General features: G+C 38.6%; 2 protein-coding genes and 1 long non-coding RNA gene across 3 annotated transcripts; 2 read left to right on the forward strand and 1 right to left on the reverse strand.

Moving 5' to 3' along the window:
* Positions 1-22,067: 22,067 nt before the first annotated feature.
* On the forward strand, positions 22,068-86,535 carry LOC108878890 (uncharacterized). Its single transcript, XM_051077073.1, has 5 exons — positions 22,068-22,378; positions 27,488-27,609; positions 31,663-31,710; positions 78,196-78,401; positions 84,548-86,535. The coding sequence occupies exons 1-5, from the start codon at positions 22,321-22,323 to the stop codon at positions 84,768-84,770; spliced, it is 657 nt and encodes a 218-aa protein (XP_050933030.1). The 5' UTR covers positions 22,068-22,320; the 3' UTR covers positions 84,771-86,535.
* Positions 86,536-102,746: 16,211 nt separating this feature from the next.
* On the forward strand, positions 102,747-104,427 carry LOC127143478 (uncharacterized). The gene is made up of 2 exons (XR_007814927.1): positions 102,747-102,872; positions 103,533-104,427. It is a non-coding gene; the product is annotated as an uncharacterized LOC127143478 (long non-coding RNA).
* A 4,079-nt stretch (positions 104,428-108,506) lies between these two features.
* Positions 108,507-119,780, reverse strand: lmo4b (LIM domain only 4b). The gene is made up of 5 exons (XM_018669899.2): positions 119,293-119,780; positions 117,485-117,725; positions 112,805-112,901; positions 111,753-111,908; positions 108,507-109,453 (listed from the first exon to the last, which is right to left on the reverse strand). The coding sequence occupies exons 2-5, from the start codon at positions 117,718-117,720 to the stop codon at positions 109,445-109,447; spliced, it is 498 nt and encodes a 165-aa protein (XP_018525415.1). The 5' UTR covers positions 117,721-117,725; positions 119,293-119,780; the 3' UTR covers positions 108,507-109,444.
* Positions 119,781-121,603: the final 1,823 nt, after the last annotated feature.

Genomic DNA, 121,603 nt, shown 5'->3' on the forward strand with positions numbered 1-121,603 from the left:
CACCAAACAATACTTAAATTAAACAAACCTACAGTTTACCTCTTCTAAAATAAGAGGTAACTTCTAAAATAAGTGTGGATTGAGACAGTACATCTCTGGTGTCTCTGGATAGTGACAGACTCGACCTGTTGATCTGAAAAGATGTTTTCATTCGGATCAAGGTGTAAAATGTGAGACTGCTCCCATTAACTGCTGGTAATTGCAAATGTAGATCTGTACAAACATCTCTAAAATAACCCGAGAGATGACTGATATCTGAGGTTACCAATCAAATCGGTTTCTGATAACGTTTAAAAACTGACTCTGAAAGCACAATTATTCGTCTTTAAGTTTGAGCTCGATTCAAATGATATGGTAAATCTACTGAAGGACAGCATGCCAAACAAGGTTTTACCCTTTTTATGAGTCTGTGTTTAAATGTGTGTGTGTGAGGAGGGGGATTCTGAGAACTCTTTGGAGATTGAATTTTGTTAATTGCCATCATCCATCAAGAATAACATTCATAAATGGAATAGCCATTGGACATTTAAGATAATGCTCGACCAGTATGATGGATCACGGTGTTAGTGCTCATGTTCAATCTGGTTAATGTCTGAGATAATAATTTAGCTTTAATCAGTCTTATTTTGTGTATTTGAAATCACCACTACGTCCTGAGGCACTTGAGGGTTCTCATGGTCCACAACTAATAACACAACAATTTAAAGCACATAATCTAACTACTGAAACACATTATCTGTACTTGGTTATTTGCACTTACATATTTTAGGATGTAGTATTCAACAATTCTTACTTAATAGGGGACAGGAACCTACAAATGAAAATGCAGATATCTGTCTGTGATTCTGCTGCCAGTAAAAGTAACTAATAGAACATTTACTGAAGTACTTAATTTTAAGTAATTTTACAACATAGTACAGAACAAACTGGCTTCACCACAGCCAGCTGCATACATGTTAATACATCTGTATTAAAAATGAAATTGTAAATATGTAATCATAATAATAATAATAACAATTCACTTGTATAATCACAAATGCTTTTATCAAAAAATCCCCTCTCCACATGTTTTAAGACATATATACAGGGCAAACTAGAAGTATTATTTTGTTGAAAAACTGTTTTCTCTGAGAATTTTTTGAATTTTTCCTTTTCACATATTTTCCCTTTTTCTCTTGGTATTGACCTGTATTTTCACACTTGCAGTTGGTCTGTATTATATGTATATCATGTGTCTGCAAGTATTGATTTGTGATTTGTGTTCTCCCCTGTACGAACATTAGAGGTAGACATGATGTAGCGGAGAGAATGCATCAGTGGTGTGACTCTCTTTGTGTTGTAGTGGACCAGAAAGAGATGTGTTATTGACCTATGTGTCGTTAGTTTTAAAATGCAAAACAAAAACAAAAATCACAACAGATAAACACTTGTCACATTTTTGATCATGACTGGCTGCAGACTAGTTTTGATATCATAAAATAACAATTGTATATACATGTCAACTGAGAACCTTCCCCTGTCACCAAATAAATCTGAAAACAGTCATTTCACTGTCAAAGTGAAGTAACATTAAACAAAACACAGGATTGTGATGATGGAATATTTTCGTGGTATTGTGTATACTGTGGTATTCCTAATCATACATATGAAATTATCTGAATACATCCCATTTCCATTTTCTACTTTTATAACAACAACAACAAAAAAAAGTTAATGATAGGTAACAAACAAAACAAACAAAAACTAAACAATCTAAAATATAAATAGCCAGTACTCACTTAGTAATATTTAGTGTGTAACTGATAGAGCTGTGACCATCAGAGTCTTTGTAATGGTGTTTGATTTCCATGTTAAATATCAAAAGATTATCAGTGGAACACATAATCCATCAAAGTTCACACTAGACTTAAATCTGTCATTAACTTTTAGTTTTGAGTCTTATGTTAAAACTATTTGAACTATTTTAACCTCTGATTTCCAGTTTACTTTTTTGCGATGTGGAATGTGAAATACTGGACAAAGTGTATGCAATGAAGGTCAACAGTTACATCATATACACCACTATTTAACTCTGACTTTCAGAAGACATAAATGTCAATGTCAATAAATGACAAGCAGGTGGAGCTGTGAGCAAAGTTTAGCTCAGAAAAACTCCATTAGCATTACTTTTTTTTCCCCAAAGAGACAGACATGTGTTGGTGCTTTCTTCCTGAGAAGGTTCATCATAGATAGATAGGGCTTATTATTACTGTGCAGCCTGCTTCCACACAGTTAAGTCTACATAAGATCAAGATCTTGCCTCTCTGCACTTACTCCATATCTGGCATGACTAGAGGCTAGCAGTCTCATTTTAATTGATGTTACTTCCACATCTATGCTTCTTCCTGTGTATTCTGATGCTACTGCTGGTTGGTGCTGTAAGTGACAGCATGGAGCGGCGCTTCTAATCTGGAGGTGGCAAATAATCAGAATAATTTGGGTGCTCTATGTGTGTGTTTGTGTGGGTTGATGGCCTGTATGTACCACTTGTCATTTTTTCAATTACTCGAGCTGTGGTTAAATGTTCATTTTCAGCAGTCAGCCTGGAGCAAAAACTACTGAGCCCCATTAGGTTTTACCCACAGCCTCACACTCATTAGTTTTCTCCGGTCAGACGAGAGTGAGGGAGAAGCTGGGCAGGCCTTTCTAAAGAGGTCAGGGTGGAGTCTAGTGCTCTGTACAGCCACAGTAGAGATTGTTAAGGAGTTTCCAGCCAGTATCTTACAATAGGAAGATTGCTGTGAAGACTTGGGTGACCTTTCTAAGGCAAATCAGCACACACTCCTAATTGACCTTATCCCTTTTCCCTCTCTGTGTCTTCCTGCTCTTCTTTCACATGTGTAGGGAACTACTGACCTGAGTGAGCTTGATAAACATGACAGCACAAAACTAGAGATTATGGTTATGTTTAAATCCAAATTCTAGGAAAACTCTTAGAAATGTGCATCCTCCAAACTGCTAATAGGTGCGGGGGCTTTTTTCCTCTTGCATCTAGCATGATGCTTTCAGAGCCGTACAGGCATCATTAACCAACGTCCTCTGCTTCCATTGACCTGAGGGATCCTGTCTTGATTTTGTGCCGCAACGGCTCTGCCAGCTAAATGGAGGTTACAGCGAGATGGCATCCATTATTGAGGTATTCAATTCAAATGTCACCCGTTTCCACTTGGCGCTGTTTTCTCTTTCCTAATGTTTGCTCGGGGCATGGGGGAGGAAGGGGTGGGGGTGGGGGGAACACCAGTCTTTGTGCCTTGTTGTCTCAGCACTGGGAGGGACTTTTTAGCAGACATTAGCAGGGACGGATGCAAGGTGACACCATTGTAAGTCTCAACCACTTCACCTTGCACTCTGACACATGGACGTTCTCTGGCACTCTCTCTGCATGGTTAGTATCCTCCCGAGCACAGGCCTCTAAAATAAGGCTGATTGTAACTATTCATCATCCAGCCTCCACTTAATTGGACCAAAAGTAGATTGTAGGGGGGCACAAGCCTCTCAGGTGGGTGTGGACAGAATGCAGTTCAGATGAGAGCTGAAAATACTTCAGGTGCTCACATGGAATAAACCCACTTTCTCTCTAAGTGCAGGTTACTTATTTGGCCACTACAGACTGAGCTCTCATTACCCAGTTACCCTCCTGTCAGTGTAATTCAGTCCTATCATCCCTCAACCCAGTTGAAATTAACAGGTAATTTGTAAATGTCACTTTGGGTTAGACACCTCATTTTCTTCCTTTTCCAACAATCCAGCACCCACCAGCTAATTTTTCTTGTCTTTTGAATAAGATTTTCATTCACAAATAGAGTTATGGTCCACTAAATAAATGAGAGTAATTGATGAGGGGAAAAAAACGTGACTTACCGTAACCTATTAGAGTCCATCAAGCCAGGATTCCTTTAGTTACTGAAATGCCGTATGTCTGCTGCAATTCCGAAGATGTTCATCTGAGAAGTGAAATGATTTGTAATGAGATGGTAAAAGTACTGTATGAGGTATTGAATTTTTTTACACACACAACACCCACCCACACAAACTCTCTCAAAGAATCTACAGCACAGATTATTTACAATAAAGTCAGGGACACAGACACAGGCTGCACCCAAAGGCTTCAGTGTTGTAGAATTCTGGTTACATTTACACTCACCCTGCCTTCTTAGGCTGTCAAACGGCAGCCAAAGACTTTGTAATAGGCAAGGTAAGTTTATTTCTATAGGGCATGTCAAAAGTATGCTTTACAACATACAATGCTAAAATGCAATTGAATATGTTTGATACCATTTTAAAATAAATAAGAAAAAGCTGAGAAATAATATCTGGACTATTTTTTTTTTTTTACCTGGCAGCAGTAACTTTGTGTAGTCTCGTCTGGTTGCCAGGCAACTGTTCAGAGCAGCACCCAGGTGATGAACATAGTATAGGATGTAGCATCAAAAGACAAAGATATTACTCTTGGGATGGTGGAGACCAAAACAAAGCTAAAAGGAGAGCGAGGGGGCTCTGACATCAGGGACTCAGGCCCGGATGCAAGTACACTTGACCCTGGAGTCCAGTTTGTCCATTTAGACACTGTGTAGTTCATATGTAACCAGGTACAGTTTGCATCGGATGTGAAGCAGACTGCTATTTATTGATTGGGTTTACTGGTGGATTGCAAACCAACTAGGTGCATACTGCCACCTACTTTATTGAAGTGTGTAGATATGCGAGTGTACAGAACAACAGTAATAATGTGAAAGCTGACTGACAGGGGAATGGAGAGGGATGTCAATGACAGGTGACCAGACTCTCGACTTAGCTGAATCTATAATTTCGTAGCTATAAATTTGTCCTCTCAGGTTATCATTGTAGCATTCACAGCTTGTTTTTAACAATCACTTAATGCAGGTTTAATATATTTGACCACTAGAGTGTCACAAACAGCCAGTGTACTGATCATACACTACACGTGTAGACATTAGCTGATGCGAAAACTTTTTAGGAGTTCCTATTTGTTTTGTTATCTTGCTTCAGTTCACACACGGACTCAGTATGGCACCTTCTCTATAATTTGCCTCACATTCAGACAGTCACAGTTTGTTGTTGACGGCCTGCAAAACATTGTGAGCTATTGTAGATTATACTGAGCTATGCAGAGCTACATTCTACTTTATCTACATAGTGCTGTTTTACACTTTATTTTAACCCTAAAAATGATAGGATTATTTAGTTTTCAAATCCTAAATTATGATATTGTCATTGTAGCTACTCGAGGTGTACGTCAAAGCTGCTGTGACTGGAAGAATACAGGATTCTATGGAGGATGAACACATGGGGCACATTTGTAGGTATACTACAGTTTCTCACAAAATCCTTTACAGAAACATCCATGGATACTTTCTGGTCTGACAGATTTATGCCTGGAGGATTTTGGTTTTATTATGAAGACATATCAAAACAAGCGTCTGATCATAAGAGTAACAATTTCACCTGTGGTGTTTAGGCTCCATGATATTGACAAAATCAGATATTGCCACCTTGAAACCATTAGTGTGACAGTGTTTTAGGGATGGCTATTGGTGCTCTCCTAAGATATTAAAGGTTTTAGAAATGATCATCAGGAATGTTGATATGATCACTAAGAAGGTAGAGGGATTCATGTTTCGTTTCACTCAGCTAGAGGAGTCTAATAAGGAATATTGTCCCATTAACTGTAATGCAGCCGTTAGGAGCAGGAAAACACAACATTTAGGCTACATCACGATGTTGCAACAGCCGAAATCCCAGATAATATCTACGCTCATTTGAGGATATTATATTATATTGATACATCGTTCAGCTCCAGGTGGCACAAGCACAAAATTTGTTGTTAGCAATAACTCAATTCAGACAAAGCATCATTGGCTTTCATACATAATGTATTAGTTATCAGGGGATCCAAATTTTTGAGGGAATTTGCATAAAGAATCATGCAAATCGAAAATGAATGAGAATTATTTCAGTCTGTCTCTTACTGTTTTCAGACGTTTGGACTTTTATGCGTTTCTCATATACTGTAGTTGTCTCAGAGCTGTTACATGACCATCACTCAAAATAGCATTCAGGCTAATTTCCCAATCAGTCAGTGCACTGTGCACCGACTAAGTGGAATTCAAGACTGATTTCACCATGTGATACCCGTGTGTCTCCAGCCTAAAAGCCTCTGTGTGATTGATAAAAACAAGAATTGAGGAGACATTTACACTGGGAAAAGGCCTCTCTCATTAAAAATATGGTGTTCGTAATGAAGAGGAAATAGAATTAGCACTGAGAAGGATGAAGGGGAGCAAATTGCTGTAAATATTGTAAAGACTGATTGGCAACCTCCTCCTCCAGCCACAGCAGAAAGTCATTATGTGGGTTTTGGATATAGGTTCCCCATGACCGCATATTTATTATCTATCTAAATAGAATCACTTACCTCTGATGCTGCCTCTGATAGCCAGTCACCACAAATATCAGTTCCCCCGGTGCCTCTGCCGGCAATTTTACATAAGGCCAAATGATTATGCGCACAACCAGGCAGAATTGCATTTTGCTGTTAACTTGATTCTTGTTTTCCTATGAGAAATAACCATTTGTGGGGAGATTTTTTTTCCTTTTAAGAGCGTAAATTCAATGCTGTTTGACATGCTTCATGGTAGAAAATTAGGTCATTGGTATAAAGTCAGAACATTTAAAAGAAATTGCCTCCTTGTATTACCATGACTTTGATGCAACTATAAGCTCCCTCTATGATACCATATCTTTATTCACTGTACCCTATTTGTAAGTATGGTGCTGTATTTTTTCTGTGCAGCCATTGTTCAGGCATTAAGAGTTATGGCAATAAATATATGTATTACAACTGGGGATGCAGCACAATGCCTATTCATGAAGGCAACATATGCAGCGCTTAAGAGCATGTATGCACATAGGTATTGGCCCATTTGTCAAGCCAGGAGAGCTAATTATCTCACATTGTGCAATATTGTTTTCAAGCCATGCATTTCATTTTGCAACATTAAAACATATGTGGTGGAGGCAGCAGAAATGATTTCCATGAGTATGAATGCATTAGAAAATTTTGGGAGGGGATGTTGTATTAGAACTCCACAGGGATATCAGCATGCTACACCTCTTTTGGTTTGTCATTCATCTTCCTCGGTGAGGGCGGAGAAAGAACCAGTGGGTAGTGACGCCTTCAGCCAACTTGGCAGGTTAATGAAGGTAATTTGATTTCATACATAATGGCTGCCCATGCCATGCAGGGCTTAATTGCGCTCGGTGTCTGGGCGTCATTTCGCGGTACCAGCCGGGGCCGTGTATTTCCTGAAGGTTGTGCAGAGGCAAACAAGTTCCTGATTCAAGTGAGATGGAACCGATAGCTCTGTTTCATCTGCTAATAGTTTATCTTATTTCCCAGGCAGCTGTGAGCTCTGCTGTCACAGTGTGGCGGCGGCAGCTCGGTTTTAGTGAATCAAGCAAGTTCATTACTACATGGCAAACAAACACCATGGTAGGCCTCACGGTCCTGGGATGACTCTAAAGGAACATGCTGGCATTAACACTGTCCTATTTGTTACACCTCGATTTGATATTATCCATGTGGAATCAGTTTTTGTGTGACTTTTCTGTTGGTGTTTGGAATGTTCAGTCATCTTTGGCTGTCTTTCAGAGCGGTTTGAATGTGAGTCCACAACATTATGAACAATATACCAAGGTATTATGAAATAAACAGTCATGTGAATAAATACATATTCAATTTTTGAAACCGAGCTCATTATTATAAAATGTTCCTGTTAACTCTGCTTATTTTCACCAACATTTTATTTCAGGACATTATTAATCATAATTAATGTTGGTTGTCCCCAACTAAGTTTTATATGCTTTACATATTTTACCAACTACCAAATGTGGATAAAGACAGGCTTGTAAAATTGATGTTTTTTTTGTTTTTTTTAATCATTTGGTTAGTATCAGGTTTTATAAAGTAAGTAAAATAAAAGAAAAACGTTCTTAAGGAAAGCACAGTTCTCACCAGAATCAAATGAAATCACAAACTAATGATAAGTTGGATGGCGTCTGAAATAGACCATCCTACAATTAATTTTAATCTAATTTTTTTCTAGCTCTATTATTGGATCCTAATCAGCATTGGGGTTCAAGCTATTTTCCTAAGACCTCTTCATTTGATCATTATCTACAAAGCCGTTGTAGATATTATGGGCCATATTCTTTTACTCTGCCATACAATCTAAATGGATCTTGTTTCAAAGCCTCAAGGACAGTCTGTGATGAACTTGGCTAGATTTCACTTTCCTGCTTATCTTCATCTACAGGGATGTGTGTAAACATCATAATGCAAAGATCAAAATAATGCTGTGTGGTAAAGGGTATAAATAAAACTGTAGTTGTTTAGTTGTTCATGCTAAAGAAAATCAAAATATTAAGCAAATATTTTACAGAGACCATGACTGTTACAAAACCTTACATATCCAGGTGTAGATATTACCATTTTGACTTTGTTAATGGGGGAAATCATTTCTAACTCTGTTATTATATATATTTTCTTTGCAGCCTCTTCACCAGTACACAGTGGTCAAAGAACAGCCTTGTCAGTTTGTGGTTACAAGAGCTTCTCTTCACTGACGTCAGGGTTGTCTGCTAGGAGGTCAAATGTCAATGGGCCGATAAGCACTTTTCAAGGGGGTCACTGCTCCATCCAAGAGAGACAGTAAACAACTGTAAACTGTTAAAACATTCTGCGGCTATCTATTGTATATCCACTAGAGCAGTGCCACCGACAAATATTTTAATCAGTGTTCAGTTCAAAAAACTTTCAAAGCACTTGAAAGTTTATGTGTCTAAATGAAAAAAAAAAAGAAACTATTTACTGTAACTCACATTTAATGAGAACAGCTACATTACCAGGATAGCTAAAACTACTTTGTCATTTTTGAAATCATTACATTCAAAAGTGGAATTATATTTAGGGACGATTGCTATGTAATTTTTCACCTATGTTAATAGTGATATCTCCTCAGTAATCTTGTAGGACAGAAGTTAAAATATCAAATATCATCAAAAATAATTCTATTTGCAGCTCTGTCTCATTTTGGCTGCTAAGCTAATGTCAGTCAGGACAAACTGATTAACTATGATTAAGCTGAGTACATTTTTTATGTGAAGCATAAAGAGGAGGGTTTTTGACTATTCCTGTTTCCCATCCACTAGCATTAGCTGTTGTTTAGTACTCAACTGCAGACAAGCAACAACTTATAGGACAACAGAGCTTATTACATGCCTACTTAAGATCAAAAGTGAAAAAAGAAGAAACCCTCTTTGGCTGAGTATTCAGACACTGGCCAGATGTGTAGTTACCAGCAGCAAACATTATTTGGCTATCTCAGATTTGATTTATAGGTGTAGGGGGTTATTTGACATTAGATTTTTGGACATGAATCTGACAAATAATCACTTTGTATTTGTTATGCTTTTGATTATATTGTTTTGGTCAGAGGCCAAGAAGAAGGCAGTGACTCTATCAAGGGTCACAGACCTGGTTAATTTAGAACAACAGTGCTCTTCCTGTTAAGTTGTATGACTATGAGCCAAACTGTACAGGAGCTTTATATAGTCATTTCTGGAACAGTTCAAAAAGTTCACAGAGAGAGTTTAAAGTGCTGTTGTTGTTTTGGGTTAACAGGTGAGGCACTGCGTTGTGTTGGCAGGGGCAGAGACGGTGCTGCATGAAGATCTGTGCCAGCAAACAAAAGTTTAGAGCCAAAGCTGCACATATGTACAAATGCATGTTACCTTTGACTATCATCAGCCAGGCTCACAATCCATAAAACTGAGAGTTTGGATTGGCTAGTCTAATTGTCCTCTTAGTGTGTAACAATGTTCACTGACTGCCAGGCATGAAATAGAAAGCCACTGGACTCAGAGTGGATAAACACTGCTACAGATTATCATAATATCTAGCTAAAAGCCTGGTTTTTCCTCACCTCACTGCCTGCCTTCACTAGGCTGTACAATTAACAATCACAGTCTCTCACTTAGCATGTGTGTACCAGGCTTTTTTCTTTCTTGCACACTTGTTATATTTGGGTTCTTTATTCAGATTGTGCATGTGGGTGTTAAGTCATTAACTGTACTCAGTCCAACTTAGACTGAACAAAAGCAGAAACTTATATGTTTTGACTACCAGTATTACAAGAAATATTAGTTCCTTGATGTCGAGGCTGCAGCAGGTTGACAGTCATGGTAGAATGAACATGTAAGTTAGAAAAGGGAATAAGTTACATATGGGTTTATAAAAGAAGAGCTAAGGGTCCAATTTAAAATTCCTAATAATGAATTTCATAGTACACATTTAAGTTAATGCAACAAGCAGAAATATAAGCAATTAGCCCAATTCACCTTTTCAACAAATTAAAATGAGAAAATGATAAATGAATGTGATCAAAAATGAATGTGACAGAGGCTTTGTAATAGGCTGCAGCACATCTTTGATGATAGCATTAGCTAACACTGCCATACTGGTATTATTTATTTATCTGTTTTCTGGAGCCAAGCAAAGTTGAAGTGTAATGGCACTGAGAGTGTTGAGTGGTTTGTTGGAATGAACATCCATTCCTTTTGGTTGAATATCAACAGCTAGAATGTATGCAGAGGACTCTGTCCTTGACCCATAGTCAGCATAATGGCTCTCATCTGCCTAAATATTTCTTTTCCTTGTTTGTACAAAAATCTTTTATGCTCCTCACAGGTTTTTGTCTAGGACTCTCAGGTTTATTCCAGACACATGTTGGACTCAGCTCAGACAATAGCTCCATCTTGTTTGAAGAGGTTGGAGCCACCTCAGCCTGGCATTACCTGTGACCATGAGTATCCAGTAGCAGGCCGTTGGCCAGTCTGGCCTTCACACCATGCTGGGTAGCATGTGGAAAATTTGTGCTGTTTAGATAAATGTAATCAAAGAGGATGTTAGAGACAACAAGAATGGAGGAATCAGTAATTCAGCTCAGATCAGTCAATATTATATTGGAATTTGAAACCAAGTCCTTACATACTAAACATTGGTTTGTTTATCAGTTTGTTTGTACAGTTTGTATTTCTATAGTGGACAATTGACTGTATGTAGTTAGTATATTCCAGTCATTTGTGCAAGTGCACGATGACTGGGTAATCACGTCAGGCCGACTGTTTTTCAAATATAGAAACTTTCCTTTTATAAGGTCAACATTCATGGTTGTTTGGCTCCATAATCTACCATAAAGCCAAAGCCAAAGCCCACTTCTGAAAATGGCTCATTAAGATTTTGATCAATCTTGTGCTTTCGGTGAGACAGACTTAGGAAATGCCATCAGAAAATTGCATTTCCCAATGACATTAGGCGCCCAGTTGACCATCCAATTCCATGTGTTTCTATTGAGATGTTAAGATCTGATATCATTTGGGTCAGAAAACCTGCTTTTTTCTCTAAGTGAGGCAATTAAATTTCCTTGATGGTCTCTGAGAGCACTTAGCTTAAGAGAATACACTTCTAAATCAAAAAGCTTTCAATCATCTAAAATCATATTTGGGAGAAATCTGCCCTCGAGTGTAGTGTCACATGCAATGTTGTTGAGCATGTGACAGACTCGTGCTGAGATAGACGATGTTGGGAAAGGTTACTGTGCATGTCTCTGTGAGCTGTGCATTGGATGCGACATGTTGTTTGTTACAAAGTAACTTCATATTAACGACAGGACGGGACAAGAGAGCCTAACGTTAACTGAGGAGAAACCTGTCAGACTGAGACACAATATATCAAAGGACACAAATGAGGAGACAAATATTTATGGACTACTGAATTTATTACTTTTTATCTCTCACACTGGGATCAAATGACAGTTGCTCTATTAAATTAACAAAGAAGAACTGGAAATTTTACACAATCATCTGACAAATTAGACTGAATGAGCTTTAAAACATGTTAAGGTCACAAGACCTGCTGTGTATGGAAGCAAAAAATGGCCATAAAGATTTGAGGTTTAATTCTGGTGACCCTAGCCAAACATCCTACCCACCATAGCTATCCACCAATTTGACCAACCAAATTTTTTTGATTGAATTTTTGAATTTAATTTTTAATTTTTTTTTTTTTTTTTTTTTGTTACTAATTGAGCTTTCTCAAATATTAGTTAAACAATATTTTTACATAAGAAAAGGTTGTGAGGATGAGGACTGACCATTGAACTTTATAAATGTAGCAGTATCTTGGGTAACATATTTGGCTGGGGTTGCTGGAATGTAAACTTCTCAAATCCAGTTAATAGAATAACACCGCCACTGAGGTTAGCCTGAATTCTAGAGGCCAACTCACAGACATGCTTCTGAATGAAAATTCAGAAAAAAGGACATGTGAAGCACGACTTGGGCATAACAATAACATCTTGGTCCACAGTGGGGAAATACTATACAGTTAATGTGCAAATCCTGAACTGGGCTTTTTGTACTGTAATCTGATATTAGCTAATAACCCCCATGGTCTTGGAAGTTAGTATTACCATAGATAGTAAGCTAATGCTCATTAGGTTGGCATCCTAACTGTAGCAGGTTGTATTAAAGCAGGCAAACGCAATGTTTAGTCCTTTCCTCACACTTTTGCTCTTCTACTTTTGAGGAGGTTTGGATCATATGACTGACCAACCCTAACCTGTCCACCGATTACTATTCCCTGGTACCTCAGATATTCAGATCTGAATTTCATATCCTGTGGGTTGTTTAGTATTTGAATTTCACTAAGCCAGTTTGAATAACCACATTTTTTGACTTGACTTGAATTCCTAAATCTTAAGTGAGCTTAATGAGTTTTTTGAATACTGGGTATTTGAATTCTCTATCTGAATTTGTGAACCCTGTTGACCCCTTTTGCCTATTGACAATTTTTAGGGGGGAAACTCAGAACATAGAGTATATAGTATAGTATATAAAGATGTATATTTGGTTAGTGCTATGTATTCAGTTGTTTTCAGGATCTGAATCTCAACATTAAGACACACCTTCGCAATTAGGCATTTAGTAGCTTAAAAGATTAAAATCTTTATGCCACTTTGCTTCTATGTTTCTATACTCCTGACAGTATAGTCCTACATAATAGATAATCTTTTTCGACAATATTAAAAGTTACATTACATTTATGCAACACATAAAAAGCTTTAGTTACTGAAGGTGAGAAAAAGCAAGGCGGCCATCTGGCAAGTCTGAAATAAATGACTTCATTCTCTAACTACCTGTTCTCTGGTTTACCATTCTGCTCTATTTTACGACAGCTAATTAGGCAGGTTTTATAACCAGGTTTACTTAACTCTGTCATGCAAGGATAAATTACCATTTTGCACTTCTCACTTAATCATTCTAATTACCACAGGCAATTTATCAGGCTGTCTTCAGGGTATGAATAATTGGAAAGATTATTAGATGAGAGTAGATGCTGTATATATCAGCATTTAAGTTTGAGGAGATTCTTATGGCAATACAGAGTATTAATTTTTACTACTATATAATACAGCCTTTCATATTATAGTCAATAACTTTATAATCAAATATGTCAGATGCAGTCATTTTACAGTTATTTACAGAGTCTGTCCTCCTTTACAGAGATCATCAGCTATAGACAGAAGGTTCACTGTTATGCAGGTTTACACATTTTAATGCTTGTGTGCATTGGGAATGTGTTTGGGAGGGGCTGGCCCTTTGCTGACTTTGTCCTGACATTCATTCCCACACTGTATCAGCAGTGAAAGAGGGATGCATCAGACGCCCCCTCCACACAGATCAAAGAGAGGTGTGCCATGCTGCTGTAGGCTTACTTGAGAGACTACCGACATGAAAATACCACGTCCCAGTCCTCAGTGGGGGGCCAGTCTGTAATTGTGTCTTGTCAGACCTCCAAAGTCCCTCTCACAGCTTCGTATCTGACATTTTCCTCCAATGAATTTATTTTTCATTCTTTGGTATTTTGGCAGTGGTGCCACTTGTGACCAAATTTAGCTCTTTTCTCCCACCATGTGTACCATAAGCCAGTGATAAAAGTGTGTGAAAATTGCACTTTGTATGAAAATGAGAACATTAACCCCATCAGGAAAAGGTCACATCAAACAACTGATGGACAGCTAGATACACCAGTGTTGTGAGAGTTTATAATTCATTGGTTTATATGAAAACATCAAGCAAGAATAGAAACTGCCATGGAATTCTGAACACAAAGAGAACAGCCATATCAGTGATCCATCAACAGAATCAAATTTACCATGAAGCCATTTTATGTGAGGATACAAAACCAAGGACATCTATGTGGTATTTCACAGTAAAAGTCACGACTGCAGATGTTCGTATCAATTGCATCAAATTGGATAAAAAATGACACAATTATATAATTTCCCACAACAAAGATTTTGAGCTGTATCAACTTTGATGGACAATTAACAATTTTTCAGAGACACAAAAAACATTCATGTATCCAGTTTATGGTATTGCTGGATTTTACAAAATAAACAAAAAACAAGATGTCTGAGAGACACTGATCAGTTTGCAGTAAACAAAGTCCTCTGTCAGTAAATTCTGGTTGTATTTTTGCTATTATACAGAATGTATATAATGTTTATAATTACTGCAAATTAATATTTGAAATTACCAGAGGTTTATTATTAACTGCACAATTATTAGTCTCTGCTACATTTTTCTAAGTCATGGTTGAGTTCAGAGGCAGGCAGCAAAAATGACAAAATGTCTTGACTCCTGTTAAAGTATGTTCAGACAGAATGCTTTTTTGCTGCTGTGTTATTCTATACAAAGGTAGCATAAGTTGAAATTCTTTCAACTACAGCAAAGAATTTGCAAATATCTCAGTTAAGGCTTTGTTAGTGAATGCCCAGAGACAAGAAAAGAAATGTGTACCTTGCTAGCTGGCTTACAGCAAATGATATATATATATAATGCCGACACGGTTGGTGGCCCATCCCAAATGTGATTATAACACACCCCTATTTTACAAAAAATATACCTTCTTCTGGTATTGCATAAACAAAGCATGTGGAAAAAAAGACAAAGAAACAACAGAAACAAGAGCTTTTTTCACTTCTTTCAGGCTTTGTTCAGATAACTGGCTAATTTATGTTTGTTATCTGTTAACTGCAACAACAGTGTAACAGTTAAATTTGCGCAAATAACACCATGCAAAAAAATAGCTTTATATTATGTCTGAACCCTCCTTTTCTAATGAAATAAGTGGACCTGGCACAGCTGAAAGAGCCATTAAACAGTAGCAACACTGATGTAATGGGTACACTGATGCAGTATATAGGTTGTCAGTATGTTTAAGTAATGTAACATGTAGAAATGTTTCACTGTTCTTTTGTCTTGTCATCGTTCATTTGACTTTGGTTCTATGCAAAAATACCTACATGTTGCACCATAGTCTTTAAAGGGTATAAGGAAAATGAAAATGATTGTGCTTTAAGGCCCTACAAAGTCAAGTAGTACAAACTGCAAAATTTTGTCAATCCAATCTCACCTATGTACATTTTTACTGTGCAGCAACAAAAAATCAGTAGCTATTACACATAAATTAATATGTATGCCCGTCTGTATCAACACAATACATACAGCGCAATCACACATACTAGGTTGTCTCAGGCTGTTCAGTGCTACACCTCTTGCTTACTGTAGTGCTCCTTGAAATCTCCCCGGCCCCTGCTAACATGCCGTATGTTACTGAGAGGGCTGAAGATTAGCATATGACATGACAGATTACATTAAATCATGTCTGCGCTGTACTTTATGACATTAGCCTCTTAGCCCAGGCATATAGATGCATGCAAATGCTCCCCCAAACCCTCTTATTTAAATCTGCTGCATGACATGGCACCTTTGATATGATTATTAGTCATCTAAGCGACTTGACTTCAGCCTCATCAGATAGGAGATGTCAGGGAAGGTGAGAAATGATGGCCACTTTGAACATGAACCTTGACAAGCTGCGGTGAAATGCTGAAAAGCAGGCGTCTGACTGAAAATGTTATTTAACAAAGGATGTCCACACGGGGAGGTTTATCTTGATGATTTCCTCGTAAAATGTTTAAGATGTTGGACAGAAAGTATCACTGTCTCCTGCAATATCATAGAGAGAGAAAGTTGTTGAGAATGTGGCTGTTCTTTTCATGCTGTCCAACTCATTAGTAACAGAAGTCAGTCTGTCTCAGTCATAACTGCTGCCCAGATGGCTCCTCAATCTGCCCCATGTAAGGAGTGAATCATCATAATCACACATAATCTGCTGTTTAACACATGCCTTTTGCTTCAATTTTAAAAATTATACACTACAGTAATACATAAATCAAGCTCATCCTTTTTTAGACCCTGAAGTGACACTGAGATCATGAGTTATTGTGCAGTCTAAAAGAAATCAGGGCTCTTGATATTTAAAGCAAGTCTATTGTCAGTCACATTCAGTGTTTGCATATTGTGAAACCCAGTCTCCTACTCTTTGGGGAGGTAGGGGTTGTAGATACTTCTCTCCAATTATTCCCAGTGTCATTGGAGAAGCCCCCAACACCACTCGAGTGTCTTGTCTGTGCTCTGTGGTCTTTAATCTTAATTATAAAGCTATCATTACAGCATGAACCCTGGGCTGCCAACAGTGGAGCCCTGGGCTCATCTGCTCTGAATCAATCAAACTAAGTTCTGCACTGGAGGACTTTTTCTCTTTTTTCAGTCAGGTCATTTTGATTCTCCCTTATCTCATTTTCATAATTATGCTTGTCCCTTCTCTAATGGAGTGAAAATGCTCTACCTCCAGAAGCTTTACATGGTCAAGTCTGAATATTTTAACTGCGTTGCAACCTTGAACATCTGACCTTGCTTTAGAACTTTGTGACAGTGAATAATCCAAAAGATCAGAATTTGTTCCCTGCAGTGCTTGTTAACAAAGGCTTGTTAATAGTGGAGGATGAGACAAGAACAAAGTAACTTCAGCAGTTTATTGTTTATGAGAAGGTGTTAGATATGGAGTTATGTGTCTGTGAAACACCCTCATTCACACTCAAATTGTCAGCTTCTGCTGTAAATCAAAGCAGTAAAATTGGATGACAAGAGAGAAAGTTGGCAGCAGTCAATGACAAATTCTCCCTATCTCAAACACAGCTGACATCTTAAAGCTGTGATCAAGTGGAGTGATCAAAGGCATTCAGTATTCCATTTAGAAGTATAGTATGTTTTGATGGGTAATAGTGTTGGAAGGTTTGTATAAAGTCAAACTAAAATTAAAATGAACTTTTTCCTAAGAAATCAGCATGTGCATCTTCTGGGTTTACTTAGACTTTCAGAACAAAATTCTAAGTACAATAAAAAAAATGTATGTTTTATTTTGTTTTCTGCAGGGATAGCGCCTGCTACATCCTACATCTCCAAGGATTGTGAATTTTTGGTTTACAAATGACAGTGTTGCTACTGAAATGTTATAGGTGCCACATCATCATTTTTAATGTGACAACAGTTTCAGTGTCAATGGAAGCTGACTAGCAGGTCATGGTGATGTTGGCCATAACTTTGTCCTATCTGTGATTTTTGATATAGACTGCTGAGGTTACAGGACTCCTTATTGCTGTGAGTTTTGACTTGAGGTCTGGTCATTGGCCATCACCACAACTGGACTCATGAAAGAGAAAATTCAAGGGGCTATTTGTAAGTTTTGCTATCACTACATAGCCTGTTAGCGTTAACAGCTGACTTACAGTCTAAATGAATCAACGGCAGTGTTTTGTTTCTAGTTCTATCACCAAGACCGACTCACTGTGGTTGAATCTCTTGACAGTTGACCATCGCCGCCACCCGCTGTTGTTGAGAAACCACATTTGGTGGCAGAGCAGACTACAAATAGCTCCTTTAATGTTAACTAGATTTACTGTAGCTATGGGCATAAAAGCTTTCAAATGTATACTGGAGCCAGATGAGTAAAACCTTAAAATCAAGCTAGTTTCCAGCTTAAAACAAGCTGTCTCCACTTAGTTTGATGTTAGCCTAGTTAGCTAAACAAACAGGCTTACATTTTTTTCAGTGCTTTCTGAGTTGAATATGCTAATATCATCCCCCTTGTTAGTTTCTACTTTGCAGATGTGATACAATTTTAAGTGCGGAATGCGTCCTCTCATATGTTGAATGTTGTAAGACACAGATAATAGTTGATGGTACAGTATTTCGCCTTGTGGAACAGGCAGAAAACACATCTTATATCAGTTCATGTGCAGTATGACGCTCCAAGGAAGTCACAGTGTGTCTTCCAGAAATGTCAGCTCTCAAATGTCAGTCAGATGCTGCTGAAGGAAACATCCTCCCAGAGGCCTGAAGCTGTGACACTGTTTCCACAAATATATCCAGAAATACTTTTGTCCTCTTTTGAAAAATGTAAATCGTTATATTTTCTATTTCCTTTTACACAGAGTGAGTATATATAACATTTCTGTAAAACTTAAAAATAGAGATGGTTTATTCTGTTCTGGCATTAACCTTTGATGTAAGACTTTTAGTTAGTGATGGCTAGCTGAAATCTAGTGTATTTTGAGTTCATTGTAAACATTAAGTGTGGGACATAATTTGTTCACTTATATACACACACAACTGTGGTACGTATATTTCTGTATCAGCAGCACCAATCATCTAGCCGTAATTCATGAAAGACCTGATAGAGTTACAGTTTAACAGATTTTGAGACTGTGAACTTGTGAACTTTGAGTCTACAGTGGAGAAACTCAAACGAAATCCTACACAAGGAGAAACCCGTAAGTCACATTATTCATCATTAAAGACGATGGAACAGATCAAAGAGTAGATGATCTGAGCTTTTCAACTTTGAACAGTCGCTGCAGGTATGGTATTGCTTCCCACTGTCCATGCCACCTAGTCATAGCACAAAGGGAAAAGAATCTGACAAGTGAGAATATGACAGAAGATTATGTTGAGTTCATAGGTCACAATTCTTTAATGCTCAAAACCCTTGAAATACCTTTTATTGCTGTCTGAGAGAAAGTGAATGCTTTAGTTTAATGCCATAGAACGAAGGTCCTCATTGGTTTTAAAATATGCAAAGAAGAACATGCTAACATTAACCACTGCCTACATTATTTATCCTCCTGAAAAGTGTTTTATCAGCACTAGACCCGCTTCACTTTACTTTTAAATATTCAAATTAGGGCAGAACTGAAATATCTACCGTGCAAAAGGCTCTTTTGCATATGATTTTAAAATTAAGCTCACAATTCTCATGTTTGGCTAAAGATGGTTTGGTTTGTTGCAAATTCTGTAGAACTGCAATTTTTTTAAAGGAATTGCCGAAGGCTAAGCTATCCACAATAATCAATATTTTTTCCATGTGGCTCACATACAACCATGAGTATCCCAATTCTGATCACAGTGAATCCAGTAACATTTTTGACCAAAGAAGTTCAAATGTCAAATGTAGATTGATAAAATACAAAAGTCCTTTTTTACATCATAATATCCAAATAGGGTTACACTGTAACATAATGATGTGAATTCCAAGATTACTATGTGATGTAAGGTGCACTTCGCTGTATTTCATCAATTTAGTTCCACTTTGAGTAGTTACCTCAGAATATTTGTTAGATGTGAGAGTGAAGTTGAAAATATTCTAAAAGCAGTGTATCACAGTAACACCATAAGGTCATAAACTAACACATTCATCTCTCACAAGTTACATTTTTACTGGTTGATTCTTTCCCTGATGTAGATGTTATTTACATGGCAGGAGGTTTTAGAGGGAGAGGGAAAAGCTTTTACTGTGGTTTACATTGGCCATGTATCATTGGGCTTACTAAAAACTAAAGAGCTGTTCCTTGCCTTTTAGCACTCAATCTTTTCCCCCACTCTTTATTCCCTAACACCCATCACAAATTTGGTCTGGTATGTGACTGCTAATTTATCCTTTCAATGTATGATATCCTGTCATCTCCTCATTTGTCCCTGAGTGTTTCTAATCTGAGATAATCCCAGTCAAATCCTTTGATTGTGTGTTTGGACCTGATCCATCTCTGAAGAAGCAATTTAATGGGCTTCATGGCACTTGGTGTAAAGTCATTTATCTAGTGGATTGGATGTGAATGCTTGTTTTAATAAGTGCTCTTCATGAATAGTAGGAGACGTGCCATTTAATTAGGCAGAGTATAGGCCTATTCCATCTCCACAACTTCTCCAGGGTTTTTTTTCCCCTTTCTTCTGGGAACTGTGTGCTTTGATAGAGAAGGTATGGAACTCTTCAGATTTTGGATCTATATGAAAAAAACCTGTGTGATTTTCTGGTTAGTAATTATAACCTGATAATATAGTTGCTACGTTTACATGCACAAAATATTCTGTTTTTGTCCTTATTTACAAAAAGAAAATATACCCCTGTTTACATGGTTAATGAAAATTAATATTCCACTAACATTCCTGTTAACATGCACCTTTTGGACTTCTATGTTTTTGTTTTCTGTTGATATTGAAGTCTTCAATGGTATTTAAAAATAGTTAAATAGTTAAATAGTTATAGTAAAAATAGTTTCTACTTCCATTAAGAAACTTGAGATTTTCTTTTGGGCCTGCATCTCTACCCAAGCATTGCAAACTGTTGTCTGATTGGTTTGTGTACAATGTACAAAGCTTACCATAAACAACCAAGTGGCAGTGTATTGCAAACTGCCGAAAAATTTCCAATTGAGACACATATTCGGAATTTGCTGTAAACTTCAAACTGACTGATGGCATCTGTATTCTGCCAACTCCCATGTTATGTGAGGTAAAATTGTTGTTTTTGACAATGGAAGCAATATATAGCAGTGTTTCTGGGTAAACAAAAAGGATCTTACTTTTTAATAAAAAAGCATATCTCTGTGGCAATCCTATCCATAATGTTGACAGACACCTATAATAACAATTTGAGCCTGTCAGCACTTTAATGGACGTACTTTGACGTGGAAGATTGCCCATTAGATTATATTGGAGCAGCAGTGGCTGGGTACACAGTTCTTGCTCAGCACTGCACCATTTCCAAAGATTTTTGTCCTTATGAAACATTAACATACCCTAAAACATAGGGTTTTAAAAATACCAGCGTTATCAATTAAGTCACAGAAGCAAAGCAGTGGCCCACTTACAAAACTAGATAAATACACCAGTTGCTATTGTTTTGGTATCAAAAACCATGGTTTGTATTTTGCAGTGATCATTTTAAATTCATAGACATTTTTGATAAAAGCGATAAAGCAATAAATAATTAAAAGCAGGTTTCTAATTTCTAGCCACATTTTATTGGCTGAAATGGCAGCTGTCATAGGTAGATTTTATCAGCTATAGTTAGCATTAGCAACATTTTAGAGTTCACTGAAACTTTTAAGTTCACTGAAAAGTACAACTTTGACTTTAAAATGTGCTGTAGTATATAAAATAATTACATGAGTTATTAAGATTTATACAAGCAATATTGAAGATTTCTGTATATTTTTGTATGATTTATTCATGTAAATTGATTGATGGATTGATTGATTGATTTATTGATTGTAGATCATACAATGTTTTGTCTCTACCAGTCCATGTTTTCACAACTGTTACTGTGGAACTTTTAGCTGTTTTTTTACTCTGAAAATGTGCAGAAAGATGTGTGGGGAAATTCCACAATCTGTTAGTCATTTCCCAGCAGTGATGATGGTTTCTTGCAACACAGCGTTGTTTTTAGGAAAGTAATCTCCTCTATCACATGCTACTCCCACACTGTGAAACCTTGCCAGCCTCATAGTATTTTCTCCTTAAACAAAGTAATGTATGTGGCTGAAATTCAACACATCACGAAAATCACTTTCTCACCCCCAACATCTATTTTAGACGGTCTTGACAGAGACCACACGAAGCTCACTGCTAGGCTTTTCTTTTTTTTTCTCAGTTGGTTTCCTGTTCTGACGTGCCCCAGCTGTGCAGCTGTGATTGGCTGCTCACTTTCAAAACTTCCTCAAAAACCGAAACAGAGAGTGATCAGCTGACAGTGAGTGCAGTAGCAGAAAATGCAGATATAAAGTTGTAAATTTCAGCTGTGACATGTTCATTTGTCTCCTATACATACATGTTTGTATAACCCCAGCGAGAGAATAGAGAGGAATGTGAACAGGAAGTGGAAGAAACTGCTGGTATCTGGAAGTACTCAGAGGTGGGTGGAAGAGCTCGTCTCTCAGCCACAGCAAAGAGAGAAACATGAGCACTGAGTACCAACCACTCTCTTCAGCAGAATCATGCAGAAGTTTATTCATAGGTAAGTATGTTCTCCTACAGTGTTATCTGCTGTTTCATGGGGGCCTGTTGTAAATTATACTTCGGAATCATTTGTTCAGACATAAATGGTAGAAATCTTATCTTATCTGCACTTTGACAATTTCGCTGTCATCCAGATGTTACAGCAGTGACACCAGGGCCTGACTCCCTCCTCGGAGGTGTGTAGAAAGTTACTGGGACTAAAAACACTCACCTCAGAGTAGGTCATGAGAATTGTTTACTAATTCTACCCTGACTTTCAGCAGGAGGATTACTCCTGGGAGGGAGGGTGTCATTGCTGTTTCACAACATTCTCAGCTGCAAACTAGACGTTCTGACGCTGTATTGTAGTTTGCATACAATTGTGGTTTGAAATGTGTTAAAGTTATCCTGTCTTAAAACAACCTACACATATCACACTGAAGTTGTATGCAAAAATCCGGCCCAAATCACATATTTTGAAAAAGAAAACAAGTAAACACAACCCCCACAGCATGCACACATTAAAACTGAGCATTTCTGCAGATGTTAATGCTCTGTTATTTCCTGTTTCACAAACTTGAAAAGGTAGAAAAAGGATAACAGGATAAAATCACAATAGTAAGCTCTTCCAGACTGAATCCCACATCACTGGAAGGATGTAGATCCAAAGGTGCTATATCTTTGAATTTTGAATATGCCTAGTATAAGACCTAAGACCGTGTTTAATCATTCAATAAATTATTCAATAACAACCTTAAATCTCACAATTATATTTACTAACAAGCTATTTGCAGAGTAAACATGTACATACATCATAGTACATACAATTAAAAACAGTAGGTAACTTGAGTCAACCCTCATGTTGTTTTATAGTATCTAACAGTGCTGATTTTGCAAACCCTCTGTGGCCTGTGAAGCATCTCTCTGTGGGGTACACAGAGTCTTCTTTTCCACTGACCAATCCCCCTCTCAGTGACACTTCTTGTTAAAGGGGCACTCCACTGATTTTACACATCAAGTGCAAGTTCAGTACTTGTCACAGAGAGCAGTCCTCAGCCTGTGAAACCAGTAGGTCTATATAATATCTTCTGTGGCTCTGGAGGGAGATTTCTAAGGTCTGAAAAATAACCCAGGTGATGTCATGATGATGTAATTGTTCATTAAGATTGTTCAAGATTTACTGTATTTGAGGTTTTACCTATATTTCAGACTAAAAGTCAAAATATCTCAGCTTCTGTTGCTTTCATTTTGACTGTGTTTTTTAAAATCTGCCCCAGTGTCTCTTTGACTTATGTGCTCCCAAACATGTCTCTCAGATATTATAGATAATGATTTTAAATAAATTAATACATAAAACTGATCATTTTTCACGTTTTCTTTTGCATTTTGCTAAAGGTCAGTCATGAAGTTAATGATTGATAAAGAGTATGTTTTAGTCTAACCTGAGGATTTTGGACATGTATGACTGATTTCCTGTTCTCAGAAGCTTGATAAATATGGGGGCAGACACAATAAGTCAATCCACTAAATAAAACCATTGTCCCCAATTGTTTTTCCTCCATTGCTTTCACATCAATTTAAAGAGTAAGATGAATTTTGTGCATAAACAAACTAAAAAGTTGTGTTTTTAGGCTTTGAGACAGTTTGATGTACCTCAGTACCAGGCAGATTTTTCTAATATTTAGCGCCACCAGTCCTCATCATATCTGTAATCTCATTATGTGATGTGGACCATGTTATAAACAGAAACATAAAAAATGTATTCACATAGGTCAGTACACCACTTAATCCCTGCCTCCATTCAGAGGTGCTCTAGGCCTGCACTTGGAAGTCGTGACGGCCGTGGTGTTAGCTTACCAGTCCCCCAACCCCCACCCAACCCCACCCCCCATTGTAGCCAGATGGCTGTCACACAGGCGGTTCCTCGCCCAGACCATGCTGATTTCCCATCATTCTTTTGTTAATGAGGTCGTTAGCAACGCAACAGACAATTAAATTATCCCAATCTGGCATTTTCCTCCTTGGTTTACTGTATAGTGTACTGTACTGTGTTTCAAACTCATCAAATAACATTGCTCAGCTTGACTGCCTCTATTGAGGTGACAGCTTCTACTACCATTTTTTCCCCTTATTATTCATGTCAGTGGCTCTGTGCAGCAGCAAAAGTGAAAGCCATTTTCAGACAGTCAAGTAGTATAAACAGAGCCCTTGACAGAGCTGCTGTTGGTACATTCTCCTCTGTGATAGCAGGAGATCAGTGTCTCCAACTGACAAACTTTGTTTTAATACATCATCACCCCGTATGGAAACAACACAGCCCAGAGCTGCTGCCGCTGCACAGAGCAAGTTTTGTTAGCTGTTAAATTCTGTAGAGAGGGTGACTTCAGCCAGTTAGTTGAGCGCTCACCTTCATGTGAAAAGCTGCCGAACATTGACACGGCTGACAGTTAATTATGGGAGTCACAGATCACGCAGACGTGTCAGCTTGGCTACGATTGACATGCCGCATGTTTACATCTCTGTTGTAATGTTGTTTTCTAGTTATTTTCACAGCAGCAGTGCATCCGTTATTTAGCTCCAGAAGTGCCTCGGGGCTTGCCATAATGATCGTAAAAGCAGTACAGATTCAGGGGAATGAAATGTTAAAAATGACTTGTGGGTATAATTGGTGAACCTGCCATCACAGTAACTTTGGAAATATTTTCGGTCAGGCTGTTGAAACACGCACAGTGCCTGTTAGCTAGAACTGTCATAGTCTATAGATATGTCTCTGCATGGCTTCATTATTTTCCTCACACTCCACACACAAAATTATTTTGACAATGAGTGAAAACCAACTAAAACAGATATACTGTTTGCAAGTAGACAAAAGGGAAGCAAACATATACATTTTGACAGAGTAGTATTTAGAGAGTGGCTCACTGAAATGATTTCCATTTCTAGAGCAGGTGGTTGGTGTCAGTAACAGGATGGAGAAGCAAATGGCAGACACCACACATTTATCTGAAAATGCCAGAATTTTAACTTAACCAAAAAGAGTGTTGAGAAAAAAAACTTCATCTGGTTTCTCTATTTCACAGCTTGTCTCCCAGATATTAGTGCAAGCAGAGATATATGCCTGGTCAGTAATAAAATCTGCTTACACAGATTATGATGGGTTACATTAAAAAACCCACCCTCTGATTAAAAGATTTTTCAACTGAGGATAGATTTTTACCTGAAGCAATCCAGTTTGACGCAAGCCCCCAAAGAGACAGGAGCTTCTGAGGCAGCAGTTTATCCCCCATTCAGGCGAGCGCACACATGACAGCTAGCTCTCACTGCTGTCTCCCAGTGTTTTTATGGGCTGAAACCAACAAACCTGGCTCCCAGCTACTGTCCAATATTTTGCGTCAAAGCTCCTGTTTGGTAATCATCACTGACGAAGACGTTGGCATGGTTTGCTGTTAAATCGGAGATGCTGGTTGCAGCACAGCAGAGAATAGTCAGTCATTGGATCTTGCGGGGGCCTTGGGCTAAGACCACATGATGTATTCCACTGCTCACCTATGTCCACTCCTAATTCAACCAGATCAGATCATTTTACTGCTTGACTAACTTGAGTTCAAAGCAGCTGTTGTAGGTTGTGATGATATCAAACAATGTGTTGTCATTAACAATTAACAACTCCCAGTCCCTTTTTTCACCCTGTTGCCAAACACAATCTCACACCAGCTCAGGCTTCACACATTTTGTAAAATCTTGTTTAGATTTCATGAGCTAATACAGAGAAATTATGAAATATCCAGAAAAACAATTGGTGGAAAAACTTGAAATTTTAAATATCTACAGATATCTATTAAATATCTTCCTGTCTTTGTGTGAGAGACTGATGACCTGTCAAGCAAGTACCCTGCCTGTGGCCCAGTGCATATTGGGATATGCTTCAGCCCATGACAGTTGTATATTGTCTTATGGCTGTAATGTTAATGCTCCTGTTTCACTGATGCAGTTTTTATTCTATTTAAATTCTGTCCTCTAAAACATAGAATCTCTTAACCTCACCACCATTTTTACGAAATATGTGCACATTTTTTTTTCTTTTAATACTGAGTCAGTTTTTTACTTTTCCTAAAAGAGGTTGCTCATAGTTCAAAATAGCTCAAAATTACAGGTAATTATCACCTAACTCTGCAGTTCCTCTCAGCACAGCAGAGTATTTTAGCATCTTTGAGCTCATTATTTTACACTGTCTTCATTGTTGTTGTTTCTAATAATCTCTGTTAGCTTCACTGTCCGCTGCACCAACAGCAGACAGAAAAGCTTGGCAACTAGTCAGTGATTATAGTGATGAATTTAGCTGCAATAGAGACAGATTTTTCTAAGGAGTTGGTGTAGACCAAAACAGAGTTAAAGACGAGTTATTACTGGACATTTTCTGGGCATTCAACTAAATGTTAATATCACTAGCTGTGTAAAAGGCAACTGTTTGGTAACACAATATAACCATACCACACCATATTTGGGCAACCACTGTGTAAAATTACCTCGTAAAGCTTTACTTATTAGTAGACAGTGAGCCAAGTCAGTATTTTGGGAAGCACTGATGTGCCATGACTTGTGATATGGCTGCAGAATTAAAAACATCATTTTGGTCTAAAATAGGAAAATGACGAATGACAGTGGATATAAATAATAATGGTTAGCAGTGAAATCATACTAAATAATGAACAAGATTCATGCAGGTAAAACTAACAATCCAATAGAATGCTGAATTATGTTTCTCATTATCAGTCTCACATCTGCACTGTTGTGTTAATTATCTTGTCAGGAGACAAGATGTTACAATTACTTTTAAGGCCCAGAGTCACTTTGCCACACTCCCAATGGGAACAAAATAAAGACCTAATGCTCGAGGGAACTGTACAGTGTGTGTTGAATGCTGTAATAGGAAATAAGTTCCACTGTAAGTGGGAATATTTACAGAAGTCCTTTCTCTAAAGAAAATACAGTAATACCATGATCAATTCTGAGCCAGTTAACAATTTCAGCAACCAATCTTAATGGGAATTAGGGATTACCCCCCTGATGTAATATGAAATCAGTGCTAAACCAGTCATAACCTCTATCTTCTCCTCTTCTTCTACAGAAACACCAGAGTGCTTTATATGCAGGGATGTTGAACTTCAAGCCAGTGACCCACTGAGGAATTTCTGTGACTGCAAGAATTTACTTGCCCATCACGTGTGTCTGTCCACATGGATCCAGAGGGTAAGAAAGACTTTCCATGTAGGGAACCTTGATATTTTGAATTTCTAGCTGTTTTTCTTCATCAGCCATTTGTCAAAATGTGAAGGGGGGAGATGTCTGTGTTGGATTTCTAACAGTGAATAAATGTGTTTGCCATGTGAGTATTCCTTATTGAGACAAAACGTTGCTGTTTGCCTCAAGGTAATGAGCTACCTTTCATAGCAATACCAATTAGTTTTAATGAGTGTCGCTAACAATGATAACACGTCATCGTTATACTGTTGAAACACAGAGGCTGAAACAGTGAGAAGTGCCTCATAATGGGCTGGCAGAAATCCAGAAAGCTATCATGCACCTGACACCTGTCACCTACCGCACAATAACTCATTAACATCTGTAGTACTTCTTGAACCAGCATTTGTACTAATGCAGTGGTCACTGCTGTAGTGTTTCTGCACTGCTTCTCCTGAAAGATCTCTAATATTGTTGCCTCAGTTTTTGAAATGTACATTTCTGTAGGTGGCATGCATTTGTTTATGTACAGTCATACTGCTTATTGCTGCTCATGCTAATTACTCTTCACCATAAATTCCTAGTAACTGCTGCTGCCTCTGCCAGACTAGTAAAAATGTGTAATTGCCTATGTGTATCCAAGTATTTTCCTAGAAATAAAAGCAAAAGTTACAAGGAAATTAAGAGGTGTGATGATGTGGGTATGTAGCAAGATTTTAACACCTCTGCTGCATTTTTTTACATAATACACTTCCCTGGTATGGACAGATTATATGTTAATACACTGTTTATTTTTATTTAATGTAATCACTGTTCAGCTGCTTTAAAGCGTACTATTTAACAGCAAATGGCAGGCTGGCAGTGTTAATAACCAGCTGGTGAACATAGTGAAACATTTAGCGACAAAAGAGTGTGGCAAGGTGGAGACCAAAATAAAGGAAAGACAAAGGCGGAAAGTTAATATTTCACTAAGATTTGTCAGATTTCCCACAACATGACTCCAAATCAATGCTAATGTGACTTCATGTCTGCAGGAGGCATATCATAGACAGTCAGAAAAAGGAGATACAAAAGAAAAACCGATTAACACAGCTTGTAGTATGTGTTTCAATTTCCTGTTTAAGTTAACCAATTGTAGAAATATAGGGTAGTTTACTTGCCATGGGAGGCGCTGCTCATCCTGATAGGACAGTACAATATTTTTCATTCTAGGGACTTAAAGTCAGGACATCTCAGAATCTGCTCTACCGATTTTGACCATTATGTTTTAAATCTTCATCTCCAGTCAACCAGCTTTATGGTAGTACAATGCTAAATCACTTGAGTATCCCTTTAACTAGAGAGGCAAAGAGCAGATAAACTGAAAATTGCTTCAATCTGTGTTACTTATGCACTTTTGGAAAATACAATATCTGCACTCATGGTTTTTCAGAATGCCTGCTTCCAAATGAGATACACATATACAGTGCAACTCTAAATAACAACGTCTAAAAATATACAGCATCCACATGTTGTTATTCTGTACTGTACATAGTATATAAATTAGTGAATTAGTTGCCATCACATTCAATCACTGTGTATTAATCAAAGATAAATGGGTCTGCTATTGAAACATTCACTGTTGTGCCATCCACTGCTGTGAGCTTTGGATCTCTTTGGATACTCTACAAGTGGTAGACAACATGCTACAGCAGACCTTTCATCTGCACCACCCAGCTGTCAGAGTGAAGAGCCACTTCCATTAAGTGTGTGTCTTCCCACTATATAATTATATACAGACACACACGCTCAGTCTCATGAAGCATGCACGAGCACACACACACAGACACAGTGAACCTCGCTCTCTACTGTGAGTGTGTGCCAATGCTACAAGACTACTTTAGTTTTTGTGTGTGAGAGAAGAAGACAGAGAGAAAGAGAGCTGGAGAGAGAGAGAGAAAGAGCATGCGACCTTTTAGAGTGCTCAGGGTAGGGAGCCCCTTTCCCTTTTACGGAACAGAAATCAGCAATTGACCTGTCACTTTTGCTCTGATAGCCATCTCTGGAAAGCAGGTCATGCACATATGTCTAAAGTGCCTCTTAACCGCATTTTATGAAGCCAGAAAATGTAATCCAATAATGATTTGACTTGCGCAGGAGAGAGTCAGCCAGCTGGGAGTGATAGCATGCACTGTTACCACTCTTAAAAGAAGCTTGAACAAAAAAAGGGCAAATTCCAAGTCCTTATTTAATTTCACCCACAACAGTATGACACAGATGTTGTCACTAAGCAGCGGGCAGGCAGAATTCAAACACAACAAAACAGCGCTGGCATTCATTTCCACAACTGTTGATACATACTTCAGTGTGTTTGCAGCAGAAGACTATCTGAATGACTATCATCTGCAATGAGGCAAACCATACGCTATCTTTTTTTAGACTGCCTCATTTGCCCCCCCCCCCCCCCCCCCCCAATACCATTCAGGTTCCCAAAGACAAATAGCATGGCACAAAACTAATTAGTAACCAGGAACTAGTTAGGAGATGCCCTTTGAAAAACATGTCCTCAGGCAGGATTTAAATATAGGGACAGAGTCAGTGACTGAGTGTGCCTAGGAGATCCCGGCCTCCAGGCGCGGCAGCACTTTGACCCCTGACCCTCATTATAGAGAGTGCATTCCTAGAGGGGTGAAACCCCTCTCAGCACAAAGTACAAGGGCATGGGAGAACTGTATGGCTCGTACCGCACCAGCCGAGCGCGGCCTGGTGTGTCTCACTGCCCAAACCAACAACAGGCTTGAGAAAATACAGAGCAAGGACACAGGCTTGTGGAAAGTAATGGTATACACTCTATCCCAACAGATAAATACATTTTTTTTTATTTTTATACATCTGGTTTCATTGAAGGAAATGAGAATGACATTCTGCAAAAAAAAATGCTGTTCAGGATTTGTAATCTCATCCATCTGAAATAGAATACATAGTAGTTAGAGGGCAAATAAGAAATAAGAAGAGGAGGCATGAAAATGCTAACAAGTGGCTAGCTAAATATAGCATTGATTTAGCAGAATGAAGCATTGACCAAGATGTGAACAGATGAAAAACATAATGAGAAGATGAGTTTACACACTGACATTTATTAGATATGTTATGTGATATACGTGTGTTTATGTGTGTGGCTATGTCAGCAAGCATGCCCTTGACTGTGTGTGCATGCCTATATATTCCTTTAATTGCACACACACACACACACACACACACACACTTACCCTGCCTCTCTCTCATGGGTTGATAATTCTCATCATTGCAAACAGACTTGGTTTACATTCATTAGTTCAACACTCACAGCAATCAGGCCACAGTGCCAGGGGCAATGGTCCTCTTTATAAAATCACATTGCCTAATAGCAGTGTTCTATAATTATATGCCATTAACATCTATCAAAATGTGCTCCTACATGCCATGCATATTAGCAGTGGATTTGGCACTTAGTGTTTGTTCAAATGCTTTTCTTGTTATTAGCATCTTCAGTCAGCACCAGCTTGAAGATTATTGCCAGCATGTTATTTTTGTTTCATGTGCTGTTCTGTCACGTGAAGTGGTACATTTAGTGTATTCATTGAAAACAACATCTAGTTATGTTTATTTAACTTTATTAATTACTATACTGTATCCACAGTGGCCCGAAGGTGCAAAAGATAACAACAAAATCGAAAACACAAGTTTAAAAACACAACACAATTTTTTTTCTGTTCTGTGGTATCTTTTGAAATGTTTTTTTTTACTCCTGTTTTGTTTTCTAAAATGTTGTCTTGTCATGTATTGCACCTCAGGGTCACTGTATTTATACAGGCTTGTAGATCTGTAATTAAATTAGCATTATTATGCATAATGCTCATTTGTGTTAAGAATGAAATCATGTTTTCCAAACAAGCATAATTACTTTATTGTAAAAAAAAAAAAAAAAAAAAAAAAAAAACACAAACAAATGACTTGTCACTCACACATGTCATGGTGCACCAAGTCCAGCTTCAGTTTTGTTTCACTGTCACTAAATTACTTTCAAATATTGTTTCCTCACAGGGATGTGGGAGTGAAGACAGGTTGCGATGCATCATCTGCAAAGCCAAGGTAAGTATGTTAATGTGTGTGTGTTTTGAGAGGGGGTATTATAAAAATTCAATGAGATATTTGATGATGTCTCATTCTTTTAATCTTACTGTGTGAAATGTAGGTAGCAAGCATTTAAACAAACACTCTTTAAGTCATTAAACAGTGGCTGCATCTCACAAAGCAGATTTAAACAGAGCAGATCCATAATACTAATGAGCAATCAGGTCTTTGTTTTGCTCTGTGATTTAGCTGATTTGCCAGCAGTTGTGTTGCTTATGAGCTGTAAGCTGTCTTTTATTCCTTATTATTGCAGCAGAACACTTGCTGTGGAAAAGGAGGGAGAAACATTACAATATTTGGCAAAGGATACATGCCATGTAATGACAAAATCTGTATTCATTTCATGAGCAGAAATTAATCACGCTTTCCTGTGTTACATTCCTAATGCAAATTTTCCGTCAACACATTGTGTCTTGTGTTTGTGAGTTTATTCGTATGAAATGGTGGAGCTGATGTGTCATCACAGATGGGGTTGCATGCTGGATAAGGTGGCCACATTACTAACCATCTCAGATTAGGAAGTATGCTGTTGATGTGTTGTATGTATTCATGCTTGCACTGTGGGTCAAAGCATCACAGGCTGTCTACTGAGTGTTTTATTCATTGTTTGTGCTACAGCGGCGGGCTGAAAATGTGATCTTTGCTGTCTGTTTTTATGTATGGGAGGGATCCACTCTGTGGAAGAAAATGTCACAGTAACTCTGACATCGACCTTTCAGGATTTTAAGATATTTTAAACATGAAGTCATGCACAGACACAGATTCACACACTGATGAAGGTTCAATGAAACATTTAATCTGTGTAAGGTCTCCACTGGTTGTTTTTATTCATCTAGGAATTTGTGTTTATCTGGTCCAGAGTGTGATATTGTTTTATTTTATAGTAGACAGCATGTCTCTGTTACATACAGCTGGAGATTGTTATGCAGGGTGATGATGATGATGATGATGATGTTTTTAGGGTCCAAGTGTTAAAGTCAAACTTAACGTTTAATTTTTTTCAGTTTTTATGTAAGGAAATATTAACTATAATGAATGTGTCAGAATTATGCATATCCTCTCTCATTTTTCTGAAGTGGATAAAACCTTTTCTTGACATATTTGTAGAAAAGGCATTTAAGATTCAAGCCTCAGGGTAGGTGTTTCCCTTGGCAGTGGCTGACTGACATTTTGAGACATGCTCTCATGGTGTGCAGTGACAGGAGAACGTCATAATCATGTATCCTATGACAGTTAATACAAACTAACATACTGTTGATTATCAGCTGTTAGTGATTTAAGATGCCTGCCCCTTTACATCATTCAGTACTGGGAGGAATCATCATGCTGCTTTGTATTCCACTGAGAAAATGGAAGCTACTTAGTTAGACTTATTAGCTTGCTACCTTCAACTTCCCACCTATTTAACCTAGCTCTGACTAGTCAGCCTAGCTAGGCTAGTAAGGTTCCTCTTGAAAAGTGCACACTAGTCAGTCTAGCTCTCTAAAATTAGTCCTATTACCTTTAGTTCATATTATTTCAACACCTGCTCCACCACTGGCAGCTCCCACACACTGAGTGTATTCATCCTGCATTACATAAAGGAAAGGGTTTAGCTCATTTTAGTTATCTCTCTTCGTGTGGTGACAGAAGACAAAAGACTGCCAAAATTCACAAAGTATTCCACTTGAAAACTGGAAGCTAGGGAGTGACTAACTAGCTTCCATTTGTCAAGGGAAAAACTAGGTACAGTAGCTTGCTAACTTGCCAATGTTAGCACTGATTCATGGCATGCATTCAGTTTTGTATTCACTACGTGTTATATCTAGCTAGTGTTAGCAGTCTCTTCCTCAAGGTTTGAGGTGTGGTGATGGTTAATGACCAGACTGACAAAACTCACAGGAATGTAACATGGAGGACACAGACTAATGTTCTGAGTTCTTTTTGAATGCTGTGATTGTTGAAAAATACAAAGAACTTAAATTTCTCCTATTTGGTAATTACAGCTTTGATCCATGAGAAAAAACAAACTCTGTGGATATGCTTTAATTTTGTTTTCTTTGCAAAATGAATTTCAATATCAGCTTAGCATTGAGCCCAAAATGTCCTGCATGTTTATACTCAATCACATACTCACTAAGATAACCTTGAATGATGCTGTGCTATAGTTTACTGATTTACTGTACAAAAATTGGTCTCCATGATATACCAAGAGAGACTGTGGAAACACTACCAGAAGCTGTCAAGTTAACCCGCAGACTCTCCCCTGACTATAATAATGTAAGTCAGTGTTGTTTAAGTGGAAGCCATTTTCATTTTTTTCTGTTTCCCTGCCAGTATTTGGCTGCAGGCAAACACATTTTTAGGTGTTACAACCATCTCTGCTCCTTTTTTTTACCTATAAGGGGACATTTCTTGCACTTTTGCAGCATCTCCAACTGACTGTTGCACTTGTCTTTGTCTATTATACCAGTGGCATCATCATCAATTATTAATGGCACACAGTAAATGTCTGAGAGACATCCCACTGTGAGACCAAACAGTCATGAACAGGGGTTAGTGGCAGGACTGGTGATTGCTGCAAGTGGCAGCTGTGCCATTTAGAGAGTGATTGTTGGGAAGCTTCTACTGTATATTAATATGAACTCTGCTACAGTAAGTTAATGCGTCAGTATAATAACATTTTAATGTCTGCAGTGGCACAGCCATTTAATATTTGTCCGCAGAGAGATGTATATGTAGATCAGCAATGACTGTAATGATGATAGTGATAATCATTTGGTCCTGCGCTGCTATCACTCTGTAATGCATTACTGCAATCACCCTTGGTTAACATTAAAAGGCTTTAGCCATTAAGACTTTGAGCAGGCAGTGCTCATCATACGGTCTCCAGTTCAATGTGCCAGCCATTTCATTTTCTACCTTTTTTTGTTGTTGTTGTTGATGATGATGCTTCTTTTTCTTCCATGTTGTTTTCCCTTTTTTGCAATGGGGTCTCAAATGTGGGCCATTTGTATGAGTTATGCTAATTTGTTGGGGCAATGAATGCATTAATTTCATTAGCACATGGCCTCAAAGCAGTAATTACCAGAGTAGGTGTGTCACAAGCAATCATGTTAAAATTTGCCAGTTAATTATTAAGATTTTGTTCTGAGGGACCTGGATTTGACATGAGTCGCCGAGGGAAAAAAAGAGAGAGAGAGGAGAAAGTTAATGCATTCCAGTGGCCGAGGCTAGGTGCTTGTTGTTGAACACAGTGGGGGTGGCTGTGGCATTGTGGGCCTACTGGCACAATTTTTGCATGTTGACAGCTCACATTCTGGACTAATTACCACAAATAGCAAAGGGCTAGCTGGTGCTTGGTCAATCCAGGAGGGTGTAATTATAAAGAAAAGGAGGTCCAGAGCTGCCTAATGGCCTCTGCTCCCTTTGATTGGAGTCCGATGGAGAAGATGTTGGTGGGGAGTTGTGAAGGAGGAAGAGATTCACAGCTCCCTTCCTTGGCCCTGATTAGCCCTTGTCCGGCACAGAGCTGGGGTTAGGAGGACAGACTATGTGTCTAATGATGCACACTTAACAAAAAATAGTGATTTTGGTACCAGAAGGGGTTTCTCACCTGATAACTGTAGGAGTCATATTGGTGTTTCTTTTCAAAAGAAATGGGTTGCTTTATATTTCCTGTTGCTGTTGTGCTACTTCACATCCACAGTAGCTGTCTGGTAATAAATTTTCATTTTCATTTTATGAACTTTGATTGTGATGATTATGACAGCACATATATTGTCAGTGATTTCAATCCATTGTATGGCAAAAGGAGAGCATTCTAGGGAAAGAGGAAATAATTTAAACTCAAACTGCATCTACAAACAAGCATGCAGAGCATGTCAGCCATGTAAATTAACTTTATATGTGTGATGACTTTTCTGGCAGTTTCTGTAATTTTCCATTAAGATGTATTATAGCTAGATGTAGAATAGTGTTTGATTTTACAGACTGTTCTGATATAGTGACTTATGTCTTGGCTTTAAATAAATTAACAGTATTTCAAAGAGATTTTAACTAAAATAATCTGGCTTTTGAGGACGGTGGACAGTTCAAATCATTTTAAAAAAGGAAGTCAGTCCAGACCGAAACAACACAGTAACCTGAAAGCTTGGTTTCTACTCTACGCTCATGCAATTTAAAATCTCCTGATGCAATTTCTGAACCTTCCCCGCCCCAGTGTCTCTCAAGTGTCTCCTTAAAGGTGCTAGCATTTATACTCACATCCCCCTCTTTGAAAAAAAAAAAGTTAATCATCACTTGATTTTATATGGAAAGCAGATTATCCGTTGATTTTGATGAATGCAGCAGCTGCCAGACTCTTCATTTGACTAAAAGCAGGACATTCTGCCGAGGCCTCTCGTATGTCACTAAGCCTCTGTCAGGACAGTGCTGTGACAGGAGATGACACATGAAAGGAATTCCTCCTCATGGCTTTCCCAGGACAATAGAACATGGCCTTGAGGTAGTACGTGTGTGTGTGTGTGTGTGTGTGTGTGTGTGTGTGTTCACATGCACATAGACGTTAGTACTTCAGTTTGACAATGGACACACAATGGCAGAAAGTTGTTTTCTCTGCATATCTCTTCAAATATATTTTTTAAGTATTTTATTTCTTAGAATGTTGGTTAGAAACCATTCTACATTCTAACCATGGGGAGCCATTGTTAACTGTTTTTCTTTCATTGGTCCAGTTGATGGCAACTGACCAGAGTGTCAAAATTCACAGGACCAAGTAGTCCTATCATGGATTTCAGTGCCCCTGGTCTGAGTCTGACTATGGACCTCGACCCTCATTTCCTGTCATAAAAGTATAAAATGATTTTCCCCGCTCCTGAAACAAATAAGAAAAACCCAACACAGGTGGTGATTTCATGACATGACTTTGAAATGGATGCTGTTTTTCCTTGCTACAATAGTTGTGGAAAATATAGCATCTGTATTTGGTGCAAATTCCAAACAAAACAAAATTTTGCCTGATATTTCTATCTGGTTTAGACTGAGGAGTCACAGGGTCAGTGGACAAAAAACAAAAGTGTAGCATCTGGTTTGGATGGATAAGGTGGACGAGAGAGATTTAATTTGCATCATAGCAGGATCAGTCTGTAGCCATTATTCCCAGCAAAAACTTGGACTCTTGGTAATTTTACCCTTTTTATTTAACCTCCATGCCCTCTTTTCCTTTCCTGCCATCAGTCCCCAAGCACAGTTCATTTGAGTTCCTGTTCAGGAGGGTCCTGAGGCTGATTCAATTAAGTTCTCCTTTAATTGGCTTTCAGGCATCCAAACTGAAACTGATGGAGAATTAATAACAGCTCCAGTTGGTTTCCACACTGTTTGCAACCTAGGAAACATCCCAAAAAATGGAGGCAAACTCTGTCCCATTTTCCATGTGTCTGTTTTGGTAGTTCAATAATACAGCTGTGAGGAAAACGTGGTCACAGTTACTGTGTGGTCCCAGCTCTTGGTATGTAATTCATCTCTTTGTCAACACCCTTAGACGTTTGGTGCAAACTTTGTACCCACAAAAACACAACAGAGGCCAAAGACAGCTCTGCATAAGGACAGTATATCTTACTATTCCTGCTTTTGCTAAAAGATCCATATGGTTTTAAGATGTTTACTGTTCTGCACATCCATCAAATCTATCAATTAGTGATGAAAGATTAAAACAGTCTATGCATTCCTGTTACAGAACGTTCTCTCTTATTTATTCTGCATTGTAGCACATGTTGTACAAAGCAAACATGAGCCTAAAAGGAGCTTTTTTTTTCCAGATAAGTAGCTCTCTGTGAGTATGGCTCACTCTTTGTCCAGAGAAAGAGAAATCATTTGCAGATGCATTACTATTTAGGTAGCTTACAAAAGATGAGTTGTGAAATGACAGGAAATGATGGCTGCTAAAATTAAGGTTTGAAGTTCACATATCATTAACAGCCATGAAATCAACTTTTCCTCTGACTATACTTTCCCCCAGAGACTGCCTTTGTCTTCAAACAGCGCCAAAGCAATCATTATGCTCAGACATAATGCACCATAATGACAGTAATTTCAGTATCAAATTTTCAAATGTTAGGCCTTAATTCATTGTGGTTAAGTAGCTTAGTTGTAATTCACATTTTCTACCCTTCTTAGCAGAGTGCTCCAGGAATGAGACGTCTAAAGAAGGACAAGAGAGCACAGCATGCAGGAGCTTTTGAAAGCCTGTGTTCATTTAACTTAACTTAATTTACTGTCTCAAATACATGAGGTCTGCGTAACATTTAGGGTTTATAAGCAACAAAACAAAAGAAAAATCATCCTGTCTTTTTTTCATAGTGGTATTGAATTTATTTATTAAATTTCTTAAAATATTTTTTATCCCAATTTCTTATATATAGTAGGTCAACACATGGCAAGAGGCAGCTCTATAAATCTGTAATTTCCATCCCATTATATCAGCATCAAAATAGACATGCGGTTTTGACCTCTTTAAAGTTGGCAGGTTACAAGCACATGAAAATGAACCCTAGTTTTCAGCTGGAAAAAGGATGATCTGTGCCAATATGTGTTTAAAATCTTAAATCTTAATCATCATCAAAGAATGATGATATCAAGGCAAAAATATTTGTTGAACATTGTGCCTTTTGTTCATCTTAAGACACATTAAAATTAAAATATGGCTTTCTGGTTCAGTTCACCTCTGCGTTGTCACATTGTATGGATATAATCTGCAATGGTTTTGATAACTGATCATTAACTGAAATAATTTTTTAAGCAAAACTAGCAGAACATCATATGTTCCAGCTCTCAAATGCAACCACTTCATTTCTTTTTTAGACTTCTACAATAGTAAACTGAATGGTTTGGGGTTTTGAAATGTTAGTCAGACAAAACAACACATTTGAAAATGTCTCCTTGGACTCAAGAAAATTTAAATTTTTATTATTTGCTGACATTTGATGTACCAAGCAATCCATTTATTAATTGAGGACACAAACAGTAGATTACTGAATAAAAAACAAATCATTAGTTGCAGGCAGTATTTAGGAAAAGTAACTCAAACAGAAGTAAACATTGTATTTGTTAGGGACTGTTTTCAACTGTGGATGAATACACATTTGGTGTAAATAGTATTATCAGCAGCAGGATGATACATGTGGGATTGAGTTAAAATACAATGCCCATGTTAGTAGTAATGATGGAATACCATAAGTTAGCCCGTGGAACAGTGTGGCTCACTGATATGTTTTTAATTGTTCTTGGTCAACAATGGATCTGTATGGCACAGAAGAATGGAATTCATTCATTGTTAGTTTTGATCATAGGAAAATGGAGAATGTTACCAGCCTCATCCTTTAATATGAAGTTCTGTGGGTTTTTATAATGTTTAGTACACAGCATGAATTTGCAGTGACACAGTTTGTAATGACTGACCAGCCAGCAGGTCAGTTGGGCTTAAAAAGATTACCTTTTTTTGATTTCCTATAAACCGAATCTTCCCCAACTAAATAACTTTATTACTACAGTGATTGATAACACAACTGTTTCTGTTTTCTTTTCTTTTTACAGTTGGACATTATGAGACAATAGGGTGGTGGCCTCATTATAATGATTTGTTGCCATTAAAAAACTGCATGTAACACCTCCTCAGTTTGAAAGCCTATATGATGTCAGACATAATTACACTAACCAGTTGTCTTAGCAACTAAAGCGATTAAAACAGAACAGAAACTGCAGTGAATGACTGCTATTTCAGTTTCATGTTTTTGCTGCCTTTGACCACCGCTAACCTTTCACATATGTAGCTGTTCATTAATCAACATTTTCCTCAGAGCTCAAGCTTGCTAGTGAGGATCAGTATTTTCATTATAAGGGCCCCCACAGCCATTATGCACAGAATCTTTTGGTTCCAAACTGAGCTGTAAATTTTGAGAGAATCTGACACCCCTGCCCGAGGGTTACAGCAGAATGCTAACGAGGCCACAGCGACATTTCCATCACCATACAGTCAGTCGCACCATACATCAGCTCTGTGCTGAACATCTCCCAGCCACGCATGAAGTCAGTGACAATTTCAGATGTAACACTTTATTAGTATCCCTCCCATCTCCGCCGTGTAATGAATGAGGCCATTTAAACAGGATTTACGATATCTTTAAAACTTGATTGCTTAGAATTTGAGAATTATTCATAAGACTAAGGCATCATTTGTCATACAACGAATGCTGTTTTGGTGGGAACAAATGGTTTTGTTGTAGTTTTTCAAATGAACTCCTTTTCATCCACTCTTCAAATAAGCCATTTGTATGCATATATGTCCATGCAAAGGCTGTAATTAAAGGGAATGTGGCTCGGGTGACAACTCACAATCAAGTTTCCCTCATAATGCATTGTTCTCCTACTGAGCTGAAGTAACAAATATGGATGCAAATGATTAAGAATGCATACACGTATTATATTACACTGCAACTTTTGCTGAAACAAAGAGTACACTGTTCATATACAGACATGACTGTGGCTCTGAGGTGTTAAGTGATATATAATACATGTCAGATTGTAGTTTGCTTAAAAGGTGACCTCTGTTTTTTCTTATTGAACAATACACTGAAGGAATTATATTATCTCCCCTTGAGTTACATCTCCTTACTTCCACCATGAGAGAGGAAGAGGCACCCTTGCCTTGTTACAAAGATTATTGTGCTCACTTCCTGAGGCAGTGTGACCATGCTTTGTGTGCGATGCCCAGATCATCTCTCAATTACACAAGGATCCTGAGGCAGAGGGTGGGGACCCAAGTGAAGGGCCAGTTATGTACACACACACTCACACACACACACGCGCTGCCATAGCTTGGAGGCATGGCTTACTATAGCCACAGCCAAGAATGAGGCCTCTCAGGATTGATTTACACACAAATAAAACCAGTCTTATCTTGGCCCACATGTGAACGAGAACTGATTACACGGTCTACATTTCAATGCTTAGATTAAATGGAGTCAATTTCCTATGGCCTATTTAAACTAATTTCAACATGCATACACATTGCAATCAAATCTGATATTACTTCATTGAGACCTCAAATAAGTTTACTTAAATAAGTTAACTGTTTTGAAACGATATGTTTTTTGTTTTTTTTAACATTTTACATTAGCATTGATAGGCAATATTATACCTGTCAAGCTGCAAGCCAAAATGAAATGTGTTTGATGAGTTTTTGGTGTCTAATATCATGTCCGCAATGGAAATGTTTTTAGACATGATTCAGTGCCTTCCTTATGCACTAATTACCTTTATTCCAGAAAGTGCATAATATTTTGCCACTTTCCCTCCTGTCATTATTATCACATCATCATTCGGAACACACACACTTAAAGTGTTAACAGGTTGTAGGTATTTAATGTAGCATTAACTGCAGTCTTTTGCTTATGTGACAGAATAGTTTGATCAAGTACAATAATTAACCATGGTTTAGACCAAAACCTACAGCAAACCTGGTTGGTCTACACAAAATGTAAACAAACAAACAAACAAAATAGACCAGACTAACTGTCAAAACAACAAAGAGATTCACTTCACTAGTAATCAAAGGAAACCAGCAAATACTTATGTTTTTAAAAGACTAGAACGAGGTTATTACAATGATTATTAAAATATTTGCTACATTGATTCATCAACTAAATCATTGACTTAATAAAAATCTTATGGCTGGAATAAGATGATTTTGCACAGTGTAACTTCTGCTCATTTGCTGTAGCCATAAGTGACATAACGTTTGTACAAGTAGAGAATACTCATCCATGTCAGTTTCACTGCAATATTTACCTACCAACTTGGTAGCTAACATTAGCCACCATAAGCTACTGGTCATACCAGACCGAGTAAGGCCATAGCGAGAAACCCCTTGAGTGTACACTTGAGAACAGTGTGTTCTTCTTTTAAATGTTACAAAGTCTGACTTTAAGGGACTGACAGAAACAGAGTTTAACAACCACCTTTAAACTCAACTCTCAACACCACTTGGATAAAGCTCATAACAACATGACAAAAAAGATTTGTTAGTGACTCATGAACCATCACTGATAAATTTTTTGGTGTATTGCACAACTCTAGATGGCAACGTCACAATACCACTGAAATAAAATTGTGGCTTCAAATAGCCTGTGGTCTTGTTTGCTTAAAAAAGCTGACTTTGTGTATCTCTTCAATTGATTTTTCAGTATATTTTGAAGGCCAGTCATTGGTTGTACTCTGTACAGCTCACCCACTGATCATCACAAGGTCAGTCTGATTGTTAGAAAATTAATGAAACAACCTTCAGAGATGGAAGCTAGGTACATTGCTTATTAGCTATCTTAATAATTGGGTTCAATTAATTTAGTTGGAAATCAGAGAGGTTGACTCTACTCTTTTTTTAAATTATTTTTATTATTTTATTTTATCCCATTAAAAACTATTTTATGTTTAAAATAAAACCCTTGTACATTTAATTAACTGAATTGTAAGGAGTTATTCCAAAACAAAAACTCTGTATTATCCATTAAGTCACTTCAAACTAAGTGTGTGTGTGTGTGTGTGTGTGTGTGTGTGTGTGTGTGTTTGTGTTTGTAGGGGACGTATGGACGCTCGCACATGCGTGGGTGTGTTTTGAAAATCCCACACAGCCATATTGCAATGCCTCAGCAAAGCTCTTGATTAGTTGTGGTTTTATGTTTGGATGGTCCATTTAATTAGGTTATGTACGAGATAAAGGCCAGCTAAAAGTAATCACAAGGATTATTTACTCTTGTTAATTGAGGTTCCATCTTAACACCACAACTAAAGGTTAATGTTCTCTTGGTATATTATTTACTGTCCACACTCCAGAGGCTGGCTCACACCACACACAGTGGAGGAGGGTAAGGAGACTCCACAGGTAACAGGGGAAATGGAAAATGATTTGTAGCGTAATATTGACAGTTGTTGAACTTTGGGTATTTAACAGCCCTTCTCTAAGCCTTCTGAAATACTGTACAACCTTCATTTTAATAATCTTACTTTGGCTCAGGTGTGATGCTCAAGTTTCCTGGAGCTTTAGGTGGGTGCAGCCTACCACTACTCCTGATCTCTCCTTTAACTAACTGCAGATAATTCTTCATGCACATGTAAATCATAGAGCGAGCTTTAAAGTGAATTGAAAGGTAGATTTGAAGTGACATTGTGTGATTAATTCTGCTGCTCTCTAAATGACCCTTAGTTCTGTCTTCATAGGAAAGCTGTTCTAATAGTCTTTCAATAGTGATTAAAATTACAAAAATGTGAACCTGTAGGTTAATAAAAATGGTAATTTAACTAGTATCTGATTTAATTGACTCTGAAGAAGTACTTAAACGTGTTTGCACTCTGGAAAATCTACATGGCTCAGCGGCAAAGAAATTGGAATATCCAGCTGTCAAGATAATAAATTTGACTATTTCATCACTATAATCTTCATACAGTCTCCCTTTGTGCTGGTCTCAACTGCTCACAGCTAATGTAATAAATCACCTCCATGTTTGGAATTGTTTCATGTGTTTTAGAGTAATATACTGAACAGAACCCAAAGTCTGGTGATCCACCCATGCTCTTAACCTTTGCAGATTTAAGACTTGGAAAGTTTAGCTCAACCTTCCACCTACATCAAACTTCTACCATGTTACCATGAGGACATTTGGTCGATGAGTGCATGGTGGGTTGCAGTATACAGCTAAATAACATTTCTGTAGTCAGATTTGATGCTTCATGCTTTAACTCCCTTTCTTTAGCATTCAAAGCAGTATATAAAGAATCAGTAAATGGTTATTATGACACAGTAGAATGTTGTGAGTAGTTATTAAGACATTTCTGAAGTGCAACTGAAAGCTACTGTTGGTACCTGCTAATGTCACATCATATCTGTATTTAGATTTACACTAGAAAGCTTGTACAGGAGTTAAAAATGGTCACATCTGCTTAATTTCTGTATTAAATTGTTCTTACCTTACATACAGATAAGTTTAGCCTACAACAAGATATAGATATATGAGATTACATAATATTATAATCCATACATGTATGCATCCCCTATACCGCTTATCCTTTTTAGGGTTGCAGTAGGGCTAGAGCCTATCGCAGCTGACACTGGGCGACAGGCAGGATACACCCTGGACAGATCACCATTCATATAGAGTCAAACAATCCATTCGCACTCACATTCACATCTATGGGCAATTTATAGTCACCAGTTAACCTAACCTGCATGACTTTGGACTGTGGGAGGAAGCCAGAGAGAACCAATGTTGGGTACAGTACATTTTGTTGTATCAATGTCTAACATACACTCATCCACTCTCTAAATAAATATTTAAAATGTTCTTATATCTATTTACAATTAAGTATGTTGTAGTGTGTTACCGTTGATGATTTTTTAATATGTTGCTTATAAATGCTAAATAAGTAAGAATAATAAATGAATGCAAATAGACATAAAATGGTACCAACATAGTTTGGTATCACATGCCTGTGATTGCAGATCCCTACAAGGCTCACAAACAAGATAATTCATTCAGGAGTATAATTTCTCTTTTTTTTTCATTTCTTATTTATATGATGCCAAAAATATGCTCCCAGGGCTATCATTTTTCTGAGGCTGTTTGCAAAACCAGAGCGGTAAGAGGATTTATCTTCTTGACCCATCACACAAAGACAATGAGCTGCAGAATAGTGGTGTCCAACTGGGAGGACTGAGGGTGGGCACACCCACCCATCCTCAGGCCTCCTTCTAAAGACAGAATCATGTTACAGGTGGAGAGACCCATTACTCTTGTCTGTATCAACTCTCACTGCCTTTCTAAAAAGCCAGTGCATGTGTGTCGGTTGCACGGATTACTGTATGTCAGTGTTATATCTCTGGCTTGTTTTGACCAGCCGGGGCTTCAGGTTTCCGACAGCACACCGCATTAGATATCCGCAGTGGCAGTGGCAGGACAAAGCAGCTTGTCCCTCTCTCGCCAGTAAATACCTACACAGTATCAACCTTTGCATGGAGACTTTAGTAATAAAATGGTGTTGCAGAACTCTTCACTTTTTAGGAGCCGTTTGCCCTGGGGCTAGGACTAATGGTTTACTCACTCCCCGACAAGCCCTCGGGCTCCAGGTAGTCTCACATTGTCAAGCTGCTCTCATTAACTCCTATAACTCCTGGAGAGATAAGCGTCAGACAGTCACACACTGGAGGCCTTACAAGTGGAAGTGCAATAGACTGACAAACACATTTACAGGCCAAAGCGCACTGTCTAATTATAGTTTTTTTGTTAGTTTTTTATTTGGACACAACTTTTTACATATTCAAACAGATATTTTGTATTTTTGTGTATGCTCTAAATGTGTGTTTTATATTGGCAGTGATGGGAGATGTTTTAAAAAATGTCCCTTCCTTAAGCACCATAATATTAGAAATATTATATTATTTGCTAATTATTATTGATGTGTTGTAGTTGGTGTATGTAAGGTTGATACAAGTGTAACTAGTAACAGTCATGGTAGAGAGGGGGTGACAGGGTATTCAGGTTATGTAAATCCCAACAATTCTGCTCTTTTTTTGGTGGGTCAGAGGCCTGAAGATGAGAGAGACAGCTCAGCACCAATGTTTTATCTACAGTGGTACAGTAGACAGAGTAGCAGGTACTGTGGCATCAAGTTATGTATTTTTTTTTTTTTTTTTTAATCAGTTGTCATCAGCCTTATCCACCTCAGACAGCCACACATATATGATAGCCATAAAAAAAGCCTGGTGTATGTTGCCAAATTTGGCCACATACATAGAAGTTTACTTAAAGACTAAAAGGTATTAGCGACTAATAAAAGTGACAACTTCGTGGACAGACTGATCTTTTCTTTCAACTTACCCACTCTAAGACACCAAAGTTCTGAATATGTAAGTTTGACCTGTAAATGTTCTGGGTACTCTCACAGTCACCTGTTCCACCGTTTCTCCTTTAATCTTGATTAAATATGGCAGTCTCTCTGTTTGACAGTGTTTGAGCTGCTGGACCGCCGCACAGAGAAATATGCACCCAGGCCTATAGGGCTGTAGAGTAAATTATCGACTGCTAATCCAACATGTTTTCATAGTACACGGTCTCAAGATAGAGGCAGTCACTTTGTTAATCTACTCATCTATTTATAAAGCTTACATCTTACTAACATTGAAATCTTCTGTTCTGATAACTGAAACTGGTGAAAGTAGACAAAACTGTCCAATCTGTATATTCAAATTTCAATAATCATGAGGGCTGGTTTTAGATCCATGCTAGCAACTGCAGAACCAATACCATATATAATATTCTGCCACATTTTCCTTGTCTCTCCTCATCTTTTGAAATTTCTCTCTCTCTCTCTCTATATATATATATATATATATATATATATGTGTGTGTGTGTGTGTGTGTGTGTGTGTGTGTGTGTTATATTATATTTGTTATATATATATATTTGTTTGTTCTTTTAGAGAATTAATTATCCAGTGCAACACAATGCATCACAGTATTTCTGGCTACTGATTGTTTCCAGAGGCTGTCCCTAGAAGAGCCTTTAAAATAAGACATAAAAGATACAAATACAATAGAATGCTGTTGTAAATGGTATAATATAAAGTATGTTTTTTTATGTTTTTAGTACTCAACTAACAATGCTAAATATTGACAAGAATCAGTGCTTTGACAAGATCAGTAAAATGTTTTCTTGTTTTTTTTTTCCATTAACCAAATCAGATATGAATCCTATAATTACTTTTTAAAATGTTGGTGTTGAATTAGAAAGACACAAATAATTTAATCGGCATAACGCAGCTGCTTTTAAAAAAGCCCTAAACTTCCATTTTATCCATAAGGCAGTACACAGCTGTGTCAGTGCACTGGAATTTCACAGCAGTAAACCCTTTCACCACTCTCAACCAGTCTGCAAGATTTTTTCTGGAAATACTAGTGTGTTAAAACAGCATGGAAAAAAAGTACAATTTTTGCACCCAAACAACACAATTTTTCTCTCTTCTCTTTGCCCTGTACTTGTGCTTGTTGAGGTTGAAAAGATTAGGGGAAAATAGTGCATCATAAACTGGCTGCAGGCCTCGGGGCAACAGTGTCTGCTCCAAAGCTGGATAATCTCATATCAGTGTGGCATGTTCATTTAGCTTAAAAGATAGGACCGTTTTAGAAGCACCTCCTTAGGTTATTATGAAGCTTTTCATACTCAAGATGATAAACTCATTCTGGCACCTGTGTAATTTACTAATGACACATGATTTTAGCCTGCACTGACTGTGAGCCGGGGAGGAATTACAGTGTACTGCAGAGCCTCTGCAGATATGCCAGCCAGTGACACTGAGGCAGAACCTGGTTGGGTTGTGTTTTAACTTCTTTAATTAGGTGTGTTTACTCTGTATTTTATTTGCAGAGATCATGGAAGAGCCTGGGGAAAGGTAGATTTAATTAAGGGACACTGATGAAAGCACACAGCTCACACAATCTCCAAAGTGTTTCCTCTGATATTGCTGCAAAATATCCTGATGACAGGTGGTGCTGGGGAGGAGTTGACACGGCTGCGAAATAGAACGATTTGGATTCATTCTCACCATGTGTAGGTGGGAAAGTGTTATAGGTCTTCTGTTATATATCACTGAACTCCATTTAACAGCTAAATAAAATCCATTTAAATATACAATCTGACTTACGCAGGAGAGTGGGATTTTAGGCATGGAAACATAAAAAATGTGATTACACATAAAGGAATTCTGATGGTTAGTGAGATAGAGGAAATGTACGAGCAGCTTTGCAATTAGCAAGTGCAGGCCTGCCACATTGTCAAATGCCCTCACGCTCTGTCTCTGCGATAATTGTCACAGCCCCTCTCTTTTATTACAATCTGTCATAGAGTCAACCATATTCATTATGAATTCTTATCTGCTTGTGCTTTAACATTTGCCAGATGGCACATTGGTATCAAAAGCTAATAATGATGTAGTAAGGAAATTAAGACTTTATCAAAAGCTACTTAATACCGGAAAAAAGAAAAATCAAAATACACTGATGCATCAGTTGATCCTTGATGATCCCATCTGTGAACATGTAAAAGGTGAATCATCCAATCTTATAGTCACAGAATATGCAAATGACTGTAGAGAGCAAAGCTGAAATTAGATTGGGTTTAGCTTAACTAATCTCCTTTGGTCACAATTTAAGTTTGATGTAGAGAGAAATCCCATTTTATACACACAGATCTAATCTGGTTTTCTCACCTACTGCACAGAATCCATAAGGCCATAAAATGTGTAGAGAAAGATGTTAGGACACAAAATACACAGAGCTTTAAACCTCTTAGACATTTTATACACCTACCAATTCCCAACAAAGGGATTTACCTTTGCCACAAGCTGCAGGTGCAGCTGTCTAATTAATACATGCATAGAATATCTAACCCACCTTATTATAGAGCAAAAAAGAAAAGGCTGTATGTCATTTAACATATGAAACCATGTTATTTTAAAGGCAGCACAAGGTAGACAAGGTAAGAAAGAAAAAATGGATTTAATTCGACTAAAGTGCTTGTCAGGAATTGGTAATTGAGATGCCTGATGTAGTTTTTAGCTTGTATTTAAATAACCTAGTGAATCCAAATGATTTGAGTACAGGAGAGCTTTTACTTCATTGAATAAAAGGAATGTGAGTTGGGCTTGTCAGAGGAAAATCTGCTGTCCAATAAATTGTGGGAGAAGAGATTCCTAAAGCTTGTGTGCATCAGTACACCCACGTTTTTGACCCCACAGCAACTAGATGGAGGTTGAGGGACATGGTATTACTGAAATTCTCAAATGAAAACTGTCTGAGTTAACCTCAAGTACTAGCAAAGAGTCAGCCACGGTCAGCACAAACAACTAAAGATCAGTTGCTAATAACAGCTCACATGTTAAATTCACCTATAGAATGCAAAATAGGTGCTACTAGAAGCTCACTTACATAGTGGCTACCAGCAGGGCTTGCTGGTGAACTATTGAAGCTAGTCAATGACAATAGCCATTTAAGTCTCTTTCTGTTTTCTCTGCATTGTTTACTCTCCCTGACATTTTGTTCTCAGGATCATTTCATTCAAAGAGTTATTACAGAGAGAAAATTTAATTACTAGCTAGCTTGCTAATTGTCAGGTGACAAGCAAGTGAGCTGAGTTGCTAACCAGACCACAAATTCAGAAAAGATGTATTTCTGTCATCAGCTCTTGTCTCCTTACTGTCTGCAAACTGTGCATTTTTGGTGAAACAGTTCATATTCCAAGGATGGTGCAACACAGCTAAAAAGCTATAATAGCATCCTACATTTTGGACTCTCCAACTCTCCGTTTCCTTGTAGGTCAGCCGTGTCAAGGCAGCTTGTCATTGGTCAATGGAATCAAATTTTAGCTTGCAAGCTAACCATTAATATGCTAGCCAGCCAGGGTCATGCTACTTGCTTGAGCTAGCTTGCTAACAGTAAGCTAAAGTGACAACACACAGAACATTTATAACTTATAGCTGTCTAAAAACTGTGCCTCTTTTGAGAAGTTAATAACCTAGCAGAGGAGAATAAAAAAGTAGGAAGATGTAACACATCTAATAAGTTATGTTAGCTAGCTTCCTCGTTTTTGACTGCTTCAGCTATCTGTTCCCTCAGAGGTCTCTACTGCAAGATTGCCAACGCTCACGCTTCTGGCGTGTGACACATGCTTTCACTGACAATCTCACGCTCTCACACTGCCCAAACAGTTCTCACGCCAAAGCCACAGCACAGCAGGGCAGGAGTTGCTGACAAATATTAATTAAGTATTAATCAATGAACAAACCCAGGGCTTACAAACTAACATTATATGATATTTGTATGAATAAATTCAGAGGTACAGAGTAAGTTTAGAATTGCTTAAGCTATGTAAACAGCTAGTTAGCTTACGTTAGCTGTCTAACATTAAGTGCACAGCAGAGAGAAGAATGAAAGCAACATACACACTTAGCTAGCTACTATGAATGTTTTCAAGAATTACTTAGAAACTTTGTTATTCCAGATGATGGGTTTATTGAGATACTTTAAGGAATCAAAAGAGAGAGACAGAGATGAGGGCCCAGCATTAGCAAACAGCTCAGAGGAACACAGGGACAGAGGCAGCAGGAATGAGAATGAGGGCTTGTAATTTGTTATGATTTGTATGTAATTATGTCAGTGTGTACACTTGTGTTGAATTAGCTAAATAAATATCTATATCTCTTCCTCATAGACCATCGCAATTGGAAATATGCAGTGAATAAAAACAGTAGGAAATTAAAAAATGAGGACAACCGAGGATGAGTATGAAATGAATTTATTGTAACAATTTAATTAGTGCTGTAGAAATATACATCATACTGAATTAACAGGTAAATATAGGGGAAGTTCTGGGTTTGTATTGATTGCAAACACCATAAGCACCAAATCAAAACAGAAACAAGTGAGGGAACATTGAGGTTTCTGATGATCAAATAAAAACACAGAAAATTAGAAATAATGGCTTCTCATATACAAGCCTGTTTCGAGGCTTTCATGCTTATGTGATACTACCATTAATCTAACCTAAAATGCAAGTAAAGCCTGTTGTTAATATGTCTTTCCTCTAGAAAAGTAGGCTCAGAACAGAGGGAGAATTTCAGCAATGCACAATAAATAGCTGAGAAAATGAGGCTCATGGGAACAGGAGGTATGGTCCTAGATTTTCCTCCCTCAGTGACATCTTGAATAGTTCAGGAGTTATGTGCAAAAGTTGTGGAAGATAATGTCTGGTGACATAGAATTGTCACATTTTTCATCCACTACTATCCAGTCCCATTGCATTCTGATCACACCTCTTCAGGCAGATAACTATTTCCTCAGGATTAATGTCCCAATTTCTGCATCCTCCAACACATCACAGTTAATGACCTTGATTTAAATCACAAGAAGGTATGTAGGAACTCATATTACTTCCAAACAAGAAAATAGATCAGCCTTTAGGTGTTGTTTTTGTCTGGCCCTGTGCTGTGCAACTTTTGCCCTGCAGCTATCAGTGAGATAGGCAATCGCCTCCACTCTAGCTTTGATTGATTCAGTGCTGGTTTACCAAGCTGGGACACCTTGCTCATGCATACGCTGTTTCTCATTTCTTTTCTTTTTTTTTTTTTTAACTTTCAAAGCCAAATACTTTTTGCATTTTCTGTTTGATTGCTGAAGCTTAAACAGTTTGACACAGTGAAAAATCGTGTAGGTTATGTGGCTTTACAAAAGTGAAAGGTGTGATAAGCTCAGAGGATGAATTAGTGCTACTTTAAAGCTTGTCATATGTTTTCAAAATTTCCAATAATTCCCAGCATCTCAGCTAAGCTGATGACAACATCACAAAAGTGACAAAAGTCAAGGCAGTCTGCTTATAGGCCTATAAATGATTTTAGGCTCGGATGGGGGGTGGGAGGGGTGAAGCCTGAAATGTGTGACATTCACATTGCACACACACCACCCCCTCAAAAAGCACTAATACACACGCTCTCTCTCTCTGCCTCTCTGTTTTTCTTGATTTCACACACATAAAATATACATCTTCAGATTTCCATTGGATGGCTCTCTGCAGTTAATTTAAGCCTAACTGTGTATTGCTTAAAAACAGTATAATTTACACAACACTAAAAAAACTCTCTGGGAATGACACTATACTGATACTGAAGGTAGCAAATTACAGCAAATGCATTGTACCATAGTCTGTGTCACTCCCTTGAGTTTGGAAAGGCTCTTGAATCTTTAAAAAAAAAAAAAATCTCTGAAGCTATGTGATGTCATGTGTTTAACATAACATTGATATAACATGGGAAATATTTACATTAAATGAATAGCAATAGAGTCCTGAATGAAATTCTAAAAAAGGAAAAAGTGAAAGATTCAAATAGAAATTAATTTAAATGGTTACTTTGCAGCTTCACATTTATTTTGGAATCAAGTCCTTGGCACATCAGTATTTAAAATGAATTTCGATGGAATCATTGCAATCAATGGACTTTCTTGCATTGGCAGAGTAAATCAACCACAGATGTACTTCTGTGGGCTTCTGTGTTTTAGGCACATTTATTCACTTCCACAGGCAGTTATTTGAGCTGAAGCTCATGATGATGATACTTATTTGTTTTGTGAACATATGTCTTTAGAATAAACAAAGTATTGTTACTAAGCTAACACCTAGTAAGCCTCAGTAGTTCACCAGTCAGCCCGACTTTTTTCTCAAGGACGTACAGATGATTCTCGACTGTGCCACTTTCTGATGTGATCAGGTCAATATGCAACTGCCATTTCCATTTAGAACTTTCTGCCATACTGGAACCTTTTGCCTGCAAATGCAGCTGTGGCAAATCTCACAGTCCGAGGAGGCAAAGTCTCTTGTGTCTCACTGATGGTTGAGGCTAAATGGGCCCAAAACCCACTGTTTTGGACACAGTACACATGCACTTGGGAAAGAGATACAGCTTTGGCTGTCTCCTGATTGTAAAGTGTCATGTAGTACTGCATTCATCTCATTTTCAGCAACGTTGCAGATTCAAGGAGTAATGAACACCTTTTATTCTGAATCCCATCTGTTGGAGACCATCTGAGAATGACATTTCTCTCAGTTCATTTACAGACATATGTGGTTAGCGAACTCATCACACTGCTGTGGCAAAGGTACTGTATGTATGAAATTAGTTTCCATGGAGTTTTGATGTCACTCACTTGATCAATGAAAATAAAAACATCTGCCTTTAAGTGTTGAGCAGTGGAAAGGGAGAAAAGACACTTAATGCAATGCCAATGTTGTTAGATGTTGTTTTGTTGTTGTTGTTTTTTGGAAACAAATGTGTTTTTAAAGAAAGGACAAGGCCTTTTTAGTGCTGTATTCCAATTCAAATCTCATCCCCCTTTTCACTTAAGTTTAAAGCCTGTTCAGTATCAATGCGGAAAAAATTAACCAGATCTGCTAATAAAATGTGTAACGAGCAACACGGTGTGTATGGACTGAAGTGCTCCAAGGTGCAGCAGGTTGCAATGATGGTTATGTGACAAAGCTGAATGCATGCCTGAACAGAGCCAATAGACAACAGCTTTGAGAGCATTTATGACATTTAATTTCCATGAGACAAATGACTAATAAACATGAGTCACATGTGGTGTAGACAGGCTTTGGTCTCCAAATGTGATGATACTGTGATACAGTATGAAATTCCCAGCCTATGGGCTGTCTGATATTACATATATAATGAGGATTCTTTTGTAGTTTGTTAGATAGATATACAGATATGTGTTTTTTCTATTAAGCTCTCATAGCTGTAAACAAACACATCTGGAATTGATCACATAAGGCCTGAGGAGTCTGACTAATCACCAGAGTAACCCAAGTAAACTATTGCAGATGTGAGATAATTGCAGAGACAGGCTCTCCAAATAACTTCACTTAGATTCACAGGGGTTACTCTGTCAATATGAGGGGTGATAGGCGGGTTGATAGGTGACTGACTTATCTCATTTCCCTATTTCTCCTCTGTGCATCATGACCTGCCACAGTCTGAAAAGGGATATGCCATGAGTGCATGAATGTATGTTCAAAGTTCTGTGTCTATGTACTAATTTAATTTAACACACTTTTAAACTAGGTCCTTGTTGTTAGCTGAAGAATATGTGCTGACATACATTTAGGGGATTTTGAAAGACAAACTGGCACAGACAACAATAGAGCTTGGATTTTGAAATGCAACCTGCAAAGTATCCTCATTAATTGTGTAAAATAGGTTTCTCTCCAAAGAAGTGACAGAAATAATGTAATGCTGGGCTTCATGGGTAGATATGCTGGCTAATTGGCTCTTTAAAAGAAGGTTAAGGCATTTTAAAGGCCTCAAATTGGTCTTTTCTCTTTCAGAGCAGGTTTTGAGTGCCAGAAATAATTAGGGCGGTGCTGATTGTTATGGACTCCATATCACACTAAGGGAAAACAGACAGCAAGGAAGATGCCAAAGGAAGCTTTATGAGTCTCATTTGATGTAAGCTGAACTGATGCTCATTATAAAGTGTATGAGTTGTATGAGAGATAGTCAGCAGTACAGATTACATAACTATCCAGAGCTTTTAAAACAACCATTTGCAGTTTGTAAGTCATTATTAGTAGAATTGAATTTCTGTATGGAAACACTGATTTTATGCTTGATGATGTCTTCAGCTATGAGGAAACCTAAATACAGAATGAAGACACTGTCTTTACCAGAAAAATTACAACATTGTTAATTTGTGACGTTAAAAGTTGCTATATGTAAAAATGTGAAGAATGTCACATGTGTAAATGGCTTTTTTATTGTGCAGGTATAGGTGGACTGTAACATAACTTCTTCACTTCTCAGTTGCCTATAACAGCCCCTGGACTGATCTATGTAAGACCTCTTACATACCACCTGTAGCACCAACTGCAACAGTTGCTACGATTAGCTTATAAATGGAGTAAACAAAAAACGTCAATCAAACAACCAGTTCTCAATACAAACTCCACATGAGCACAAAAAACAAATAAAGTTTTATCTAGTGAAGCTTGTCTGGTCAACAGTAGCTGAGCAGATATTAGACTTTATAAATCCAATTTCAAAAAACATAATGCTTGTTAAACCATAGTCTCGCACAGTCAGACCGATCTCCGCACTGTGTTTAGGCAGCATGCCAGCACTGGAGAGTCAAATACAGTCTAAAACAGTAAAATGGTGTAACTTTAGTTACGTCATCAAGATGATGTCAATTACGTTCAGTCTCATGTAGTTGGACTGGCTATCGGGACTACTGAGACAAATCCTTGTTGGCTGGTGACTCGTCAAAAATCCATAAGGTTTTGGCTGTCCCTGTCAGTCTCTTTACTGGCCCTCTCTCTGCCTGTCATTCGGGGTGCTGCTTGCATGTTCCAGCAGATAAGTTAGGTGTGGTTAGCTGAAAAAACAAAAAAGTTCCTTCGAGATGAGAGGAACTGCAAAGCTGAGTAATAGTTCTCTGTGATTTTCACTATGAACAAAACCTTTAACATTAGACATACTTATTTAATCCATTCTTAATATAAAAATATAGATTGGTGCAGCTTTAAAGGCTTAAATCACTTTAAATCACCACAAAGACACAAATGAAAAAGAAAAATTACCTGTTTTTAATTAAAACTATTGATTAATTCAATCTAATCTTAACTCTAAAACTGAAATTAGTTTTTTTGTTGACACAAAAATGATTCGATAACAGATTTTTAGACTTCTCTTACAGTTGAAAGTGTCATCCTCATTCTTTGGCAATGACAAAGACCAAACATTAATCGTCAAATATCCCTCCGAGCAATCATTTCTCCATTGCAGCTGTTTGGGGACCTCCATATTGTGAGGTTCCATAACACTGACATGGAAACATGGTGAGCAGTCGGATGTCCTAGTAGCCTCATTCTCCCTGCTAGCAGAGCATGTCCCAACTGTTGTCAATTTATCAATGTATTGTGCACTAGTGGGCACAGTTTGAGCCACCATTAGGACAGGTGCCTCCATCCATCATGGCCAAGTCACTTATTCCACCTTGTCAGGGGAAACTAAATGGAGCTTTGGAAGAAATGTAAACAACTCTCAGTGGACAATCAGAGGAGCCATCTCGACACTCCAACTGGAGAACTGAGCACAAAGAGTTCAGTCTGCCATTAACATCCAGGGCCTCCTGTGCTCGCGCTAATTTTTTCCCATATGTCCATTAATTGTACAGACACACTGATATGCAGCATATGAGCTGCTGTTGTGGCTTCAGTTTAAATGCTGCATGTTTTCTTCTAGCTGTAATTATCTCAAATTGTCTTGATTACAAGACAATTCACTCCCTGTACTACAAGAACGTTTTGATTTTTTGTTTTATTTTATCCAGACACCTCTAAATAATGGATTAAGGAAAGAGGAAAAAACGAAAAAATGTCCCATTCTCCAAGACACTTACGGTGGCATTTATGATTAATAGTGTGAATTAATAATACAGCAATAACAAAATATTGTATGCATGTATTCACTGTACAAGGGAATCTAATTCATGTTTGAAAATTGGTTTAACTGAAGCTTGTTTAGGAGAGTTTCATCTTGACAATTATAATCTTATGAGGAGTGCTCTTTCCCCTAGGCTGTACCTCATTCATTTTCGTTATACTGCTACATGGTACAGCCAGAGGTGAAGTGAACACTGGGTTTTAATTAAAAGACAAAAAGAAATTAGAAGTTGTGGGGTGCACAAAGCTGTTCATCAATCCCTACCAATCAGCCAGGATGATGATGGCACATCAACCGTCGTCAGAGTGAATGAACAGAGCAGGCAGATTGATAACTGTTTGCTAAATGAACATTTGCAGTTATGATAAAAGCACTGATGTCTGCTAAATTAGCTTTAGTTTGTAGGTTACACTGCACCAACTTAGCACCCACATCCCACATACTACATATTTTCTTTTTAAATCACATTAAACAAGTGGGAAATATGGGAACATGGAGAACATTGCTAGTACACAGAGCCATCGTTGATGTTATTAGTAATATGACTGTTAACTATTGCACTGACTGGCTATGAGGTTAATGTTCAGGGTCAGAGATACTCTATATTCTTTTTGTTTTGTGAACAAAACCAGCAGTGAACTGATTCTACTGACAAGTATAGCCAAAACCTAATATACTGAAGTGTGTTCCTCTGTGCTTTAGAGCTGTATAGTAGTAAGGGACACAGTAGCACATTGGGTTACATGTTCCTTCATTACTAGGGCTGTCACTTTTTATTTGAAATTCAAACTGCCAATTGAACATGTGAACAACATTTGATGTTTAATTGTCTGAATTCAGATTCAGTTTTTCAAATCAGTAAGTGCACAGGCCACATCTTGTTCTCCAGCAGGGGTTTGAGGTTTTTTTTTTGGTTTGTTTGTTTGTTTTTTTTTTTTCTTTTCAAGCAATTGAACTGAATAATTGAAACTTGACATTAGGTGTCATACATTGTTTGACAGGCAAAATACCCTCTAAAGAGAGATGAGAGATGCAAGAGCCAAGGTAGGCAGCTAAAGAATGTTTCTGCCAAGCTGTTATAAATCAGTAACTGGCCAGAACTCGCTGTTAATCCATGAATTGCTAGCAAGTAGTTCCTGTATAATTTTGAACGAAGGATTGTATAATAGATGACAAGTTATTGTCTCATTGTTGAAAATAAGGAGAAGAAATTAAGTAGTTTGTAGGAAAGAAGAAATCAACATGAACATTTTGTAAGGGATGGACCATATAGTCCTGTCACAATGTCATTTCATCATCATCAGCTTGCTAGCATAAAATTTCTTCATAGCTCATAGTGAGTATAAGACTTAGTAGTGTATATTGGCTCTGAATATAACTAAAAAGTCTTTGTTTATGTGTTATTTATCAGTCATTTCAAGATTCAGTCATGTGATGACATCATTAGGTCTTGCTCCAGACAGTAGCACATAACTCAAAACATTTAGTCTTTTACACTTCAGTTTTGTACAGATGAACAAACAAGTGTAAATAAACTAGTCATATGCTGCTCTGTCCTGGAGCCCCCAACAGGCACACCACAAACACCAGTGGACAGTCCAACACACATTTCACTTTTTTCTCAGCATTTCATGACACTTGCATTCCACACTTGTAAACAGTCTGCAGTATTACACCATGATGTCTGAGTTTGTGAACTTTAGAACTACAGGTAGGCTACTGTTACTACCTTTTCACAGAGCCAGGATAGCCATTTATCTCTGTTTCCTAGTCTTTAAGCTAAGCTAGGCTAACCATCTCTTGGCTCCAGCTTCACAATAAACAGATATATGTAGGGCTGAGCCAAATGCTTTGAAACATTAAAGCTTTGTCCATTGCCATGCTAATCAATGTCCGAATCAGTAATCAAATACTTCCTCTTTTCTTTTTTTTTCTTTTTTTTAAAAAATTTGTTATTACATATGTGTTACCTCAAAAATCCCAAATAGCCCAGGAGATAAGAAATATCAATCCAACATAACTGATGCATCAATAGTGCCATTACGAATTACAAATGCAATGGCATTTCAATCCATCAGGTTTTGGGAAGTGGCAGCTTCTTTAACTTTAGACTTATATAAGCTACATATGCTAAAAAGCAGCTTAGCACATTATTTGGCTTGTTTCCAAATACATAACATATCTGAAGTGTTGACATTAAATTAAATGGAGCCACATGTGTTACTATGAGAGGACTTCATCATAATGAGAAGTACGGGGGAGCAGCAAATTTACCGAACCTCATGAAGAGCACTCCTGTTGATTAGCTCAGAAGCTCTCAGGTCAGTGGAGGCTGTTACACATGCTATACATGGTGAATGATCTTGCACAGCCCAAGTATTTTTTTTCCTCTGCCAATATGTATGTTGATGCAAAAAGAAAAAGATGAGCAGGGAAACTAATTAATTTCATTTTCATTCTTTTTTAAAGACTTTTCTGTGGTTATAAAAGTAGTAACAACAGAGTGAAATATGGTTCACATTCACTCCAAGACTTGGAGGAAAAGATATCACACTTTTAATCCAGACATATTTCACCTCATTCTGATATATTGTCATGAAATGAATTCAATTCAACATGAAAGTAATTATATCTATTATATTCAAACAAAATGTTGTAAACCTTTGGCTATGCTAATCACATCTTCCTTTATTCCGAGTGAAGACTCTAGTTGGCTGTTTCTTTCCTTTCATATTTTATATTCTTATTATCTAATTTTCTTTTGAAGGCCTTGATTATTCCCAGTCTGAAAATGAACAATAATTGCTGCCCTACTGCTTACAAAGTCTGCTGAGCAGAAGAATAAAAGAGTAGTCTTTTCAATGGTCAATCAACAATGAAGTACATTAATCATTATCTTACATTACAGTTTCTTGTTTTGTGCATGAAACACGGTTCTGCAAGAATTAAAATGTCTTTTACCCTCCCAATTATGCATGAGAGTTGTATGGTTACTCTGAGACATAATATGAACAACAAGCATAAAATAGAATTTACAAAGAGGAGAGTGCTTTGATCACACACTGCATGCCTTAAGGAGTCTTGCCTTAGAGTCTTTGATGTGAATCAGTGCATGAAAGACAGGTCCAATTGGCCTGGGGTGACCCTCAAATTTGCACTCTTTAATCATGTGTTCCATGTCAGGTGTATAAAAAAAATGATCCCTCGTGGTTTGTAAATTTTTTTTTACCATTATTGTATGAGACACATTTCCTGACAGAAGACTGTGAAACAATTTGCTAGCCCTAAGTATAGTTTTAGTTATTGCGCAAAAATGCCTCTGCTTGCTGTAAGAGACTTTGTAGAGGACAAAGACAGGATGGGAGGAAAAGCCCTAACAGTTGTTGTCTTAATACCTTCATAAACACTGGGATTGTAGCACCTAATTACCATCAGATGGATGGAACTGAAAGGTCAGTCATAGCCTTTTTTAAACCACTCTACCAACATGGCTCTAGGGATATTGATGTCGGTCTGCCCATCCCTCAGTCCAACAGTTTGGTCCAGAGTGAAATATCTGGACAATGGACAGGATGGACTAAATGGATTTCCATTATATTTGGTTCAGACGAACTGAATCCTCAGAGGATGAATCCTAATGACTTTTCTGTCTGACATTTTAACTAGAGCTACCAGCCAACTGAAATTTCTACCTGATCAACACTTAATTTCTTGATACCGTACTGCAAAAAAATGTGTGAATAAATCCCTATCATCCTCTTTTGGATTTTGAAGTTAACACTAATATAGCTTAGTGTTGACATGCTAACATGCTAAATATGACCATATAAATATAGTAACTGTGAGCATAAATTTAATCTAAAAAACAGCTGTTTATCCCAAACAATTCTAGGAATCTGAACATGCTATCAAGAAAGCTGAGCCTGATTTGGAGTCTCTTGAAGCTCAGTTTGCTCTTCACAAACTGCTAAGGAAAATACCTGGCTCTTTAGCTACTAGATGTTCCTTTCTCCTGCTAGTCACTGTGGGTTTATCTGAACTTTGGGGTTAGGGTTAGGGTTAAAGTTAGCTGGAGAGGAGATGATGAGAATGCATGTGAGACTGAACCAAAAAATTAAAGCTGCAGGCAGTGCAACCAAATCAACAGACTAAAAGATACAAAAATGGTAATGTTAAAATGAGTGGAACCACAGAGACAGGTGATAATTGTCTATAGGTGACAACAAAAATTTTTGAATTTTAAAAGTACATATTAGTGCAGCTTTAATCTGTTCAACACTATACTTCCAGCCTTTCCGGCCTTCCAGTACTTCTCTGCCGAGACCAACTTCATCCAATCCAACCAGGCAAACAAGATGTCCTTTAGCCACTTTGCTGCTGGTTTCTGGATTGCTGCCATAATGAGCACCAGCCCAAGATTTGGCTAGTATTCCTTGTTTGAGGTCCAATTGAACTGCCTGTCTCAAACTCACACCACATAAAGGAAAAACTTTTAACTTAGTGTAGTTGTTCCAGACAGACCTGTCCAACACGCCTTAGAAACACAGAAATTAGCCCCATGTATTAGCTATTGTAGCTAACTGTATAAGAATCTACTTCTGGCACAACTTATTGACTAACCACACTAGCTGCCCTCTAGTGTGTATAAATGCTAATTTGATATCAACTCACCTCATACATATAAGCAAACCTGTGTTGGTGATAAACAGGCAGCTAGCCACCAGTTCTGATTTGTAAGGAAAGAGTTTTGCTAACCTTAGCCACGATTAGCAAAATGACAGACACTCTACAGCAAAAGTTGCCTCCTAATGCCACTGCAGTACAGTATAGCAACAAACATAATATTACCTCTCTTAGCTCTTTGTATATGAAAAAATAAGTATTGTGGCTTTTAACATGTTCCCAATCATTTCTGAATCACAGAAACTAGGCATGAAAATAGATCTGTAAGGGAGACAGTAACATCAGATTTCATTCCTTTGGTCTTTTTCCTTCATCTTTATTTGACCTTCCTCCATAACATCAATTTGTGAGACATGTCATATATTTAAAACATTTTTCTGACATATTTTGCTATACATTACCACTCTTACCTAGAGCTAGTGAGGCCAAAACCTTTTTAAGATGTAGGATGCTCTTTAGCTATAGGGGAAGATTTTTTTACAACCCAGAGAGAAAAAAAACTGAATTGAATATATGAAAAAGCAACAACCCAAACAGAGAAAAAATGTATCAGAAGTTTATTCTTCCCCATATCTTTGGACCATTTTAAAATATTTTGGCTAGTTTATAATGAAAAACTTAAATATGGTACCTTAATCTTGACATGGCAAATGTAAATTGTTATCTGTCGATAAACTGAATTCCATTGCTCCTGCTGTATAGACATTTCTGTGTGATTTAATAGGGTTCTCTTATTTCTATATGGAGATAGAATTTGAAGACAAATAGGATTTAAGGAAACATATTACCTCTTGTCCCTCTCTGAATACAAAGGGCAGACCTTAGTGCTATCACAAAGAAAACAGCTTAACAGCAGTGCATTTGTTTTCCATTCAGAGAGAGAAGCACTTTGTCTTTCCAATCGTTACCTGTCTGTGAATCAGTTGCTCCATTAAGGAGGGCCTAAAGAGGGAGGTGCTGTCTAGGGCTAAATTGCAATTAGTCGGCCTGCAAGTGAGGCTGGCACCAGTTAACTTGGGATATTGGAGTGCAAGGGCCCCGTAATCAGGCTTTGGTCATGTAGAACAATGCATAAAATTAAATTGACATTAATGAATAATTGTGTAATGAAAATGGAGGAGTAGAGTTAATTGCATGTTACAGTGAGTGTAATGCCCAGATAACCTTGTGTCTAATGCTATTCTTAGTCTGACTGCCAAGGCTCTCACCGTGGCTCCTCTCGGCAGGAAGTCATTAAAGCTAGGGAGTAGATAATGCCAGTGTGCCGAAACCCAGAGTAGCTACAATCTTGCAAAGACTTTCTTTCACAGGCTTTTTTTTTCTTAAGTGGGCTATACTGAAGTCATTTGTAAACAGCCTGAATGAAATTAAAGGTCACCAGTGCTACATGTCTATGTCTGGATGGGCTTTTAGAGTGGGGTCCACTCACCTACTGGGGCTGTCACATAGCAGAACAATGGTAGAAAAACCCTAGGCTGACTGAGAAGAAGGATATTTGCCACAGATAAAGAGTTGAGTGACAGCTGCTCTAACGAATTCATAAACGCAGCCATGTTGAAGTACATCATCCATTTAAAAATGATTCCAGCAATTAGATACTTTGCTCAGAATTTCACTTGACTTTTAATACCCTACTTTTTTCAAAATGTCACCAACTTTTCAGTCTGACATACAGTATGATATTACCTATATCAACCTGATGCTCAGGACCCAGTCAAGGGACTCAGAGATTAATGTGAAGTACAGCAATATGACACACCACAGGAAAGCATAAAAAACATGATATGCTGCACATAATTATATTTATTTTTTCATGTCTGTCTAATTTTAATTGTGAATTTCTGAATAATTACTGCTATAGTATGTGCTACTCTAAAAACTTTCCAAATAAAACAAGGAGAGGGGGATCACAATTTTAGGAGCCTGTAAATTACTAATATAGACAGTTTTATATTTGTTACATCTCCAATAAATTCCAATGAAATGCTAAGAAAGTGTAACCTACAGTCTTTAGTATTAGCACTGCAGGTTGGCTAAACAGTCAAAAATAGGTAATTTCTCTACAGTCAGCCAACAAATAACATTTTCAGTAAGAAATTAATAATGACTGAATAGCAATTTGGGTTTAAGAAAGAAAGAAAAATGAAAATAATAATAATAATAATAGCTTAGAATCTCAGTTTTCCCTAAATTTAGCATCAGATAACTTAATTCTGTCTGGAAAACCACTGAGAAATAACAGACACATGAGATAAAGCGTGACCAGAATCATTCTTTTGTTGACCTGACCATAATGTATTCACATTATTAAGTAGTAGGTATGAAGGGTAACAAATAGATTTTACTTCATTTACTTCCTAAAAACCTAAATGTAAAAATGTTGGGAATTGCTGCCCAAACTGTATACACACGTATAGTATTGCAATTTCAACATTTAAAATAACTGCCTCCTCATATTTTGTACTCACAGGACACAAAGGCCCAAGAGAGAATAAAAAAATTATGAACTCTCAGTGCGGGACCATCAGCTGCAGCTTCCCATAGGGAAAATCAGTGAAAAGAACAGCAATGTATCAATTCACTAGCTGCTAATTTACCATTGTCTCAGCTAATTAAGTTGAAATGCATCACTAACATCATATTATCACAGTAACATGCACTAAATAAAGCTAAGGAAGCAACGTCATAGTAATTTACCCGATCATTTCTGTTAATCACTGATTTGTTTGCTTATTGCTTTTGGTTTTAATGTACTGAATAACTAAATGCGTGTTACCCAATCATCTAATGGAACCCAAGGAAAAACGACAATGATAAAGCAATACCAATCCAGTGTTGCTTGGTTTGGAATGACATTGTGAGAACTGTACATTTTTACACATAAAAAAATATAGTAACCAGACTTTAAAGGCTAACATGACCTTCAGAAATATAGGAAAATATAGGATCATCTTAAAAACTCACCAGGCTTTGGTAAGATATTTGCAACCAACATGGCTGGTGACCAGAACATATTTACTTGCAATCCTGCACTGTGCAGCACAGCTGAAAGAAGAAAGAAAGAAAGAAATATATTGGCTATAACATAAATAAATAAATAAATAAATGATATAAATTGATTTTCATCTTTCAGTTTGACTCCTGTGTTGCAGGGGGGTTAAGGTTAACACCAGTCAATGCTTTCCTGGTTTTACAAAATAAATGGACCTCCAGCAGCTGTTTAATGTACTACACATTATTCTTAATACCATTCTAACAGGCTGAAACATGTGCCAGAAAAGTTAGTATTGTGAGGAGATTTGGTATTTTAATACAGGTGTTAGTTAGAATGATTGTCTGCTATGCCTGCAACATTGCTTTAGGGATGGCAATGTCAACAAGTCAGCCTCCCTCTTTGATCCAGACTGAAATATTTCAACAAATTTAGTGCAGGCATTTATGTACCCCTTCAGAAGAACTGTAATAAACTTGGTGATTCTCAGCTTTTCTTCTAACACCGTTATTGAATCAAAAATGTGTTCTGTACGTCAGTTTATGACCAAATACCTGCAAAAGTCATGACATTGCCATCAGTGTCAGACAAAAAAAAAAAAGATAAAGCAAGGCTCCCTGCTGAAGAAGCATCAATAAGCATGATGTCACTGTATTCAGTTTCACATCTCCATGCTCTTCAGGACTTTTGCCTACTTTAAGCTGCGGCCTAGATAAACCTACCCTAGATATGTCAGTCTTATCAATTTGATAGTTTTACATTTCACTGAAATGGCTTTTACCCCACAATGGGAGAGATCAAAAACTGCTGTAGAATTACAGACATTAACCTGAGTGTTGATATACCATGGCATGACGTAATGCCTTACTGTATGTGTTTGGTTTCATTATAAATGGCAGTGATGAGGCAGTGTTTCCATGAACAAGCCCTGTCTTGTACAGTTTAACAGTTGCCTTGTTTCATTGGTGAAAGAAACAGGATGTCACGCTGGAGGAAGGGGGCCAATGAATCTACACTATCCCCCACACATTCTTCACTATTATCCACTAACCAGGAGTTTCCCAAAGTGGAACCCCTGGAGAGTTTCCAGTGGCTGGAGAAGGCATTGGCTTGGAGGAGGATCTTGATGTGCTGATTTACAGCATGCTGGAGTTTGAATGTTGTCACCTGTCCAATCCAACCAAACAAGTTAAGGGTTTAAATATATAGACCCAAAACTGCTCAGTGTCTTCACACATTACGTAACACATTGGTCTTGTTATACAATGATCACCATTGTAATGTCAGCCACAAACAAAAATCCCTCTACTTCAAGAAATTATTTCAGTAATTACATTTGCCCAAGGCAGTTCATTTGATTAATTTCAAATGATTATTCCCCATTTTTACACAGTGTAAACACTTGGATATTTCTCTGTTCTTTCTAACTGCTACTCCCTCCTATTTAAAAATGGTATAAGTCAGCTATTGTCTGTAATAACTAAATTATAATTATACAGTCTGTCTTCTCAACTCACATCAGCTATAGTTGTCACACAATACCACTTAACCCAATTTACCTATACATCGTACATGGAGAACATGCTCTGTATGTCCTAAAATATATTAGACAGACTGACATTTAACATCACATAAGGGATGAAAGGTGTCTAGGCATATGCACAGTTTTTTGCACAGTTTTTGTCTCACCTAGAATTTACACTGAATACATCACATTAACAGCACATAAATGTGTTAACGTTACCTACAATATGCATTTAAGGCATGGCAAACCTTGGTGGTTTACAGGTTTACAGGTTTATAGGTTCTGTTTATTAATAAACCTGATTGTCTCATGGACTAACTTTACATGGCACAGTCTATCAAACATGATAGATATGGCAGGACAGGTCCAGGAGCTTCATCTTGCAGCAAGTACAGCACTCTAAACATGGCAGTTACCTTACCTGCATAAAGCACACCCAGTCTTATAATTAGCACCATTTGTTTTCCTGTTAGGAAAAGTGTGGATTTGATGTTTTGGGAGGCTTGAGTTATTCCATCTTGCACAAACATAACAATCCACCATGGTGATGGACTGGCCTAAATGGTTGAATATCAAATGTCATTCTGCACACCTCCTAATGCCAGTGACTGTCCTCTTTTCAGTGCTGCCACTCAAAATAATAATAGTTGAAAATCCAGAGAAAATTTTCAGCTCTTTGTTTTCCTTCTCTTTTACCCAAGTCAGTACTGAATATTTGGGGATTTTTTTTGTTGCTCACCAGCCAACATATATGCCAATAACATGGATTACCAACATGGCAAAGCAGGAAACTACCCAAGGCCCAGAACTAAAAAAATAAACAAAATCACCAGGCTTAATGTGTGTTAACTAATTTATGCTAGAATATTCCCAGCCCTTGCAGTCCCGTTTTGAAGAGAAATCAAAATCTAGTTTCAAGACATTTATTCATCTAGTTTTGTGCATATGTGTTGCATAATTGTAAATTTTGTGTTAAATCACACCAAAAGACACAAGTCTGGCATAGAAAAACAGACAGTACACGCTGCACAAAGGGATAGTTGTAGGAGGGAAGTAGCTTATTTTTATCCCCAGACCCCCCAACAGGTTAATTTGGCCTTGTATATTTGTGATAAACTGGTATCTGCTGGCAGATTTATTAGTCAGCCTCTACCTTTGAGTGTCGCAGTTGTGCCTCCCACTAGAGTTTACAGGACACTAAATCATACTGATTGACAAGTCTTGGTATCACCTCTTGTCTGACAGCTGCCTCAAATACATTTTCAAATCATAACACAAATATTCAGGATTAGAATAGAACAAACCTGTATTCTGACATGAGGTGGAGATTTATTTTTCAATAATCAGCACCTATACACTGAGGAGAGTCTTTTGGTCAATCTGTCTGATGTAATATTTCATCCAGTTTTTGAAGTTGTTATCAGGCAGCGTCTGTACATCAAAGGGGGCCACTAGTGGTCTGTAGATTGACTGCCTGCTGGTGTCTACATTGTTTTTAATAGGGTCTTCACAGCAGGCAGCGGTACAACCATTTGTGTTGCTCAGCCCTTTCTTCAGACTCCCTGATGCTCGCTAGTTTCCCTTTCCATAACTAAAACTAAAACAATACAGGGGTTTTCAATGAGAGTTACGTGTTGGTTTGGTCAGGATTACTCTACACGTCTAGGTCTCAGCTAAACAAAACAAACTGTATAGTGGTGGATTTTGAAATAAGATTTACTTAATTTGTCATCATTTTAGCTTTTATGGCAGCTGGATGTGCTTACATACCTGTAGCAGTAGCATGATTCAGTGACAATATGACAAAAATGTTGTAACTTTAGACTGACAAAATAAAATGTATACGAGCAGTATGAAATATTAGGGCTGAGAAAATAAAGGAGTTTTCCTCAGTCACTTTACCTCTGTGTACTAAAGCTACAGGCTTCACTTTCATGCACTTTGATCTGGTCCACTGCTTTCTAATGACTGAAGCTGATTTTCCGTCAACTTAAGCTGATCTACATACATAGATAAATCCACACTGATCAGGTGGTTAAATTGTTGATGTCAACTTGTAATTTCTATGTATATCAAATACATTAAAAAGTCAGGGCTTAAACTCCTCATAAGCCTTCATAAACTTTTGCAGGCACATTGACACTCGGGGCTATGCTGACTTACCTGTCTGAAAGGGAGCAATGAATAATTTGATCACATTTTTCATTTCACTCGAGTGCTGAACAAACAGGAATCTGTGATTAACAGTTTTAATTAGGATTCTAACTTGACAAATTCTTACAGCCTCGCAACGCGCCTCAGATGAATAAATCACTGACCGGGGATCATCAAGCTGCCTCCTAAGTGAATGTGCCTCGAGATTACTTTGTGATTCCACAAACTGTGAGTCAGCCAAGGCTGAGTGTGTTTAACTAATCCTCTTCCCACCACATGTCAGGTGGAGGAAGTTTATGTCCACTCAGTGAGCTGACTACCCTGCTCAGGTATGGGACCCCCATGTTTTTCGGTGTTTCTTCTTTGACTCTTGAAAGCTGGATGTCAAAACTGAGAGGAGCCAGTGTTAGTTACACTCACAGCGTGTAACTCATATGCGCACCTGGGTTATGAGGGTATTGGAAAAATAACTGTGTATCATTTGGGGGAATATGAGATGTCATGCTAAGGTTCACTTACAGGTGATGCTGGCAACTAGTACGTGGAAAAAGAAGGAAATAGCCTTTTTCATCATTATTGTGGGATTTTGTTTTTGTTTTTTGTTTTTTTTGATCACCATTAGTTGTTGCTTTGGCAACAACTACCTATGCCAAGGTCCATACTGAAGTCAAACTGAAATGAAAATACATTTTTGCCAACAAATTAGTTTATCCTCTGCATTTATTTTGACATACTTTGGCCAAAACTTGTAATTTTCTAAAATACTTTCCATACTGCAGTATTAGTAGTGCAGTATCTTTGTGGGTTATAACACTCCAATGGCTATACCCAACATTTGAACCATGATTTGAATCATGGTGTAATGTACAGTGTGCTGAGGCTACAGGACTACTTCTTGCTGCAAGTTTTAACAGTCTTGTCCTTTCCCATCACCACAACTGGACTCATAACAAAGAGACAGCTAGCTAGATTCCCCCTCTTTTTACAAGCAAAACACTGATTGTGCCAAAGCTGCTGATAACTCAGCACGTGGAAATAAACAAAACCAAAAGTAACATCTACAGTAGTGTACTAACACTAGCTAGCTGGGCTACCTATCGTCCACTTTTCAAGTGGAGCTCCACTACCTAGCTTTCTAGCTTCCACTTTCTGAATGAAATACAAAATTTAAAGCATGATGGGTCCTTCCAAATGCTGAATGTCGTAAAGTAGCTAAAACATGTACAATACCATAGAATTTTGGTCAACCCAGTAAAGTTACATAAAAACCAAACCTAGGGCATACAAACTTTTCCACTGGCAGAAAACTTAATATGATAATAAATCTCAATTCATTTTCGCATCCATACTGAAAAGATGGATAATTTTTTTAATTTTTTCTTCTCGTGCTTAAATATTTTATAGACATGTCTTCAAAAATAACTCTTTCAATTAAAATGTTGACAGGTAGAAATAGAATCATGACACCAGTTTTCTCACTTCTTTGGCATAAATCCTGTGCACAGTTTTTTAGATTTTTGAATACAGAGCATATGACTGTTTTAGAATAATTATTTTCTAAACAAAGTTAAACAGATCATACCTTAACCTGTTCCAGTTTCAACAGTGGAGAGCTATGCTGTTTTATTCTGTACTAACTGAAGCTTATCCAGCACTTTTTTGTAACACTTATCGTTATTATTATTCAGCAGTAATTGAGATGAGTGTAACTATTTTGTTGATGTGACTACCCCATGACGTTACAGATGACAGCCAAAAGTTAAGATCCCCAGATATGTCATGAAAGTTCTCTTGATAAAGAGACGTAATTGATTCTCTCCCCTTAGTGCATACAGAGACAGAAATAATGTATTTCATTTAGAAAAATTAGAGAAAATATTATTTTGAATACCCAAATTCAAGTTAATTAATTTCTCAAAATTCTATTTAAGTCATTTGCATGAGTTAGTTGATATAAACAGTGTCAACAGCAAACACTGTTAAATTGGCTTTGAGAAAAGAAAAGAACAGAGGTCCCAAACAGATCCCCTGTGGGACACCTCAATGTAAATCAAATGCAGCATGAAAATAACATAAACTACATACAGTTGCACCAACTATTGTATCACTTTCTGTATCACTCAACAATTGATCGACCATCTGCATTAAAGTTGTGATAGTGGAATGACCCTATACACAGACACACACACACACACACACACACACACATATATATATACATACAAACCATTCTTTCAATAAACTTCCAAGGCAGGAGGAGAATGCTGATAGAATGACTAAAGGGTGGCTGGTTCCTTAAAATGTGTTTCTCAATTGTAAAATCTAGGTTATTGCATTCAGCTACTTTAAGACCTAAACATCATGTGCTTATACGGAACGTGTCGCCTGAGAAGCTTCATAAAGCTCTTTGGTTCTACTTTTTTCCTCCAATCAGTAGTCAAGCCTGTTCTTACTTGCATAAACTGCAAATTTATAGCTACAAAAAGTGCTGCACTGTAATTTTTGTAATAGCAGTTTGGTTAGAGTTGTAAATGGAGATACACACCATCCCTCAACCCCCGTGACCCGCCCCAATGCCAAATTTAAACATCAGTAATGTGCACTGGTGTCTGAAATTCCATTGTGAAATGTTAAATTTAAATCTTGATGATATGCATCGTAACTATTGTAATCAGACATCCCAAGCTTCGCCACCATTATTAATTGTCCAAAGCATAATGATTTATTGCAGTCCTGCAGAATGATTATTAATTTTCTGGTTGATTATACCTGTGGGCGGCAACAACAGTGTTCTGCATATAAGCATCTGCTAAATGAAAAAGTATTCTTCACATAAAAAGATGTCCTTGGAGAAACAACGGCTCATTTTTACTTAATCAAACATATGTAAAAGTGCTGTTGATTAAGGGTACTGTGGCATGCATTCACAGGGGAAATATGTAATAAACATTATCTGATGCTTTTCTTTGTTCAGACTTTAAAGGAAAAGAAAACTTTATTTTGCATGCATTCAGTCCAACTAACCGTTGTTCTTTTGCATGCTGTAACTTGGCAAAGCACTTTGGTGCTGCTCCCCAAGCTGCACCTGCACTGCAACAAAAAACGTGCAGCCCCAGTGTATCACACTGGTGTGACACTGGTGGTTTACATTCCAAAGGAACAGCAGAGAGTGACAGGGAGTGTGTGTACAATACAAGCTGCTCTCAGCCAGGCATGTCTGGGTACGCCTGAGCTGCAAACAGCAGGCCAAGTTCAAACTTCATGTCAGGAATCGCTGGGATCTCAACACTTAGAGGAATGCACAGGTGCAGACACTCTGCAGCAGACGATCCCAGCTAACACTTGATCAATTTGACACTTTGCAGGGCTGAGGCCAATGGCAAGTTCCTGTGGGATTGTGATTGGGCCTCTTGCAACAAAAGAAAGAAAGCCCACTGAGCTGTTTTTCCCTGCCTCCGGTCTTGCAGTATCCTGGCCTAGTAAATCAGTTTCCTCCTGCTCATTCACAGCATCACAGCCCATGGTTGTGTAATAACAGTCTTATTCTGATAAGCTTGGCATGGGTATCCAGTGGCATATTAATCTATTCGTGTCAAATTAATCAATGCTGGATCACATGCTGGTGCTCTTAACTGTATGCTTCCACTTACTAATACCAGCTGACATGTTTTATCAGGGATCACTTTTCTGTAGATCAGCGCACATTGGATATATTTCTATAATAGCATATAGTCATTTTGCTGTTGTTTTTATTAATATTCTGTACTAAGCAGTTTTACGGTTAGAGACAGACACAATCTCAGAGGAGGATATCTGAAGAGCTCTATTTGCAGCTCCATTGATCACAAGAGATATCAGTGTCCCTCATACAACATTTCCCAGGACTTTCATTAACTAAATTAAATTAAATATCCAATTAAAGCACTTCACTCATAAAATTAGAGAAGAAAGACATGATGTAGCATTTTAATAGCACTGATTAGAGATGTTGCTTTAACATCACAGTCTTATCATAGATTAGATGTGTATTTATTTGGAATAGTACACCTGACACACTAGTGTTGTGGAGGGATGGCAGCGCTCTGTTCACCCTGTCCACTCAGAAGGAGAGGCAGATTAATTAACAGACCTTTGCAGCCAATGAAGACAGGTGGCAATAATCCTGACAAGAGACAGATATGAAGCCTCTCATACAAAACCAATTTCAACTGCACTTCATTTTTCAAAAGCTCATCAGGGTGAAGAACGACAGAGTTGAACCCGTGTGGCTGCAGAATTTGTTTCTCTCTGATTGCCTTGTCAGGATATCTTATCCGATGGCAGATGACCAAAACCCCACCCTTAGCAGGCAAACTCTCCCTCTTTCTCCCTCTCTGACACACAAACTGTTTCACACAATGCTCTCTCTGTCTTTCCCACTCACATACACTTATGCACATCCTCTCACACTGTCTTACACTTCCTCACAAGGAGCCACGCAGCCACAATTGACCATCCGCCAAGTGGCTGTTGGTGCGCCTGTCAAGCTTTCTGTTCTCACACGCAGCATATTCAGTTTGTAATAATGGGGCAGATTTACTGCTTGAATTTCTTACTAATTAATATTTTAAATAAACCTAGACAAAAACAAGTTTCATCTTTGCTGAACAGCTTTTTGTGTTTTTGCCAGCTGAAATGACAACTTTCACCAGCAGATTTTACCAACCATAGCCAGCTAGTTAGTTAACGTTAGCTCTATGAGTGGTTTGGAAATGCTAAAATGAGAATCCAGAAAAGGGTATGACATGAATTTGAGGGCTATGTGCAGTATAGAGCTGCACAATTAAGGAAATATTCATCTTAGCTACCCACAATTAAATGAACCTGACTGACTAATATTGACCTTAAAAAACACTGCTCCGCTCATAAAAGACTCTGCTGCATATAGAGTCAAGTGTTAGCAGGCAGCCACCAGGGGGCGATCACAATTTTTTCGCTTCCACTTTGTCATACAGCTGCAGGGTGCGTGTGCAGTGCAGTGGCATGCCAAAAGAGAAGGGAAAACATCTATCAGTTCAAAGTAGAAGAGTAACAACGGAAAACAGACATAAAAAGAGGAAAATCAAATGTCTAGAGCAGAGGGCAAAGAGCTACTCCCTCAAAACAGATCTTCATCTGTTGTTTAGAGGTATATCAGATTTAAGCAGGAACAAACAATATTAAGCAAGAATAATGCCCACCACAGCCCCTGTCTCCAAGCCCTGACCCTTAACACTGGTGAACTGGATACTGCATTCCAAGATGGTGGCTCAGTCATTTGCTCATTGGGCGCATACACCAGAAAAAGGCTCTGCATTCTCCCTCACACTGCCTCACAATATAAAGAGAGGGTGTGGTTAGGAAATGGGCAATTCTAATGTCACAACAACTTAAAGACAAAGATTATTCTGTATTTATATTGCATATTTTTGTTTCTTTACTTCATCGAAAGAGCTGCTTCTAAAACTTTTCAGTTGACTCAAAAACGTGTAATGTAAAAGTTAACAGGAATTAGCTGCAGCACAAACTAAATTGTTTCCATATAGGGCATTGATTCTGACTGTTTATCTTGGTTATTGTCTGAGGTATAATGAGGTTATTTATCTGAACAGAATGGACCCCACTTGGTTTGCAGCGATACAGTCAGCAAGCACATCATAGTAATACTACTATCCTTTGGCAATTAGTACATAATATTGTGCTGCACTTCCATTAATATGATGGAGCATGTCTGCAATAGGGATATGCATATATAACATTCTTTCCCTTCCTTTTCGCCACTCCAGCTAACCCTCCTCAAGAGAGCCACGGTGGTCGATGATAGGCTCCACCCTGACTGTCCAAACACTGCTCCCTCAGGGACATTAATTTCCAAGCAGTCCCATGAGTGAGTCAAAAGAGAGAAAGCTCACTGAGCATGAAGAGTAGGGAGTGGAAACCACACTTCTCGATTAAAAAAGTCTATTTTTTTTCTCAGGGTGAAAGTATAATGGCAAATTAATTTCCCAGAGATTAATGTACAAGGTAAATATTTTAGTGCAAGTACTTATCTTCTAAAAAGTCAGATGGACACCTCCTCACTCCCTTCCCCCTGCCTTTCTTTCCCAGTGTGTGTTGAAACAGCTTAGATGCATAAGGAGTCTAATGAGAGAAGAGATTCCAAGCTGCCTGATGGCTCTCATCAATCACCTTTCTCCTTTGGAGGTGTGATACCGGCCGGGGGAAGTGGCCATGGAGGGACGTGTGGGAGGGAAGGCATCAGGCTTTTAATCTCAATAAGTTAATAGACTTTCTGGCCTGGTCCTTCTAAGTAGAACTTCATCCCTGTTGTTAGCAAATAAGCAGCATGCACATTGGAGACTGTCTAAGGAGCAACTTGGCATTTCCACATTACACAGTTAATTTGTGTTGCGCCTGAAATTAGGAGATCTAACTAAAGTTAGTCGATAACCACTTAAAGGTTACTAAGTACTGAGTCATCCAGAATGCAGCAGGTATACATGGTATGATTACTAGAAATATGTGGTTGGTAAATATTTCAGTGGCTGTTATTGCAAAAGGCCAATGTGTGTGATTCCAAATTTAGTTGAAGGCATTCACAGTAATAATCACAAACTCCTTCACCTCACAGGAAAACAATACTATGATGAATAACTCAAGCATGTAACATGCACAAATGTAATGTTGTTGACATCTGAGAGTGGAACTGAGCGTTCGTTAAACCTCTTCACTGAGGACTCATACTTCAGCAAACATTACTAGCTGTGGCTAGTCTGTATAACTTCAGAGTCTGGATGATGTCATTTTTTCATCTTTCTAAAACTAAGCAAGATTGTAAAAAAATTTAAGAATGGATTAAACAATGTGTTTGTCTGCTCTAAGGGAAGTTGCTAATGTCAGCATGTCTTGCTAACTAGCTTACTACCTGAAGTTGTAAGCTGGTGGTATTTCCAAGCCCAGTGGCATATCAAGTGCATGGGAGTCTGGATGATACTATACCAGAATTTAGGCGGCTTTGTTAGCGGCTATGTCATGTGGTTTACCAGATTGAGGGAAGTTATATTGTACTCTCTTCTGTTGTAAAAGTGAAACATATTGTTTGAAAATACAAAAGCTAAAGCAAACCCACATTGTCATTTAAATAGCAGGTCAAACATATCTGACCATGACTTTATAAGGATAATATTGTATTTGTCCCTTTATCCCCTTTGCTGTACAAGTGTGGCTTTATTAATTCTATAATCTCCTTGGTGGACAATGTGTATGTGGTAGTTGTACTTCTAAAGGGAGAGGGGGTAATGTGGAAAATATGCAGAAAATGTATTTGGGTTGACTGTCCGGCTATTAATAATGATTGTGTTTGGATAAATAGTGCCCTACTTTCAGAATCTGTGGATCTAAATATTCCCAATAGGCTGCCTCCCTCCTGTATTGATTGATTGGTACAGTGTTTAAAGGTCACAGTCATAAAACATCAGGATGTAATTAACACACTGTGATTTTTAACCAGTGGTTAATGTATGGAGTGTTGACTTTTTAAGTTATAGCTTGCTTCTCCGTAGTGGTGTTTGGATTAACACGTTATTTGAATTTAAGATTAGATTCAGAGCAAATGTAATTTCTGACGAGACAGTGCTCCTCACCAAAAAGGGGCAGGTAAGTCTGCCAAGCCAGTGATACATATCCTCATGTAGTGTGTCTTTAATCATGGTTTCCTAGGAATAGATGAACCATTGTGTCTCCTTTTTTCCTCTGAACCACTCGCCTCCAAAATACTAAAAACCTGCTTACATTCCATGCAGAGTCACGTGGAGACAAGACAGATGTGGTGGTCTGTCTCCTTATGGCTACTTCACTGTTCTAAACAGATAATTAATTTGGCTGAGGGAATACAATATACAATTTGAGCTGCTTTTAACCTGATTCAAACTGGCCTGACCTTGAATTGACTAAAAGCTGAGATCTCACTGATGGATGTAACGCTAACAGCTTCATTTAAACATGCCTTTTAAGGATTGTCACCAAATTGTGTTCAGTTGCTTTCAAGCATCCAAAACCTTAAGGACTGACCACCAAATTTTAAAGCTTGTGTTTATCAGGTTCCATTCCCTGAATAACAAAAGAAAGCCTTCACTGTGTGGCAACACATTCACTCTTTTGTTACCTTGGGAATTGAGTCTATTCATATTTCTTCTAAGATTGAAAACAGGTGTTTTGGTTTGTGGAGACATTTATCTGAATGTCTGGGCTTTCTTTTGCAAAAAGAATGAAACCAGCTTACAGTTTTTCTCTCTTTGTGTTAGCCCCTGCAAGTAGAAGAAACTGGTTTGCATTATGAAACTAAATGCAAAAAAGATTAATAAATTCAACATTAGCTTTTAATTTATATATGATTAATTTAATAATTAATTTGACAGAAATCTAATTTCAGATGTAATCATTTCTGAATTATTAGTTGCCATGTTCCAAATGAATTGAAATAGATTTTTTTTAATGAAATGACCTGACTGTGATCTACAGCTTTAGATTGTCAAGACTAATGTTACAAATCAACCAGAATGTTTAAAATGTTACTGTCTGATAGACAGGATTCATTTGAAAAATAACCAGTCTACTGACTTGCATCGCTATAACGGCTAAAACTTATTGATCCAGTAGGACAGGGAGCGTGAGCTCAGCACGGGTTTTACAAATTAATTGGCTGTAATGTTTATCTGACAGTTCTTAGTGTACATTCATAAAGATAGTTTGTATTCTAAAAACACAAAAAGGGCTTTCATTTGGCTGCACCACGGCTCCACCTTGAGAGGGAAAAATCACCACAAAAGAACCCAATATGAATTGGAGACCACAACCCAGTAATTTAATCAGAGCGACTAAAATCAAAGGAGGCAAAAGTTCAGGATCTGAATGCAATGAAATGGATCAGTTCCTTAGAACCTACTGACATAGCTCACTTGTGGAGAAGCAAGCCTAGACAGAAAGGGCTGAGTAATGAAGATGGATGCATTCTGTTATCAGGCAGCCACTTACTGGGGCCTGATGTAACCTTAAACACTGAGGATAGCTCAGTTGCACAAAGAATCTAATTAATGAATAGCGGCCATGAAAGAGGACAAGGCAAGTGTGCATTTGCAGATGAATTCCAGACACTAATCAAACGCTGTTCACGTGGTTTGGTTTGTCTCCAGAGCAAGGCAATATTTGGCGAGGATTGAAGGCAGTGTTTGCATGCTGGCTTGATGACTGCATGCTTCAGTGTTTTTTATGTGTGTGTATTTATATGTGTTTTTAAATATGGGTGTTTTTTTTTTTTGTTCTATTTAACTGTTTAAGTGTTTTGTACAGATTTTGACGTACCAAGCCTGAGGTAAAAAAGGACTCTATGTACAGAGCAGGTGTGACATTGCATTACTGAGTTCATTCCAACAATATGGATTTGTTTACTTTCTACTGTAGGGTCACACTACAGTTACTAGGTTTACTGTTTGACTTTTTGGCTCTGTAGCTCAGTGTACATTGACTGTCTTAAACTGGGAACACACTACATAATTAGCCAATTATGAGCACGATTTGGCTTCTACACTAGTTTGTTTAGGTCACCATAGACAGTCAATGCACGTTGCCTTAGATGAGTAGGAAATAATTTTAACGAGTGAGCTGTGTATAAATCCTGATGAGATCCACTCTACACAGTGTGCTACCAGTGTCTGTAAATCACCAAGTTAGACATTAATTAGGCCAAATCTTCTCACAGTTGGTGAAGATTTTAACAAGACTAACAGTTGTTGAAGGGTGGTTCCACACCTCTAAATCGTTGCCCACAACTTCTGTTTGTTCAGTGATTCAAATACAACTGGTGTTGTGCTCATTAACAACTATTTCAGCCAGTTGAAGATACATTTGACCAATTAGGATTTGTAGGTGGGATTAAGACTGATTAAGTCATTTTCCTTCATAACAAGGGACCCAGACAGACAACTTACAGAAATAGGAACCATTAAATCAGCACATTTCTTCTGTCATAAAATACTTTAAAGTGTTATTTTTTTTGACAGCAAAACCAAATGATAATATGAAAACAATGTGAGATGGGTCACTACAGAGAATTATCACAGCTAACTTCTACTTCACTGGTCTTAATAGTGATTTACAGCTCATTGTTTGTTCGGCCTGCAACTTTACTGTTCTGGTTCATCTCACCGCTCTCATAAGATACATCAAGCAGCTGTTCTGAAAACCCACTGTGCACTCCCTGCTCAGCACCAAACGATAGACAGACACACTTAGCAACTAGCTTGTGAATACTTAGCAGCAGAAATTTGCTACCGCTACCACTACTTCAGTGTCAACTGAAAATTATGTCAGATAGAGAATAATTGCTATGATAACAGCACAGTTGTAAAATCCTGTGTTAGGGAATGACAAACTGTGTCAGTGTTATGGCCTCTGATAAGCCTTCAAATTCCCAGGCCTGTTACCCAAACTGGGCTTCTTGGATCATATTTCATGGTCCTACTGATGCCTGAGGCAACAGTCTATCTAGAACGCTGCACATTTGGTCTAAACACGTATTAAGAGTCTATGGCCATGCTGAGCTTAGGTGCTGCAGTGCTAAAAATGCTAAATGCTAATGTCAGCAGGCTAACATGCTCAAAATGACAATTTTCATATGCTGATGTTTACCGCATATAATTATTACCATGGTTCCCATCTTAGTTTAGCAAATAGGAATGCTAACATGTGCTAATTTCAACTAAACAGTTGAGACATGAGACTAATGGAATATTTTTGCAAGTATTAAGTCATAAACTAAAGTTTGGTGAAAGTGAAATTTTGACTTGATGATATTACTAGAGACAGACTGAATGACCAACACTGATATTCCTGGGACCACAATGCTAACATAGCTAAAACCCTCTGCTGTGCTCCTGGCTATGACTGTGTGAAATCATGAGGACTCAGACTTGCATGTTGTGTTTTTCTCTTGTTATCCAGTACCAGCTCCAGTGGAATTCTCCATGGCGGTCAATTAGCTTCCAGTGGCAAACGTGGCTTGTGCTGATCACTGTGTTCGTTTTGCTGGGTCTGGTGCCTTATGTTGTGCACTGCATGATGACTGCCTTCACCAGCCCTCCTCCTCCCAGCACCTTTAAAGTGGCAGCAGCCTCTTTTGGTCTGCTTACAGAGATCCTGCTAATCAAGTGAGTATTTACTTTTTATTTACTCAGTATTTATTAACCTTCATATCTGCACTTTTTAGAGTTGAAGTACCCTTGGTCTGAACTTCTTATGACATGCCGAACACATTCAGAATACTAATGATTAAAATGACGATGATGGTCTTTCCACTCTGGCTGTATTCTTAGATGTGTTTTCATCTTCCAAATGCAAACTGTATTTTTAGGGAATATTTCATTTTTATGTGAGTTTCAAAACAAGAAGTGGTGAGCTTCCGTGTCACCCAAATAATCATCTCTGAAAACATGTTGTTGTCCGACCCCCAACACCCCCCACCCCTCTTGTTTTCACTTAGTCTTCTTTCCCATTTTGATATTGCTAATTGGAACAATGCCTGCGGTTCTGTAAACCATTAGTAAATGAACAGTCTGTTTTTATTAACATCTAACTTGTAAATAATGCATTAGCTTCCTGGCATAAACAATATCTACTCTGTGATTAGAAAGCAACATGACAAATACTGTAATCAGATTACAAATACAGGTTATGTAATTCGTAATTGCCTTAATTGCAGTAACTAAATCAGGCAGCACATTACTAAAAACTATTTAGTGGATTACTACAAATTGTGTTTGAAAAAAAGAGTTATATTATATATATATATATATTAATGTGACTTTACTGACTGACCTTAATCAACTGAATGCTGGGATTTAGACAAGCTCCCCTGCTTAATAAAATTCACTGTAAAATATGATGGTAGTAGGAGTGATGTAACCCTCCAATCAGCCAAAGCTCCTTTTCAGGCCTATAGCATAATTAAAACTTTGTGTTCTACATCTCCCCTTCCTCCAGTATTTGTCTTAACTAAAAAAAGAGGCTGTTTGTAATTAACTCAACAAGGCTCGTAACTTTTTTCCCCCCATTAACCGCCTTTGCAAGGAATGTGGCTAGTGAACTGGTGATTAATAAATATGGTCGCACTGGTAATGTGCTTCTGCATCATTATGTTGTTGAAGCCCTTATCCACGCTAGTAATGAGCTGTAATTTTATGACAGGAAATTGGTTTGTTTACAACACATTCAGCAGCTTCAGACGAGCTGCATTCTTGGCAGATCTTGGCTGCAGGTATTTGCCCATTGTTTGAGTTGAAAGAGGTTCAAATGTGTTGTCGTGCTAACAGTTATATTGTTAAAGTACAAACACTTTGTTAATGTCCAAGAATCATTCAAAATAACCTATTATTACATATTTATGTTGTTATGAAGCATCAAAGCTTAAATCTTACATGAATTCAGTGGAACCATGACTCAGATGAGGTACTCTATAATATATGGAACAGAAACATCATTATACACATCCTTGTATACTGTAATACATATTCCAGTTTAACATGGAACTTTGGAGGTATCCCACTACACTGAACAGGTTTGCTGTCAACTGATGTTTGCATTATTACTGGTACAGTGGGAAGGTTGGTGGGTGCCCTTATTAGGATTGGTGGGCCTTGTGCCCCGTGGTGCTTGTTCTGCCTGGGATGTGCCAGCCTCCTGCTGCCCCCTGTCAGGGTGCATCTCAGTCACTCTTCAGCCCCAGGGGGGAAGTCCTTCTAAGGCGCAACCCCCTCATCTTTCACCCACCACACACCCTGTTAATTTCCCAGAAACAGGGCTTTAAGACAAAGATAAACAGGTAAACAGTTGGGAATGACCTTTTTATTATTTGCTAGTGTTGGATCTGCATTTGTTCTCATGTGATCATTTACACTGACTCTTGATAAAATGGTTACATGCAGTAATACCTGTCTAATGGCAGGGGGGCTAAAGCTTTTTGCTAACCTCCCAGTGACTGAGCCTCTGTGTCTCCGTTACCTGTTGTCAGTTGCCATGGCTACAATACCTCTGTGACAAGTTTAGTTTGCTGTTCAGCAATTAAACATTGTAGTCATAGTGTGAAATTGTTCATACAGGACAGGTCTGAATAAATTAGATGAAATATTTTAACTGCAATGTATTTCCAACATAATGTAAAGTTATGGTTATTGTGTAAACCTTTAAAAAATGTATAAAATCTTTTTTGGCTCCAGATAAAGTGCCAAATTGCCTCAAGTGACATCACTTGAGTCAGTGTAAGTTGGGTCCCAAGACTGCAACTTTCTGTCTAATGCTACAAGTGAAGTTAAAAAGAAGTGAGTTTACCAGATCTCTGTATCCTGCTCTTCATCTTTGCTTGAGTCTAGAGACTCCGGGCTACATTAGCCGTTACTTTAGCAAAATACACCTCAATATCTGACTGAACTGTCAGCAGTCACATTGCATTGTGGGTAATGTAGGCATTGCGTTTGGAAAATGAGTGTAATGCTAAAGAGAGTGCTCTTCTAAAGGACAAGGTTTCCAGTATTTTATGTTGTTCAACAAATTTCAAAATACCAAAACCAACACTGAACTGATCCTACTAACAGCTAATGCCTGCAAGTCCAAGCCTGTTGTGTCTTATTGCTGTAAGTCATAGAACTCCATTGTTGTTCAAAAACTTTTAAGACACATCACCATTGCACTGGCTGATTGGCTCCCTCATTACTGTGGACACACACTGTTCATTTTGTGAATCTATCCCTAAAACACTGTCCTGCTGCTGTAAATACTGCCAAAGAAGCAAAAGAGCACCAAATGTATATCAACATGCAACTGAAAGTAATCCCTTACAAGTGCACTACAGTGCCCAGCTGTTTTAAAATAAAACTATATGACTTGTTTTTAAAAAGAGGTCTTTAATACGAACCAGTGAGCTTGAGGCTGAGTACCTCAGAAAACTAAAGTGAAAACTAAAAACAAATTCTTGTTTTTGACAATAAGAAAACTATAGAATAATGCTAGACTACTTCTGTATGGTAATCACTACATTTCTGTTTAGCTTTGTGTCTCTCCTGTTCAGTTACAAAAAGAGAGTAAGTTGTCCTGCTAAGACATGTTGTCAATACACAGAGTTTCGTTCACTCTGGCTTCCTTTTCAACATTTTAACCTCCAAAATAATCTTTTTAGCCCTCTTCTTCTTTCTACAGGTCTGTTATTGGACAGATTCACAAAGTCACATGACATTTGTCAGGCTTGAACTGCCTTTCCGAGGACTGTCACACAATATGCACCCTCTCCTTCCTTTACTGTCATGGCAGGAGTCGCGGCACTGAGACAGTGCCCTGACCATGCAGCTCTGCACTGTGAATTTTTATATGCCATTGCCTGGAGGTTAGAAACTCTCATTATGCCGTGTTAGATTTATTAAAATAGATTATGGAAATGTTAATTAAGTCATTAATTACATTATTTAAGCAGCATTGACAGATAAGGGAGTGTGTATGTGTATGTGTGTGTGTGTGAGGGGGGTGTCAAGCTCCCTGGGTGGTTTAAAAGGATGTGATTGGTGACAAGGGACACTGTGGAGATGGCGTCTAACCGCTAGCGCTGACATGATACAAAGTGGCCTACACTGCTCTCTCACCTCACGCTACTGTCTGCAGCAGTTTGCAGAGCTGCCTGAGGACGAGTAGGTCATTGCCCTTTAGTAGATATAAGTCTACACAAGGGTACAAATGTGCTTTTTTGAAGTAACAGCTACACATAAGTTAAGAGAATTTGGGGAAAGAGAGAGAGCACAGAGCTTAAAGTATACACATTCTGCATTCTGCTTTACATTTTTCCTCTGTGTGAACGTTTGAACAAAGCATTTGCTGTGACATTTGAGCAAAGGCCTCAAACCATATTTCCAAGCTGCTCCAAATGAAAACACAACGGCACAATTGCAAGATGAATTACCCACGAGTTGATACTATGGACTCTCTTATCTGTTGACAGTTTAGTTACCACAAAGCACAAGAAATGTGTTTTCCAATTCTCTGAGAATTGAGCTTTTCTTTGTCCCATCAAACCTATATTAAGGGAGGGAAAATTGCTCTGATCACACTTGATAAGAACAAATGATAGATGTTGTAAACAAGCAGAATGCTTCAATTCTGATCTGAGGCATTGATTTGCCTCAGTAGACAATTACTGTGTGGACTGAGGTTATACATTCAGTCAATCTACTGGGAGAGCGATTTTTTTTGCCTTGCTGTCCAGTGTATTGATTTGTATCAAACAGTTCCTAAAAATGTTAAACTGTCAAATTACAATATATTATTGAATTCAACAGATGAAAAGGTACATGGGGAAATAATGAGTACCAGTCTTGATTTCTCTGATCCTCCCTCAGGTTGCCAGGCAATGCTAAAAGGTGTCTGTCTTGATATTAAGTGGCTGCTGATTAAAGAAAATGATACAGTTTGAGGCCGTCCAACCACCTCAGAGTCAAGTTATCATGATTAGCACCTACATCAGTCATATGAACCTCATGATAACTATGTCATTGCTGAGACTGTTGATGTGCATGTATGCAAATGCTCATTACTCCTTAAATATTGCCAACAGCATCACTAGGTGGAAATTATCAGATGTACTTGTAACCTTTTGGCCAATCACCCGGCAGTAATATACTGTAACAAAACTGTTTTCCAAGAATAGATTCATATACAGCTAACTTGCATTGAAAAAAAGGTCATATGGGCAATATGACATGAAAATAGTTCAACTGAGCACAATGTATTTGCAAATTGCCAATGCAAAGAGTTTTTCATTCAGATGGATTTCATTTGTTTTGCGCTCCTACCAACTAAAAGCTGCTTTACTCAATGCTTTTATATCAATAGTGCATGAAATGGCTATATGTATGATGTGAAAGGTCGCTCATAGTGACAAACCCACAGAGAATTATCACTGACTCTGATCTTACTTTATGGAGCTTTTTAACATCTGTCAGTGCATTGTTTTTGGTTTTACTGCTCACATGATCATTCTTTTGATCTTAGCTGCAGGCAGCTTTTTCAGCAAAAGCTGTCCAGCTGATGATAATGTTAGTCCAGCTACAGAAAGCAGGGACAGAACTAACAATTTATCGATTGATGTTGTTGTCTAAAAAATGTCTGAGTGAAAAATGTGCACCCAATATTCATAGAGCTCAAGTTGACACTATTTACAAACTTTACATTTAGAATAATATACAACAGAGAAATGCATCTAATCCTGACATTTTAGCACTTTTCAGCTCATTGTTTTGGTTTTATGCTGTGCAACTTCACTATCTGGCTTTTTTTTTGTGTTCTCATTAACATTGTTTCCAGCCACAGCAGGCAGCTGTTTTCAGAGAAAAGGCTCTGATAAACTCAGTGTACACTACCTGATACATAGTGGAGTGTTTAGCAGCTACAGAGCCAGATATTTTTCCAGGGTTGGCAGTGACCACTATAGACCTAAAAGGAGAATGAATTTTGGACTTAGATTTGTTGGATGGCCAGAAACTCCACTGGTTAACTTCTTCACCATATCACATCATTAGCTATTAATATGTCAGTGATTACATCTTTTGTGTTGGCCCCAACAAGTGTCCAGAAAATCAGTTGTTGCAGGTTTAATGGGGAAGATCATACTTTCATCATAAAGTAGACATGTTTGTGGTTCTTCCATGCTGATATGTGCAGATGGACACCATATACAATGCAGTGTCTTATTCTTTTTAGACCTAAGTACCAACGCTGACCTCCCACCTACAACCTCTCTGTAGTACAGGAGGGCCACTTCATCGACTGGGCAAAAAGTTGCCAGTGATTCTAATCCAAGCAGCAGTTATGTTTCTCATAAAATCTATTTGGCAGAGCAAAACAGTAGTATGTAAATGTTATTGGAGGGAGACATTGTTGAATATAACGCATCATCAAAGTGCTATAAAATCAACATGAGACTCATTTAGACCTCAATTCTCTGAAAACATGTCCTTTCTTTAATATTTGGAGAGACCAGGTCTTACGAAACTGAATGGTCACATCATGTCAGGAGGCTGAGCAGCACTCAGGATTCAGCAGGAGTTTCCCACATGCACTAAAGACTCAGTTAATGGGTGGAGAGGGATTTAATAATGAGATTAGGATTATGTTATTACACTAACAAAGTTATTTGGGATGAAACGTGAATGTATGTAATTGGACTTGCATGACAGAAATATGTGGGATGAAGCGGTCCGACTTTGTGTCCCTGAGTCTCTCCTCTCCTGATGGGTGTGCTCCGGTGGTGTTTTCTCAGGTGTCTGTCGAGCTACCTCTGCAGTCGTTACCGGCAGGCTGAGCAGAGCTCCTTCACTGTCCAGGCCAGAGGCTCAGAGGAAGACAGAGCGGGCAGGGGCCGCTGGGATCGGTCTGAGGCCACTTCAGCAGCAGTGGGTCACGCTTCACCGGAAGCCTCACCCAGCCAAGTGGACGCAAGGAAAGTGGATGTGTTGAAGAGTGGATGTCTCAGCCTTTTCTAAACCACTAACAGAGGGAGCTTACAGAATAGAGGGCCAGAGTAAATCCTTTGGGTTTTAGATGTGTCTAACAGCCATCCAAGATATCACATCAGTTTATCAGCGTAGCATTTATGAGATCTTACACTTTAAAACCTATTTTCAAGGTGTCAAATAATCCTGTTTTCCTCTATGTCTAACCTTTACACTTTATTCAGCAGATGTATTCTCACATATTATAAATTGATGATAAGGAAGAGAGTGCACGCAGCTTGCATGAGTGTGTTCAGGCTCAGAGAGAAAAAAACGCCTGAAATCACTCTCTTTCCTTAATGATGCCCACACAGAGACAATGGGGCGCCGTTCTGATTAGTGTCACCTGTCCTTGTGCATCTCATCAGCTCCATTATGGCTCCATCTCCCATGCTTCTTCTGCTAATTGAATAGCCCGTGAAGTGGTGACGGGACGGGGGCGAGAGCAACGTCTGTCCCACTGCTGCTTCAGAAATGAGAGTAAAGCTTCCCAGTGAGACACTAGTTCTTAAAACATAAACCATTATCATACAGATAGAAAAAGTGATAACAAGTAGCCTTCATGTTACATTATCGTCACATCATACCGTCATATTAATTTTTTTCACACTGTATGTAACAGCTTTCAGTTTGCATTTGCTGTATGTTTTGAGGGAGATGCAACGCCACACTACACATTTCTTCAGTATATCAGACAGAACGTTCATACTGGATGTAGCCACAAGTCGTTTACTAATGTTTTTCAGGTGTATATTTCTACAGTAGCTGCAAATGAAAATAATAGTATGGGAAATTATGTAGCCAGGGTTAGGAAAGCAGCTTATTGCCACCCATAGTTGCATTTTATTGTTAAGCGACCTCCTGTGGCCTGTGGTAATAATCACAGAAGCAAAGGACAATGTTGTTTCTCTCATCCATGACCATTCCACAACCTGAACCACATTTCTATTATTGCAACAACGACAGAGAAGGTCCTCTAATCTTGGGAAAGTACGTATTAACCCAAAGCACAATCTTTTTCTAAACCTAACCAAGTAGTTTTTGTGCATAAACGTAACCAAACTATAATTGTTTCCTAAGCTTAACTGCATGTTTATTGCTGTAACCATGGCAACAAAGGTCCAGTACATCTGCCACCGTTTGGGCACTCTTTTAAGAGATGCTTCTGGTCATATCAGAGTATTGGAACAAACAACCTACATGGTCATTTAAGTTGGAGGATTTGTTGGTACTGTCATAAAATTGAGTGCTCAAGAAGAATGATCAAAATCAGTCCTGCAGAGGCCAAGACATACTGTCTTTTGGTCCTTAGTATGTCTGAGCTCCAAAAACACTGCATCCTACATTACCCATAATGCAACAAATACTGCATCTTTTTTGTTTCTCGGTAAGTGGTCATGCCCCCCAGTTTGTACCACAGACTTTGTTCTATTTTGCAGTCTATAGGCCCAAGCAGAGGCGAACCCTGATGACATCACCCAAATAACCCTGATGACATCATCAGTGTCATTTGTAAACCAGTTTTGATGTAGCTCCTCCTCCTCTAGAGTTCCCCTTTAAGGCATAATTTTCTAAGAATGTACTGTAAATAAATGCTTCTCTGTAAATGTATTCAATAGGAAACTGCCTTGTATATTAAATCATTAATAATTGAATGTTTTGTTAAACCATTACTGAACCACTATGTTGTTCAAAAGTTTTTATACTGTAAGTGGAAGCGAAATAAAAATTGAGGCAGGCCTCAATCTGATATTTACATTGAATGATTTTCAGGTCTCTGTATTTAGTCCAAATAAAATAAATAAAATATTCTTCAGATCTGCAAAGAAAACCCTGAAATAAAAAAGCAGTTCTTTTATTTTGATTGGATAAACATTGCCAGCTGTGATGCAGGGCTGTAGTGTTGGTGCCTCTCCTGCCAGGCAGCAGCTTTGCTGTTATCTGCATGTGCCCGAGGCACAGCTAATGTAAAAAGATCCTCCTCACTCTGCTCTGCTCTGCTAGCAGTGAGATCTGCAGGCTTATCCTGCCCAGTCCTTCTCCGTTTCACCTCTTGGTCACAGCCAAGTGACTCTCAGCTGTGCAGCACCTCAGCTTGGGCTTTTCTATGGACAGAATAGAAGAAGTACAGCAGTATCTCGCTGCTGTATCTGGTAAATGCCGCAACAACAGGCCTGCAGAGGCTTCCCAGTGTCCCCATGCCTGTATGGTTCTGGGGCTTAATGTGAGCGTGAGGGGCCAGATGGACACTTTCATGAGTGTATGAGTGTGGATTATTCTGCCGGCTACATCTGGGGCTCCACATGGTACAGCAGACTGCAGTAAGAGAGGCAGGTGGGCTCGTGGGGAGGGTGCCCCTCCAGTGGGTTCTCTTACATCTATACCCACCGACAGGGCATCGCCGCAAATGGCAAACCGAAAGGTTACAAGACCATCCTGCAAGACAAATGCTTCTCTGAATCCTGGCAAGCTCAGCGTCTTCCTCTGTCCTTACCGTCCTGTCTGACAGCAGCAGCCCACTGTTTCCAGGTGCACCATGTGAAAACAGTTTTCTTTGCGTTCCATTTATTTGGTAGATGCTTTTGTTCAAAGCATTATTCCCATACTCACACATTTGGAACAATTTATCCTGCTCAAGGACACTTTGGAAAGTGGACAAGAGGGGCCAGGGATTGGACTGCCACTCCTATGACTAATAGCCTACCTACTCTACCACCTGAGCTACAGCTGTCCATAATATGAGCACCACCATCATCAACGTATTATCACATTATGTTCTGATTCATCGCTGGCAGTGTTCATCTCTGGGTCAAACAAGCAGATCATATGATAATGTAGCAGGCAGACAATATAAAGTAAAACTGTATGGAACTAGTGCTGAAACAAATCATCAATTAAGTTAGTCAATTTAGTCCTAGTATTCTTGAAGATTCAGTAAGAGTAGGCTATACTCATAATTCAGACAAGTGCCCCCTGTGACTGTACTTTTATATCAGCCATATTATTGAATTATTATCTGATATATTAGTGTGAAAGCAGCATTGTTCTCTTGTAGTTTAATTACTGCTGGGCAGTGGAATCTATGACACTGAATCATACTTTGTTAACTCATCCTGTCTTTTGTATGTGTGAAGAAGAGAGTAACTAAAGCTGTCAAATAATTTTAATGTATTTTAATGTATTATTTAATGAATAATTGCTCACTTTTTAATGAGTAAAAAGTACAAAATTCCATCCAAAGTGTTGTGAAGCAGAGTTATAAAGTTGCCCAAATTGGAAACACTCACAAGTACCTATAATTTATACTTAAATACAATACCGTCATACTATCCCATTACTTTACCTGCATTACATAGTGTCAAATTGAAAAACCCAAAACATTCCATTTCAAAACTGCACTGAGCATGCTCACATAACTCAACCCGAACATATTAATGATCCACACTCATATTAGACTGAACTCAAGCCAAGGCCTTTGTGAAATCAGAGCTCATTAGATGAGTCCACCTCATAATGAGTGGCCAGATCCATCAGGAGAGATAAAGCTCCCGCTCTGCGCTGACTGAGATCCAGTCAAACACACCCGCAGCGCCTCAGACCACATGTGAACGAGATATTTGCTTTGAAGCACCAACACACAGATTTGAATCAGCGTGTCAGAGTGCCAAATGTCCTAGGTTGTGAGTGACAGGGGATCCGCTTTAGAGTTGGCTACCTGTTGAGGAGGATTAAACAAAATACAGATGGTGTTTACATATTAAACAAACAAAGGCACTCTCTGTTCTGATGGTGGCTTTCATCAAGCGAGGACTCAGTTAAAAGTGGGGAAAAAAAACTGATTTGATGTTGATTAGCTGCAGCACATCATTTCTATACCTTTTCGCAAAAACCAACAAAGTTCTGATTGAGGCTTTTCATTCCTCAGTGTGTTCGCACATTTGTTCTTCATGAAAGCACAGTGCTTGGCTGCAGATAGGAAGTCATAAATGATGGTTTTCTGGCCTGTGATAGAATCACACATGACCTTGAGATCACCTCTGAAGGACGAAGGCTGCTGAGTGTCCGGCCATGTATTATGGCCGTCAACACAACACGAGTGCGGCGCGGTCTGATCCACCGCGGGTTGAGCTGAATAAATTAAATGAATTACCAGCTGCCTTGTGCAAGCTCGCAGGATGCAGGGTGGCATGCGCATGCCATTACAACAGTGATAAGGATATCTGCATGGCCTTGTGTTAAAGGAATTACACATAGCATCCAGAGCCTTTAAGAGAGTCTGACAGTTTTGCGCACACTGGCAAGTTAGTATGACATGAAAATGTGTGTGGCTGCAGAACAGCTCGGCTGCTGCCTGGCCTGAGTTGGGGGCACTGCTCGGTTGGCTTGCTGAGAAGTTAAAAAAAAAAAAAAAGTCTTATTGTGATGCAAATGGACACAGTATTGTGCTTAAACAATGCATTAATACGTCTCTTTTGGGTAGATAACATCACAAGATGCACAATAACACAAAATGATGTCCTCTGAGGTTATTTAAAGCGATATGACATCAAATCCTGACACTGCAAGAAGTGCTTACTGCCTGTCCGACTGCTTTTGTCTCCACCTTTGATAAAAGCAGATGAAGGATAGAAGGCTGCTTTTGAATCCAGGCCACTGTATGAAAAACTCCATTTACATAATATTATGTATATTGTATTCCGCTCCATTCTAATGTTTGAATGTAAGCTGAATTTAAGTCTTTATGCGCGAACACAGGAAGAGGTGTTGTAGCTTAAACACAAGACACGTGGCGAGGTGTCCGATAACTTTGTCTTCTACCTGTAATCTGATGCAGTGCAGAGAGGAAGGATCGGCCTCACTTCCCCAGGGTGATTTATGATTGAGGACATGCTAATAAAAATATCAAAACAATCTGAGCTCTGGTGGGGAAGATACCGGTCCACTACGTACATCATGCTCGACAGGCCTGTGCAGGGAATCGCCTGCTCGGTGATATTATGCTCGTATGGATGCCCCGTTGCCCTGCTCTTGAATAGAATATGCAGCTGTTGTTTGGTTGTTTTTTTTGGGGGGGTGGGCTTGGGAGGGTTAGTGGGGGTAGCACTGCTCACACAAGGTGACATTTGCGCGAACATGTGTTCCTCTTAGCTTGATAGGTGAACCATCTTGAAATCACGGTCCAAAAGGAGGAGTCCAGAATGGGCTTTCTTCTTCAAAATTCTATGCCAAAACTCATATGAATTCAATTTAATTTGGAGCATGGGTCACCTGACCTTTTAAAGGATCACACTGTGCTATCATATTACACCCAGTGGCACACGATTGAGGAACATGCTGCCATTACTGAATAAACACCCCCTCTTACTAAAGGATACGTATTGGAACTCACTAGAACGACACATTCCAAATAGTTCATTAAATTCCTAGAATGACTGGATGAAAAGATATAGTGCTGTGTTAACTTCTCACATAGACGCCCCCCACCCCCTCTCGCCTTTGATGGATTTATATTGAGTATGGGCGTGGACGCAGAGTAATTTAGTATGTGTTAAAAGCTGCTGCAGGGATGTAGCCTGTAATACTCACTCAATTCCACTTCCAATATCACTGTTCCTGAAATCTCAATGATTTTCTGTCTCTATGTCTTGCCTGAGCACAAAATCATCACAAAGTACACTGTCAAAAAGAAAATGTTCTGAAACATGGAATCCACTCCAAACATCCACTTATGCTGTAGCCAGAGAGCACACAGAGTACTGATGTTATCAAATGGTTTCACTAATGCAGTATTAAGGCTCAGGTTTTTCTGTGAAGAACTTCTTCACATTTTTGGAGGACTCTATTAGCGAATCAAATAAGACGCTGTATATATGTTTGTAAAATATATCTGTTATTTTCTTCATTGTCTCATTCAAACACACCTTTGGTTCTTGGAAAAGGCCATTCATAATTCTTATCTATATAAGTGGAGACACTCATCTGTCTAAAAGGTCCATGTAGTGTTAAGTGGTAGCTTGTAATCATGTTTTTTTCTTTCCTTATGGGCAATCAGTAAGTCAAGACTGTCAGATGTCAGAAGTGCATCGCCAAACAGGAAAGCAGCTGTAGACTTTTGCCACAAAGGCCATGTTTAATTAAGCAAACAGATTTAGTGGGGGAGGCGCTCTGCTAGAGCAACTGAACAGCCTTTGAGTGTGAGATCAACCCCTCTTAACACCTATATAACATAATGTGGTTGTGTGAAGCAAAGGTTCCATTCCCACTTATTTAAGTTTTTGCAAATCGCCTGCATCCTTGTAAATTGAGGCCAATTGGCAGAAGCTTAAAGGATAATTCTGCTTTTTCATATATATATAATTTAGGTCATATTTCTGGCTACCATTCCTATTGGTTAAATCTACTGGCATCACTCCAACAATGTATGACAGGGCAAGAAGGTTGTAAACAAGCCAGATTAGGACAAGTTTGAACAAATGCAAAAACCATGTAATTCATGCAAATTGACTCAAACACAACCCACATGTCCTAATAGTAATATTCACTATATCATTTTCTTTGAGCATTGCATGGTTCTTGTCCCGGCTTCTACATGGACCATTCACATGGGCTGTAAAAATTTTAAACATCATGGCGTACAGCCACACCAACAACACCTGACTCATTGGTCTGTGGGCACCTGACTCACTTCCACCTCCTCTTCCATCTCCTTCCAAAATAAACCAATAAGCAGATAACCAGTATATTTACAAAGACGAGAGGAACCAGCTCCAAGTAGAAAGAGACAAATGTGACTTTTTCTACATTCTTCTCCTATAGCAGCATTCCTGTATACATACATCAGTTCATGTGATTAGCGTGCACACACCAACGCAGGCTTTTCCATATGGGTTGCTGTATAGACAATGCTGAGAGTTTAAGAGACAAGTTAACTAATGACTTGTTGTCATGGTAATATTAATGCAGACAGTTGTTTTTAGAAAACACTGCAGTGTTACTTTTATCTGTCATTTTTCTTATTGAATCCAAAATTCCTCCTCTCATCATTAGATGGTTTTCTGTCAGTTTTGCATTAACAAGGAGAACAACAAAGGCATAGTTTACTGAAAGATCAGCTGGCAGTAATCTGTTAGTAATAAACCATTCTCAGATCTCAGGGATTCACTTGATGTTATTATTACTGGCAGGAATGATGACCAGAATTACAGAAAATAGGACACAAGTTGTAATGAATCACAATTATTCTGGATTCAGCCAACCAGCTGCTAACTTATGATTTCTTAGACTTCAGCTGATGACATGGGCAGACTCTTCACAACAGAAGGCAGCTAATAATTAATAATAAACAACCAACATGTGTGCAGTTTTAATCTGATATCAACACGCCCATAACACATCTCACCTTTAGCTACCAAGAAAATGCCAGTTCTCACTTTTTTATTGATTTCAAACGCAGTCGTGGTTTGGAATCACTGTCTCCTCACAGTGCAGGAAAACATTCCTTCAAGACAAATTTCACCCAACATGAGCTGTTGCACCCTGACACTGGCAAAGTTAGACTTGTATAAATGTCAAGAGAGATGTGTCCTCCTTTTGTTCGCTGCCGACTTTGCCAGCAGCTCATTTCCTCCAGGAACGCATTAACAAAGCAGTTAATTCTATCATTAATTAAAAGGAATCACAATTCAGTGAACACTTCAAATTAATCTATTGAGATTTGCTCTCACACAGTGCTCACATTCTATTTTCTTTGTCTCATCAAAGAAATTGCAGCTCGAGAGGCATGTTTTTTTTTTTGTTGTTTTTTTTGTGTCATTTACGTCAGTCTGGTCCCGTGTAGCTCTGTTAGCAAAGCATGTCACCAACACTGCCAGGTTTAACAGTTTGATTCCAAAGCGATCCATCCATGCAGTAAATGAATACACTCATAGTGATAGCAGGGGGCTAACACAGGAGTGATTTGGCTTTAAAAAAAACACATCTTAAAAGACATATTATGATGATGTGAATACCCACAAACTAATTTTAAGCATAATTAATTACATGTAGTTGCTGGTGTTGTTAGTATATTACACAGCGTGCCCTCTGGAGTGGTGAGTTCATGTGAACTTGATCTAAAAGGCAATGTTTTCTTTACGAATCCCACATTTTGTCTCGAATAATGCAGCTAAATAGCTTCGTAACACCAGCAGAATGTTTGATCTGGCCATTGGCCACACTGAGCTGTTTATCTCCTCAGTCGCTGGAGTTGGGTTATAAATACTTTGTGCTTGGCATCTCCACAGTATGGAGCTACTTGGAGGGTGATGAGGTGCTAATTAGCAACTGTTAGCAGAAGTAAAAAAAAACTACATCCACAGAATGAAGCACATCTCTCTGTTGCCACCGAATGTTCCACAGATGATCCTTTCTCCACCGCTCACAGACACCGAGATTTGAGAGATGTCCCTTATTAACACTGTGTACAAGAAACTCGCTTTTTCTCCCTTCCTCTCAGGCAAGCCAGGTCTGACAAATTAAGGCTGTGGAGTCATTAGATTAAGATAAGAACTTATCTTTTACTCTGAGACAGACTTTTATCTATTGTATTTTCCTTCTCTCCCATCTCTTTCGTTCCCTCTCTCCCCCCATTCACTGTGAGATTGTTAAAGTAATTGGGATGTTATGTGACCAGAAAGGCCAGATAAGTTTTTAACCCTGCCATGGATTAACCTTTCATGTCTGAGGTAGGTCACCAAAGGTGCAGTTGGAGACATGTTAAGACTCATTTAAGAGAATCTTGATGTATTATTGTTGGAAGACGGCTTGTTTTTTCTGCAGGTACATGTGCCAGGAGGTCTGGAAATGACTCCCGTACGCTGTCAGGGGTTATTAAAGCATAAAGTGTATTTTTGGGGTCGCTGAGCAAGACTGGTGTGGTGTCTTCATCTCCAAGTACATCATTTAGAAACGTTCAACCAGGTTTCAACACACGGTTCCTGAAAGCTATTTTAAATGACCTTTTAAAGTTAATCGCAGACATGCTCTGTTGAACTAGTTTAAAGAAAATCTGCATCAAAAAGGGAGAAAATAGCAGAGTATCTTTTATAATATAATCCACAGTAGGTTAATTAGGAAAGTAGCTCTCTGAACATCAGATAAACAATCACCATCAGATGCTTCATTTTTGTCTAAAAGCTAAGTGTGGATTTGACCCAATCTAATGCTTCTTTATTTTTCTGTGTTATTAATATCTAAGGGAAGAATCACAGCCCAGAGCAGCATGATTAGAGCTTTGAGATTTATTATTCTTCAAAGCAGAACATATGAAAAACACCTGAAATAAATGAGTTAGACCCTTGTGGCAGCAGCCAGTGCATTTCTATGATGCCAGTGTTTAGAATCCTTTGTTTTAAAGGTCATTGCACCACCTCGTTGATATCTAGACATTTCTTTGTAGCGCTAATTGTGTCTACATTCTTGACCACTTTGTCAGACAACTCCACACTAGAGCTGAGAATTCAGAGGAGTATATGCTGCTTGTTTACTGCGATCAAGATAACAAGGACAAGTCTGTGAAATAACGAAGGCCGGGGCTGATGCAGAAAACACTATATTTTCCATTTTAATGGTGTTTAAGCGTGGAAGCTGGAGGAGAGATAGCTTGAAAAATGTAACTAAAGGATCGGATTCAGTGGGATCCAAATGGCAAGGGTAGCTGTTGGGCATGATGACGTTCCTTTGATGTGAGCTGTAACTAGCTTTAAGCTCAGCTCGGGCGCGTCATAGCTGCATCCTGACTGATGTGAATATTCCACTTAGATGAGGACCACTTTGTCATGTGAGCCAACTGTACCTTTAATTTCAAATTCTCTAATGTCTCAGATGGGATGACATTAAAGGCCTGGGTCATTAGTGTATTGTAATGTTTGCCCACAACTGTGTGAGCTGGACTGTCATCTCTTGGAATTTTGTCATATTCATCAATGCCCTGCATAATGGGATGAGAAACTATTTACATTTTGGATCAAAATTGCCTGAGGAGAGCATTAATTATTGAAAAACTGACAGACTCAAAAGAGCAGCTTTTTCCTCTTCATAGTTTGTTGTCTGTACAGACTGAAAGCCACTCTGTGCCCAGTAAACACAATTATCTCAATTTTAAAGGCATTGCAGACTTTTTTTTTTTCAAGAGAAACATGCTCAACACAAAGGCCAGAGCATCTTCTGTCATCATAGTAAAATGAAGGTTTGCCCTTCATGCTGCACATGTCCAATAGGCTGTAACAAGCATCTGAGAGGGGACGTGGTACAGCCTCTGGAGAGCCACCTACTGTACAGTCTGCATCTTTCTTTGTGTGTCAGGCTGCTGATGTGGTTAGTGGGTCCTGAATAATACAGAGTGCATCATATTGATCATGTCATTGAGCGTGAGACTTGTACTGACTTAATTATTGAAAATAAAGCAGTGTGATAACAAGGAAGTGGACACAACAGTACAGTCTGATGTGCACAACCATTCCAGGTTAGTGTAGTTTATTTACTGTTGTATGTCTGCACGGTCCTATTAATGACAGCATCACAGAAGATAAAGTGATAAGTGTGATCAGATACATAAGGCATCCACTTACATTTACAGTGTGAATTATGACATGCTGTATATCTATGAATTATTTAATTGTCTCTCTATTACAAGTCAGACCTAAACAGTAATTTGACTGCAGTAGTTGCAGTACACAATGTACTTGTGATATATTTTCCCATCAGAAAAGGTATTGTACCTCACTCACTGTTGTGGCACTGCATACTAGAACTTTTGGATTTAGCTGTAATATTTAATTTTTATGCATTTTCCCTATGGGGATCATTAAAATTTCATCTTGATCTTATCTTCGTAATCATAATCTTAAAATCTGTTTGAATATGTTGTAACCTGCTTTTCCACTGGTGCAGTAATCTGTGTCTTATTTTATGCTCAATGCAGAGACTTAAAGTCTCCAAAATTTTATAAGAATATAAAGTAAAATCATGCCTCTGTTGTTTTTAAGGTGTCTCACGCACCAGACATCTGTTTAAACAGAGCCATAATGGTGGATAATGGAGTTTGTTTTACAACACTGCCCCAGTAATATACAGTAAATTATATGCATAGGCGATAGGAGGGACAGTAAGGACTGAAAATGCAGACGGATACATTTTACTGCATTTTTCCCCCGTCCACAGTGTCATCCCCTTAAGCTGCCAAGAGAGTGTAGGGGGGTGAATTCATGAGGGTCTTCTGTAATAGGCTGGCACACGCACAGGCACAGCCTGTGGAACCTTACAGGCTGCTGAAGCTGGTCTTGGCATTGCTTTTGGCAGCTATGTGGTTATGTGCTCTCTCGCACTACACATTCTTTCTGAAAAAAAAGAGAAAGTTTTAACTAGCTGGTCTTACCACTCCTTTATAAATGAGGGAGCCCTTGGCATAAATAGATCTACATGTTCATTTGGTGTATTAAGAGAGACACACAGTTAAAGAGTGTTCATTACAATTGTAAATTTCTGCCCTCGGGCCCTTAGCCCAGCGCTAGATTACATGAGGTCTATGCTCACGGACAGCGCCTGGCATCTGATTGAGGGTCCAGTGCAGCTAATTAATTTCATTAGAAAGTGAAGTCATCTTCTAGCAGGAATTAATATTTGGAGCGTCATGTTGCTAATTTATTTCCAGATTTAATTAGCTCAGAGAAGAAATGTTGCTTGGGCAAGAGGACTTTTTAATTATCAGCTTGGATAAATTTGAAAATGTTGATGCCTAAGGGTTGAGTTAATTAAAACCTGCATTATTTTAACTTTAATTAGCTCCCATCTTTGTTTTTCTTCACCATATGGCCATGTCCTGTAGTCAAATTTAGTTAATTAAGCTAATTAAGCTAATCATTTTAATTACTCAAGACAATGTGATTGGATAGAGGATGACTACAAGTTTATAGCCAAGTACTTGTTTTTCATTAAGTTGAAGGGACAGAGTTATTTCTGATTGCAGTTGGCAAGCATAGCAGAGTAGTTTGAGAATGTGACAGCCTCTGAGATATTAAGGCTGAAGTCTAATTGCATTCCTTCATAAAAAATAAAAAAATAAAAAATCTTGTCACCAGCACAACTCTTTTAGAGGAGAAATGGTTTACTACAACATCTTTAAGCTTTCTGCTCGTATGCTGATGTTGGCCCCATGTACTCCATCAAATCAAATTAAATAATGTCTACGCTTACTCACATCTAAGAGGTTCAGTGTCAGAATAGATGCTCTGTTCAGAAGAGCAAGAGCATGTGGGAGACACAATAACAGTTATCATGATGTGCAGATAAAGTCGTTGTTCTGATGCAGTAAACATGTGAAACCTCCATGTCCAGCTTGTTTCTTTGACCACAGCAGGCTATGAAATTGGATTGTAATTGGGAAATAGGCCTGAGTCTGTGGTTGCTGGTGGGATAGGATGCTGCCCTTCCCCTTCATGACCCTGGAGTGTGGGGAGGCCGGGGCGTGGGTCTATGTGAGCTGCTAGCAGCTGTGCGTCAGTCTGTACACAAGCTGGGCCCATCCAGAAGCCAGGCCTAGCTGACAGATGCAGAGGCTAAACCCAATAATGAAATAATACTGGGAGACATCATGTCCGTGGTTTCCATCATTGTTAAAAGATTTTGGTAGCGAGTACCCCCACTTAGGTAATTTGTTTCCATGTATAATCCTATTGCTCACTATTAAATTAAACCAACTGGTCATTTCAGTTTGGAGCCTATAAATAAACTGGTTGCTATGTGCACGGGCAGCATGTGGGATGTCTCATCTGATTAGAGGGGAAGCACTTAATAATTTGAACTGAAAAAGGTGACCTTCAGTGTCAGGTGACCTTAGTGGTCTGCCACACATATGGCCCAGCAATATTACTAATGTCTGTTCCTAATGTATTTTTACAATCCTGATCCAGGACCACTCTCCACAAATTGTTTTGGACAAATGTTGATGTGTGGTGAGATGGCAAAGTGTACTACACCAGAGCTGTTTACATGGTCAACAGCAGTAATGTGCTGGACGCTGGATGCGCTGGTCAAGAGAGGTGATAGAGATGATAGGCCCCTCTCTGCTTTCATCAGAGCAAGGCTGGTTAGTCATCTGTTTGTGTGTGTGTGTGTGTGTGTGTGTGTTGAGGTTTTGATCGGCTCCAGACGAGAAGAGCCCCCAGCCCTCTCATGGTTGCCCTGTAACTTAGAATGCAATGTGAGAGCAGAATTAGTCACCACGTCTCCAAAAGGCATTCGCCCCCTTCAGTAATGTTTCTGTCACCAGCTGTGTACTGTACATGGTCCTGTCTCTCACCACAGCTGCCCACTGAAACGCTCACCTCACCTCTGGACCTCTGCTTCAATCAATCCTTAATCAGTAATTTATTTTTAAGAATCTGTCTACCAGTGTGTTGATCATTATTTAGGGAGTCTTTAATAGAAATCGACAAACCTAATAATTCTCAGTACTTGAATTGTAATTGTAAACAAACAATAAAAACTGTTGAGAGCTGTGAGTCCTAACATACTAACTCTCTGTCACTTTAAGAGGAAAAAGCTGCTAAATTTGTTCCTCGGGTAGGCTAAAACAGCTGTCAACAGCTGTAGCATTATTAGCATTTCTGGCCACTGCCAGTTGAGAAGCTAACATGCTGTCAGTTGAAGAACCAATTGAGAATATTTCCCCCTTAAACTGTGTGTTTTACTTTGGGTGTAAAGACTTAACAGTATGTAGCTATCTACTACAGCTTTTGTTGAAGAATGCAACATTTCTTTTAGAAGTTGGGTTTAATATAAATTTTGCCATTGTTACTGTAGGATGGGTATTTACCAACTTATTATTAGGGCATCAAAATGTGATGACAGACATACACGTAGATTTAAATTGAAAAATAGTAATTAGAGACGTGTTAATGCTACATTTGCACAATGTGAGAAGATATTCAGCTTGGGGAAATCAACACATTATTCTTAGCTCATAACACCCAGTGCTAGCCTTAGTCTTATATAAACAGCCTAATTCAGCTATGTTTATTGTTATATGTACAGCAGTCAGCTGAAACCAGACTCTAAGAAACATTCTTTATAATTACCCGTATCAACTGTAGTAAAGTTAATAGTATTTTTTATTTTGATGTGACTGCCTGTGATGTCGCCTCTGCAGCCATTTTGTCATTTGACACAAACTTTGATCAGAATGATGACATGAACATGGCAGAAGTATATTTAACTATACAGTATATTTAGCAATCAATCACTCAGTACAAGTATTGCACCGTTTATTTATTTTTAGTGGAAAGTAGTGTTCATGCTGTGGAGTTCATTGTGGGAATTTAGGAGACGAGTCTACTGTATAGTGGAAGCATTTTGTACCAAGAAGTCACCCAAATGAAATGGTAGAATAGCACAGAAGTAGAAAATAGAAGTAGAAAGTAGTTTTTACAAATTGTACTTGTGTACAATACGGTTCAACAAAACTGAGCCTCAGAATTAGCTCCGCAAAAGACATAAGTGCAAAATGGAAGAAGTTATTTTATAGGCTGATTAGATAATATTTGTTTTGTATTCCCGTGTTTTCATTTTCATAACTACCAAAATAAGATACCCATTTAAAGTTTATTTTTAGTTTAAATTCATCATTCCGACCTAATCACCTCAAAAAAAAAAAAAAAAAAAGGATTACTTTTGGCCCAGGTTTGGCCCACTGTCCGATATAAGCCCCTCCACTGGCCAAGGAGAGCTTGGTGCGAAGCAGCTTAGTAGATTTAGATGAAAGGAGGGAGTCGTGGAAGCCTCAACCAGCAGAGAGTGAGGAGAGCATCTGCTCAAAGGCCACCTCCCCACGCCCGGATCACCATCTCCAGAAGAACTCGGGCATGGAGCCTCCATCTCCACAGCTCCACACTAATTCCAGTGCCCCCGCCACACGCAGGCTAATTAAGGCCATGCATTTATTTATGACTGAGCTCATTAAACAGGGAAAAAGATGGTCGCCGCTCTGAAAACACATTAGTCCCTGAGGAAACTGCCTGTGAAGTCGCTCTCCTCAGGCTGTTTCAGGTCACAGATTCTGAATCTTTGTGACATATGAAGAAACAGCAAGCTGTAATGCCTTAAAAAAAAAAAAGAAAAGCAAAACATCAGTTCTGAGGCGATGAAGTGACGGTACAAGACATTCTTCAGGGAAGCTGCTTGAACTGGTCTCATAATTACATGTATAGGTCATTGACTCGGGGATGAATAGAAATTCCTGTTTCAGGTCTTGTGCTTTGCATATTTATCTTTGGGTATTTATTAAATCTCTTTTGCTTTACATTCATGATGTATTTCATTTAATGCAATGTGACAACAGCAGCAAAAAGAAATGAGCCATTGGGAAAAAATAGCAATGATTAACAGACATAACTCAACTTAGATCAACACACCCTCAAACACACCCTGCCCTTCTTTCTTTTATATCACTATGGTATTTAAGTTAATTTAGGACTTTGGCAGTGCAGAGCTATGAAATCAAACACAGAGGATATCCCTCAGGTGTATTTTCTCTCCCTGGAGTGCTTGTCTTTCTCACTTTCTCTTTGCATTTATGTGTGTGTGTGCGTGTGTAAAGGGCATAGACAGAGAGATCTAGCGCAGATCCTGCTCCCTTCCTTGTAATTGCAAAGATAATGCCAAATCACACAGTCCTTTGCTGAGACAACTGGTAATTCGATTTAGTGCTCTTTAATGGCTCCAGTTTTGAAGACTTGTATGGTTGAGCTGTTCATGTGGACTTGAAATATAACTGAAAAATAGTGTTTTATGCTTTCATTTAAAAAAAAAAAAAAGGCTTAGACGCAGGCTTATTATCCCATCACTTCTTATTTACCATTAACAAAAGTTTCAGAAGTCACAAAAAAAAACAAGTCAAGTTGCACTGTGTCAGATTTGGACAAGGAAAATGTATGGAGTCAACTGAGTAGCTGCTGTTACATGCACACGTTTTTTTTTTTTCAACTGTGATTGAAATGAGTCCGAATGAAGATTTCAGGTCAACTGTTTACAAGGGATGTGAATTAATATGGTGTGGTGTTTACATGCACTGACCCATTTATTTACAACATGTGTATAGGTGATGAACATGTCATGCATTCGTCTTCCTCAACAAAATGTACATTCCCATGAATTTATGTCAAGATGGAGGGCATGGGCAGAGAGGCCGCAGCAGGAACGTAATCGGGTTCAATCATTTACACAGTAGAAATTTTCTTTTGATTGGTTCTTCAAAAGTTTGAAATTACCTCTCTGCAACCTCTGTTTATTTCATTTGAGCTGTTTATATGGAGCATTATTATTCCGTGTTTGTTTTTAAACTGCTTATAATCAGAGTTTAGGTTCCATGTAAATATGCCTAATGTTATAGAAGTGCAATCCTAAACCTTAATAGTTTTTCCAGCTATTTAGACCATCACAACTTTAGCCATATTTTTCTTTGTTTCCTGTATTTGTTGTTTAAATATTGTCTCAGATTTTGTGGTGAATCTGGCCTGCACCTGTAATTTAAAAACAATGGATAGGTAAGGAACATAGCATGTAACCCTAACATCTGTGGTTCTGTTTTCCCTAGTCTCCTGTCTACCCTACACTGTCCTATCTAATAAAGGCAGAAATGCCAAATAAATAATTAAATAACTTAAAGGTATTACAGAAAAATGTGCATTTTCTGCTGCATCAATTTTTAACAATTAACCATTGATTAATAACACATCCAATAATCAATGAAGGAAATTCCTTGAAATGTACTCCCCTAGTCCTGTGTTTATTTTTAGGCAGTATCTGTGTAAAAAGGAGTATTGGGATAATCATTATGGTGCGTGTGCGATGCTGCAGGCACAGAGGGGCTGAAATCAATCCACAGGATACCCACTCAGTGCTTCATTTTAGGATGTCTGATAAACAACAGCATTTGGTGACCTTTTGGTGTTCTTATGGGGGATTTAACCCCCTGCTCAGAGCTGCACCATGCTGGTGGCTCCAGCAGACAGGAGCATGATGTGCACTGGAACTCAGATGGGACTATTTCTGCAGGCATCACAGGACGCCTGCACAAAAACGATGATATCACACGTTGAGGTCCTTCTGATTCACCGGACAGTGCGAGACCCCAAGTCTGACAGTGTTTTTGTTTCATCATCCAGAGGCACAGACAGTGTGTAGGAGTCTATTCTGTGTGCCTGTGTGTGTGAGAGACAGAGAGAGAGTGAGAGGTGGGGGGGTGCAGGGGCAAACTCTCCACTCTCTGTAGGACTGTGTAAGATGCTTTCAACAGCAGGCAAACTGGTTCTGCACTTATTGTGAGAGGAAGCTCTGAGTGTTTAGAGTACTCAGCCCACTTAATGCATTATTATTGTTACTACATTCTTGAGGAGAATGGGGGAAAATGGAACAAGGAATGCTTTTCAAGAGTCAAACCAGTAAAAGGAGAGGAGATGTGTGTGTGTGTGTGTGTGTGGGTGGGTGTGTGTGTGTGTGCGTGGGTAAACATAACATGAATGTTGACTGTCTCTTTTTGTATTTATGCTCATTTTTTTCAGTAACATCTCATAAAAGCTGTCTGAGCCCAGATGTCATGTTTGTAATAGTCTCTAGTGAAATAAACATTCATGTCAACAGAGAAAGAGTGGCTCCCATTCCTTTTGTGTATTTATTTTTTCTGTGAAAAAGATGATGAATTTACTTGTTTATAAAATGATTAAATGTTCTAATCTCATAATAGTTGTCCCTGATGTCATTCTGATATGGAAGTTCAGTTTATGAAAAAAATGAAAATTGATATTTTGGACATGCTTTTAGGAAATCTGAGATATGTTTTCTAAAGTGAAAAGGTGTATTTATTTGTGTAATTGTTGTTTATTTTTTTAAGAAACACTAATGCATGTAAACAATTTCCATTTTTTATTTTTGTAGTAAATGTGGCTGTAAGAAGATAAGAGTCCTGAAGGCAGGAGGTGCTTAGTTTCTCTCGCTGCATTACGAGTGCATTTCCACTGCGAAGGACATCTGAGCGTAAAGTGAGCCTCTTTTCGTCAGGAGGTAAGAAGCCTTTTAACAGTAAAAAGCAAAGCTTTAACAGTGCTCCTTGCACTGGAGTTCACAGCATACATAATGGAGAGGATAGAGTTACCTGCTACTTTAGGCCAAACATGACTGCCAATAATTGCCTTACCAATATTTGCATGCCCCTCTCTGTGTTATCGAACACCCTGCTAAGTAACTGAGCACCCCAACCCTGGCACTATTTTAAGTTGTTTGCTGATTCCACGGTGGGCTGGCACAAGACAATTATGAACCACATTTCACACCATTAGGGTGTTTTAAGGGGCTTCAGGTTTCTTTGAAAGCTTGGACTCTGGCCTACTGAATACCATGCACATATACCAACTATATAGATGGCTGGCCATGACCTGTTAACTTTTCCATAAGATTTTAAAAAATATAATTTATAGTTACTCCCTGTGACTCCTGCGTGTTCATAGTAAATACCTTTAAATCATTACATTGTGACCTGTCATCAGTATGGATTTAAAACGAGAGAGTTTGGTTTAAGATACATAATGTGGCCAAGTTTTGTCAGAACGTGATAAATGGTTTATGAGATACAAATGAACAAAGGAACAGACAAAACCCCTTGGACCTAATCAGTGTAATTACAGAAATGTTGGAACACGATGGTGAGATGCATAATTTTCACAGGTTTTGGCAAAATCTGATCAAGACTGGCCAAGAAAACAGATGGATGGATGAACTAATGAAGGAACAAATAAAGAAATGAAAGTTGAGTGATGGTTTAGAGGAAGTTCCATATTGGAACTACAGTGGTTAACACTAGAAAAGCTATGTATGATAGGAAACATGAGCTGACATGAAATGAACAATTATCCACCCCATAAAGCTGCCATGTAATAATAGTGTATGTTTTGTAATATGTCAGTACAGAGTAAAGAGGAACTCAGCTACATTAGCTTTGTGCTGAGTTTCTTAAGGTGGCTTAAGTTAGCTACAGCTCAAAGAGACAACCATGTTAAATGAATGCCAACTATTTAGGTCTTTTACATGCCCATTAATTTTTATGGGAATGGTTCTAAATTTTGGAAGCTGTCCTCTTTCACTTTCTGGCATAGAGTTAGATGAGAAGATTTATACCACTCTCAGTTTCTGTCTGCTAAATATAGGGCTACAGCCAGCTGGTTAGCTTAGCTTAGCACAAAGACTGCAAACAGCCTGGCCTGACACTTTGTTTTCTGAACGGATTAAACAAAGTGTTAATCAGAGATGAAGGTAGGTGGGTTTTGTTTAGGAGGCTACTTGTTTCCTATTTTTGTGCTAAGCTAAGCTAACCAGCTACCTCCTGTCTAACTTCTATCCATCACCCTTTTTGTTTTTGTCTTGGTGGCTGCTCCATACTTTGGAGATAAATGAAAGATTATTGATCTATTTCCCACAAACCCTTACTCCTTTGTAGATTCAAAACTGTCAACATGTGTATCTTGCTGTTTTCATTTTAAATGTGGCCAAAAATATAAAAAACAACACTGGCTGTGTTTTCTGCGAAACCTTTGCCAAAATAAAATACCAAGTATTCATCACAGTTGCAAGGCTGTGGCTGTAGTTCCTCTCCTCTGTACAGCTTCACCTTCATATTGGGACTACATTAGTGCCACAAGTGTCTCAGAACACCTCACATCACAGGTGTTTCTAAATCATCATAAAAAATCAGGATAGTGCCACTTGTGGTACCAAGCTGCTGTTTTTCAAGTGGATGGAGTTGGTGATGGAAGGCTTAAAGGACAACTCTGGTATTTTTTTAACCTGGAACTTATTTTCCCATGTTTCACAGTTTACACACACTCACACGGGACAAAGCGACAAAAATCTTTAAAATCAGTGCAGTATTGAGCAAGAACGGTGTACCTGGCAACTGCAAACAGCTGCTGCATTAACCTGGATAACACCATGTTAAAGTACATCCACTAAAGAGCGTATTTTTGCTAATGACAGGCTCAGGTTGTTAAGTGTGTGTCAGCATTGTGGATAGGATACCCACAGAGACTGACCTTTTCATTCATCAGTATATATCGCTTCCAAACTCTGTTGACAAAAACAGTAATTTTGCCGAGCAGAGCGCGGGAGGTGCTGGAATACCGCTGCCTCAGTCGGTCAGTCTGTTTGTGTTGTTGTGTGACTTTGAGTGGTGGGAGAAGTATTCAGATCCTGCACATACATAAAAGTACTTTGTAAAAGTCAAGAAAAAGTTTCTATCATTTACACCCAAAAACAAGGGAAAATAAGGCCCAGGTTAAAACAAACCAGAGTTATCCTGTAATATTCAGTGGAGGCTTTCGGTTTTCTTGTGAATGAGGAAGCACTGACATCTGTTACACAAATAAAGAAAGGAGTTCTAGACAAAAACAGCCTCTTCCCAGGCCATAAACCCTTTACATTGTCCATAAATAAATCTATAAAATGTGTTGAAGTTATTATCATAAAGCATCTGGAAGGTGTTATGTGTATTATTTCTGATACAGTAAAGAAAAAGAGAGAACACTAGTTTGGCAGAAACTGTTATCTAAATAAAATTCATGCATACACAACATCCACTCTGCCATAAAAATCTCCCAATCACACTGAGGTAAATGATAATCAAAAGCGTGTGGCAGAATGAAGACATAAACTAATTACAAATAAATACAAGGTGACTAATCATAAGTAATCCAGTTGTGGTGCATCAGCAGACTCCCCAGTGAGAGCAGGAAGGAGCTGGAGTTGAAGCTAAGTGATTTCCCTCAGGCAGACATGCCATTTAAGTGTGCTCCATTGTTGTGGGTGAGATCCATTAGCCCTCACTCTGGTTTGCCACATCAAAGCAAATTCTCACATATGGATTATGTGTAAAATGTGTGGTTTTTTTTTATAATTTCAGTGAGTCTTGAAGTGAGCATTTTGGATCTGTGCGCATACACATGTACAGCTTATGTATATTTGTGTGAATGTGTGTTTCTGTGTGTGTGTGTGAGTAAACAGCTTAATGGAACCAAGCGGATTTCATAATGGAAAAGGCCGTTAGTGTAGCACGAAACAGTGTTGTTCTGATGTGGATTACTAAGGTCACTTTAAAGCAAAATCAAACCCAAAATCAACTTAAAGGATAATTCATTTTTAAAAATCTGATACTCAGAAGCTTCTTTTAGCCTGACAGTCATTTAATAAGCAGGTGAAAGTGGAAAGCATGTTCTGGTTTTGTGGTTACTTCAGAAACATTAACCATGGATAACAACTGTAGCATGTTTCATAATTCATCATCAAATCATCCTAAAAGTCCTTAAATCAAATGCAACAGTTAAGCTAAATGAGGATGATGGTTTTGAAGCATTTTGCAGTCATCTGAGTATTAATGCTGACTACATTTCATGATGTTTCAGCAGCTATTCCCCCCAAATTCCAGTTTTAAGTAGTAGAAGCTCCAGCCAAAGCTCCATTTGAATGTCACGTGAGAGAGCAGAATTATCCCTAGAGATTGTTTTAGTTATGTATTCATTTATAAATCTGACCATATTGCTTTTGTGTATTTGTTAAGAGATTCAGCTCCCAGAGTGGGGTTTTGAAGTTCACTGTAACACCACTGTTTCACAGTCACATGTAGGGTTATTATTATTATTATTATTGTTGTTGTTGTTGTTGTTGTTATTGTTATTATTATTATATATGTAGAGTATTGTATTCATTTAGTTTGTTTTTTAATTGCATTTATCCTCCGAACTCCTCCTCTTAAAGCAGCAGAATTAAAATAGTTGTTTTCTTAAAGTTGGTGCCACTGTTTGCTAAGATGTTGAGCCTGGTTAGCATTGCTTGGCGCTTTTGCGCACCTTTACTCTCTTATCCACAGCAAATGTGTATCAGGCCAGTGAACTAGAGTTGTCTGAAACTTGGAACAAAATTTTAGTCATCAGTCAGTTTCAGCATCAGCCATTCAGTATCAAAGACATTGCTGGAGTAAGGGGACTCTCGTCCAAACGTGATCTTGAAAAGTTCTCTGGAGCAGGTTAGACTACTTTAGACTCTGGTCTATCAAAGAAAGTTCTTTGCTAACTCCAACTTGTTCAAAATGCAAAATCTAACCAAAATATGAACGTATTGCAGCCACTCTAAAGTCTCTGCGTTGGTTAATAATTATTAATAATAATTATTATTAATTACATTTCTCACACACTTTGTCCATATGAACCCCTACAGTGATGTCAGGCACTGTGTAAATGTGATCATGTTCAAACCTCAACCTAAAACCTGCCTATTTACTGTCTGTAACTAAACTTTTGGTTTTTAAATTTCCTGTTTACTGGTTGTCTCATTTAAATGATTTAACGAGTTCAAAACATTTTGACTTGTCATAGAGAGCACAGGTGTTACTAATAAGATAACAATGGCTCTTTACAAATGTTCCAATATGCTATGACACTAGGTGTGTTTCTGTGTTTCTTTGTCTTCTGCAATGGTTTAATGGTTCTATTTACTTTTGCAAACTATCTGGAAACTCATTAAAATTTGCACGGGTTTGGATAGAAACAGTGTGCCTGCCTGAACAATACCAGGACCCTGAACCTGAAGCAGCTAAATGATTTTTCAGACATAATTCGTTTTGCTATTTACACCTGTGCTTTCCCCACTGTGACATGTCAAAACACCTGTGAGAAAGAGCTGTCTGGTTTACGTTACTCAGATATATACATGTGAACGTACTGTATGCAGTCCCAGAGAAACTGTTGATACATTGCTAAATTATATGTAGATTTCCCAAGCTGTTAACAGATCTAATTCAACACAGGTTCAGTATGCTCCAACATCCACAAAAGATAAAAATTCTTGTAGGACTCATGTTTAAACATTTTGGAATCCAAATGTGTAGGGTTATGCTTGGCATTCAAAACAGATCAGTTCCTCCAGTTTTGCCAGATTTTTTTCTGTTTACTCTTTAGGCTCAATTTTTTATTTTTTCCTCACAAGCGTCTTATCCTGTACAGCAGCATTGTTTCAGCGACAGCAGCGGGCTCATGAGGGGCCCAGACTCTGCAGATAAGCGCATCAGCCATTACCGGGTCCCTCCTTCAGACCTATTAGGTCTTGCAAGGACTTCAAACACCAATTTGTTCTGCAAATAGCCCATTCAATTTGTGCCTGCCAAAGAGAGACACCTCTCTCCCTCTCTACAGTAATTGAATCTTCAAAGGGACATTTTCCTCTATTTCTGTCAGGTATTAGAGTGATGAATAGCAAACGGTCATTTGAACACAGAGAGAGGATACATGTTTATCCATTTTCTGTTAGACGCTCATCATGCGCCTTGATGATTGCTAGGCTGGAAACTGAATGGCAGCGCAAGCAGGATCTTCAATAGAGGATTTTCAATGGTAAGGCAAGTCAAGCACTGACCAGGCCTTTCTCATAGGAGGTAAATTCTTGGGAACTTGACTAATGGGATCTTGTAATAATTATGTAATTCAGACATAAAGAAATAGTTCATTGGTAAAACAAGGGACTCAAGATGCTATGTTACCCTTTACAGATACAGAGATGCAGCTGTAAAATTCTCATTATTACAAAATATAAACGTAAATTCAGCAAACTGTAGCTCTGAGCACAGATTCTGAAGCTTTACAATGAATTTACAGAGGCTTTTAAATCTTCAATATTTTTATTAATTAAATACACCATACTGGAGCAAATGTCTCGGAAAATATCACAAATAAATTTCTCTTTCATTCAGCATTTTATATGTTGGTGATGATCTCTACATTACTGACTATGAGCAAATTTCTTCAGTTTGCCATGGGTTAGAGGTTTCGGGGGGAGAAGGGAGGACTGGAGCTGAGTGCGGAGAGGTTGAATGTACTGTAGCCACGCCTGGACAACGACATTTACATGCATACTGTACATACATGGTAGTTTTACAAATACACCAAGAGAGTGTTCATGATTTGTTTTCCACAAAAAGCCACAGATTTTTTTTAAAACCCCAACTTTTATATATATACCACCAGAAAAAGAAAAAAAAACACATTCCCCTTTGACAACACTTAAAATATATAAAGTGGAAACACCATGTTGTTGGGAAATGAGGATAGAAAAGGAAGAGAGGAAAAATGAAAAGGTCCCGGTTTTCCCCCAAAATGTCTTTAAACAAATATGCAGAGTTGAAAAGCCTGCATCTCTTTAACCTCATTAGTCTTTTTTCTCGTTCCCTCACTTCAGTCACAACATCCTCTTGTGTGTTATTTAATTTTCTCTTCCTGAAGAGTCCCCTTGGATTCTGATCTGGTCTCCGGTCTTTTTTATTCCAAGGTCATGGAGTTCTCAGCGTCCCGATTCAGGTGCGGTAAGTGCAAGTATCCACCCATATTTGGGGAAAAGCCAAGGTTGATAGGCTGAGCGTTGGGCATGGGTTGCAGAAATAAAAGTCAGGTTACTGGTAAGATGGGTAGAGGATTCCTTTAGGGCAAAGGGCCTGGGAGCACAGCTAAAAGGCTGGGGTGTTGCTGATCCACGCTGTCTCGGGTGACAATGAGTAAGGGCTAAAATGAAGGCACACATCCTGCTTCCTGCACAGCTTCCGCTTAACACACCTGAATAGTGAGAGATAAAAAAAATAAATAAAGCATTTTTAAAGATCCGGGCCGTCATTAAGGGCATCAGTTCACAAAATGCCATTTTTATCATCCTTATTTTATCATCCTGATAAATCAACTTTCCACCAGCTTCAGTGTTTAATTTATTGATCAGCCAGGCTTTGAAAACCATCTGGTGTCCTATTTACTTTGCATTAACTTAAAAGTGCATTCATGAAGCGATTCTCTTTGGTATAATTAGAACCATGCTCTAACATAACTGCAGGAGGTGTTCAGTCCTGTGAAAAAGAAAAATGCAGGGGAGTAAAGACAATTATCTGTCTGGGTTCCACCAGCATCCAACTTTTTCATCTTTCTTGTTTTTTTGCTTTTTTTTTTCTTCTTCTTCATGATTCTAAGGGGCGATTTACTTTTCCCTTCATCCCTCAAATCACTAGGAGGGCTTCAGTCTATTAGTAATTGCAAACTCCTACTTGGGGGCTAATTAAAGTGACTGACGCTGGGAGGGTCTCACTCCCCTGGGTCAAAGCAGCTCCGTATGAGAGAGGTAATTTGTCTGTTCTGAACAAAGAGATTAGGAAGAAGCTGGGAAGGAAGCTTAATAAATGAGCATCAAATATCCTATGCCATGAACGTAGGCTACACCAATTATGTCATAGCAAAATCGCACATAATCAAAACAATGGTCAGTAGATAACCCTGTATTTCTGTGACTGCTTTATTTTCTCCTCTGCTAAACCAGCATGTGCCTCTACACCCCATTCATGTTGTGCTGTTACGGATACATGAGGTATACTGATTCTGAGAGCTGTTATCCTACTGTAAGTCTTTGTTGTTTGACACCATCCAAATTCTGCTTTAACGAAAGAAATGAGACTGTTTGTGTGATGAAGTGCTTCGGCAGCAGAATAATTCTCCTTATTTCACTCACCGAGATAACAAAAGCATCCTGAGACTGTTCCCACTGAGCAATGTGTCTCTGTTTATTTAATAATTCTCTCTCTGCTATAATTAAAGCACCAGGGCCAATATTCAGATTGCATTTTAGCATCAATAATTCAGCAGTTTTCACTACAATTGATGTTAGCGCATAAATAAACAATGAGGCCTCATATTTACTATGCCAGCCATGCTACAACAGACATTTAAGGTGGGAGTAAGGACTTAAACAGACATTTAAAATTAAGCTAGATAATGCAACAGCTTTCAATTTAAATGTGAAGAGCTCTAAGAGCTCTAAGAGCTGATTTGTAAAAGTGACAAGCCCTTAAAAGGCCTGTGACGTAGAGGGAGGGAGGGTGGGGTGGGGGGAGGGCTTAATGGAGTTGTACTTCTCCTCTACTCACAAAACCACTCAAGGTGAAATGCATGCTCCCAACAATATAATTCCTCTTTCAGTCAGAGTCTGACACACTCCAAACACCTCCCATATCTCTCTGTGTGCTGTGTGTGCAGACAAGGTATCAATAAAGCTCCTTGTTGTGAGGCAAAAATGATTATATCTCCTGCGGGCAGAATGAAGCTATCCTGAAGAATGAAGTTATCCTTCGTATATGATTAGGCCTTCTGTTTTGCTTTCACCGGAGGCATCAAGATCAAATCAGGGAAAGCCATGATGACAGCCTTCATGATATACTGGCTGCAGCAGCTTGCTGTCTGTGTTAAACCTCGGGTCCTGGATACATATTTTTGGCCTTGGAGTAATAACTTAGCCCAGGTGATCCCAGTCTTGTTGATAGAGTAGTCAAATACTGTTTTAAACACTTGGCATTAACAGCGACGTGTCATTTTTCAGCACAATTGGGAGTCTGGCTCGGGACAGCAAATAAATTCAAGATGAGTCAAATATGTATCTGCTCATAACAAACTGAGTGTGAGGACAGCAGTACAAAAAAATCATTTTCACATGTTTTGTGCTGACGGTTAATACAGATTTTCTGAGTGCATGTCCTCCAACAAGAATGATGGAAAAATCCATTGGCTGTCTAAAAATAAAATTCATCTCTGCTCTGTAAGATTTAATATCTGCTGCATGCCTTGCAGTGGAGTTGAATCGACGACATCAATATAAACAGAGTGAAAAATGTTGGCTTGAATATTACAGATGTTTTTCTTTTCTTGCTAATGACTCTAGCTGACTGATGACAAGCTTTTACTGACTTGTCCTTTATGTTGTCATCAGACTTCTGCCCATTTTAATACTTAGAAATGAGACCTCAAGAGCACCCTCCACCATCAGAGAGCCCCCCGTTGTGCAGAGAGAACGAGGGAGTTGGGAGAAAGGTGGGAGTCCTACCTTCTGGTCGGGCAGTAGTGGGTTCGTCTGCAGTGAAGTCAAATGGCCGTTGAGGAGTGGTGTGGGTCTGTCGTGTTCACAGAACAGGGTGCCGTTGATGTAGTGGAACCGGTCCCCTGGGACGAGCCGGTTCCGGCAGGTGGAACATGTGAAACACTGCAGGGGTGGCGGGGGGGAGAAAAGCGATTACAACCAGGCCTGAGGACCACTAAGTAAAGCTCAGTCCTATTATGTAATAACACCTTGGAGCAAATACACACAGGCTTAGGAACACACACAGACATGTCTGCACAACTGTGCGTGGAGGTATTTGGGGTTAAAGTTGTAAAATACACATAAAACTAGCTAACAGCAGTTTAGGTCTTTTTGTGATTAATTGAGTGATGAGTTCATCTATAATCTGCTATGAAGTAATGGGAAAAAAAAAAAAAATTACTACAGTACAAAGTGACATCAACAAATGTTTAATTTATTCGGACCAATAGTCCAGAACCCCAAAATATTACATATACTATCACATGAGACAAAGAAAAGCAGCAATTCTCACAGTAAAGAAGCTTAAGCATGGTAATGTTTAGCATTTTTGTTTTAAAAAATGACAATAAGAATTAACTGTATGTCAAAAATAGCTGCTGATTAAATTTCTATCGATCAGCTGATTTATGAATCATCTAATTGTTTCAGCCCTGCAAGCAATTCAATTATTTCCCCTCCTGTTTTATCTGCTAAGTACAATGATTTGAAATGAAAAAATAAATGCTGTATTGATTTGATCATTATTTTAATACAAGAACTTAGTTTGTAAAAAGTATTACTTAAAAAAAGATCAATAGCCCATACTGTAGCTTTTCAATGTTAAGACATCAGCTCAATTCAATACAACTTTAATGTCACTGTGTGCAGTGACACAAATCAACAGATACACCCATAATAGATAACAAAAAAAAAAAGGATGACCAAGAACAAAACAAATGCTATGCGCTTAAAACTGTGTAGAATTCTTATTCTTACTTTCTTCAGCTCAAAGCTTCATAACAGAGACTTGGGTTTACCTTGAGATGGTACACGTTGCCCTGTGCCCTCATCACCAGTTCACTGGCTGGAATGGACTGGCCACAAGCGCTGCAAGCTCCACTGTTTCCAAATAATCTGAGAAAAGAGAAGGAGGAGGACAAAGAGCAGAGTGTTACTATGGAACCACTGTATACATCTGCATAGATTTAGCCCGGTGTAATGGACTGTGGCATCCTCACTTTTTGTCTGCTGAGTATGTGCCTGAATGAAAACTATATTTAGTGCTAAGTTCACTATTCCCCGGCTCCATATCTAACGTGGAGGGAAAACACACAGGAGAAAAGAGAGAGAGAGGAGAAACAGAAAATCATCACAGTATCAACAGAAAAATGAATCCTCCACTACTCTGCTCTCCACGAGCATCTAGCACTGAAACTGCATATTACTTTTGGTGCACATTTTTTGCAACCTAATAATAACCTGGAACATAAGCAATCAGGACCTAAGAGGATTTGATTGTACATCCAGGCGGAGACATAGTGCTTTTGCCATTAGGACTCCTGTGAATGCTCTGTCAGTGCCGTGTTTCCATTAGAAACCCGTAGCTACTCGGGTTGATATATAATGTGCATGGGTTAACCTTTTCAATCATGGTGTCAACACTTTAGATTTGCTTCTGCTCATCTCTTTCGTCCCTAACCTTCTCTCTCTCTCTCTCTCTCTCTCTCTCTCTTCCCCTCTGCCTCTTGATAATGAAATGCTTGCTCCAGCTTCCCTTCTATCTTCCTTCTGAGTCCACAATTTAGATTACTTCATCTCGGTGAGCAGCAAACTGAATGAAATTTCGATTTGAGCAGAAAGTAATTTACTGGGATCTGGACCCATTTGTCATCATATCTCACCGGGTGTTTGCTCTATCACTGCACTTTTCCTAAGCAATCAAATAAGACCACGGCATCTGACATGCTCCGGAGAGAAGGGGAGAGAGGGAGAGAGGGGTGGAAAAAGAAAGGGATAGGGAGGAGTGGTTAACACTGGGTGTGTGTGTGTGTGCATCAGATAAAGTTGTTGGCCCAAAAAAAAATTAACAAGAAAAAGAAACAAGAGCAGAGTGTTTTAAAATGTTCTTTTTTCCAACATTCCGAGGACAATTTTCCGGAAAGTATTTAACAAATTCACGCTGAGACAGAGTGAGGGAATAAATGCTTCCACCATCCCAACCATAACCCAAGCAGTTGTTAGATATATTGATGAACAAACAAGCCAGAGCTCTTTGCAAAGGGACACACAGAAATGGCTTTCAATAAGACAGCCTAGACAGAAGCAAATTTTGTCTTGGCATCATTTGGAAAGGCTCCATCAAAACTCAATTTCAGAAACTAATTAACTGGAGACTGTCGTCACAACACTGCCAATTCTCTGCTTTCACTGGGACAAACATGATAGTGGAAATGAACATATAGGCCTTGCTTTAAGATTCTTGCAATGTGTGTGGAGAAGCAAAACTACACTTCTCCCCCGTAAAGACATTTCTGCACATCAAAGTCACCTCATTCTAAGACTCAAACTTTGCTCAAATTGAAAACACGTTCCTCGTGTTCATGTTGAATTTATTCCTCGAGGAGTTTCCTCTGTGTGAATGCTTTGGAGAGGTGTCGAAACAAAGACCACACCACAGCCTTTTTTTTTAAATTTCACCACAGTGTAGAACTTATGCCCGGCTGATTATTTTTACCAGGGGATAGCTCTTGATAGTATTTGATTTAAGGAGCCAAAGCCTTTAGGTGCTCAATTAAGCTGCTATATCGGTTTGAACTTGGGCTCTAATGGCCTCTTCTGCCAGTGAACTACAGCGCCGAGGTGAAGTAGACACCCCAGGTCAGTATAATTAAGGCCAAGGGACTCTTTAATTGCAATGACACATCTGGTTTCTGCTTTTTTCACCCTAAAAAAACAGCAACTCTTACTATCTTTCTGGAGGATGGATTTATCTTGATTTATGTGTTTTCTTCCCCCTGTGGATCTGACTTTGCTACAACCAATGCGTTTGGTTAAATTAAATAACAAACCAAAAAACACATTTAGATCTGTCTGTTGTCTATATAGGCAATGACTATTGGATTTCATTTCAGCACTGACTGCCAGGTGAAATATAGCATGGCTTGCTGCTAGGCTGTCTGGTAAATGCAGACCTCGTTCACCAAGGCCTTTGAGTAGGGTAAAATTACCCCACAACAATGATTTCTGCAACACAGTCCATTAAAAATGCCTCTCTACATCAGCAGCCAAAGCACCTTAAAAGCACTAGGCCATATTGATACTGAAGCGGGGCTTTGCATAATGGCAAGAGCTGCATTAGAGAAAAGGGTGGAGGGGCTGGGGACAGGGTGGGGAGGGGTGGGGAGATTGCAAGGATGAGGGAGGGTGCGTGTGGATCTGTGTTGTGTACGTGCATGTGTTTTGGGACGAGGGGGATGGGGAGGGGTGTGTGTGTGTGTGTGTGTGTGTGTGTGTGTGTGTGTGTGTGTGTGTGTGTGTGTGTGTGCAGGGGTGGAGGGTGGTGGTGGCGGTGGGGGATCAGCCAAATTACACTTGGTTAATTCAGAGTAACAGATCTGGCCCCAAGTGAATTGAAGGCCTTGAATTAATTCTGTTATGACAAATCAAGATAAACGTTTCCCCTAAATTGCATGCGATTTAATTAATTTCTGAGATCCCGTTTTTTTCCTGGCCTAATAGTTCACATTCTCTTGTGCTGTCATAGTGCTTGAGTGGGCAGACTTCAAAGTGATATTAAATAACCAACTATTAGATTTACCTCACACGTTCTATTGGAAAAGTGCCATTTAATTACCTAGGCTTATTCAATTAAGGGGACAGCATTCTCCCTGAATCCAGCAGCCACAAGTAAATTAATTCTCCCTCTACTAGCAGCCCACAGAAATAATATCACCTCCAGCTTAAAACAACATGATCCCCACAGCAAACGCAACTTCAGCTCTAAGTTTGACATTAAAGCTTTTGGCGGCAGCGCTGCATGAAAAACAAAGATGGTGTTTGTCCTGTGATGTTTGTGAATATTCCTACTTGACTGATGAGAGATGGGCATCATCCCAGGCCAGGCATACATCCCATTATAGCCCTGATGTGATCCATTTTGACTTGTGCTAAATCAGATGAGTATTTTCATGTCAGCTGTAAGAATATAAGTTTGGAGCTGAAAATGTATGTCATATGGGCAGTTTAGCAGTCTATTACAAAAAATAAGTCTGCCCCTTTAAGATGAGGGGAAAAAAACAGCGGCAAATGGCCTTCGCAATAATCCCTCTTCTCTATCTGTCTTTCTCTCTTGCTCTCTCTCAAAAGCCAATTTGGTTAATTAAATGTTTTGTTTGCAGTGTGGCTCTCATTCATTTCGGACACGTCATTGGGAGCGGATACAAGCCAGGGACCAGATCTCATTAGATAAAACCCATCAGGACTAAAGGAAATGGAGGGGGACTATAATTAAAGCATTTAATTGTGTAGACTCACTGTCAGATGTTTTTTTTTCCCCCCGCTCCTATCTTTATCTCTACAGAGATCTCATGGTTCCATAATATGCGTTTTAGCTCTTCCACCAAGCATGCTCTCATTACAAGTGGAAAGGTGTATCCACATTTTCCCCCCTTCCAATTTTAATTACGTTATAGTCCCATTATGAATGAAGTACCCCATTGACTTCCTCATCCTTTTTATGAGGTGGGTGTGAGAGCACACAGGCACACTTTAGATTTTGAATTATCCGTGCAGATTTAATAGCAGTGTTGCATGTTGACTGTGGCGCAGGTCCATCTTTAGATTACTGATGCAAAAGAAATGAAGTATGGCTGAACTCAGACTCGTGAATTTATACGTCTTTTGACTTACAAAGACAAAAAAGTTTAACTAGGAAATATAAATATAAAAGTCAACTTAAGTGTTAGCGAATAACAGTCAACACAGCTGATTAATAGGTTTTAAATCAATACTATTCTTGCACCCCTGGGTGTTTCAAGAAAGTATTTGCCTTGTCCTTTCACTTTGGACTGCCCTACATTACCAAAATAAGAGAGTCATCAACAACCTCTGGTTAGGTGTCTGGCACACCTACTAGAGTATTATAAAAATAAAGAATAAATACAGTCTGTGCCAAACCCCAACACGGTACATATGTCTCGCAGAGCAAACAAAAAATCCTACAAGACCAATTTTCTGTCCTTCAGTTGACCATGAACAGCAAACAGGACAGACATGCAGATGGTCTGCAGAACAACTCTTTTACTTTGTGCTCTGTCAACATGCCAGTGTGTTTGACCTCTTTCAGGGTAGACCAGGGAGCCCTCAACCAGGATACTTTAATGAGCACTGATGATGTTAGTACAATTTGAGACACATGTTCCGCTGAAATACACTCAACGCTGCTGATTGTTGCATGACCAGCAAAGATCATTGTTAATTTAGCCCTGTGTTTTACTTGATTTAATATTGTTACTTAATATATTCCAGGATTTTCTAAAAGTTATTTCGTTTCTGAGAATTGCAATTTTCATTGCAAAAATCATTTAACATGTGAAATGAGTTATCCAACTTAAACTGTAACATTAGAACGGTGGTTACTTCAGAAGGTCTGCAGTAATAACGATCGATGACCAACTCTTGAGAACTACTTTGCATGTATTAGAAGGTCTTTGTCTCACCTGATATAGTCGTTTCTACAGAGGATCATGCCGCTTTTTGTATAGCATGATGTGCCGATTTCGCCCAGCTGGGCCTGGCAGCAGGAGCACTTGAGGCATCGGCTGTGCCAGTAGCTGTCCATGGTATAAAGGAGGAAGCGGTCTGCGATTTTGCCCCCACACCCTGCACACCGCTTCCAGGACAGAGAACCTGTGCCCACCGGTGGTGGCTGGCTGCTGCCTCCAGGATTCACCATTGTCCCTATAAACACAAACAGAGGATATCGTGTTGACAATTTCATCAGCTTTGCATGTCACACCCAGAAGGCTGTAGGACATACTTTTACCAGATAAGTACTGTTTTGTATACAGTGGGGTCGGGACCTGAGATGGGGCGGGTAATGTTGGAAGCCTATTATACCTGTTAATACAATCATTATGAAGTACACACCACTGCTGAATTTATCAATTTTCAGATTTTAAACTTCAGCCCACTGAACATCTTGTTGCATCAGCGTGGTCTTTGAGCAGCTGCAGCTTGAAAATCATACCAAAGCACAATAGCTGATCTCATTAAGGGAACAGTTCCAAGACCTGTTCTGCTACAAAGGGGCTACGAGTCATTTAGTGAACTAATCTGCCCTTGATCTCTGTCTCATCCCCATGCTGTTGCTTCATTGGACCTCTCATGATGAATGTCTGTTAAACTAAAATACCAAAGGAGCAATTATGCAGCACAGGCTTTGGTTGAACTGTCCTAAGAAATTCTAAGTAGCACAATACTCCACCACACATTTCTACACTCATATTGAATAGCTGGAAGGTGATGGTTATTGCAAAACACAAAGGAATAGGCTGAAACAGGATTGGCTTCAAACTGACAGGGGAAACACTTTGACATGCTGGTTCTGTGTTTACCAACACTTGAGCTAGGCTGTTGACCTGAACAATGAATATGATCTGTCCTGTGACTATAAACCAATATTTAACAGCTCTTATTAGGACATGTAGCCCAGATATACCACAAACCTGCTGTAATGATGTTAAGTGTTCTAATCTAATGAAATGCAGGCATTTGTTTCACCTACAAAATTAATGTGGGTTCTTTCAAATGTAATCCTCTCCAATTTGGTCAGGCAGACTACATGCCTGGATAAAGCCAAATCTTTGTTGAAAGGCAGGTAGGCTAATTAGAGTGGGGGGGGGGGTGCACACAGAAAAGCATTCAGTAAGCCCATTAGCGATGGCTCTTAGGGACAAACCACAGCGTACCTTAGTGCTGATTAAATCTAAAAGGAGATGAATCAAAAAGCCGACCTGAAAGTGACTCCCTGGATAAACAAGACAGACCATCGTCAAGTTTCATTCAGAGAGGAGTTTCTTTTTTCCGCTGAGGGATAGAGGGGACAGGAGGGGAAGAGGGGAGAGGAGGGGGTGGCTTTTAACTTAAATGGGCTAACTCAAGTAATTACACGGGCAGGCAATTTGGGCGCAGAGACGAAGTCATGGAAATAGGAGAGAGGGGGGGGGGGCATATTATGCAGCCATGTGCTAAAAGGTCCTGTCCGCTGGCTTCTGCTTTTTAACGGAAAATAAAAGAAATGTAGCATCACACTGATGTTATTGCGGGGTAAAACGTGAATAGGAGACACAGAGACGGATAACGTCGCGGGAATTACACAGACTATCTAATATCACCGCTAGTATTCTTAAAATAAAGACATAAGTAGAACCTAAATGCTAGTCTCCGCTGAAAACTAGCTATAATTAGTAAAAATAAAATACATTTTAAGGACCATGCAACATGGCTAATACCAACAAACACCCACCTCGTTTGTCTCTTTTAAGTGTAATGGCTGTAAAGTTATTGAGTTGAAGGTTAAGTCGGTGAACAGGTAGGCTACAACAGTCCCAAAAAGTACAGGTAAAAAGCAGACACACTATCGCGTGCGGTCGGCCTCCAGCTCCGCGCGACAGCGAACCTCAGCGAGGACTTGTGCTCGTGTATTCACTGGCAACAAGCGGAGCGCCGAGCAAATGGAGTTATCAGATAGTATTTCCACTGGATGGTTCCCGTTTTACTGTTGCTGCTTTAGAGCTCTTTCTTTTCGCTGGAACAAAAGAAGTCCATAGCAAGACGTAATTACAGGTCTACGCATGCCGCAGTGTCCTCAAAACCGAGAAGTGCGTGTTTTGACGAAAGAGAGGAAAAAAGAAATAACGAGGCTGGCGGAGCGGCTATAACTGACTGTCCTCTGATCTGGTCTCTCCGGGTCCCGTTAGCTGCTTGTTCTACATGTGTCGCTGACAGGAAGAAACCTCCAGTAAAAAACCCCTTTTAGCCGCGTGACGAAGGTGGCGGAGCAGCCAATCCGCGCGCAGTCCATTTAAGAGGAATAACAAATCCAGCCAATCAGGTGGAGGTGAGATTGACTTGGACACGCAGAGAAGGAGGATGGAAACATAGGTGATCGGTGAAGATGGACCTCAGAGGTGCGAAAGAAACGAAAAAGAAGCGATTGTCAAAAAAAACAAAACACACTCAAAATCAGTGACTGTGTGGAGAAGCTGCAAAGTCTAAAGGGAGTTTCTTAAAATATGCCTAGCAAGTCTGTGTGTCCCGTTTAATAAGTTTCAATAATTAATAGTCATGTATTGTTTTTTAATCGTCTATACAATTCAGAAAATGTGGTGATTGGCTGTGACAGCTCAATATTGTCGTAAAATGATTAATTTCCCCCTACCTCTGCTCTGAATGGTTTCTTATGAGGTCAGACAAACATTTTTGAAATACAAGCTGCATGGCAACATCCAGTAGGCTACATTCATCTCACGTCTGAGTTTAATTAGTTGACATTCAATAACTACTTAGTTTACTGAGGATGACTCCAACCTCTGGGAAATATCAAGGCCTAATAGCTGCGTAGTGGCGCCATCGTCTGTCACTGAAAATAATCGCAGCAAGGCCTGCTGTCGTTTACAACCTCATTAAGCCTCAGGTCATTGGTTTCAACACCTATTAAGGCTAATCTGCAAGACCTCGATTTGGATGAGATCGTTTAATTAATTCAGGCTTACAGTTTTAGTTTTCCACCATCATGTGAGTCATCAAAGACTTGATAAATTGGAGGCAACTGAAATACCCTTTAATAAAAAATAATGTGGTGCTGACATGTTTTGAATGAGAAGGGAATTCCTCCCCTTTTATAATTCACATATTACAAAACACAGTGTAGCAGTGCAGCAGCCTCAAGCTGTTCTGTGCAAAAATCAAGTGATGTCTTCAGTCAAACCTAAAAAAAAATGTTGCTATTGCAGAAAAGTTGCCACAGAGAAAAGTTGTTTAAGATTCACTGGGTTGAGTGGTTTTACATGACAAAACAGCTTTATTATGAGATGCCCCAGGCTTCATTAGAAAGACATCAGATGTATAAAGATTATCTTTTTCTTGACTTTAATTGTTTAATTATTCCTGCAGCTCCAAAGAGATTGTGCTGCATCAAGCTGATTTCCCTTTGGCAAAGCCAGTGTTACTCCACCTTGGTTTGAGCCACATTCTCTTGACATTCTCATCAAGCCTCTCACTCACTAGAACAAAAAAACCACAGAAGATGGCGAAGAATATCTTTTCCACCAAGGAATGATTAATTGATATAAATGATTAAAACAGAGGGAAATTATGAAATGAATTTGAAAAGGGGCCTCACAGGAAAAGCTTTGTTTGTTCCAGGCCTATTTTAATGAGCTTTTCATAACTGGGCAAGAGAAATTACTTTGCATGTTCTTTTTCTGGAGCTCTTTTGCAAAATAATTACGGCTAGTTGAAGTGGGGGGGTGGAGTGGGGGGTAGAGGGGTCAGGGGGTGTTCCCTCAGAAACTGATCAACTCCTTTCTCCGCTGAGATCTTTCAAGTCCTGTGGCAGTTTCCAGGCAGCTGCATTATGAAGCAGACCAGATAAAAAAAAAAAAAAAAGCACAGCGGCACACAACAATATGACGGAACACTATTTCAGTGTTTAAACAGGGACAAGAGAGCGTCAGATGTGGCTCACAGTGTTGATACTCCCCACAGGGGTGATCTCACCGAGATGAAAAGGAGACCACGGTGGTTCATAATGAAGCTGCTTGTCCTGTGGGAAA

This window comes from Lates calcarifer, linkage group LG17 (genome assembly GCF_001640805.2).
Source record: "Lates calcarifer isolate ASB-BC8 linkage group LG17, TLL_Latcal_v3, whole genome shotgun sequence".
Taxonomy (NCBI): domain Eukaryota; kingdom Metazoa; phylum Chordata; class Actinopteri; family Centropomidae; genus Lates; species Lates calcarifer.

Excerpts from the sequence above, each read along its gene's own strand:
- LOC108878890 (XM_051077073.1), top strand. The coding sequence starts at position 22,321 with ATGAGCACTGAGTACCAACCACTCTCTTCAGCAGAATCATGCAGAAGT. Across the intron at positions 22,379-27,487 it reads ATGCAGAAGTTTATTCATAG|AAACACCAGAGTGCTTTATA; the intron begins GTAAGTATGTTC and ends CTTCTTCTACAG. Across the intron at positions 78,402-84,547 it reads ACAGAGATCCTGCTAATCAA|GTGTCTGTCGAGCTACCTCT; the intron begins GTGAGTATTTAC and ends GTGTTTTCTCAG.
- lmo4b (XM_018669899.2), bottom strand. The coding sequence starts at position 117,720 with ATGGTGAATCCTGGAGGCAGCAGCCAGCCACCACCGGTGGGCACAGGT. Across the intron at positions 112,902-117,484 it reads TGTAGAAACGACTATATCAG|ATTATTTGGAAACAGTGGAG; the intron begins GTGAGACAAAGA and ends CTCTTTTCTCAG. Across the intron at positions 111,909-112,804 it reads GCAACGTGTACCATCTCAAG|TGTTTCACATGTTCCACCTG; the intron begins GTAAACCCAAGT and ends CCACCCCTGCAG.